A 144179-nucleotide genomic window follows, 5' to 3' on the forward strand; every position below is an offset into this window, starting at 1 on the left:
AATTGGTCTCATAGACTGTCTAGTTAATGCCTTCTCTCTGGCTCTTCACTGGCCATCATGTATCATTGTTCAGCGAATGACAGCAGTCAGGTTATTAAAGGTGTAGATATTAAATTAACAACAGTGGTAAACATTGTAGCTGTACTTCACATCTCAGCAGAGCCAATGAAGTGGATGACACCGAATTCATGCTGATATGCTGGAATGACAGATGGGCGTCGTTTAACACAATACATCAGTGGGCAACCCACGTACCACAGCTGTCCTCCACTAAATGAATTAGATCAGGGCAATTAATCTCAGGCAGAAAGTATTGCGAAAGTGGGTCCTAAGCAGAATTAGAGAGGAATAAAATACCCTGCTTTAAAGAGAGCAAGCGAAAGCGAGACGGACACATGCAGACTGATTGCAAAGAGGTTCAATTCCATTTAAAATATATACATCTTATAAGGAAAAGGGGGAGAAAACCCTAAATTCACAACTACACACACACACACACCCTGCATACAATGTTTATTTCACCATCATTAGCAACAGAAGCAGACATTTGCCATAACAGGATGAAAGTCTGGGTAGTGATTTGGGCTCTGAAAAAGTATCACTTTACCCCATTTGTTATCTGCAAACATTACAGCTATTATTATTCCCTGCTCTGCTCTTTCACTGATGCAGATCCAGATTATTTTAACTACTTTCCTTTCCATTTATCTCTCTCTCTCTTTGCAATCGAACAAATATATTCTGTTAACAACAGGGTTGTCTGTAGGATCACAGAAAAATAATACATTGTTGCCAGGATCCAAAACCCTATGAGTTTCCCATAAGCACATGGACCTCTGCAAAGAGGCTAGGGCACTGTGTGGACATCTGCGGACTTCTACAGTTATACTGATGCCCCAATATGTACATACATAGGAAGCATTGGATTCAGAGTGTTAATGTCATGGTTCCCACATTGGCTGGTCCCTTGGCAAAGCACCTCTAGGGATGTACAAGAATTTCATTTCTGTTTGCAAATGATGTGAACAGGTCCCATTTGCAATCCCGATTGTGAACACAAGGAGTAGCATTTTTTTCCTCCAAGAAACATTCACAAAAATCCAAATTTGCAATTGCATTTGGAAAGTATACATTTTCACGCTTTAGTCAAGGGACTGGGGAGTGGGCACTTTTGAAAAATACGCACAGAAACAGGCACTTTCCCCATTCGAATCAGTTGAAAAACAGTCGGAGACCAAAATGGGAGTGAGCCAAAACAAGCACAAAGTGGTTTTCAGAGCATTTAAGTGAGCTCAAACATCACTGGTTCTGCTGTCGCTAGATTGCCCCAGGCAGTCGGTTAACCTTCAAGCAGTGGCCATTTTAAATTTCCCACTAAACCAAAACTGCCTTTCTGGGCATGGAGCAATCCATGAAGGGGATTGGAAATTGTGTCTGGCTCTGGCCTGAGGTGGGCCCACACGTAGGGTGACCATATGAAAAGGAGGACAGGGCTCCTGTATCTTTAACAGTTGCATAGAAAAGAGAATTTCAGCAGGGCTCATTTGTATGCATGCAGCACCTGGTGAAATTCTCTCTTCATCACAACAGTTCAAGGGCAGGAGCTATACTAGAGTGATCAGATTTAAAAGAGGGCAGGGCACCTGCAGCTTTAACTGGTATGATGAAAAGAAAATTTCACCAGGTTCTCCATATATACAAATGACACCTGCTGAAATTACCTTTTCAATACAACTGTTAAAGATATAGGAGCCCTGTCCTCCTTTTCATATGGTCACCCTACCCTCACGGCTGGCCTACAATGTACACATACATGTCACACAATGTCACGATGCTAACATTGGGCAGTCAGAGCCAGAGGGCTTTATCAGCCTGGTGCAGCCAGGACCAGACTCCCTTCCTGAGGTAGTTGCAGGATGGGCAATACCAGTCATGAATGGATTGAAAGGGAATTTGACCATGAGGCCCCAGATCAGCCTTGCGGGCTCAGTTTTTTCACCTACTCTTTGCTGTACCACCAGTAATTGGCATTTTGCATGGGTGCTATTAAATTCAGACATATTAGTCACAGTGTGGGTAGGGTGTTAAGAAGTAGGATGATAGTGATCACCTGGAGACACTTTTAAGTTGAAAGGGGATCCCCAGGACTTGCCTTAAGGTTGTGGAGTTGGGGTGGTGAAAGGAACCCCCTTCAAGATTCTGGATGGGTCAGATACAAATCAAGGAATGGGGCTCAGGAAGGCACCTTTCAACCCCTAAAGGTGCAGCCTGAGAGTGAGTGGCTGGCCAGGGAATGCTGGGAGTTGTAGGACTTTTTTTCTGTCTAATCATATCTGGGATTGTGCCCTAATAATTGCTTTGCTGGATCAGATTAGGCAAAGGCTGCATCTAGCCTAGTATTCTATCTCCAAAAAGGCTATCCAGCTGACTCGAGCAACTCCCAAGCAGAGCATGATGCTGTGATTTTTGCTTCAGCATCCAACACTGCTTCCAGTCATGATGGTGTCATTTGTCTTGTCTTGGCTAATATCCATGGGTAGCGCTGTTTTTCATGATTTTGTCCAATCCTTTAATAGTGTGTGTTAAAGGATTGGGGGTGTGGGGGGGGGAGAACTAAGCTAATGGCCATAATGAAGTTCACATCTTATAGTAGTGAATGGTGTTTTTTTAAAAAAAACTTTAACAGCTCTCACAATGATGCCTTCATACAAATACATCCCTATAATTTTCATCACAGTATCCAGTCTATGGCTACCTGCTGCTGATTGGTGTCTTTGGTTTTAGCACTGAACAAATGAACACACGTGCAAAGTACCTGAAAGCAAAGGTTATACCCAATATCTGTTGTTGTTGTTGTTGTTGTTGTTGTTGTTATGTTGTTGTTGTTGTTATGATTCTAGTTTGATGCTGATTTTATTTCCAGTGTATTTTAAGATGGCATGAATGTGCACAAACCTACATTTACTGACCATGACATACAATGGTAAAGCAGCATGGATCTACTTAGCGCAAACCGATTGTCCTAGCTGTCTCTTTGTGTCCTATTCGCCTTGCTGGAGGATGGACAGTCACTATTTTTGGAGACTTCTATTAACCTGCCTTTTTTGTGGAGCAGTTGTTTCAATATTTTCAGAGGTAGGACCCAGTGTTAATACAACCTGCAATGTGGGGCCAAACTTTCAATTTTGTTAACCATCCAAGTGCAGTGCAGGCATTATCACCTGAACCATGTGGAGGGATGAGGGAGCCTTTGCATGCTAGCATGCCCCCAACAACCCTGGTGCAATCGATCCGCTGCTGACCTTACAGCATTGAGTGGGATGGCCCGAAGGGGGAATTCTTCACACATTTGGCTGAATGCACTTAGAATCTTCCCCACAATCAGGTACCCAACATGATCAGAGTTCTCAATCATAAGGAAGATTCTAAATGTGTTCAACCACACACAAAGAAACCCTGTTCAGATGCAGAAATTTTCAGCTAAGACCTGGCAGGTGTGCATGTGTGTGGGGTGGGTATTGGTGTGGGGTTATTATTATTGTTTATTACATTTATAAACTGCCCCATAGCTGAAGCTCTCTGGGAGGGGGGGTTACATAAGTTACACCTCCTTCCATATGTTTAGGTCGGGGTGGGCAGCTATAGGAGGACTGGTGGCCATTTTTGCCCCTAGAGCTGCACTTTATTTCAGGGGACTGCAAAGACTGGGCAGGGAAGTCTACTTCCACCAGCATAGTTAATTCAGCGTAAATCTGGTTCCAACCCATGGTATACTATATATTCAAATATATCTATATATACTTATCAACCAGAGGTATCAGTAAATGTGCAGGAAAATTTGTGAGGTCATAGGTCGGGTCAGAGGCTGCAGGAGTAAACAGGTCAAATCCCAAGGAGATTTGTGAGAACAATTAGGCCTTCAGTTAATTCTTACAGAATATACATGAGCATATCTGGGATAACTCTACAATACAAAGCATGCTAGTTATTACAGCATAAATAGAAAAACAATGAATTTTATCTACGTGTGGAGAAAGCAATTTAATTTTCAGTCCTAGTACTGTCTGTACTCACCATTGATGTTGCTGTACCCAAAATGCTACATGTAGTTCTTTCTTATGATATTGGTTACAAAGAACCAAACAGGTAATTAATTCACTTCATTAACATTACTAAAGTCTCCTCTTTTTCAACCAAATAAAAATTTTTTTTTTTTTTTTGGACACTTCTGACTCGGTCTTGCTTTGAACTGGTGGCTGAGGGTTGAAATGATACGTAGATCCCAATTCAAAGACCTCTGAGTAAGGCAAATGTATGATGCTAAAAGCCAGAATTCACAATAAAATGTTGATGTAATCATCTAAGTTGCCAAAAAATTCAAATATGCACAAGAAACTGAATTAGAAATAAATGATGATTTATCAAGGTGTCAGGTGTCATACAGTGATGGATGAGCCACTGAAGATTTCGAAGTTAGAGTGCAAATAATCACCCCACAGTTTGGATTCTTCTCAAAACCTTGTCATAGCATTTTGTTTTTGAACTGTTCTGGAAATTTGGGGAGTAGTCAGCCATCTGTGCTCACAAACATATTCCATCCTATTCTGTCCCTTTTTTGTGTGTTTGTCGATCCAGACAAGAAGGTGCAGCCACATTTGTTTATATACTGGTATGAAGGCAGCATAAAGTTATAGGTAATGGCAGCAGGAATGGATAAGGCCTCGTTATTTGGCTGTCTGAATAAAAACATAAGAATAGAAGAACTACCCAAACATTACTTTGAACAATGGTGAGACAAAACCAAAAATAAACAGCTAGCCTCATACATAACTCTAAAGCATCTCCTTCAAGGATGCAAGACATTATGTATTATACTTACTCACTATCTTCCCAAATTTTGGTGATGATAGTGATCATGACAATAACTTCTGCTGCATTTGGAAAGACTCTAATCCACCCAAGTTGTTCATCCATGTAAATACTTCCTCATCAAGCAATTACATCAGCCAATGATCCCTCAGATAATTACATATCCATCAACCAATGTCAATCAGGCATGGCCTCTGTAGGACTTCTGCCAAAAGCTGAACAAAACACAAATGCAAACTTGGTGGCAGGAATAGAAAAAAAAAAATGTACAGCAGTAGTCACACTGTCCTGCCAACCTGAGGGAACCAATGTGATGAATTCTTTGGGGCTGGAATTTTTATATTCTAGACAATTTCTTTGACATATGGTTTTCCCATCAGCCCCTGCAACTCAACTAGAATAGAACTATTATGTTTTATTTAGGACTATCAGAAAGTGTCCTATGTGTCATTGTTGAATAAGGCAAGTGTACGATTGAAAGATCAACAAATTGATCCTTTAATGGAAACAATACAATGTGGTGCAGGTATTTCTTTGAATATCCCTTTGAACAACTGATCCTGCCCACCCTACCTTGGGCATGGCTAGACAGGGCGATATCCCGGGGATCGCCCCGGGATCATCCCTGTGCATCCACATGGCATGCAGGGGATCCAGGGGTCAGGGAGGGATGATCTTTCCCTTGCCCTGGATTTGGCCCTACACTTTAATCCCAGTTTTCCCCGCAGTCTCGGGACTGTCCCAAGACCACGGGAGGTGTGGGCCACTGTCCCAGTTTCCCCCCGGCTCCCTGTGAGTAACTGGGGGTGGAGGGAGGTGGGGGGGGTTGGGGGAGCAGGAGGGGTAGTTGTTTTTAAAAATACCTTTTTTGTAGGAGCACTCCTGCGATCATTTCGGATTAAAAAAAATGGTGCAACAGCCTCTTCCTCCTGGGATGTCATGCGCTGTGTGTAGACTGAGGGGGAGGATCTCACGATCACCATATCATGAGATCTTCCCCCTCTGGACCCTAGGTGTAGACATGCCCCTTGTGAACCACAGAACAAGGACATTAGAGACAATTGTTGAAATTTTCCATCAACCTCATCATCACCTACATCTAATGGAATAATGAAGGATATCATAAATATCCTCTATAGGGAAATCTTCCCTCTGACATGGAACTTAAATTATTGTACATCTAAAATGAAAACTCTGTAATATGAATACACCTACTCGTTGTGTCAGTTGTTTTCCTTTCACTGGCATTGTTGCATTCTTGATAATTTCCAAACATATACAAAGGTTTAATGGACATAAGATGGTTCCCTAAAGATGTACTCAATCTATATCTATAGCCACCTTCTTCCATTCTTAAATTCAATTCTGGGGAGGGGAGGGGAATAGGTATGTACACATCACTCTTGCCCCTTTCACTCCTGACTTTCCTGTGTTGACAGGGAATGTCTACAGTGAGGTTGTAACCATGTTCTGCTGGATGCAATTACTATCCCCCACTCTGTGGATCCCCAATTCCATTGAGTTCCCAGTCACATCGAGCACTATAAACATGTTCAGTTGAACATCCTTTCAGACCTTCCCTGTCAACATGGACAGGGCAGGGTTGGACCACATATCCCAATATTTCCTCCAGGCATTGTACTTATGAACATCTGCAGAGGGCCTCTCTCTCTCTCTCTCTCTCTCTCTCTCTCTCTCTCACACACACACACACACACACACACACACACACACACACGTGTGTGTGTCTGTGTGAAAACAACAAAGAGTCTTTTGACACCTTCAAGTATGGATCCTCAACGCATTACCTGCAGGCACCTCCAGTGGTGTTCATGAAAGTGTCCGGGGCCTACGGGCACATCAATATAATTTGTCCCCATTTTTAATCCATTTTAATGGATTTGTATGGAATGCATAATGGACAGATTATGTGTACATTCTCCATAAAGCATGGTGAATATGCACATTAAGCATTCAGTACACACTTGAAAGCATGCACACACACACACGAAAACACACACCTATATTTATACTTTTGTAAAACATCTGGAGAACCTTGGTTATGGGGTGGTATAGAAATGCAAATAATAATAATAATAATAATAATAATAATAATAATAATAATAATAATATCTATCTACTGATACATCTGCTTTTCCCCGCTCAGTGCTGAGGTTCAGGGTATATGTTAGGACATACAGATTTTTTGTTATTTCCCTAAGAGCATCAAGAAAGACTCCAACTAGCAATGCTGGTTTCTGAGATAATAATACATTGGAACTGATATATGATTGATATATGATTATCTGGGTTCAATGGGAAGGACCCTCTAAGACAAAGTTCACTGGTTTCCATTAGAGATAAATGAGATTTCATTCTGGGAGGTCTTGTCTTTTCTACACATTCATGTTCCCATGGAGGATAATCTATTTTATGACAAGTGAGTGTGAATAAAGCTCACTGAATTTTCTGCTACCTTCATTCTTCCTGATCTAACTAAAATAGGTTGCCTGCTGGGCTTATTCAACCTATGGTGTCCTGAGGAAAGAAGTCTAGTGGGAGAAAAGGCATATGTGCTTTTAAAATATATACATTTGGGTGGTGAGGGGGGGAGATTAATGAATTAATCTGAAATCAAATGTTTTGCTTCAAAACGGAAATGTTCTTATATATGTTCTGCTGGGTAGCTCCATATTTCAGTCCTTTTGTCTGTTAAATTGTATCACAGATATTTCTTAGTAAAATATCCCTCAGACAGATCACCAGTACTTATCTAAAGAGTTATGCTGAAAGAATGTTAGTGATTTGCCTTAACTCAGTGATTGACAGAAAAGCCATAGTTAAGACTTCTGAAAACAATGTAAAAATGATTAAAAAATGGATCATGTATCTCATGAAAAAAAATGCTTGAACAATGGTCCGGGGGGGGGGGTATTTTCAGCTCATAAGGAAAAAGGCATCGGAGGGGGGTATATGATAGAAGTTTTAAAATCATGTATGGTACAGAGGATGTGAATGGACAAAATATTGGGTTATATCTGATGTTGGCCCTACTTGGAGTAAAGTTTTTGAAATGAATGGGACCAAAATTAGTCATGATTAACTAAGTCCCATTCCTTTCAATGGGTCTGATCTAAGTAGGATTAACATTGGATATAACAAATGAATTTTGAAAACACAAAAATTCTTGGTCATCTAGAGTTGTCTCAAAGTACTTTGCAAAACACATACTTATTGTACTCATTGACTTGGGAAGCTGTGCTGGGCAGGATCTACACTACTGCTTATAATGCTCATGACAACTGTTCAGGCCCAGGAAACATTACATATACCATTTTCATAATGTTTTTAAAGTCTTATATCCTGCTTGGTGTAGATTGGGCTGGTCATATACAAAGTATATGTGTGTGTGTGTCTTAAGGACAATACAAATAAATAAACGATAGGCCTACTATAGAAAATAAACTACTATAGCCAAAAATACAACCTCCACTTCCCAATATATTATATTAACTTTGATGTTACACCTTTGATATTACGTATTACCTTTGACTTACTATTATGGAGAAGTGAAAATTTTCAAACCCCACTCCTTGGTATTTAACCCCCACCCCATTTTGAAAACCTTGTTTCATTTGAGGAGGGTCTGTGATGCCCAGCCTTCACTGGGTTTACTCTGGATCACCTTTATTCTTTTTTGAACCCAAAGGACCCAGCTCAGGTGCCTTCATCAGAGGTTTGAGATGCTAAATCCATCCCTGTGGCACACCTACTTTTTCTTAGGCCCCACAGCTATACAGATCTGCACCCTCGCCCCAATCTTTTCCCTTCCGCTGCCACCATAGATAGACCCGTACCCTTCCCCAGGTACTCCAATGACCACACCAGGTGTTAATGAATGTAATTTAATAACAAGACATAAATGCAGGTTCATTTTTTTAAAATAATTTTATTTTTCTACAATACTTAAACATACACATTACATCCTCTCATAAAGAAAAAACAACAACATACTACATAATATTGAAACGTTGAATACATAATATCTTATCTAAATAAATAATCAAATTAACATAGAAGTGCACCCCCCACCTCGTGATCTCATTCCTGATTCCAGAATCTCATACTTTCTTCCGCTGGTGGTTTCCCACTTCCTTTAGAAAACACAAATATTAGGAACTGTTTCCAAATTCCTTCAAAATCATTTGATTTAGCTATACCTCTTCTCCATTTAATATTACTTGTCAATTTATCATTAATAGCTATATCCCATACTTCTTTATACCATTCTTCAATAGAATATTCCCCTTGAATCTTCCAGTTCCTAGCTACAATCAATCTTGCTGCAGTCAGCAAATTCGTTATCAATTCCTTGATTTCCTTTTTACATTTAAAATCTTCAAATAGTGACAGTAATGCAACTTTTGGTGTTTGTTCTATCTTCATTTCCACAATTTCTTCAATCTCCAAAAACACCATCTTCCAAAATTTTTGAACAGTTACATTCCCACCACATATGTAAATACGTTCCTTTACCCCCACATCCTCTTCAACAGTTTGCTGACTGCTAATTATTTATCTTATTCAATCTAACCGGAGTTAGGTACCACCTCCATATAATTTTAAAATAATTCTCTTTTATTCTTACTGACATATTTCTCAATGCTCTTTGTTTCCATAGTCCCTCCCAGCCCTGTTGTCCTATTTGTACATTCAAATCTGTCTCCCAAACCATTTTGCCTGAATTATCCATCAACCATGTTCAAAAGCTTAACGGTTTCTCTCAGTTCAAAAGCGTATGGTTTCAAAGTACAATGCGTAATGGTTTCAGATGGTAATTTCTCTTCAATATTTCACAATATAACTTAAGGTTCTCCTACCTACTCTACCCCTTCTAAACTACACTATTCTCTTTCCCACACTCTAATCCACCAAAACAACAAACACAGAGACCCTTCCTATCACTCTTCCAAACCTCTCTCTCATATATTCCTCTCATACCATACCTTCTCTCCTCAGCAGCAGCACATATATATCACACAGTCCTCCAACTCCTCCCCTTCTCACAGCCAATCCAGATACTCCACACAAACATCCAGTCAGCACTCTCCTTCCATCCAGCACTCACTCCCCCCTCTATGGCTTCATACTTACCATTCGGCTACAAACACAAAGTGAATACCTACTTTAAACTCTGCAAACCTTAATAAACTTTCATATTAAACCTAATAACATAGCTACATGCAGTAAAACACACAGGGTCATCCAAATTTGCCTTGAATTTTTGCATCAGGTGAAATTTCAACAATAGCACTACCTGCTAATGTGTTTCCCTAACATATCTAGCTAATTACTGCTAGGCAACTGAATATTGAACTAGATGGACTCAGCATGATCACTCTGTTTTTTTTTTTATTATTTGGAAGCTTTTATAACAAGTCATGCTCTTCAAATTAAGGGCCAAATTCAATATGGCCCCAAACATAAAATAAAACTCATTGTTTAATCTGGAACATTTTCAGTGAAATCCTCCCAGGCCTTTTGTGTGGGATAGTGATGATTTGAAACAATATTTTCATTATTTTGCTTTGCATTTTGATACACTACTGAAATCTATCTGTGGAAGCTGAATACAGATTCAATAGAAATGTTTCATCTGTACGAATGGAAAGATCCTGCAGTTCTTTACTTAAATGGAATGTGTTTATTGAACTGCTAGGCCTAAAGATTATCCCAGGCAAATGGAGGGCTCATCCCTGCCTGCTCCCGGGATCCCCTGTGTGTCATTTGGATGCACAGGGATGATCCCGGGATGATCCCGGGATTTAGGCCTGGTCTAGCTATGGCCTAAGAGGTGATTCATCTGAAGCCAAGAGGCTTCCAAGATTTCATCAAATGTCTTCTCAAGCTTGTACAGAGAAAGGCAAATCTCAATAAACAAGAGTACACCTTTACAAGGACAAAACAAAAGGTGGTCCATACTTTTACTTTACCTTTAAGTATCTGACTACACTTTCAAACTTTTCCAAACGGTATGTAAACTGAGCAGGTCACAAGGCTTATGGTATTTTTAAATTTATTTTATTAATTAAGACATTTGTATCTTGCCCTAGATCACAAGGATCTCAGGGCGGCGCACAGGTATCTAAGGCAGGGCCAGCACAAGACATTTTGCTGCCTGAGGCAAAGGACAAGATAGTGCCTGTCTTCATTCCTTCTATTATTATTATTATTATTATTATTATTATTATTATTATTATTATTTATATAGCACCATCAATGTACATGGTGCTGTACAGAGTAAAACAATAAAATAGCAAGACCCTGCTGCATAGGCTTACATTCTAATAAAATCATAATAAAACAATAAGAAGGGGAAGAGAATGCACCAAACAGGCACAGGGTAGAGTAAAACTAACAGTATAAAAGTCAGAACAAAATCAAGTTTTAAAAGCTTTAGGAAAAAGAAAAGTTTTTAGCTGAGCTTTAAAAGCTGCGATTGAACTTGTAGTTCTCAAATGTTCTGGAAGAGCGTTCCAGGCGTAAGGGGCAGCAGAAGAAAATGGACGAAGCCGAGCAAGGGAAGTAGAGACCCTTGGGCAGGTGAGAAACATGGCATCAGAGGAGCGAAGAGCACGAGCGGGGCAATAGTGTGAGATGAGAGAGGAAAGATAGGAAGGAGCTAGACAGTGAAAAGCTTTGTAGGTCAACAGGAGAAGTTTATATTGGATTCTGAAGTGAATTGGAAGCCAATGAAGAGATTTCAGAAGTGGAGTAACATGGTCAGTGCGGCGAGCCAAGAAGATGATCTTAGCAGCAGAGTGGTGAACAGAAACCAATGAACTGATGTGAGAAGAAGGAAGGCCAATGAGAAGAAGGTTGCAGTAGTCCAACCGAGAAATAACCAATGCATGAACAAGAGTCTTGGCAGAAGAGACAGACAAAAATGATCGAATCCTGGCAATATTATACAGGAAAAAACGACAGGATTTAGCTACTGCCTCAATATGAGGAATAAAGGAGAGCGAGGAATCAAATATAAAGCCAAGACTACGAGCTTCCTTGACTGGAGTAAGTGTAACATTATTGACAGTAAGAGAGAATGAGAGATGAGGAGAAGGTTTAGGAGGAAAAACAAGCAATTCAGTCTTTGCCATATTAAGTTTCAAACGACAATGAAGCAACCAAGCTGAGATATCTGAAAGACATGCCGAGATACGATCGTGAACATCAGGAGAAAGATCCGGAGATGAAAGATATAATTGTGTATCATCGGCATACAGATGATATTGGAGGCCATGAGATTGAATAAGATTACCCAAGGGCAACATGTATAAAGAAAACAACAACGAGCCAAGCACCGAGCCTTGCAGAACCCCTACTGAAAGGGGAAAAGAAGAAGACGAGCTGCCATTAGCCAACACGTTGAAAGAGCGACCCGCTAGATAGGAGGCAAACCAGTTATAGACGGAGCCACAAAATCCGAGGTCATGAAGGGAATCCAAAAGAAGATCGTGATCAACCGTGTCAAAGGCTGCAGTTAGATCAAGGAGAATAAGAACTTTCTTTCAACACTGGTGATAGGGCGGCATCCTCCACTTCACCTGAAGGCAGGATGCTAACTCATGGGGCTCAGGGCAGGTTGTATAACATGCATAGCTCTGTCCTCCGACCCCTCAGTGCTGCTTCCCAGCCTTCAGCATCTTCCATCTGAGGCAGTTTGCCCAATGGTAGGGCTGGCCTTAACTGAGGAATGAAGCAGTAGTGGTGCAATATGGTATTGAATACATTCAGGTCAAAAGAGTGAGGTGTGGTGGGAAGATATCAAAATGCTATTTTCAAACCTAATTCCTAATCACATGTTACTCCTATACTCCTTTTATAAGCAACACCCACTTTTATTTGACCTGTTTCTGAAGCCTGAGCAAATGTTCAGCCTTTACAGTGTCTGCCTTATATCTTCCATGAGATTCGGGGTCTGGTTCTTCATTAAAACAAATTGTAGTTTTAGAAGCCTTATAAGAATATGACTGCCCATGGCCATAATTGAGTTACTGGTTTTTATCTCTCTACTGTCTTTTGGATGTCTCTATGGCTATAAAACAAGCAGTTCTACAAAGACCTTACGGAGAACAGAGTAGGACTTCTGACTTTCTAGTTATTTAGTTCCCAGTTTTCTCATCCTTTTGTGTGTGTGTGTGTGTGTGTCCAGAAGTATCAGATGCAAATGAGGTTTCTGGTTTCTCTTATCTCTTTGTTCCTTCTGAGGGAGAAGATTGATAGCTTTAAGGAGATCAAAGACAACTTTCAAATGTATCCCAAATTGATAATCTCCAGACTATCATACACCTTGTACTCAGAACAAAATAAAATCCATAATGACATAAGCATGGTAAATATAGCTCTTCTGTTACACTAAGTAAAAGTAGATTATACATGTTTTTAGACTTCAAAGAACTGTCCTTCAGGTCGGGTTTCTGTAAGGTCTTTAAAGCTATGTGTACTTTCTTTTCCCTTTCAATAAGCTCAGAAAAAGTCACTGCAGCAATAACTTGAGAGGATTTTTTTTCTTGCTAACACTGCAGTTTGAAAGATAGAGGAACAAAACCCTTTTTAAAGCAAGAAACACAGGAGCATATCCTGTTAATTCAATGTAAATAGAGCAGTACATGGTTGCGAGATTTATTTGTACTGTAAATGTAAGCCTTTAAACCAGTTGGTTTATAGACAGGCTGAGTGAAAAGGCTAATTTACCGAGCAGGAAGAAAGTGAAGATATAGTTAACACAGGAGGCGACTGTATACCAACTCAGACCATTGATTGATCAATAGACTCAATATTGTTTGTTCACTGATGGTCATTGGCTCCCTAGGGCTGCCAGGGATCCCCAACCTTTGGGGGTCAATGGGCACATTTGGAATTTTGAGATATTATTGTGGATACTCTCACAAAATGGCTGCCATGGGGGCACTTGACCATTCATAAAATGGCTAGTTTAATGGGGTTTTTTACATTTTTAAAAAAATCTTAAGAAATGAAAAATCTTAAGAAATAAAACAAAGAAACAAACAAGAAGGACAGGGGGCATAGTGGATGCCAAGAGAGGTATCTCCGGGTGCACTGATGCCCACAGCAACTACATTGGAAACCCCAGCTCTAAGGTCTCAGGCAGAGGGAGATTCTACCTGGAGAAGCTAGATTGAACCTGGGAACTTTTGCATGCAAAAGATGTGCTACAGTTCTTCCCCAAGGGCTGTTCGAGAGAAGGCCATGGACCTCAAACAGTATGCACTATTAGAACAGTGTGAATTAAGAAAGGCTAACTTCAAGGAACTAAGCAGGTCACCATGGATGGATACACAGAAATTTCTTTTTCATGTAATAATTGCAAGTTTATATACATTAGCTTCTGTTATTATATCATTTATCATGGAGAGATTGATTTAATTTCAGGCAAGTGACACCTGGACATGGAAATAGAAGACTGCATGTGGTAAACTTGCAAATGTTGCTATGGGTTTCCTATCAATTTCCTGTGTTTAGGGCTATGACTATGGGTTGTCTGAGGCAATACCTGGACTTGGACAAAGAGGAGTTGATAGCTCATGATGCTCTGGTGATTTCCTTGGGAGCTAAGAAGGCTAGGTGATGGTCAGAAGGGATGACTCATCCAGCCTCCCACCCACCTCATCTAGCCAGTAAGAGGGACAAGGCATCTGGATGTGAAAATAATGACAGAGTGAAGTTTGAGTAAGTTGGAGAAAGATAGAAACACAGGGAGATGACTTAGGGCTCTGGAAGCATCTTAGGGTACTGGCTGTCTCGTTAGAGGCCTCAAGTGGATTCTGCCATCCATAATTTATGCCATGTTCTGCCACATATGTTAAACCTGCCTATTTGTAAATAAATGCAAATATTACAAAATGCCAATAAGTCTCCAGTGACCTCTTCTCAAAGGAAATCAAACCTCAGTAAATACTGTGCTCCAGATATTCTCTCTCCTTGGAAAGTTGGGTGAGTGTTACGCTATTAATACACACTATCAAGTTTAACCCATAATAAAATAACTCACAGTAGTATTAGATCTGTACTATGTGTCTATGAACAAATTGCAAGGTTACTAGAGGTGCCAGAAAGACTTTGTTTATATTATGTTCTATGATTAGTTCCCCCACCTCACACACCATGGGTTTCCCATTGTATTCCCATTGTATTGGACATTTTTATGCAAAAGTTGTTTATAATATTTTCATTAAAAATAAGAAAAGCTATATACACAATAAGCACTGCTTAGTGATACGTAAGAATGTGGCTCAAATGTTTTTAAATTAGGGAGCTCTGTGTTATTTCTGTTGTTGTTGACGGTGGTACTATTTTAAAGAAACCAAAATCAATGATATTGTCAAAGCCCATAATGTATTGATTCTGAATATGAATCGTAATAACTCATAATACTTTCCTTAAATATAAGGTGAACAACGTAACCCTGACCTGAGTTTTTTTCCAGCTTGGATTTTAATCCAAGCCAGAAAAGTACTGTTTCCTCTATTCTATCATCAATTTACCTTGCTATTCTGGTCATGATAGATAGGAGGGAGGGAGGGATAGTGATCTCTCGCTTTCTCACCCCAGCACCTAGAAAACTGCCATCAAATAAAATAGAATCAACAACTCAGATGTTGGAGCCCAGGAAAGCAGGCACCAGGAGATCTGGGAAATATAGTCTCCCCAGGTCACCTCCCTAGGGTGTTCACTGGCCCTTGCATTCCCAGACTTGTTGTATAAGTGAATTGGGTATGAGAACACCAAATGGTTAGCAGGATCAAGTGGTGAAATTGCTATAGCAGCATATATATTATATGAAAACTTAAGAACATAAAAAGGCAATGCTGGAGGAGTCCAGTGGTCCATCTAGTCCAGCATTCTGTTCACACAGTGGCTAACCAGCTGGTAATGGAAAACCTACAAAGCAGATAATGAGTGTACTTTCTGGGGTACACACCAACCATGTACCCCAGAAAATGATGTACTGCCTCAGATACTGCAGGTAGCATATAGCTATCAAGACTAGTAGCCGTTGATAGCTTTCTCCTCCAGGAATTTCTCTAACCCCCTTTTAAAGCAATCCAAATTGGTGGCCAACACTACCTCTTTTGGTAGTAAATTCCATAGTTCGACTATGTGCTGTGTGAAGAAGTATTTCCTTTTATCCATCTTGAATCACCCACCAATCAGCTTCATGGCATGGCTCCAGGTTCTAGTATTATGAGAGAGCGAGAAAAATGTTTCCCTCTACACCTCCTCCACACCATGCATAATTTTGCACACACATTCAAACTTCCAGTACAATGCACTTAGCATCTTCACGCGGACCGGTCAATTCAAGCACTGCACCCTTTAACAATCACACACTCTTTCAGGTTATACCTGGTCATTGCAGATTTATGATGTGTGGATGCTCTTTGGGCATTTTGGCAGTATGTAAAATGGAGTTCATTAGGCAACGTACAGTAAAGGCTCAAGAGAAAATAAACTAGCCCAATGTTAAGTATTACTGTACGGGCATTGCTAATTATTTATTTCCTGCTGTTAAGCAGAAAACAGGCTTGACTGCCCTGAACAACAGCTGCAGTGTTACCACGTGTGCATCACCATGAACCTTGTGCGAATCGTTCTCCGAAAGAGCTTTGGGGGGCAACGGATATTACAAGCAGGTAGGCCAGTTGTCAGAAGAGGCTTCTGAAGAGTGCTAGTGCATCAGCAGCAATTAATGCAGGTGGTATTTTAGACAAGGGAGCTAATGAGCTTTAATATGCATGCAGGTGAGGGAGTGCTGAATCAGTAGAGCCATTAATGAACCTATGACAGCCTAATTAGCTACAATTTAAAATCTATGGAATCTAATCAGAGGAGCTGAACACTGCTGCAAATCTGTGTATGAATGAGTCTTTCTAAATACTCCAATCTGTTGCTTAGTCACTGATTGATAGTAATTGCTTTTTTCCCCCTCTATTGTGTATAGGAAAATGCCCAATTTTGCTCTGATAGAGAAGGACACAAGTTAAATGCCTAAGATGTTTGGCTGCTTAAGTTTTAATCAGGGGATTTATATATATATATATATATATATATATATATATATATATGATCAAAACTATTCCAATATTATTATTATTTATCTATTTGTCTGGCAAGGGTTTGGTGCTAGTTTCTCCCAAGAACTAATATGAATTCAAACCAGAACTATGTATCAAATGTATACTGGAAGCAATTCAGAGAAAGATATGCAGTGGTGAGTTCATGTTAACAGAATGTATGTACACTACTAAAAAATGTAAGGCTCTCTTATTTCATATGAAGACAGGTATGTGCGAAGGAGCGATCAGACACCAGAAATGCATCTTTCACTGTCAGCCCAACCTACCTCCCAAGGTTGTTGTTGTGAAGATGAAATGGAGAGGAGGATTAGGTTTGCTGCCTTGGGTTCCTTGGAAGAAAAAAAGTGGGATATAAATGCAGTAATAAATAAATAAATAAATAGATTTGCCCACCCTAAACATTATCTAGGGTGAGCATATGAAAAGGTAGACAGGGCTCCTATATCTTTAACAGTTGCATAGAAAAGAGAATTTCTCCAGGTGCTGCATGCAAGCAAATGACACCTGCTGAAATTTCCTTTTCTATGCAACTGCTAAAGATACAGAAGCCCTGCCCTCCTTTTCATATAGTCACCCTACATTATCAGACAGGTAGGCACAAAGTGTTAAAAAAAAAGATAATGGAAACCACTGAAAGCAGATCGTTTTGAAATGTCTGATAACTGCAAGCCTGACAAAGCTTGCTTCCCCAGCAGTTTAACTAGAGAGGAAAAGGGCAAAGGGGAATTAGACATTGTTAAGTTAGGCCTCTCCTCTGATAGATCACCAAACTAAGTCCACATGAGGAAGTCTAGATAACAATCTCCTGGTTTAATAAGAATCTGGGAAAATGGCATTTCCAATCAGGGCTGGCTCAAGGCATTTTACAGCCTGAAGCAGTGGACAAGATGGCCCACAATTCCTACTCAATTCCACCTACAGAAGCTGATCAGGATGGCAGTTCAATCCAGGTTGACCATGGAATGACATTTTCTACTGCACCAGAAAGCAACAGGCTAGCTTATGGTGTGCAAGGCAGGCCACATGGCACCCACAGCTCTATCCTCCAACACTTCGCCACAGCCCCCTGCCCTCCAGCATCTGCTGCCTGAGGCAGCCACCTCACTTTGCCTAATGATAGTGCTGATTCTGCTTCTAATAAAGACTACCCAGTTCTGCAGTGGTTTCTTGTGTGGGCTACAAGCAAAAATGGAGGGTTCGCTAATGATAACATCTCTACTCCCTGGAAATATTTTCAGCAGTCCTCTGTTGGACACCACAATCATGGCTGGCCTTACATAGCAGAAAGTGTACTTTAAAGCTCAGGCCTCATCTACTCCAGGTAGGATATTGCACTATGAAAGCAGTATATAAAAGGCAGGAGCCACACCAAGCAGGATACAGAGGTATGAAAGTGGTATGTTTCAATGGGTCCGAACAGTTATCAGTGCACTACAATCAGTGCTTTAAAGCAGTTGTGTGGCTCCTGCCTCTTATATACCGCTTTCATAGTACTTTCATAGTGGAATATACTGCTTGGTGTAGATGAGGCTTCAGAGGCTTCTTCTTGGTTGCTCTTGGGAAATGAATGATGGACTAGATGGACTTTTCTTCCTATCCAGCAGAGCTTTTTATGTTTTCCTGTTAAAATTATACATAATTGTAATGTATTGATTAAAACATTTCTTGCCTTTCAGTAAAGTGCTCAAGGTGATCTACAGGTGATCGACAGCAACGTACTTTTAAAATAATATCATGAATAAAAAAGAAGCTAACATTTTAATTCGCAAAAAGTCAGAAAAGAAAAGAAAAGTCACAGGGCAAAAATAAATTCCTTAAGGCCAGCCATGATGGGAGTTGTAGGACTTTTTCCTGTGTAAACATGGTTAGGATTGCACCCCAAGTCACACTAAATCATACAAAAGGCTTTCCTGAAAAGCCAGGTTTGGGACTCATGCCAAATACCGATAGATAGAAATCTGTGGCACCTCCAAAGTTCCTTTCAAAGTTCCTTCCAAATGCTTCCATTCTTCATCATTTTGAGCACTGCATATCCATGCCTACAAAACTTCATGGTTAGACTACTGTAATCAACCACACACAGCAGAGTTGTCTTATTTATTTATTTATTGCATTTCTCTGGGAAGGAGGTGGGTTGAAAAGATTAGAGGCAGGCAAGTTTCTCTGACATTTTCAAATTGGGGTTGTTTGCACAGCCTTCCCGTGATATAGTAGTGGAGGAGATGGCTAAGGTTTTTCAGAAGTCAGACAAAAGTGAGAAATATCCAAAATCACGCAGTGAAAAGGAGAAACAAAGTCCCAGGATGTAAAAACAATAGAATGTTGTATTCCTCAGAGTAGTCCAACATGTTTCAGCCCTGTACCAAAAAAAGGCCCAGAAATATATGATACAGAGCTAAAATGGGTCTACTTCGATGAATAAAATTATATATATATATATATATATATATATATATATATATATATATATATATGAGAGACTATGTCTCTCCTTTTCAACACATGTTTTTTTCCCCAAAAGCCTCCATTCTGGCTCAGGCGACCTTCCCTTCCTGAGGCAGGGAGGGATACTGCTTTTGAAAGCATGTGTCAAGTTGCCTAATGGTCATAGGTAGGGATGTCGTGAGAGTCGGGGGTGGGAATGGAGTCTGATAGACTCCCGTGCGCTCATTTTCCCGGACCCTGCCTGCCAAACCCACTCACTAAGTGCTCCACAGCTTGGCAAGTGCCCGAGCTGCCATTTTGCATAGCAAAGATGGCTTATGCTTTTCTGTAACTTTAATGTTATATAAATGGTGCCCCCCCTCCTATGGAATTCCCTGCCTCTGGAGGTCAGGCAGGTGCCAACTTTGTAGCTTGCATGGATGGCGAGCAGGGGTGAGCTGTGGCGGCGGCTTAGTCATGGGAAAGAATGTCGCCATATGTTGTGTGCCCTTCCCCTCCGGTGCACTTTCAGCTATCTCTGCCCCTGTTCAGGCCATGCATTGTGCCAGCTGCTATTGAACCAATGGGTGATTTTAAAGCAGTATCCCTGCTCAGGGGATCTGCACATAAGTTGTTCCCTCCTATGGGCATTCTAGAACATGTCGTCCTAGCTGAAATGCTGCAGAGAGGAAATCGTCGTATCCCTAAGAGTGCTCGTAATGTGTTTATTTATTTATTTAGTCAGTCTGAAATGGGGGACACATTTTGAGTGTGGCATAAGGAATATATATCTGTGCATTGTTTCTCAGGCCATGGCTAGACCAGGCCTATATCCCAGGATTGTCCTGGGATCATTCCTGTGCATCCAAATGACACACAGGGGATCCCGGGAGCAGGCAGGGACGATCCCTCCATTTGCCTGGGGTAATCCTTAGGTCTAGCTAAGGCCTCAGTTTGAAGATTAGTGTTTCCTTTTTCCAGAACCAGAGTGCTGAAGTGTAGTCATCATAACATCTACAGAGTGCTACAGACTTTGCTACAGCCATCATTCCGTGAAGTCATTGGGTTAGATCCAGCTAGAGTCATACAATGTACATAGAATATGCAGATCTATAATAAATCAATGGAAGTCAATGGGATTTAAGCTAGTGTGCTAGGGATGGGTGAACTCACCCAGGTTCTTTACAGCCGCCCCTTAAGAAACGGGGGAAATGACATAATTTCCAAAGCCTCCGTTGTCCTGCACAGTGGAGGCTCCAGATAAGGGCGGACAACTGCCAGGTGCTCATCAGGCTGTGTCGGCACTCGACTCGCAGCCTGTAAATGCTCCAATAACACCCAACTGGGTCTGGGGTGGGGAGACACGGGGGAGTCCGTTGGACTCCTGGACCCAGTAGGGTGCCCACAACATCCCTAAGTATGACAAAGGCCTTACCTAGACCTACCGGATAATCCTGGATGGAGGAGGGGAGACCTCGCATTGTGAATAATGTGAGATCTTGCCCTCGTTTACATGTCAGGTGCAGTGACCTCCGGAAGAGAGGCGTTGCGCCTGGCATTTTTTAATTTTTAAAGAGACAGGAGCGCGGGAGCGCTCGAGCAACTAACTGTCAATGGTTTGGTTTGGTTTTAAAAAAATTGATTTCCCCCGCTCCCTCCACCCTACCCCTGATGGGCGCAGCACTCTTGAGGAGTGCTGCACCCCGTGTGTGGCTCCCGGCTCCACGCGAGTAATCGTGCGGAGCCAGCTCAAGCTGTGGCAATGGGCGGGCCACGTCTTCTGTGGTCCCAGGCTCAGCCCAGGACTGTGGAAAAAGCAGGCCCAAAGTGGAGGGCGAGATCCCGGGGTCAGGGAGGGATGATCCCTCCCTGATCCTGGGATCCTCTGTGCGCCATCTGGATGCACAGGGACGATCCCGTTGTTCGCCCCGGGATAAAGGCTGGTCTAGCTAAGGCCTAAGACTAGATCCAATCCAGTGTCTTCACCAAAATTATTTACCTTCTCCAAAATGTGTCAACTGAATGCAGTCTGTAACTTAAGTCACAAAGAAGGCTCTTCATTGTCCCCTCCCCTTTTACAATACTCCTTTATAGTTTTATGATGTTGCAGTTTTATTTTAAATTAGCCTTTCTTGCTGGAGTGTAGTTAAATAGATTCATTCTAAGGCACTTGGTAAAATGTTTTCTTTCCATACAGTTGAGGTGGTGAATTTTAATAAATCACTTATTGTAAAGGTGGTTCCTGCAATATTTTCCCTCTTTATTACCTGCTGAGAAGACAAGGTCTTGCCTCTTGACCAAGTTGATTGGTAAAGTGTACCCCCAGCACAGACACCTTTGAAATTATTTCAATTTTTGTTTGTTACAGTATGCTTTCGAGATGTGCGCAAATGGCCTCTTGAAATTTCCCATCCTATTTGTGAGCAGAAGTTTTCTCCAGAGGGAGGAGAAATTCTCCAGTGGTTTCTGGGACTGAGGATGATAATAGCACAGCTTTTTCTTTGCTACCTTTAGAGCATCTCTACATTAAGGGAAATCTCATTGTTTATCCAGTGCTGTTGTGTTTCCTGGTTGTTTACTATAATTTTGAATTCTGTATCCCTTAAACAATTAAAAATTCTAAATATCTTGCTGATGTCATATGTATGATTCCAGAGAAAAAGTAACGTGGGAGAGAGAAGAAAATGCAAATGAACTGGAGGAGGGGAATTCTTGAATTAATTTTAGAGAATTTCTTCATTAAATGTTAATTTAGGATAACTGGCATGTATGGAAGAATGGATTTGTAGGATGATACAGGAATAGGAGTAGAGGTAGGATCTACTCAACTTTAATTCTAATATACACTGTAGTGAAACTGGATGGGGTAGTTGTGCATTCCCTGCTAACCCCCATCAGGACACAGTCCTAGAAAGTCGTGATAACATTTCAATGGGCACAAGATTGGGGATATATGGGGAAAATGTCTGTTCACAAATCATGCAAATATGTGCACAAATCTTATGCAATCGTGAATGTGAACAGGAGAGCATGTTTTCTGAAGATTGCATTCACATACATTTTCAGTGTGCATTTAAAAATGTGTGTTATTCCCATTCATAATATACAGTTTACACATTTGAATGAAGTTTTTTTTTAAAAAGAAAAGAGTACAGATGAATGCAGGAAATGAGGCAGGTTGTCCTTTAAAGACTCTGGATGACTCCAAAATGTGCAAGTCATTCTTTTTCATAAGGGGGGAAATTGGTTGTTTTCTAGGATCAAGGAGTAAAAAGATATTCATAATCATAGATTTCACCTGTGAAAATTTGCAAGCTGACTGGGGCAAATGGAGGAAGGAATTGAATCCCATCACAATCATAATGACATCACCAGGAACACTCTGGATCCCAATCTGGTTTGGAATTGGACTCAGAATGGACCAAGGTATTTTTCTGAATTTTGAGAAAAACTCTTCAGTTTTTGTGCTGAACCCACTTCCAAGCTTGTCTGGAAGAACTGATTCCATCACTAGTTTGCATCCATGTGGACCATCCAGCTAGAAAGTATATGCTTCCTAACTGAGGCAGACTATTTGTTTCTGGAGCCTGGACTTAATCATCCCCTATACTGATAGTAAATTCATTTTTTGAGTGGGGATGTAGACAAAAAAAGCACTACCCTTGCACAAGAGGAAAGGATCAGGGGGGTTGCCTCAAGCAACCAGAAGTTCCAAAAGTTCCAAAAACTTTCCAGAAGTTCCAAAAAAACCCAAAACACAGTTACCAATCCTCACCCTCCACGGAGGTGAAAATCTAAAAACAGCCCAATGAGGACTGAGTTTGGTCAGTGAACAAGGAATGCTGACTGACTGCTGGGGATAAAACCAGAAAACCAGGGAGGTGTGAGGAAAGGAATGGCATATCCTGGAAAGAGGTGTGGCTTCCTGGATGGAACTCTGTACAGCTGGTTAGCAGAATGCCTTCTATTTTCAGAACACAATGCGTCAACAGATCCGGAATGTATTTGGGCATATTTAACCAGTGACCGTCAGGATTTCCCCAGATTTGTCTGGATTTTTGTCCCATCCTGGGTGTTAGGGGGATTTTCTGTTATTTTCTATAATGTCCTGGAATGACACACTTTCCCCTTTAAGGCTGCCGTTAGTGTGGTCGTGGTGGGGATGACGTGCTTTTTGGAGTCACGTCATTCCCCTCTACTGATCCAATTGGGGTCCTAAAGTGGAAAGAGTGCCATTCCTGGACATTATAGAAAAGGCCCCAATTGGAGCAGTGGGGCTGGGTGAGTGGGCGGGAATAACACACTTTCCCCTCCTCCTCTCCAGAAAGTGTGCTTTCCCACCCTACCCACTGGGTGTCCTCTTTTTTGGTTTCCCAAATATGGTCACCCTAATGAGAAGACTGAGGGGGATAGGATAACACTTTTCAAGTACCTAATGGTTTGTCACACAAAAGAAGGCTGCAGCCTGTTCAATAGCATCCAAGACTGAGGACCCAAAATAACAGACTTAAGTAACAGGGATGCAGATTGCACTTCAACATCAAGAAAAGACGTCCTGTCAATCAGAGCAGTCAGCCAATGGAACCAAGTGCATAGGGAGGTGGCGGGCTCTACTTCACCTGAGATACACAAGCAGAGACTGGACAGCACAGGGGGTTGGACTTGCTGGCCTAAATATCCCCTCCAACTCTATGTGTCATATCACATGACTTTTTCCCAGTCTTGGCCTTTTAATGCATGGTACATTGCAGCCATAACATTTATCACTGTATGTAGTGAGGCTGGGAGGGGGAAAGCAAAAGGTTTCAATAGATAGTAAATAAAAACATAAATTACTTAAAAGTGGGGTATGGAAGCATGCAATTGAAAGCACATAGAACTGTGCACAGCAATAAATGTAGCATTACAGACTAAAGAGAAAAGAAAAAGATGAACTTTCAGTGACCTCTCAGGCTGTGCAGAGTGTATATATTAAGTGTTCTGGTGGGCTTCACTATTATAATAAAGCTTCTCTCTCTATAAAGATTTTATTCTAGAGTTCAAGTGAAAATTAGCAGAATAGGAAGGAAGAGTTTTACTAAAGCCATTTGTATAGAGAAACCATGGGGCTATTGCTAAAGGTTAGGTTTTCTTTTAATCTCAAGCATTTCAAAGGAAGATGCTATTTCTGCATGGCCAATGAAATGAGCTAAGAATAATATCAGGCATTGCCTCTGTGTTGTAGCTGTCCCTATGTAGCTATAATGTAGCTAGCTCTCCTAGTTATTTACTTATTTACAGTGGAAGCCTAAGTGGAGGGAAGGGCAATAGCTCAGTGTGACAGAGCACATGCTTTTCATTCAGAAGGTACCAGGTTCAATCCCCAGCTTCTCCAGATAGGGTGAAGAAAGGAATCCCACCTGAAACCCTGGAGAGCCACTTCCAGGCCATGGCTAGACCAGGCCTATATCCCAGGATTGTCCTGGGATCATTCCTGTGCATCCAAATGACACACATTTGGGAGTAGGCAGGGACGACCCCTCCATTTGCCTGGGATAATCCTTAGGTCTAGTTAAGGCCCCAGTCAGTGTTGACAATACTGGGCTAGATGGACCAATGGTCTGACTTAGTAGCTTCCTGTATTCCTAAATCCCCACCATTTACAAAGCCTTGATGGTTCTTGCTAGTCAGGGCAGGAATTGGGTGTGTATGTTGGGTTTCCTTCCAGCAGTCGGGAATTGCAATCAGGGGTTGGGGAAGTTAACTACACCAGTTCCATGCTAGTGTAATTTAAGGACCCAATTGTGTGTGCCTCTGAGGATTTGAAGAGCTTTGGATTCAGAGGAGCCCAGCTTTCATCATCATCACATCCTGTTTCAGGGCCCAATGCCAAATCCTACTGTGAGGTATACAGCCAGATTGTGTTGCTATCAGTAGACAACAGCTTCAGGGTAGCTGTTTCCCCCACCCACTCACTGGTGGAGCTCCTCTCGCCTGGCAGATGGACACCTTGTTCCCATCCTAACCTTTGCTGGCCAGTGGATCTGGGTGTTAGGATCGCTCTGTTACTTACTTGTGTTTCTTAAATGTGAAGATACCTTGTCTGATTGATCTCCCTTATGCCAGGAAGTCAACAGTGTGGTTGAAGCTGAAACAATTCCATAGATATCTTCTACGCTGATGAGTATATATGAAAGGGATCGTTATTTATCGTGAACTTAGTAAGCTGAAAGTAGATAAAACAGCAGATAGAATTCTTAAAAACACAAACAAAACTCAGGTAGAAAGTGAAGGACATCTGAACTGGCAGTCCACACTCTGATAATTCCTAACCTTATACACTTCATACTGTGTGTGTGTGTGCGCTAGAATGTTTCCTCAAATGTCTGAAATACCTTAGCCCTCTTCAGACATTCCACTGGTGTGTAAGTTCCATGCACGAAGAAGGGAAAGTGTGCACACTATTCTCATCATCATCTCCACAGGGAGGTTGATAGAGTGCAGTGAAGAGCCTCCACTGAGATTCAGAACCCTGAAAACAGCTAAAATTCACTCTACACCCCCCTCCTCAAATTTATTTATTTATTTATTTATTTATTACATTTTTATACCGCCCAATAGCCGAAGCTCTCTGGGCGGTTCACAAATATGGTGTGTATTTTTGCCACACATCCAAAAAGTGCCAAAAAGGTATTTGAGATTAGGGGTGTGCATGGACCCCCCGCTCTGCCCCACGGGCCGATCCGAAAATTTCGGATCGGCCCGCTCCGCGCCGCTCTGCCCATACTCCACTCCTCTTCACCGTGGAGCTCCAGCTCCGAATCGGAGCTCCGCAGTGGAGGGGAGTGGTGCCAGGTAAGGCCAGGAGAGGAGGGCGGGGGAATTTACCGGGCCCTGCTGCCGTCGCCACCCGTGCAGCGACGGTGGCAGAGCCCGGTAAGGGACCAAGGGGGAGGGGGGCCTTACCTGCCTCCGTCCGTGGTCCGTCGGCATCTTCAATTGAGCCCGCGGTTCAGCCAGGAAGTCTGGGCCACAAGTGTGGCCTAAACTTCCTGGTTGAACCACGGGCTCAATTGAAGAAGCCGAGGGACCGCGGATGGAGGCAGGTAAGGGAGAGGAGGGGGGGTTACCGGGCCCTGCCGCTGTCGCCGCATGGGCAACAGTGACAGCGGCAGGGCCCGGTAAACCCCACTTACCTTTCCGGCGGAGCTCCGGATCGAGGCGAAGGATCCGCCTTCACCTCAATCCTCTTCGCCATGCTCCGCTGGCCCCCCAATCCTCTTCGCCTCCACCTTAAGGGTAGGCGAAGCACCCCGCTCCGCTTCTAATTCGCCGGTCCGATTAGAAGCGGAGCACATCCCTATTTGAGATCACTACTTTATAACTCATTATAAAGTAATGGGAGACTCCAGGGGTCTACCAGGTAAAAGCAAATGATGAGAGACCCTAAAAAGTTTCTGGTTTGCATGGATTCCCACAGAGTCATCTGAGTGGGGATAATGGTACAATCTTGTCCAATCAAGCACCATTTTGCATTGAATTCCCTGGATTCTTTCTCACATGCAATCTATGCAAGATTTTGTAATACTGTCACAAAAACAGTTACGATTCTTGACCCAACTAATATTGTTATTAAAAAGGAAGGATTTTTTTTTCTGATTTACAATTTGGATTTAATCACCTCGTGTTTGCAGAAAAGGCAGATATGCAAAATATTGATTTCATTCCAAACATTGTAGCTGATATTGCAATATGCTGGCCTTGTACACAACATACTGGCATGACAGACCCTCAGTAGAGAGATAATTCATTTCTTAATTGCTTCTCTGTGTTTTTAAAAGGCTCTTTCAGGTAAATGGAACTCAAAAATGAAATGTAAATAAATTCAATGTAAATTCTAACAGGGAACAGCTGTTGAGAAATGACTGAAGGATAGAGTAACGCTATCAGTGGAAAAAGGGCCTCAGATTGTTTTCCGCTCTTTAACAGACCCAACTGATCAGTCCCATCTGTGTCGAATCCTTGAGGCAAGGTTCTTGTATTGGTGAATGGCATTTGTCCACTCAGCGGTGAAATGGGTACCAGCAAGAACCAAATAAAGCTACAGGAGATCATTGGCCCAGAACTCAACAGATATCCTGGAGGCCGTCTGGCTTACAGGCATTCAATGAGTAGGAGATTTTCTCCACATGGTTTTGTCATAACACAGCATGTGTGGGTCCATTTGTAAAATAAACCCATCAGTTGCAAACAACAACAAAAAATGTCTTGAGAAAAAGAGCTGCAGTTATTTGCCACAGTGCTGCCTTTCTACATGATTTGAAGAGTACAGCACCTTCAGTGTCTATAACTAGCCCATAGGGCACAGTTAAGGTCTTGGTCAATAGCAGAAACATGAAGAGCTCAAGCTGGCTAATAGGGTAAATTGATTACGACTGGATTTAAATTCTGGACAAAATATGGCAGGAATTTGAGTGGGGAAATCTGAAGGGTATAATCAATAGGGATGGGTGAGAAATTTGTCTCAGTTTACTTTGACTAAAGTTTATCCAATTTGCTCCTCTTCGAACTGAACATGGAGTCAAATGCAATCTGTGGCCTGAAGTCTGTAACGTTCCGAGCTAGCAATACCATTCATGCAACTAAAAAATGTGTTAAAAATGCGTTCATTTGGAAAATGTGTATCTATACATTTGGGGAAACGTACATGAAAATATGCACATACCCCGTATCTCCATGTAAAACAAGAAACAAAAGTCGCAATCCAGAAGGCTGTCTACACATGAGGAAAGCCCTGTAGTGGCTGTGGATCTGCACCTCATCAGTTAGATGATATGAGTGCAGGTTTGCAGCTGCTGCACGGCTTCCCCATGATGCTCCGATAAAGGTTGGGTATTTACTCTGACTTTTTCAAAGGGCTGCTCCATGTGCGCAATCTGGGGCCAACCCGGGGGTGGAGCCTGGTTGAAGGCAACCAGCGATTGGTCTCCTTCCACCAGGAAGAGGGCGTGGGCGGCTCCAGCACCCGGATGGCCATCCAGAAACCCTGCACTTCCTCCTTGCCATTGGGCTCAGCCAATGCCACCTCAGGAGAGGGAAAGTGTGGGTTTGAGGAGGGAGCTGGTGCCAACCCAGCACCTGAAGACAGCCCTTAATACAGACGTACGAGTCGGAATGAACTTTGAGGTGGAGGAGTGGAAACTGGTGAACCTCAACAAGATCAGGTTTGGCTGGTTCTCACATTCCTAACAGTCAAATATCTTAATTTGTATATTTATTTCTTTTTAAAGAGTTTTCCTATCAAAGGAAGATTAGAAATGCTAACAGATCACACTAATCAAATGCTGAAATATAAAACATCATAATGAATTTTACTACCCCTCCCCTCATGTTTACTTGAATCCAGCCAACAAAAGCAAAGCTTACTTTAAAAAGAAAGAAAAGGTGTTGTACAACTTGAAAGAAGGAAAGGCAGACAGGTGGACAGAAAGAAAAACCATATCTCCATTGCATTTCTCAGAAGTGAAAACACCATATTGTTAATTTGAGGAATTATGCAGGATGCTCTATCCTATTTTCCTCTGGAACAAAAAGGGTTGGATCCAGACTTATTCATATTTAGAGTTGACTTACTGAAATCAATGTAGCTGAAGTTAGTCTTGAATAATCTAAGTCCCATTGATTACAATGGGTTTACTCTAAGTATCCCACACCAAATTAACAAAAATAATCAGCTCAGAACTACAATAATTCCTTCATTCTGGACCTAACCCTGTTATGACATAACTTCTCAGTTAATTAGTGTTCCCTTAGCATAGTTTAGCTCTTGGAATAGGTCAAGAGTGGGCAGACTTCTTGGCTTTACTTTTTTATTATTATTATTTTAACCAGAACCCTAAGATCCACCAACCAGAACCAGATGTAAAACTCAAACACTTTGAATTAAAGAAATGCCACATTCTGAGCCTAGGACTCTTTTTTCAGTACCAGAACTGAACTGAGTTCATACAGTCCTTTCACACAAAAGTCCACACCTGTTTACCCCATTTTATTTCAACAAAGGTTCAGGTGGGAAAAGTCATTTTGTTGTTGCTATTCTTGAACAATTGGTGTCAGAAACACTCGGGCCTTAGCTAGACTAGGCTACATCCCAGCGTGAACTCCGGGATCGACCCTGTGTGTCCAGATGAGCCCAAGACCGCGGAGTGTGTGGCCCATTTCCACGGGTTTACCCGGCTCTGTGTAATTACTTGTGTGGAGCTGGGAGCACTGCACCTATTGGGGGTAGGGTGGGGGGAGCGGGGAAATTAATTTAAATTTGAAAAAAAACTTTACCTATGTGCACGAGCGTTTGTGCACAAAGTTTGTGCACAAGCTCCGTCCCCTTAAAAAAATAAAAAATGGCGGGCGCGATGCCTCTCTTCCTGTGGTCGCCACACCTTACATGTAAACGAGGGTGAGATCTCGCATTAATCACAACATGAGCTCTCCCCTCCTCTCCCCCGGACTTTCAGGTAGGTCTAGCTAAGGCCTCAGTGATGTACTTCAATTCACCAGAAATCTGCCAATGCATCCTTGATCTACCTTCTGCGCACCCCTGGTTAATTCAAGAGTGTCCATGCACATGTCAATAGCCCAATCTCTGGGACCAGGATTAGAGATGCTTTGGGGGAAACGGAGCCTTCTGTGATATGGAACCTTCCTTCATTTTCTCTCACATTTTCTTCTCTCTTCATGATCCACACAACTGGTTTTATATCCAAAGTGATGCAATTCTTCTGTCCATGCTTTATTGATAGTAGATGGTTCCATGTTGTATCCATTCTAGATCGTTTATTTTTCTGACGGGGGAGAGGAATGAAGCAGGTCCCAAAGCTTAGTGTAAATAAAATAAATGATGATGTAAAATACATTTAGATTGGAAGTTCCTTAAGGGGCATGGACCTGTCTATTTTTTACTTATGAAATTCTACAAAGTGCCACAGACATTATTGTATGTTTTATTTATTTATTTATTACATTTATATACCGCCTCATAGCTGAAGTTCTCTGGGCGGTTTACAAAAGTTAAAAACAGTAACATTAAAAAGTATACAAAATTTAAAACCATTAAAAACATAAAAACAACAGTATAAAAACATGCATGCATGTATATATAAACCAATCCCAAAATAATTCTGGATTACTCTTCAGGATTACCAGATCCAGTTTCACACATTATGCAAACCATGTTGCACAGTGAATTCACTTATTTAATAACTCTCAAAATAATGATATAAATCAGTGGGAGCTAAAACAGATATAGTTTCTTGCTTGTTGGCAAAACAGTGCAGTATATTTTGCATGCCACCCTCCCCGCCCCCCACAAATGCGGAATGTCACAGATCTTCTATTTTTGAGTTTCCTAATATGTTCTTTTTGTTTTATCCATACTTGCTTTTGTTTGCATTTATTGAACACTCATCAGACCACTAAACATATAAGTCCCCTATGTCTATGGGACTGACAGAAGACAACCTTTCCAGGTTCTGTCGCTAATGATGCTAGCTTCCACGCAGTGAGTTTTATGTTTTGTTTTGTTTTTTAAATAACGTTGGTATTTACTTATGCAGAATTTTATGTATTCATATAAAACACCAAGTCTCACATGGAGGTTCAAGATATTAAATGGCAATTCAAAGCACGTCTGAGTAGCAACAATTGAAACAGAGACAACGAAATGAAACTTGTAAGTGCCTTGTGCCACATTTATTGATGTAAAGATATGACCCCTTTAAAGACCCTTTCTCTTTGAAATTGTAACTAGGGTTACTTGTCTACAGCTCAAGCTTCTCTTTAATCTCTCTTTTCTCTCACTCAAGTGCATTTTTATTTTAAAATGAAATATGTGCAGCTTTTCTGTTTTGCAAATGATAGGAAACACATTGCATCTTTCCAACAAACATCCTCCATCAGGGGAAAGAATACGAGATTTCTTAGACAACAAGATCACAATGGGTGCAAGAAAAGGATCAGCTGCAGGTTTCAGAAGGGTCCTCAGCAATGTCCTCTGTGATGGGCACCTCCAAAATTGATGGACCACTCTGGCCTCATCTGGTGCAGGGTTGGGCAGGAGCCATCATTTTAATTTCCTATGATATCCTGGAGCCCCTGATGTACCATCTGTCCAGGAGAAGGGGGTAAATTAAAATGACAGGCCCCAGCTCCAGCCCCCTAGCTTTGAGGCAGATGTGAGCCCTGGTGGGCCCTGCCAGGGCAATGCCATAGCTGCTGACTAAAGGTGCCAAATGCTGATGGCAGGCCTGGAGAGAAGAGCAGGATTGTGGTAGTTTGCCAAGGCCCAAACCACTACAAATTCCTCTGAAAGTTGGTGCAAAATTTGTTACAGTACATGTTATGTGTGCCTAGGCTATCTCTATGCAACTGGTGTCTTTTCTTTTTGCAGGGTTCCCAACAGAGCCTACATAGGTATAAGATCTATGTGTAAAGGCTCCATTATGACCCTGGGATCAATGTATGGAGGTCAGGATGGGTCCAGAGGATAGAATCCCATTCTCCCATCCATGAATTCATTTGATATGGTGTTGTTATGTGAAAAGAGATCTATAGAAGGTAACACTACATGGACAACATGCTGCCTCTTCACACTTGGTTAAACTTCACTTCAGTGAGTGTTCACATCTGGCTTAGGTAACTAATAAGAAGAGCTATACAAAGAAAGGAGTATTTATTTGAGCAATGCAAGATGCTAATTCAGTTGGGGAAAGTAAAAAAGATGTTTGGTGTGTGGAACAACATGAAGAGTTTCATTGAACTTGAAATCTTTGACCCATGCTGATGCCACTCATTTGTAATGCTCAAGTCATATTTCCTGACATATGGGCCTTAGCTAGATGGGGCTTTATCCCAGGGCAAACCCCAGGATTGTCCCTGTGCGTCCAAATGACGCACAGGGGATCCCAGGATCAGGGAGGGATCATCCCTCCTTTGCCCTGGGATAGAGACCTACACTTTGGGCCCACTTTTTCTGCAGTCCCGGGCTGAGCCCGAGACCATGGAACATGTGGCCCGTTGCCACGGGTTGACCTGGCTCCATGAGATACCTCGCACTGGGCGCAGCGCTCCTCAGGAGCACTGCGCCCATCGGGGGTAGGGTGGAGTGAATGGGGAAATTAAAATATTATTTTTAAAAAACTTACCTTTTGGCGCTCGAGTGCTCCTGTTGCTTTTAAAAAAAATGGCAGGCGCAACACCTCTCCTCCTGAGGTTGTTGCGCCTCATGTGTAAATGAAGGAGGGATCTCGTGATAATCACATTGTGGGATCTTCCCTCCTCCATCGTGGAATAAAAGATAGGTCTAGCTAAGGCCATGGAAGCAAGACAAGTATAATGTCTGATAAGAACTTCCAGTTAGAACTGCACACCTATAGAACTCCCATTAATGTGCACAACATATACTTGGAGGATTGTGCATACTGTTTGAAGATTTGATTCACTGTGTAACCATCTGAATTACAAAAATGTGTCCATTCAATTGGAGACTTGTAGGAAAATATTCACACTGTTAGGAATAGGTTCACAAAGATTCATGGTTCTTTGGAATATGCCCAAATTGAGCAAGGATCCAAAGAACTGAAAAACTAGTATTATGAGTCCAAGAGTGCTTTTGACACAGATGAGCTCCATTTGTGGTTGATTCACATTTTGATACAAACTTACCTAATGTTGCACTTTTAAACTGAAACTCAGTTATCCTTTGAAATATGCACATCTCCAAATTTTGCGACATCATCCTCTAATTTAAAAATGCAGACAAAACATGTGTCTATTAGGACAAATTGCACACAAAATTGTGTTTACAAGTGAAAATAATGTTTAAATAATTTTGGTATCTCTCTCCCCCACCAATCCATATATTAGGCCAAATTGTGTACAAAAATGTGGGTATCAGCAGAAATCCACACATAAATGCATATACAGTTTTATGCAAATTAAAAAATATATCTCAGAGTTAAGAAAAATGAGAAATGGAGAGGAACTGAACTTTACAGATTTGTCCATCGAGACAATCTTCAATGTTGCATTTCAGAGGGCAGTTTCAATAGCAGTCTTTGATTTTGTTCAACAAGAAAGAAAGAAAGAAAGAAAAAGAGAGAGAGAGAGAGAGAGAGAGAGAGAGAGAGAGAGAGAGAGAGAGAGAGAGAGAGAGTCCCCTGGGATATTGCAATAATAAATGACTTTTTTTTTCATTTTGAAATTAAATGTTAACATTTCATCACTTTACATTCTTTTAGAGTTTGCAAATTCATATATATATATATATATATATATATATATATATATATATATATATATATATATTCCATCTCCATCCAGTTTGCTTTTACAGTTCCGTACTAGTGTTGCAGAGTTGAATAAGGCTGTGAAGATGAGCCATCCAAAGTTGGAAATTGATGTGAATAAAGGAAAGCCAGCTTGGCCTATTTATGTATATAAATAAAAGACAGAAGTTACATGCAGCATTTGCACACAGACCATTCTCCTGGATCTTTGCCTCAACCTCCCCCCCCCCTCCACTTTTTGGAACTATCAATAGATTAAGCAGTTGCCAACTATGAAGGGATGCTATTTTGTGACTGGTAATCATTTTGGGCAAGATTGCAAATGTGATCCAGACACTGGGGGACTGGTTGATGAATGCACGGGCAGCCTTGGTTCTGGTGATGATTGACATTGGAGCGTTCGACTGTCCAATCTCATCAGTCTAATTTAACTCTAATTTACAATGTCTGAGAGAGATGCTCTACTCATAATGTAAACTATGTGTAGTACCACTGTGTTGTCATGTGTTGGATCTGCTGCCTGTATTAGGATGATGTTCAAAGCAATGCTGTTTTTATTCAGCTGCACAGGTAAACCATATTGTAAATAAAAAAGCATTTTTGCTTTATTTAACACTTGGAGACAAGGAGATTTATAGTACTCTGCAAGCATCAACTTGACAAGGAACCCAAGTTGAACAAAATGATACAAGGGTCAATTCTTAACCAGGAGTTGGCCGATTTTGTATACAATCCAGTAAAAAGGGTAAGTTGTAGGAGTTTGGCTTTCTCTATTCTCATCTTGTTTCTAAAAAAAATAGTGACAAATAATAGGGGTGTGCAGAGCAAAAGACACACCTGTAAAAACAAGAACATTGATAACAGCATAAGAAATATGACAAATGGTTCAATCACTTCCCTAGTTAAATGTAAGTGGTTATCAGATTGAAACCTTGAAAGGTTCCAATAAGAGTTGTAAAAAACCAGGTGTTTGTTCTAAAACCATCCTACCATAACAATGAATAATTTACAGATAAAAATTAATGAAAGGAAAAACTAATAAATGTGTCAAAAGGAGATAATAATTATTTCTGATACAAGCCAGATGTTCTCAATTGGAATGTAAATTAATATTAATATTCATGACTGGACATCTCCATTAACCAAAAGTTGCACCATTCAGAATAGGGGAGAGACTCCAGTGGTGAAGTCCTTTAAAAAATACACACACACACACACACAGAGAGAGAGAGAGAGAGAGAGAGAGAGAGAGGCCATGGCTAGACCAGGCCTATATCCCAGGATCGTCCTGGGATCATCCCTGTACATCAAAATGACAACACAGGGGATACTGGGAGCAGGCCTCCATTTGCCTGGGATAATCCTTAGGTCTAGCTAAGCCAGAGAGAGAGAGAGAGAGAGAGAGAGAGAGAGAGAGAGAGAGAGAGAGAGAGAGAGAGAGAGAGAGAGAGAGAGAGAGAGAGAGAGAGAGAGAGAGAGAGAGAGAGAGAGAGAGAGCAATTTGAAAGATATAATGACTGTATTGGTGAAGAAGATTCTGCTGAATTAGCAAAATAATCCTTGTTACTATGAGAAAAGTCTTCACATGTGAGGGTCAGTCACTGAGATCACTTTCCAAGCTGTTGCTCATGTTCAGATTTCTACAGCTCTGCGTGTATTCAAAATGTTCCTGAGATAAGTTATTTCACTGTCAATGTAACAGACATTCTACATGTAAATACAATATGTTCTTAAGGGTGCAATCCTTGCAAGTATAGACAGAAAACAGTCCTACAACACCCAGCATTCCCCAGGCAGCATGAAGGGCTTTTTTCTGTCTAAACATGCAATGGATTCCATCCTGAATGTATTCAGAACAACTTCTTAACATATGGGCCTGGGCTAGACTATGGATTACATCCAGAAAAAAGTTGCTGCCAACAGAAGAGTTGCTTGTGGTGGAGAAAACTTCTCTGGATCCAATCTTATATCACTAGATAAATTACTTTGTCAAATATTTGCCTCTTTATGCGTATGAAGGAACAGAACTGTCCAACATTTTATGTTTAGTTTGGTTTTGGAATATTATGAGGTCAATTTTCTGTAGATATGTATTTGCTAGTCAGTTTCAGCCAAAAGGTTAATAGTTGAAAGGTTAGATGTTTAGTTAAAAAGTAGAGGCAAGAATATTATAAAGTTCAACAGAAGGTTAACTCAGGAAATAGAAACTTAGGCCTTTGCTAGACCGGATGAAATCCCGGGGTGAACCTCGGGGTTGTCCCCTGTGCATCCACAAGATGCACAGGGGATCCCGGGATCAGGGAGGGATCATCACTCCCTTGCCCCGGGATCTCGCCCTCCCCTTTGGGCCTGCTCTTTTCATGGCCTTGGGCTGAGCCCGAGACTGCGGAATGTGGGGCCTGTTGCTGCGGTTTGATCCGGCTCCACACAGAGCTGGGAGCTGCGCATGGGGCGCAGCGCTCCTCAGTAGCACTGCGCCCATTGTGGTTAGGGTGGGGGGAGCGGGAAAAGTAATTAAAATTAAAAAACCCCTTACCTTTAGCGCACGAGAGTTTGTGTGCTCCGTCCTCTTCAAGAAAAAAAAATGGTGGGCACTGTAAGGGTAAGGTAGGGGTTAACTGGAACTTGGGGCTGGCATGTCTTTTAATGTGTAAATTTTATGGTTTCATAGGAGGGAGATAAAGCGGCCGCAGCTGCATGTGGGAGACGGCCGGAGCCAGGGACCGATTGTGGCATGTCCACTTGTCCTTGAGTGAATTAACATCTCAGGCAGAGGTTGTGAAAGATCCATGCATCAAAGCCAAGGGGAGGGGGGAAGGAGCAAGAAAGAAAAGTATAAAGACTACCTTGTGAGGGAAACAAAGGGGGTCGGTCTGAACACCGAGGTTGGGTGACGTATGAACTGTAGTTTAGTCTCTGGCTTGCTCCTTCTGGGTTCTTACTTATATATGCATGTTTCATAGTTTTAAGTCTGCTAATCCCATGTATCCTACCCATTTCCTAATAAAAAGGTCTTAAACCTCAAAATTGTGAGCTGTGAGTATCTGTCCTGGGGATCCGTGCTAGATCCAGTCGAGAAGCCAGCTATTGCTGGGGCGTGCTTCCTTTAGAGGCGTGACACCTCGCCTCCTGAGGTCGTTGCACCTCACGTGTAAACTGAGGAGGGATCTCACATTAAACACAACATGAGATCTTCCCTCCTCTGTCCTGGATTAAAAGGTAGGTCTAGCTAAGGCCTTAGTCTGCATGAATGAACAAGAAATCATCTTGCTGGTTTGTTAGAGTTGGGGGAGAGAGAGAGAGAGAGAGAGAGAGAGAGAGAGAGAGAGAGAGAGAGAAATTTTAAAAGATAAAAGCCTACGACTTTTTATGCTGTATTTTACCTTGCGAATTGTTGTGAACCTCAAGAGACCTTTGGCTATTGGGCAGTATAGAAATGAAATAAAAATAAATAAGTAAATAAATAAATAAGGCAAATAGGTAGAGAATTAAAGATATAAGGGGGAAGAGAGAGGCTGGGTTCAGACAACGCTATAACCCACACTCAAGGATTGGGTATAGGCTGAGTGTGGATTGTTGTTGAACTGTGGGTTGTTGTTGACATGTCAGTTATCATTTTAATGCAATTTATCCAGACCTGAAGGCTTGAACTCATTTAAGGTAGCTGGAGTATACTGAGCTGGAAATAATGCATGTGGGAAGGACATTAGGACTGCAGTCAGTCACAAGATTAATAACAGTTTCTATGTGATATAGCTGCAAATAAGGCTAATGCCATTCTAGGCTGCATTAATATGACAATAGTTTCCAAGCTCTGGTGGTTGGGAAGTGTGCAGAGCCTTTGAACAATGTATGCAGAGATTCAGCCCTGGGAACTGAATGTGCAGAATGTGTATGTGCACAGGCCAGAACAATCCTATCCTTTCAGGGGAAGGCAGGGGAGATTTTGTGGCAGGGCAAGTCCCATATCCATGGCCTTGATGGCTTGCCGCAGAACGCAGGCAGAAGAGCAGAATGTTTCATATCCCTTTCCACAGACTCTATTTTTTTAGGCATGTCAGGGGAACAAGAAAGATTTGCCCAAGATGCCCACAGCATATCCCATTTTGCCTCCAACCCTGGTAGGACACCACTGATGGGACATCAACAGCACTGATGCTTTTCATGGGGATACCAAAGGGACTCCAGTGGTGCAGGTGTCGTCCTGCTGACCGACCTCTCTTTGCTGGTGGAGCAACATTTCCACACCTTCCAATGGGGCCCTCAGTCAGGCCATGGCTAGACCAGGCCTATATCCCGGGATTATCCCTGTACATCCAAATGACACATATGGGATACCAGGAGCAGGCAGGCATGACCCCTCCATTTGCCTGGGATAATCTTTAGGTCTAACTAAGGTCTCAGTCTCCTAGCAAAGGTAGAACGTCTCCCACAGTTCCTGATCTAGTAAGGGGGATATGCATGCAGAAGCTTGCTTTTGTGTATTCATCACTCTCACGCAGAAGGGACACAATTGTTTTTTACAGACCTGCTCTTTTCGGTTTTAGAAGAGATAAAATATGAACCCTGAAATAAAAGATAAATAAAACATCCCATTCTTTGGAACCTGAATAGCATTTGGTCTGAACTATTGCAAATGGCAAGTTTCTCTAAATATAAGAAAATTATCTTGATGCTTGCACTGTTGCTAAGTTTATTTGGGGGGCATTATTGATTTGTGAGTTAATTAAAAGCATGTTCAGTGAAAATCAGTACTGCTGTGTCAGAAGTAGCAAAGGATCATAAATAACTATTAACGGGATCCCCTAAAGGAATGCTGTGAATGGCTAATATTGATTTTCCACAGCAGAACAGTATACCGTGGCGAATTACCATATCCTTCACAAGTGTGAAAATAAGTCAATGGAATCAGAGTCCAAAAGTAAGCTTAGGAAGAATCAGAGAATGTTGCACTGCTATAAAGGGTCATTCCATGGACCCATGGGCATGAACATATTTTAAACAAATCTGTTAATTAAATCGTTTTTCAGGCAGCTCTGCTGTAATATCCGATCCTTTTCGTTTTTCAGGCAGCTCTGCTGTAATATCCGATCCTTTTCAAGAGCTGTCTAAGCTGTCACTTGGTGAGAAGAGGAAATAAATTCATAAGAGTATCAGTTTTGTATCAGGGCTGCATTTTGCCCTAATACAGGTTTCAAATAGTGGACATTACTTAGTGTGAAGGGGCATTTTGCCCTCAGGCTGTCTATATGTTCTGGAAGCCCCGAGGTGGCTCCACAGTGGTGCCATGTTGCTTATACGACACAGCAGCCATCTCAAAGCCATCACAGAACTTTCCAGACAAACTCCGCATTTTGAAAGTCAGGGACTTTTCAGGATGGAGAGAGGCAAACATGGTCCTTCCATGATCAAACCTCACTTCATCCTCAATGCGGAAGCGTGGCCAGGCAGATGGCAACCCCTGATTGGTCACTGTCCACCCGAGCAGGGGGCAAGCCCAGCCACTGGAAACTCCACGCTTTTGTTGCTGCATCAGGATTAGCTGCCACCACCCTGATGCAGCAAATGTGCAAGGTATTCCTTATCATGCCAGCAACCTACTGCCATATAGGCAGCCCCCTAGAGTCTATTTTGAATGATTGACACAATTTCCCCTAATAGTATTCTCTTGTCTTCCTTCCTGCAGTTCCCTATCTCCTCTGATCTTTCTTCTGTACCCTTTTTTCTTCTGCTTTGTTCCTTCAGTCATTTTATACTTCACCCATCCTTTCCTCAGCAGGGCTGGCTCAATATATTTTGCTGCCCAGGGTGGACCAGCAAATATTGCACACCCTCCAAAATCTGGTGAAACCTGTCTAAGAGGTTGAACCATCACCAGAGGAGAAGGGATGGAACAATTCTGGGTCTTGTAGAAGATATGTGAGCAGGACTGATTCCTTAGAAGGGGGTGATGAACAGCAACCTGGAGACTCTAAAACATACACAAAAGGAAGAAGAGGTATTAAAGGTGCAATGTTATGCAGGTTTAGACAGAAAAAGTCCTACAACTCCCAACATTCCCCAGCCAACCATGTCTAAACCTGCATAGGATTGCGCCCTAAGGCTACTTCATTTTGCCAAAGGAGCCATTGCTTCTATCGTTCCCCTCTCAGATACCTATAAGCTACATGTTCACCACATGCCAAGTGATGGGACCAGGCCATCAATACAGTGCACACAAAATTGTATAATGGAAATCTGGTTATACAATGGGATCTAATACAGTGAATGAGAAAAGAAATCTGTATCGTACAAAGTACCATACTATTCAGTATAGAACTTTCTGGTGAAATCTATTAATAACCATATCTTGCTTCAGAATATTTTCTAGATTATAGGGATTTTCTAAGCGAGCTAGAATTGAATAACAGATGCATCATGAGCTTTTTCCCATATACTATTTTAGGGATAGGTTGCTTGTTGTAAGATTGCTCTAAATGAAATCCCTAAATAACAAAATATTTTGCATAAACATGAATTTCAGACACCTGCTACCCCATCCCCAATTTCACACACACACACACACACACACACAGGGAGAGAGAGAGAGAGAAAGAGAGAGAGAGAGAGATCTATGCCATTTGTAAAATTGTCATATGTTTTCCTTGGAAGAATCTGGATAGGAAATTTTCTTTTCATGAACAACCAGCTGGGCAATGCCTCTTGTCGAGTAAATGCAAATAATAAATTGTGATATGACACCAAACAGGGAGACTGCCAAAAGCAACCCCCCTTACTGTACTAATTAATTGTGAAAGAAAGTGTCATCAGAACCCATTGTCTCTTCCTACATGGGATTTCTGAGAGGTACACGGCATCTACCACAATGAGCAAATTACATGCTGAGGTAAATGCAGTTTTCACAAGCTGCATAAAATTAACCAGATGTAATATTTCTTTTAAGCATTTAAAGCTGTTTATAAATTAATCACTGTATAACATGGACTGGACAGCAATCGTCCCCTAGCATGAGTTTGACTTAATGATTACATAGCTGACAGCTTAATGTGACAAGCAGGAAGTAAGTTCCTTAAAAAAGTGGTTCTAATTATATGTCTTTTGTAACTTGGGAAGAGAGTGTATGGGATACTTTTCAGGATATATAAAAGGGAAGGAAGGAACTGAGGAGCTTTACACAGACGGGAAAATCATGCCACAGTTCAGAAGGATCTGTGATGGGTTCAAGATATCACAGCTAACTGTAAATATGGAAGGGAAGGGCAGTACTTCAGTGTTATAGGACAGCAATGGCATGAATTAGGTCCAAAGTTCAGTCCTTGGCATTTCCAGGTAGGGCTGGGGAAAGTCCCTGAGGGGTAGAACGATTGTTAATCATTGTAGACCAGACTGGCATGGTGTTCTCCAGATGTTTTGGACTGCAACTCCCATCATCCCTGACCATTGCACAGGCACACTAGATGTGATGGAAGTAGTTGTTTGACACATCTGAAGGCCACCAGATTGGCTGGTTTAGCCAATACTGAGCTAGATGAGCCAATGGAGCAAATTGGTATAGCATGGCTTCCTATATTCCGACATGGTTACTGCTGCAGTGGACCAGAACCATGATGGTCATTCTGAGTCATTCCACCCTTACACCCAGCTGAGCTCAGTCCAGCCAGAATGACCATGACTCATTTGATTCCTCCATCCATTCATCCATTTGCTGCTATAATAAAAGGCAAGCTGTTGAAGATCTTTCCGTGGTAATGCAACTTGTTCCACTCACTTGTCCAGCTCTGCTTGTTCACTCTCACTTTCTAGAGTCTAATAATAAATAAATAAATAAATAAATAAATAAATAAATAAATAAATACTTCTATTCCTTATCTGCCTCTCCATCTTGACTGAACTGGGGAACAACAGTATGTATAAAATACATAAAATACTGATGAATAAAAATAGTATACATTGTTAAAACTTCATTAAAAAAATAATTATCCTAAAAGCATCCTTAAAGCATCCTAAAATTCCACTGGATAGGCTTGCTGGAAGAGATGTCTTTATAGCTTTCTTAAATGTTAAAAGACTGTTAAGTTGATGAATCTCCTCCGGCAGGCCATTCCACAGTCTGGGAGCAGCAGAAAAGTTGTATTGCTCTACAGAGAGAGATCTTATTCCTAAATTCTCCTTGGATTATTTTGTGTAGCTTCTCTTTCATCCTGTCCTCAGTCAGCTCTAGTTTTGCAGCTGTGTATTTCATACCACAGCCAATAATAGATTCTCAGCTTTGGTACAGTCTGCATCTGTGATGATCAGTGGTCGATTGCATCACCACTTACATTAATTCCTATAGGAAAAAACTTAACAAATCAGGATTATTTTAAGATTTTCTTAATAAGAAGTATTGATGACAGTCTCTTTCAGGCAATCTTCTACATGTCAACATAATCTTCTACATCTGGCTCCATTGCTCCCCTCTTCACCACCAAATTCAGCAGCAATGATTTATTTATTTTTAAATGGCAACTATAGCACTATGGAGTGCTTGTTTGAAAGTTAAACTTGACACTTTTAACACTCTGTAGCCACCATGGAGTGCTAAAAGGGCTAAAGTTAAGTTGCCAATTTAGAAAAAAATCATATGGGGGCACCCTACAGATGCATGATACCCTGCAATCTGCACCCTGAGGGTGGCTGTAGGGGGGCAAAAATGCCCCCAAGCACCCTGCAATTGCCCACCACTGCCCCAAAGCATGGAGCAGGGATGGCAGTGATATGGGAATGGGGGACAGGTCAGCATGGAGAAAAATGCTGAAGGGGTTGTTGTGTATTAAGAATCACTGTTCTAACAGCAGTGGTGGTACATACTTTGGCAATGATTGACTGAGCTATTGTGATGTCATGGAATGTTTATCAAATTCTCTGCGCTAAGAGAATGAAACTGTCAAAACTAGAATGTTCACCATCAGTCTTCTCTGAGGACTGCTGTGATGAAAATCTCACACAAGCTCTAGTGAAACTGAGTACTGAAAAGGTACCTGGGAAGATGTTTGTTAAGATGGGGAAGCAAAGGGACAGATGCCCAAGATTTACTGTGTCCGTGAAGGAGCACAGTAAAAGATGGGCAGTACTCAAGCTACAAGTGGTTAACTACCTGAAATTCAATCTTATGCATGTTTACTCATAGGTAAGGTCCAATGTGTTCTGAACCAATTTTGGGGATAGGGTTCAGCACCTTTGGATAGCTCCTTCAGAGGTCTGGCTGGTTTTGAATGAAACCAGAATGAATCCTCAGCCCCACTGAAATTAGATCCACAAGCTTTCATTGGATAAACATACTGGCTTCTCTTAAAACAAAAAGGGAGGGGGAGACTAAAACCGTAGCCATATGGGTTGCACTTTCAATAGACAGAGGGCTGTGCACCTCTCCTATGTCCTGATGGCAAGTGCTAGGCAGGGTGAAAGAAAGACAGAGGTGACCTCACCTCCATTTAAATTGGCACATCCCTACCATAAATAGACATATCCTTCATGAATTTCCATTAATTAATTAGGCATTGCTTGAAGTACTTTTATCTATCTTGAATCTTCTGCCATTAGTTTTCATTGGATGACTGTCCTCTGGGGAAGGGCTGCCCATTCTTGCCTCCGTATGGTGCCTCTGGACTGCTGCTACATCATACTGTAGCATCATTCCAAGTGGGCCATTATGGGTGGAAAATGGCAACCGTAGGTAGGAGCTCCACTGCTACTTGCAGTTGCAGCAAAACTACCTGAAAAGGAGAAAGCCACTGCCACTTTTCCCAGTAAGCCTACCCATTTGCTCAAATTACTAGATTTGCTCCCTTTCCCCTGAAATTTCCAATGGCCTTTTGCTCCTCCAGGACCTTAATTTCTCCTAGAATAGTTCTTTAGGGAGCTTTCAGCTCAATGCTAATATATATATATATATATATATATATATATATATATATATATATATATATATATATACATACACACACACACACACACACACACACACACACACACACACTGTATGCTTTTATCTGTACGCCACTCTGAGATCTTAATGATATAGGGCGGGGGAACCAAGAATTGGCTGTGTTCACTTCCCCTTTAGACAACAGCCTCTTTCATAAGATATGAAGCTCACCATTAACTGGCAAACTAAACAAAGCCCTTGAACAAACCATACAGCTTTTTATATTATTGTTAAGGGTTAAACAGAGCAAAGTGACGTTCTGACCTTTGGATCGATAGAGATCTATGAAGTCTAACATTGCCAACTTCTTAATCTTCATGAACGAAACACAGTGCCTCATTTATACTGAAATATTTTTAAAAGACCTTGATCTGGGTTCAGTGGCAAAGTTGACTATTTCATACACCTACACATCCGAAGTTTTACACTCTTTTAATGACCGATGAAATGTACAAGGCGAAGCTTTCAAAGGCCTACAAGAACAATGGGGAAAGGAAATGAAAGGTAGCATTTTGTTTCTAAAAAAATAAAATAAAAATACTTTAACAAAACAAAACAAAGCAACATTTCCAACCACAAAATAAGGGTTTGGGGATTGTGAACTGATTTTTTTGTTCACTACACTTACTAAATGGAAATAGCCTATAAAAAGTAAAAGTAAAAGTAAGTCTTACAGTGATGCTACCTAAACCTACTCAGAAGTTAGTCCTGCTGAATTTAGGAGGCTAACTCACAGTGTAGTAGCCTTGTGTGTGCGGGGGGGGGGGGGGATAGCATTATGGAGCCAGTGTGGTGTAATGGCTAAGGTGTTGGACTGGAAGTTGAGAGATCCAGGTTCTAGTCCCCACTCAGAGGAGGATTATGTACACCGCCTTGGGTTCCTTGGAGGAAAAAAGCGAGATATAAATGAAATAAATAAATAAATGGATGTCTGAATCAGTAAACCTTGAGGTTGTTACAGATCCTCTTCCAGATCCTCTTTCCTCCCATGTAGCCTCCCATGTGCTGCAAATCTGCCCCAAGGGATCTGAATCTGATTTTAGGGAGTGCAGGAGGGCTACCAGAAGGAGGGGGACATCCATTCTACCAGCAGTTCCCTCTGCTGGTAGAACAATGTCATTGGATACAACCCAAAATAGGGAGATGGATTACTGGGCTGCATCTCTTTTTGCCTCAAGTATTTGCATCGATATCAAAAGGAAAAACTGCTAATTCAGGAAATTCAACCATATTAAGCTCTACTTGAACCATCAATTTACCACAATTTATGATTAGTTTTCTTTCATAAGATGGCTTTTTTTTAAAAAAATAAAAATACCTATTTTGCAAAGTTAGACATTGATTGAGCTGGCGAGCCGACTTTATAGCTTGAATACATGCATTCATTAGAGAGAGAATTACTTTGGTGTGGAGGCCTCCATAGTCAGACAGGCGCGTGCAGCCAAAGCATTTACATAGTCTCGCTCTCTCGCTAACACAGTCATTCATGCAAATGGGCTTTTCCTTACAGTTTTATTGTGCTGTTGGCATGCTCACATCAATAAATAAGTTCTAAAGAGATTGTGGATTTGCAGCTTTTGGGAAAGGAGTTAGCTGAAGAAACTGAAGTCCAAGGACTGTTCATCTGTTACAAAACTGTCAAAAAGAAGAAAGAATAGGGGCATGGAGGAGGGGGAGGTTGTTTTTACTTCAGATCTGCAGGCCCTGGGTGGTCTAACTCATGCAGAACATAGCTACCAGGCAAAGATCGCCATCACTGTGACAAACCATGCAAGTCATCTGCTATTCTGACAGAAAGAAGAGCTTCCCCACTACGTCGAAGAAGCTCATCTCTGCCTTGACAATTTGGGGTTCCACGCCATTAGTTTCCATTTGATTCTACAGCAACAAAATCAGAGAAAATTAATTATCGTAGATGCTGGAAACCAAGGAGTGGAATTAAAATCCCAGCATTCTCATTTAATGCCCAAGAAACAAATTATGCTATTATGGGAGAACAGCTATTTTAACCTCCCTCGACTTGCTTTCACTTGGGGGAGGTGAGGTGTAGAACAAGTAGAAACGATGGAAACAAAGACCAACGCATGGACTTGGAATATTGCAGAGCAAGACTCCAGGAAGCATCTCAACAAGATATGTGATGCATGAATATTAATGCATTAATTAAATTAAATACATTTAATTCCCCAAATGTCCGCATTTTAAAGATGATTTTGTTGTAGATTCGTGTTAAGATTAGCTTAATACCCAGTTGTCCCCGAAGCCATGTTTCTTTACAGTGGTGACAGAAATATGGCTAACGACTTGCCTCTCCAAAAGTGCTTAAAGCAGAATGCATTCATTTTTGTACTAGGATAATGTTCAAAAAAGGGTTGTTAGATGCCACTGTATGCACTCCAATTGTACTTATTCAATAAGTACACTATCCATTTTCTTATGTCTAACAGTTACTGGTGGGTGCACCAGGGCAAACATGCAAGGTTCAAAGTCATCAAGATCCTTCCAATTCCTCCTTGAGCCTCAGTTTGTCTCGCCCTCATTCACAAATGCAAGCGACTTTCTTTTTCCAAATAGGAAAAATGAGCATTTTCTAAAATGCGCACCCAACATGTGATTCCTCTCATTCATTAAAGCATGGGTGGGTTTTTGTTTTTGTTTTTTGTGGGTTTTTTTGAAAACACACACATTTAAAATGCTTTTTTTTAAATGGACTTGCAACTTTGGAAATTTGTGAACATTTTCTACACAAATGCATACATGTTCATGTTCATGGTTGTGAACAGGGCTTACTTGACTGTTTTGTGAATAAAAATGAAAATGTCATACATCTCTTATGCACCTTTACTTGGATTCACTTCCAGGGGTTGCATCCCTAGCCTAAAATATGTCACTTTTGCATATTGCTTAAAGGCAAAACCAGAGTCATTTTAAAATGAAAATGGCATTCTAGTAAAAGTTACTTCCTAATTTAAATTATAGACATGGTAAATGCAAAGCAACAGAAGCGACATTTGTGAGAATAGATTGATCACGATCTATTCTGATTCATGAAAATATTTGGGAATCTGCATTCTTCACTTCATAGTATGTCCAAACTGGATTGAGGAATTATTTATTTAAGCTGAGGTGGGTTTTATCTGGCAGTCATAGGCAGCAGTACACAAATTTTGGCTGGCTTTTGTAGCCGGACAAAATCTCTATTGCTGTCAGTCCTGACCTCCACCAGTTCATGAAAGTCTGACTTTGTGCCAACTTTTCAGAGATACACAGAGAGCAGTCAGATTTCCACTTGCTTTACAAGGGTCTCTGAACTCAATGAGATGTCACCACTGAGACCCCACACTTGTCCCAAGTATAAAACGGGAGAAGGGTGCCTGACTGGGTCCAGGAGTCTCAAGGACTACCTCGCAACCACTCTCCCAGACCCAGACAAGCACTCTCACAGCTCGAAGAGTGTCAAGCAGCAGTCCACCACTCATGCAACGGGGAAATTACATAATTTCTGATGCCTCCATTGTTATGCACATTATAGGCTCTGGACGAGGGCAGATGGGCTCCCAACGCTCACGGAGCTGCAAAAGTAGCTCACACAATGCTGTGAGCAGGGGTAGATGGTGGCGGGGCTACAGTCCAATGAGTTGTACCTGGCTGGGTTCACCCATTTCTTGGGTGAGGGCTGTCCCAAACTTGCAATGACTTTGGAAAGCACTCCAGAAGTAGCAAGACTTCTTCCTGCTTTCCAAGCATCTTCGAGACTAAGTGCACTCTCTGGTGCGAGACGGTGTTCTTCTTTCCATCCCGCAGAAGGGTGGAGATTCTCCCTAATGTTGCACTGAGCATGTAGTATCACCAGATCGAAAGATATATATTCTAATGGCAAGCGCATTTGTTGACCTTGGGTCATATGTAGAGATGATCCATAGACTTTAAAATTAAAGTTACATGTGTCATTGGAATGTCTTCTCACCAATTTTATTGGCCAACGTAATTTATTTAGGATGTTTTACATAGCAAAGATGCAGTATTTGCATACCGTATATCATCTAGGCTCTTGCAGAATGGCTATACCTGCTTGATTTACGACACATTAGTAGTTAATGTGCTAATAAGACATCCTTCTAGTTTGAAATGTTCAGAAATGAATTACTCCCTTTGGAAGACATAATAGATAAAAGTGCTACATTTTCCATGTAATAATATGAGGAGGGTATAGTGAGAAGGTTTAATGGACACTCATATCACACTCACACACACACACACACACACACACACACACACACATCATTACTTGTACGATGTGTAGAAATGATAGGCTTAAGGACTGTGTTTATATTAATATATTTTTAAGGGGACTTCCTAGAGAGATGTGTGTGTGGTGGAGGTAGAGGAGGCAGCTGTTCAATGACTAAAAGTAGAAAAGCAGGATAGAAATGCTTTTGTAATAATGCCCTGGTCATTTAGATGTATATGTTGGACTTCATATGCCAAACCTAGATGCTGTTGACTGTAATGGTTGAATATGTTTTAAGTACTTTTGCAAATAAATACATTATCTTTAACACTTGTATAGCACTTCCAAGTGTTCAAAGTGCTTCATGGGATTATCTAGTTATCATTATAACAACCAAATGTGATGAGACTGTATTGTTATCCTGATATTGCAGTTTAGATGGATTGGGGTTGCTTAAGGCCACCTTATGAGTCTATGGCAGAGACAACATTTACACAGGGGACTTTCTGAACTTAAGCCCCTATTTATCCTTTGGCTCTGGCTTAACAGGTACAATAGAGCTCTTCAAGTTATATCCAAAATTAAGCTAGTGGAAGAATGACAGGAGTTGACATTGCTTTGCTAGCAGCTGCCTAACCCCCATATCAAAACTAGCACAACTAGGGATATCAAAGTAATTTGTTTGGGGGTGTGGACTTCAGCAGGTTTTCATTGACTTGGCCCCTCATATTTTGATCTGTTTTCTGATAACTGCTTTGACTTGGTCTGCAGTGAGTTGGGCCAGTTAGCGGATTTCTGGTGTTTTTATTTGCACAAATTACTTAGAATTTGCACAAATATGCATAATTTGCACAGATTGCACAAAGCCCAGCTGCATTTGGGGCACAATTTGCACAAATCTTTATTTGCACAAATTGGGGCCAACATTAGATTAAACACGCACAGAGAGGGGGCGGAGAGACACACACACACACACACACACACACACAGAGAGAGAGAGAGAGAGAGAGAGAGAGAGAGAGAGAGAGAGAGAGAGAGAGAGAGAGAGAGAGAGAGGCCTTTGCTAGACCTACCGGTAAGTCCGTGATGGAGGAGGAGAGATCCTGCAATGCGAATTTACATGTCAGGCGTGGTGACCTCCAGAGGAGAGGCATCATGCCCGCCATTTTTTATTTTTAAAAGGATCATAGCGTATGAACACTCGTGTGCAAAGGTAAGTTTTTTTAAAAAAATAATAACTTCATTTCCCCGCTCCCCCCACCCTAGCTCTGATGGGCGCAGCGCTCAGCTCTGCAGTCTTGGGCTCAGCCCGCAGCTGTGGAAAAAGTGGGGCCAAAGGGTAGGGCTATATCCTGGGGCCAGGGAGGGTTGATCCCTGCCTGATCCCGGGATCCCCTGTGCGTCATCTGGACGCACAGGGACGATCCCGGGTATCACCCCAGGATATAGTCTGGTCTAGCTAAGATCAGAGAGAGAGAGAGAGAGAGAGAGAGAGAGAGAGAGAGAAGTCCCCAGTGTTCAGGGAAAACCCGCAACTCAGCTCACACATGCAAGCCAAGTTGGATGGGTAGCAGAAGCTCAGTTCTGCAAGCCCAGAACTGTTGTTGTTTAAATGGATACTGTTGTTTTATACTGCTGTTTTTATATTTTTGATGGTTTTAAATTTTGTGTACTTTTTAATGTTCAATGTTTTTAACTTTTGTAAACCGCCCAGAGAGCTTTGGCTATGGGGCGGTATATAAATTTAATAAATAAATAAATTGAGCTCAAAAACGGCCAAATTTCCAGCGATGGACTTCCCTATCAACACGTAGTCTAATGAAGTCATAATGAATTGTGCACCATCTTGTGCAGTGCCTTCTGCAATACATTGTACTTCAGCTTGCACAACGGCTTGCGAAACATGCTCTATAACAGCTTGCACAACAGCTTGTGACACATGTTGTGCATCTGCTTGCACAAGGTGTTGTGCAATGCTGTGTGTGAATACCAGTTACAATAGCTTGAACAGCAGCTTGAGCAAGCCGAATCAAAGTATTGGATTTGACACTTTTACAAGGATAAAAATGGGGTTTCCACAAGTGGTAGAAGCTTTGCGCTTGCCAAGAGACACCATTGGATACAAGCCTTCATGTTTACATATTAAATCCTGATATTAAATCTGTTTACAAACCCTTTCATTAGGCTGCCACATCCAGTGTCACAAACAATGTCACTTTTCAGCATGAATCTCCTGCTGTTGCCAGGAAGCAAAGAAATTTGAATTCCACAGACAAGCATTTCTGAATAATAATATTTCACCACTGTTACACACAATGAAGGCAGAGCAGACTCACAGAGCTTCTCCCATCAGCTCAAAAATTGCCTTGGTGTTGTACAGCAAAAGCTGCCCTTTCTTGAAGGCAGATGTGTTGCAGCAAAGCATTGGAGGTGCTGCAGCATGTGGCAACATCTTGATCCCTACATATCAGGACTACGAAGAATTACCAGTCTGTTCAGTAAAGCCATGGCTTTTGCACTGAGGGAGATCAAGGTCAAACAATATATTCTCTCAGGTCTCAAATGCAACTAACAATTAATTTCTTTTGCAAAGCTGTAGAGCAAAAACAAAACAAAAGATACTTTCTATTCAAATACTTAAAGATATTAACTAAAATGATTATAAACCTAATTAATGACCTTTGGACTATCCAACTCTTCCATTTATGCAACTCACTTGCAAATTCATTGTAAATTAGGATGAAGAGCACTGGAGCTAGGATGGAGAACTTTGAATCCACTGATACGTCTGAAAAAGGCTGATGACTTATTTACATGGCAAACGATGAAGTGGTGATAACATAGGAAACTGCCTTATACTGAGGCCTTAGCTAGACGAGGGGTTATCCCAGGCTGATACCCAGGATCGCCCCTGTGCATCGATGCACAGGAGATCACGGACTCAGACAGGGATCAACCCTCCCTTGCCCTGGAATAATGGGCACCACTTTTGGCCTGGTATTTCCCGCGGTCTTGGGCTCAGCCCGAGACCGCAAGCATGTGGCCCAGCACCGCACATGATTACTCACGAGGAGCTGGGAGCTGCGCCCATCAGGGGCAGGGGGGAGATCGGGGGCAGGATGGGGGGATCGGGGAAACTTACAAAAAAACACACCTTACCTGTGCGCACGAGGGATAACCTTGAAAAACAAAACAAAAATGGCGGGCGCGACGGCTCTCCTCCAGAGCTCGTCTTGCCTGACGTCTAGTCTACGGCGAGATCCCGCAATAGTTGCATCACGGGATCTCCCCTCCTCTCACCCAGATTTTCATTTTGGTCTAGCAAAGGCCTGAGTTAGACCACTGATCCATCTAGCTCAGTATTGTCTACACTGACAGGCAGCAGCTTTCCAGGGTTTCAGGCAAAAGTTTTTTCCAATCCTACCTTGAGATGCAGGGGATTGTGCTACAGCCTTAAGAACAAAAGAACATAAGAACAGCCATGCTGGATCAGACCAAGGGTCCATCTAGTCCAGCACTCTGTTCACCAGTGTCCAACCTTTAGGGAAGGGGTAGCAATTTGGTTTATGATGGCATCTGGTTGTTCCCTAATCCAGCCTTCTAAGGTTGTGGGCATGGCCAAGCTTTGACATCACCGAGTCCCTGGCTGAAGTGTTATCAGCAGTTCCTCCAGGTAATGCTTCAGCAAGCCCCCCTCCCCAACATTGCTGCACATAAGCTTTCCCTGGCTGGGAAAGGGCCACAGGCAGTGAAGTCTCCTCCCTGATGCGCTGGGTGGAGGTGGTTTCACCCCTGCATCGTCTCCCATTGGTAAGGATGTGGGACAGGTGAACTTGAACTGGCTCAGTCTCCTTTGCTGCTTCTGAGAGGCAAAGCAAAGCCTATCTCATTGCCCCTGGTTTAGTGCATGCAGGCTTTCCCTGGCTAGGCAAAGTCCTCGCATGCTGAAGTCTCCCCAGCTGAGGTTCCAGATGGAGGACACAATCAAAGCTGTAGACAGGGTGGCTGTTCCTTCTCCTTGCCTCCCCCAATAGGGAGAACATGGGGCAGGGGAAGCCAATGGACTTGGATAGCGCCTGGAGGAGTTGCTCCTTAAACCTCCCAAAGAGCTTCGGCTATTGGGCGGTATAGAAATGCAATAATAAATAAATAAATAAATAATAGCTTTCTTGTGCACTGGCTGGGGTGGATGCCTCATTTCCATGCTACTCACTGTCCCCACAGGCCATGCACAGACAAGAAACCCCAATCTTATTTCAGATTGGACACGACATCAGGGATTCCTCTCCTAGTCCATCAGAGGGAAACTTCTTCAGGTCAATGAGTTGAATTTGGCCTATGGGCTAGAGATTCTACACTGAGATGTGTACAAATGCCCACCCCCTATTTGTGAGCAGAGAAATTGGGGGATAATTTTACTGAATTTCTCCAGGGGGAGGACAAATTCTCCAACAATTTCTTTCAGGCAGGACTCCCTAACTTCTAATGCTCTGAGAGGCTCACCTGGCACTTACTTTGCAGTTTGAGCACTTGTGTGCGCATTTTCAGTAAAACCCAAAAAACCCCAAATGGCGGCTGCAACATCCTCCGTCCTCCCAGGACGTTGCGTGCCATGTGTGGATTGAGGGGGAGGATCTCACAATTAGCATATTAGCACCCTCCCTCCCAGAAAGCTGGGGGTGTCTAGACATGCCCTGAGTTTAAGACTGCCATAAAGACTAGTCTCTTCCGGCAGGTCTACCCAAATGAATTTTAAACCTAAGAATTTTAAGATGTTGTGATTGTTATTTTAATATTGTATTGGTTTTACATGCTCGTTTAACTAGTTTTATGTATTATATTGTATTTAATGTTGTTCCCCACCTCGATCCAGAGGGAGAGGTGGGTAAGAAATAAATTTATTATTATTATTATTATTATTATTATTAGTAGTAGTAGTAGTAGTAGTAGTGATAGATGAATTATTATTATTATTATTATTAATTAATTTATTTATATAGCACCATCAATGTACATGGTGCTGTACAGAGTAAAACAGTAAATAGCAAGACCCTGCCGCATAGGCTTACATTCTAATAAAATCATAATAAAACAATAAGGAGGGGAAGAGAATGCAAACAGGCACTAGGTAGGGTAAAACTAACAATATAAAGTCAGAACAAAATCAAGTTTTAAAAGCTTTAGGAAAAAGAAAAGTTTTTAGCTGAGCTTTAAAAGCTGCAGTTGAACTTGTAGTTCTCAAATGTTCTGGAAGAGCGTCCCAGGCATAAGGGGCAGCAGAAGAAAATGGACGAAGCCGAGCAACTTTCTATCACTTCCCAAATTTTTTTAATCACAAGTTTGTTCCAATTTGTGGAACATCAATTTGTGATTTATTTATTTATTTTAAAAAGGGTTGGCTACAAATACACATGGGGAGGTGTGTGTGTGGAGTTTTCCTAATATACACATTTTGTGTGCTATTTTCCCTAATATACAGATTTTTGACAAGCAAATTTCCCTTAATTATCCCCTATCTCTAGATTAAAACTGCAAACCTTACTTATTTGTAACTAAGTCCCACTGGACTCAACGGGACTTACTTTTGCATAGGTATATGTAGTATTGCTCTGTTGTTCCGTTATAATGGGATTTAAAAAAATAATGCTGAAATGTTTATTGTTACCTGCCACAAGACTTCAGGACAGAAAGGAGTATAACCTCAATGCACAAATAAATATAATCCTTCCATCCTCATGTAAGCTAATAGGGCTAATATATATGTATGAACACTGCGCTGGTTTGGAAAAGCGGGATGAACGTATCGGATACATGAGTGGCAAATCTACACCTCTCTTCTCTGCATGATAGGTTTTACACAGCTGAAGTCAGTAAGATTTTTTTTGCTTTTCACAATATAAAACAGAACTGCCAAGGCTAATGCCCATCTTATCACCCATAGTCTGTACAAATTACACATTAAACAGCTTTGCACAATTATCAGAACTCTTAAAAGCATCCCACCACAGTAATATTTAGCAACCCGCCAGAATTACACCAATTGTTCTTCCTTGTCACGTTGATGAAGGGATTGTGGGCTCTGTTTTCATAACAAACACATCATTAGAGTACATACATTTAAACTGATTATTTCATTCAGCGCAAGGGACACTAGGGTTAGGATGATATAAAAGCCCAAATCACACTCAGTGTTTCCCAAATACTAAGCTTTGTGTGGTCTAATCAAGATCGCATCAAATGTTTTATTAGACACAGCACACCATCTAGCAGGAGCCAGATGATCTCTTATGATCAACCAACAGTAAATTACATACTTTTTTGGACTGAATTTCAATGAACTCATTTAAAAATACTTGGATGCTACAAGAAGGTCAACTCATAAAAAAAAATCTAAAGAGACTGCAGGTTGTTGTTGTTTTAACTTTGAAGAGGAGCAAGAAACTGAGGTAATAAATGTTACCAATAACATAAAAAACGAACAGGTTATTTCCCCCAGCAAAATAAACTTCAATCACTAATGATAAAAAGCAGTTAGCTTTGATGCATTGGACAACCTGGTTAAACATTTAATTATAGGTCATAAATTTGATGTACATGGCAAATGCTGTTCAGTTATCCCAGGTGAACGGAATTTTCTACTGACTAAACAAACAACGTCCTACATGACTTGAGTTATCAGGGGGTGTTGTTGTTCATGCGGAATTAAACGTTATGGCAGCATAAGGATGCGTACAGAAGTTGGAGATTGGTTGCTAGTGGGGTGACAGGGCAAGAACCAAAGAAGTACATAATCAAAGTGGCACTTCCTTGGTAGGGATGTTGAAGTGTCATTGCTGTTAAATCAGGACAGTAGCAATCTGTCTTCCCATCAACTACCTTTGAACAGAACGCAGAAGACCCCTTTTAACCCATCTGAACATGGCAGTTGACCAATAGATTGCTGATCATTAGATTTGTTTTTTTAAAAATGATTCGCAGTGCTGGAGTGTGTTCAAAGGAGGGCAACGAGGATGATCAGGGGTCTGGAAATGAAGCCCTATGAGGAGAGACTGAAAGAAATGGGCATCATCATCATCATCATCATTATTATTATTATTATTATTATTATTATTATTATTATTATTCCTCCTTTTGCCCAATACTGGGCCTCAAGGTGGCTTTACAAAATTTAAAGCATATACATTTTAAAACCTATGAAAAGAAATGTTTAGCCTGCAGAAGAGAAGATTCAGTAATGCATGGAGGGTGGGGGAAGCAAGACCATGACTTTTAATCATGGCCCCAGTCCCAATGTGCCCACTGGTCTAATCATTCATTGTTAGTGTGAAGGGGTCTCCCACATACAAGAAGGAACTCTCAAATTGGCCTGGTTTTCCTCTTGCATAAAGTCCTTTTCCCTTCACACTAAAGGTAAACATGCAGCATGGCCAGGGTCTGTACTGAGGATGTGGTTTAAAGACATGACCTCTTTCTCCCCTTGCGCCTTCACTGGAAGGGTGGCAGTAGTGGCCAGAAAATCCCTTTTCTGGCTGTCAATTCCAAGACCACGGCTGCAATTTGGGATGTTTACTTTTCATTTTCTGTATCCACATTTCTAGAGAGTGGTTGTTGTGTGAAGAAGAAAAAAAGTCCAACTGTACTCCTGAGAGACAGGCTACTGGAAGTTGACAAAGGTCTTTGGTTCTCTGCCATAGCCTGTACACTTTCTGAAAATATTTTGTTGCAAGCGGAGAAGGAAGTCCCAGAAATAAACACACGGACACCAGAATTTGGGATTAAATAGGGCCTCTTTATTTACACATGGAGATTCTCCCCTCCATAGATCTGTGCGTGAACATGCGGGAATCAAGCTTATTTCTCTTCAGGCAACTAGCCTGCTCATCAGGGCGAGCCATTTTCAACTACACTTTTGTGTTTGGTGAGACCGGCCCACATCATCTCCATTCTGGCTGCATAGCTGAGTAGATGAGACAAGAAGGTCCCCAAAGGCAAACTATATCCTGGCACGAAAGCTGCAAAGCCCCAGAGGAGCAGGACCTCTGGATTGCCAATCACCATAAAGGTGCCAGAGTGCTCAGCATCCCTATCCTGATTTCCCAAAATTCCCGCACAACCCCGTCATTTATAATTAACCTATTTATTAGGGGTGTGCATGGACCCCCCGCTCTGCTTCTCTTCAATTCGCTCCGCCCCCGCTCTGCCTATGTCCGCTCTGCTCCGCTGCAGAGCTCCGGATCCGGATCGGAGCTCCATTCCCCCCCCATAGGGTTGCATTAAGCTAAAAAAGTATACAACTTTTTTTCTGTTAAAGTTAGAAACCTCAAGTTTGGCACCATGACACCTCATGGAGGTATACACACGCATGCCAAAACTCAAGGCAATCCCATCATCCCCTGATTTTTGGGGAATTTATGAAAATCGGGCACCCCATTCACACCCCTTTCGATAGCTCCTTCAATTTGCACGTTAGAAACCTCAAACTCACCACCATGACAGCTTATCCAGGGATACACATGCACACCCATTCTCAAGGCAGTCCCATCATCCCCTGATTTTGGGGGAATTTATGAAAATCGGGCACCCCATTCACACCCCTTTTGATAGCTCCGTCAATGTGCACGTTAAAAACCTCAAACTCGCCACCATGATAGCTTATCCACAGATACACATGCATGCCCAGACTCAAGGCAGTCCCATCATCCCCTGATTTTTGGGGAATTTATGAAAATCGGGCACCCCATTCACACCCCTTTCGATAGCTCCGTCAATGTGCACGTTAAAAACCTCAAACTCACCACCATGATAGCTTATCCAGGGATGCACATGCACGCCAAGACTCAAGGCAGTCCCATCATCCCCTGATTTGGGGGGAATTTATGAAAATTTGGCACCCCATTTGCAGACGTGGACTGTTCTCTGACATTTGGACAGATAAAAAAGGGGAAGTGGGCACACTCACAGATGCCATCTAGACCCACAATCATGCCGAGGTACAAGGCAATCCCATCATCCCCTGATTTTTGGTGGGGCTTAAACCTGCAGACAGCTCAATGGGGCCATTTCAAAGGAAATCCCAACATGCCATGAATTGGGGAGTAGAGATCAACCTAAATGAATCTTCTTCCACACTTGAAAAATGGATTTGGAACTTCCAAAACTCTAAGTGAGCGCAGGAAGGACTTCTCCCCTGAGTCAAAGCCAGACACAAACCATCCCTGCGAGGCGGCCAGGGGAGGAGGGAGGGAAGGCAGGCAGGCAGCAGACATTTCTGGGGGCATAAGGAATTGAGCCAAGGATAAGCCAGTAATGCATATAAAATGGAATAAATAAATAAATAAATAAATAAATAAATAAATAAATAAATAAACAAACAAAGGAGGGGTGGAATTAAAAGCAGAAGTGTTGCTGAATAAACAACAAGAACTTTTTTAAAAAGGCTATATCTGTCTTTTACCAGTAATAAGGGGTGTGTGTGGACATGCCAAGATGGGGAATCATTGGCCAATTTAACTGGTCCTGTCTAAGAACCAGTCTTTTAAGAAGCAAAGCTCTCACTTCAACTCATGATAGGTGTTGCTCCACTGGGTTACTCTCTTTGGAGGGCTCTGATGGCCCTCCAAGTACAGGAGAGAGTGATGGCACTTCCACATGCCCTAGGTGAGCTCATCCCCTTGCACCACATCTTTTCAGTTGTTCCCCAAAGTTAGGGTGGGTAGCAGTGCTGTGTTTCTATCTCTTATTATTGGCTTAGTATATGATTTCACAGGTTGTGTTTGTGCATTTGGTGGGGCTACTGTTTTAAAAAACACTGGGAAAAGTCCATTCAGACTAAGAAAGAGAAGTTCCCAGAATCCCAAGTTACCCATTTTGCCTATCCCCACCTCCAACTTTGGGATCATGTGATCATGACCGGGAGTTGACTCTGCCCCTCAGCAATCGAAAAGGTAATCTTTTTCCCACCTTTACCCTACTTTTTAAAAAATTCTAGCAAGCGAACCACACCACGCAGAGAGCTGAGAGTAGGCTCAAAATGACCCCCAGCCATGACTCTCTAAGCACAAGAAGTTTCAGAAAGATAGCTTCAAAAACAACACAGTTATCCCCTTTTCTTTTCCGCAATGCAATCCTATGGGCGAAATGTTTCAAAATGGCGATCGAATTGGTCCACGGAAAGAGAAGCGCTCCGAAAATGGGCGCTTCTCTTCGCCTTGCTTCTAGGGGTCCGCGGTCTGCTTCTACTCCACCTCTGGGCAAGGCGGAGCAGGCCAATTCGCTTCTGCTTCTACGCTTCTAATAGGAGTGGAGCACATCCCTACTATTTATCTTCCACTTCTAAAGATTGGATCCAGTATGGAGTAGGCAAAAACCTGCACATTACTAAATGACAGGGGAAATTCCTACTCAGCTTCCCCTGCAAAGAGGACGACTGGTTATTCCCATACTGGTTTATAGGAAGGGAGGGTGGGGCCGAAATCGAAAGAGGCCAATAGCCTCGTGGGGGTGAGCCTTTATACACTTGGCTCCAGCCCCACTTCATGAGGCTGTTTGCATGCAGAGCACGCGACGCATCTTCCTTCATTTCTGGTCCCCCCCCCCCCGTCTGCAAAAACCATCCTCCGCCCAAGCCGTACCGGCTGGGTGGTGATTGGGCATGTGATATATCCATAGGTTAATGGCATATTTAAAGAATCAAATGGACACATACACATACACACATATGTATGTATGTATGTATACAATACATTCCAGAGAGGTTTGCATATATATTTTCAATAACAACAGAATGAAAGGTACATGAACAGAAACAAATTAAAATAATTTACATTTCATAGTCATTCTATTCATTTTTAACAGTTGTTATTATTATTGTTATTATTATTATTATTATTATCTTTAAAAAATTCTCACTTGGAAATAAATTAGTTATTTCCCATAAAACCTAATGTAGGCTTGCTGGAGATATCTGGTTGGAAGCATAACTATTTGTGCAAATGTTATATGGCCAGATTTACATCGCTCATTTCATGCCAGTTAAATCCTTGGGTGCTAAGGCTCTTTTACTGGTTGTGCACAATTGCACATCCTCGACACAGATTAGTCAGGTAATACAACTTGTCTTGCAATCTCTCCCACATATAGACCATTATCATTCAGCTTGACACATCTAATTTGTTAGATTTTTTTTATAGATGTTTCAGTGTCATTCATGTGGTGAACCTCATAAAAAGAAAGGGTGGGGGGAATAAAACTACGTGATCGCATTAATTATAATTAGCACTGCTCCAGTGGAAGTATCCAGCTAAAATGAGCGGAGCGGGAGCCAGCTTTTACTTATAATGTCACTTCCTCCTCCTGCTGTTGCTGCTCCCGCCAATCATTTGCTGTTGCAGTTATAGAAGGACCAGCCAAGAACTGGGGTTTCCTTTTGGGAAGCATTAAGGGATTTGGGAAATGGGTTCATCCTTCTTCCGTTGTGTGGGGAGGTCAACACAAGTGGATCAACACGATCAACACAAGTGGAAGAGGAGATGGACAGGGGAAGATATTTCAAAAGTATGATTAAGGGGAAACTATGTTTTCCAAAGCTGCAATCCTATACGCACTTACTTGGGAGTAAGTCTCATTGAACCCAGTAGGTCTTACTTTGGGGCAGATATGTAGAACATTGCATTGTAAGTGTAGCCAAATGCATGAGCTAAAGCAAAGGACTGAGATCTGTATATGATGCTAACCATATGGAGTTTGGTTTAATTATTGCATGGATGCAAATAGGATGTGTAGCATAGTTTTCCATATGGTTTACCCACATCAAATGGAGAGCAAACACACACACCAGTTTTCTAAGGTCCTCCCTCCAAGTGACACTCCTAGCTTCATCCCATGTACCTGTTTCCCTCAAATTATCCCCTACAGTGCTAAGCTGTTGCCATTGTTGCTGTTGTTAGCTAAATCACACCCTGGGCGGCAGCGCTCCTAAGATCCTTTGCATACCAGGAAAAGGGTTTAAGGGGGGAAATGTAAAAAAATCATTAAAAAATCAACGGATGACCCAATCCGACACAAATTTGGTATGCTTAAAGCTCTCCTTAATATCTATCACTGTGCCAATTTTGATGTCTATCTTTAAAACTTACGCAGATGTAAGCATTTGTTTAATTTGTACTTTAACCATATCAAATCCTGCTCCTGCGCCCCCAGTGGCTGCTCGGAAAACAGCAATGATTTGCTCCAAAACTAGTAGCAAAATAGGTCTGAGCTTTGGCTTTATTGTACAATTAAAGCAGGATGCATGGGAGTACTTCACAGTCAAAGCAGATTATAAACTGGAAAACGTCACAGTACTTCACAATAAAAGCAGATTATAAGATGGAAAACTTCGGAGTCCTTTGCACCCAATTCACAGTGATTGCACAGTATAATGCTGGTGTGATAAAGCTCTCCATCTGTCAGGGATGCTTTAAAGTGGATTCCTGCATTGAGCAGGGGGTGGACTTGATGGCCTTATAGGCCCCTTCCAACTCTACTATTCTATGATTTGTACAAGTGGAACAATTTTTTTGGATATCCCTAAAATCCAGCTCCACCAATGAGTGGATGACAGAATGAAAGATGGCTGACAATCTATGAAACAGATTTAATAAACATGTACATCCCTAGGTTCCTGTCTGCATCCCAACCCCACTGGTGAGCACCCAGAGGCACCAGAGGCTAAGAGGTGGCTGGTTCAGCCAACACCTCATTGCTGGTTGGCTTGAGAGGATGTGGGGGGAAGCCAGCCCTGGATCCTGAAAGCTAGCCGGTGGGTAGAGCAGACAGCAACATCTTGCCTACTTACGTGGTGGGCAGGTGAAGAAAAGAACACATCTGATTGACCTTGGATCCATCACCTAGAGTAGGAGTGGGGTACACACCTCAAACCTTCAGGCCAGATATGTCCTTCTAGTGCTTCCCAGATGGCCACATCCCCTTTCACTGGCATATCCCCTTTCTGCTAAACGCCCATTATTTCAGTTTTTCAGCTTTTTTACAGTTCTTTCCCATTCTAAAAGGTTGAAATCCCTGTCCAAGTTTTAGTTACTGGTTAAGCTAAGAGATGGTTGCATTTGTGGGCATTTGGGCTTCATACCTTTTGCCTTTGAACACAACCCTTTTGCTTTTGCCCCCACTGAATCCTAGAATGTGGCCCCTGAGCTGAGAGCATCTACAAAATGATGTCCTCAGGCTGAAAGAGGGTCTCCATCCATGGCCTAGAACAAAGGTGGGTAGGTCCCAGTAGTTAGCTTCTAGCCTTTCATACTTGGAAATATGGTGCCTCCAGTTGGCCTCTGGTTATTATTCATTGCAGATCCAAATTGTTATATTAATAAAATTGTGGCCATAGCCCAAATTATTGTCTTGTGTTTTCCTTCAAATACTTAAAAGGTTGTCACACAGAGGAGGGCCAGGATCTCTTCTCAAACATCCCAGAGTGCAGGACACAGAATAACAGGCTCAAGTTACAGGAAGTCAGATTCCGGCTGGACATCAGGAAAAACTTCCTGACTGTTAGAGCAGTACGACAATGGAACCAGTTACCTAGGGAGGTTGTGGGCTCTTCCGCACTAGAAGCATTCCAGAGGCAGCTGGACAACCATCTGTCAGGGATGCTGTAGGGTGGATTCCTGCATTGAGTGGGGGGGGGGGGTTTGGACTCGATGGCCTTTTAGGCCCCTTCCAACTCTACTATTCTATGATTCTTCCAGTGGATCAACAAGAGCACAAAGTTGAAGGCAATTCTAGGGTTCAAAAGGGTATACAATTCTCAATGGTGAAGAGACTGGACCCAGGGTGGGGCAACACAAAGAGAACAATAGATTAGTTCTGCTGAATGGATAGAAAGCTCAGGGAGGTTCCCTGCCCTTTATTAATTTACATCCATCTGTTATATAGAACCACAGCAGTACAATACTTAAAAACAAAAGGGTGCTAAGGTTGTACTTGACCTTACTGTCCTGTCTGGGAAATGGGGATGCTTCAAAATTGGCACATATTCCTCACCAAGAACAACTCAAAGAGAGCTTCGGCTAGTGGGCAGTATAAAAAATTAATATAAATAAATAAATAAATAAATAAATAAATAAATAAATAAAACCCTAATGGGTTCATCGGCTGAGCAGTAGCATAGCACTCATTTGCACCAGGTAAGTATTTCCCTGTTTACAAGGAACAATTCACTTTAATCTAGCAGTTAATGGAGTAAGCATGTACTCATTGTGGCTTCTGCCCCTCTGCAGTTGCCCAGCGCCTTAATGATGTTCCTGGCAACTTTTCAGACTGCTTCTTCTGGAACCATAATACTTATTTATTTATTTATTTATTACTGGATGGATTACAAAAGTGAAAAACAGTGAACATTAAAAACAAATATACAAAAATTTAAAACCAAGAAAAGCATAAAAACAACAATATCCATTTAAAACAAATATTCTGGGGTCAGTTAAAAACTCAGCATATGTTGTTAACTGCCTGGGAGAAGAGAAAAGTCTTGACCTGGTGCCGAAAAGATTACAATGTTGGCGCCAGGCGAGCCTCATTGAGGAGAGCATTCCATAATTGGGGGGCCACGAATGAAAAGGCCCTCTCAGGTAATAGATACCTGAGCCAAAGTGTCAGGGTAATGCCAATGAAATTCATAGTGCACAATAGTCAGAGAGCTAGCATATCAAAAGCTCATCTGGAACAATCTTGTGAAGTATCATGTCTCTGTAGTGCAGTGTATAAACTAAAATAGGTGCCTCTTCTGGCCAGGAAGAGTATTAGGAGAGGAAGAGTCAAGACAGCTTTCCCATTAGGAATGGTAAGACAATCTGCACCAAACAGTAGATTTTGTAGTATTAGAGGAGACCAAATTGCCAATTATTTAGTTTATTGTTATAGTATTGACACTTCGGAAACACCAGGTATCAAAACATCTTGGGGAATTTTGGAGAAGAGTCTTTCCTGACTCAAACCCTAAAAAGTGGGAGACAGTATTAGGTTTGCTTTAAAAAGAGGGGTCTAAGCGTTACTGACAGGATGACCATTTGAACCATAAATGTTTTGTTTTATTCAACATTAATAGTGCTGGCTGATTGACAAAATAATAATAACAATTTTACTGAAGATTTAGGACAAAATGCAGCACCAAATGGTTCCAAAATGACTTCCTCTCTAGCCATGCTAGTAGGAGCAAAGCATGACGTTGGGGTCATCTAATTCTGGATTTAAGCCTTCATGAAGTAATTTTGATGCCAGCGGAAGTCTGGGAAATGTTCATGCTCAATGTGCTTTGGGAAATGACAAACTGCTTGGACTGAAGTTATTTTATTTACATCCCATCTCTTTCTCTAAGGATAATTTTCAATCTATCCCAATCCCTTTTGTGATTTATATAACTGTTCCATAGTGATGACTTTGTTCTAGTGATTCCCTTTCTCTCAAGGCCACCCAATAGATATTAGAGAAGAAAGCAAAATCCAGTTTAATGAAATCTCTTTTTAAAAATTAATCCACAAAGGGATTTTTTTTAAAAAAAAATTAATCAACTCCTATTACTTTTATTAAATTATGAATATATTCTATGGATTATGAGTTCAATTGTTGATTGCAGAGAACAGATAATATTCCAAATCCACAGACCATTGACTCAAAAGCAAGCATTGCATCTTCACCAAATGACTTAAAGGAGAAGAGAACCTTATTTACTCTTCCCAGTGAATGGAGTTCCTTGACCTTTCCTTATGTTGTAAACCGGGATTATGTGTCTAACATAAATTGGAAAAATAAATCTCTCTAGAAGCCCGATGGTATGAGTCACTGAACTGAGGTGGCAGCCCTTAGGAATATGATTGCTTGGACAAAGAAGTTGGCAATGATGAACCCACAGTGACTGCTCTTGTTTTCTCTCTCTCCTGATATCAAGATAGGCAGGACATGCAGTGCAAACCATCTCACATCTATAAGAAGTAAGCCAAATAGAGTTCAAATGGACATCCTCACAAGCAATTGTGCATAGGAATCCAGCCCTCTCAGGGCTCAGCAAACTTTCCCAGAGCCCCTGTGCATCCTCCAGACTTTTTGCAGCCTTTTTTTTCATTGAACAGGACAAGCTACACCAATTGTAGTCGCAACTGGTGCAGCTTGGACAAATTACAGCCGTAATTAGCATATTTTATCTCAATCTCAACTCAAAGTTTATTGTACTAGCCAAAGGCCATGACAAATACATCAAAAGAAAATATTTATACATATATACAGTGATATAAATATTTCTAACAATAAAAAATTATACAGATAACTTAGGATTTGCCATAACTAAAACTAGCATATTTTATGCCATTTGTGGTTGTAAAGTGCTTGGTTATATATAAATTGCTGCCATAAGTGTTATCTGCTTGGCATTAGTAGCAAGAAGCACAGACCTTAACTATTATTTGGGTAAAGCTATGTAAACCAACTCCGATTTCATAATAGTTCCCAACTAATTCTACTAAATATATATAGTACTAGACACTGTATTTAGCTCTGTGAAAAGTTTGCCTTTAACTCCTTGCCACACTCTTGTGAAAATTCACTACATCTATCTTCCACAACATGCTCAGACTCATGTATCCTGGCTGCTATGTTGCCTCCAGTGATGCAAAACATCCATAAACTGGATTAAAAAGCTTGTGTGGATGGATTTGTAACTACTTTATATTGCAAGGATGCAGTCAATACATATGAATGAGCCTCAGCAAGGAGAGAGATATTTTTTTCTAATTATTCAAAAAGAGAGAGAGAGAAGGGAAGGCTGCAACTGCTACAAGGAAAGCAAGATACAGAAGCATGGATTATTTAATAATTGTCTGTTATTTTAAGTATAACCATTGTATTAGTATTGGTATTGAATTATTACTGTCTTATGCCAGTTCTCCTCCTCCCCATCCAATACACTGTACATTGGTGTAGCCCATTCCCTTCTCTACATGCTCGACTTCCCTGTATTAAAGGGTTTTGATCATTTAGCAAGACATTTTCTGTCCACATAGTTCAGCCAAGACATCTTTTTTCCAATTCGAATCTCTTTCAAACAGGTATAGAAAATATTGCGCAACAGGTGCAAATCGATAAGAAAGCCATGCTTCACTCCCATTAAAGTCCAAATTAGTGCGAAATGCGCATTAGCACAAGTGGGGGAAAATTCTCATACATGCCCCAAAAATAAAGCAGATTCTGCCAATGAGAAGACGACAGAATGAAAGACACCTGACAAACTCACGGAACACAGATGGAACAGATTAAACAAAATCCATATGTCCCTAGTGGAGGACAAGACGACAGCCAACCCATTCCATCTGTAAAAGCTGACTAAAGAGGCAACGAAATCTTACTTCAACACTGTGATGGAACAGCCGCTTCCACCTCACCTGAGGACAGCAGCCTAGCTTAGGAGGCACGGCACAGGCTATATGGCACACACCCTTCCAACGGCTTGCTGCCATTCCTTGCCCCCAGGGTTGGGCAAAGCTGGAAATAGGCCCTGGCCAGACAGGAAATGTAGGCCCCATTTCAAACTGCTCATTAAGTATTTTTTAATCAGTTCTAAATACATATGAACTAGAATGATTTATAAAAAAAGGTAATGGCAAGCAGCTTTATTCAAGATGTATGTAAAACATCACTTCTTCACATTCAGAAATGCTTTACATGCTTTTCTTTGGGCAAATTCATCATCAACAACAGAAAAATGAAACAACTTTGCCCAGGGGGACTTGGAGTAGGCCCCCTCAAAATCGTAGGCCCATGCCAACTGGCCCCACTGGCTCCCCTCTGCCCAGCCCTGCTTGCCCCCAGCATCTGCCACCTGAGGTAGCCAATTAGGTACCCTAATGGTAGAGCCGGCCTAGTTTTGATAAACTATGTTTAGATATTAGTATTGATATGTTTAAAAGTACAGATTTAAGTAAGTATTTAAGGCACATTTTGTGGTTTGTTTGTTTTTTAAATTGACAGATTAATGTGGAATCAGGAGGACAGAATGGATTTATGAGCTAACATTTGCGAAAGTGACTTGGACCAGAATCCATCCTTAATGGCGGCTATGGCAATATGACTTACTGGAAGTTCTCCCTGTGGAATGGGCACTTTCCTACCAACCTCAATAACCTCTCAAAGAATATCTTCTAGATCATACATATGAACAACAAAAGATGTAATGCACAGTCCTGTGAAATTATTTTCTGTTTAGCAATCGGATAGCCCGTTAAACCTAATACATCCCTTGAGAATTTATTAGATTTCTTGTCTGCAGACATTAAAAAAGAAAAGAAAAGCTTAGCTTCAAGTTCACAAATCAACAAAATAATGAAAATGGAAGGGAAGTATTTTGCAGTACTCAATGCAAACCATAGTAGATTGAAATGAATATTAAAGAATAAATCATAAACTCAAATACATGTAATCCGTCTGTGTTCTGCAGTAATACAGAACAGTTATATTTACTCCACAGAATACTTTACTTTCTTTCATAATGAGAATTTCATTCTCATTACAAAGTAATATTTATATAATCCTAACAAATATTTCTAACCAGAACCCAAAAATTGAGTAGAAGCACTAAGCTCATCAGAATGTAATTTAAGCAGTCAATATTATTATATTTTCAAGGAAGGAAAGAAAGAAATTAAAGTGATATATATATATATATATATCAAACAATAAGGGTCATCCTGACTGCCACCCTGACCACACCCACATAGTCATCTGCAAGTAGTGAGACCAGGATAAAGGTTCCTCTCTACTGGTGAAGAGGAACATTACTGGTGTAGGCAACACCAGCCCCAACCCCCCACTTTCTCCTGAAGAAAGTTCTACAGCCATAAATCTACCACTGGCAGCATTCCTCCCAGTGGTAGGTCATAAAACAGGATATTTTACTGGATCTAAAGCCTCTCCATTTTCTTTCTCCCTTTTAATGGGGAGGGGGAAGTTTTAAAAAGAAAGATTTCCCAAGCTTAAAAGCCCACCAAAGCCAGAAGGGCTCCATAAGTGCCAGAGGATTCATCACTCCTACTCTGCTCCCACTTAGGATTGAGCTGCAAAGTAGTTGTACTTAAGATCCCATTGGAAGTTAGTCATGATACTGATGACTAACTTAAGTTTTCATTGATTTCAGGGGGATCTGAGTGTCACTAACATGAATCTGTTAAAATGTAAGGTCTGACTGAAAGATTAGGCTGGAATAATGCAGAACCATTATTGCAAAAATGACTTTTCATTTTTATTTTAGTCAATGTAGGGATAGACAAATATCCTCCCTAGATATCTAATTTTATCGCTGATTCCATCACAGGAAAGGTAAAATCAGTCACCTTTATGCCTGGTAGTAGCTCCTGCTGAAAACCACTTCCCCATGGCAGTATTTTATATTGCATTTTAATTATTATATGTCTTGGATTTTAATTGCTGTGCAATGCTTTAACCCTGGGATAAAAATACATACACACAGGCTGCTAGAAAAGGTGTATTTCCTTCCTTGGATGTAAATTAGAATGGGATTTACTTTAGGTAAATATGCTAGGGCTTCAATCCTGTACCCACTTCCCTTGGAGTAATCCGCATTGAACTCAGTGGGACTTACTTCTAAGTAGACATGAATGCTATGTTAAAATGGAGGAAATGCAGCATGAAATGTTTCATTTCTGACAATGACCATTGCTGTAAAACCAGATAGACTTGGAGTTTTTGCTATCGTATAAAAAAGAAAAGAAAAAGAAAAGCCCTTCGAACCACCAGAAATTTGAGCCCGGTAGTAAATTTAACCAAAGTAAATGGCATTTATTTCCAAGTCAATGTATTTTAGGAGTAAGATGTACTGTATGACTAATGAAATACAGAGAGCTTGGTAGCAATATGTATATCATTTGTGTGGAGAAAAGAATATGTCATCTGCTATCACACAGATACAGAAGAACCTTGTGTTTAAGAAGTGTATGGAAAATAAATATATTCATGCAATTAACCAAACTATTATGCTAATACTTCTAGATGTTTATTTTAATATGCAACAGTGAACTGAACTGAGGTCCTGACTAGATGTACTATAACACAATATGATTAATACAGTTTCTCGTTTACTTGGTATGTGTGCTCGAAGAATCCGGGAAGTCTGAATTTGAATGAACACTTCTGACATGCTGCACACAGTGCTTGAGCATTCTGATGTCCTTTGATGAGATGGTTACAAAGTCTTATTTTTATTTATTTATTTATTTATTTATTTATTTATTTATTTGCAATATTTATATACCGCTCCCCATTCAAAATTTTGGAGCAGTGCACAAGATAAAATAAAGAGAGAATAAAACCCTTTAAAATATAATTTAAAAGAAGCAAAATAAAAAGTGAACCATGGCTGGTCATTAAGGAAAGGCTACCTGGAACAATGACGTTTTCAGGAGGCGCTGAAAGGAATACAGAGTTGGTGGAATTCGAAAGGAGGGGGTCTACTGCACTGAAGGCTCTTCCCCTGGTGGACTCCAGTCAGAGGATGGGTCTATGTGGAACCACCAGGAGCAGGCCCTCGGATGACCTCAGTGACTGGACAGGTTGGTAGAAGAGAAGGCGCTCTCTCAGGTAACCTGGCTTTGTACACCATACGGCTTTGTACACCATACAAGAACCTTAAACTTGGCCCGGTAGTGAATATTTTGATTTGAAGATAACCATGAGTAGCCTTAATGGTGCTGCTAGGACCATGGTTAGCTCCAAAAAGGACAAGAAGGTGAGGGTTCAGGTGTAAGTGGAATAGAACATTTTCTCACAGCAAATCTTTAATGTCATGTCTTTCACAGGTGTGTGGTGTTGTTGTTTTTAAAAAAATGCAAATCAAATAATGCAATATTAAAGAGTTGTATCTCAAACTAGAGATGACGGAAAACTTCGTTTGGTCTTAATTTTTAGAGTGCAATCCTATGCATGCTTTGACAGAAAAAGGTCCTATAATTCGCAGCATGCTGGCTGGGAAATGCTGGGAGTTGTAGGACTTCTTTCTATCAATGCATACATAAGATTGCACTCTAAGCTAACTGACCTAATTTACACTTCCTGAACTAATGCGCTGATCAGAACATAGTTATCCTTCAGATTCTGCATTTGTCTGAATTTGGCGATGCAGTCTTATCTCAAAACATTGGGTGCAAAAAATGTGTATATTAATAATAATATTAATAATAATAATTTATTTCTTACCCGCCTTTCCACTTGGATCGAGGCAGGGAACAACAGTGAATATAAAACACATTAAAAACTGATTAAAAATTTAGCATACATGATTAAAACATCCTAAAAACATCCTAAAATTTCACTGGATAGGCCTTCTGGAATAGATAAGTCTTTATTGCTATTTTAAATGCTAAAAGACTGTCAAGTTGACCAATCTCCTCCAGCAGGCCATTCCACAGTCTGGGAGCAGCAGAAGAGAAGGTCCTCTGGGTAATACCCATCAGCCTAGTTTGGTTGACTGAAGTAGATTCTTCCCAGAGGACCTGAGTGTGTGGGGTGGTTTGTACGGGAGAAGGCGATCCCGCAGGTAGCCTGGACCCAAACCATGTAGGGCTTTAAAGGTAATAACCAACACTTTATATTTTGCCTGGAAACTAATTGGCTGCCAGTGAAGAGATTTTAAAACTGGTGTAATGTGTTCACCCCTAGGTAGCTAAAAGTACATACAAAAATGTATATATTAGGTGAATATGCATACAAAATACACATATTAAGGAAGATTGTGCAGAAAATTAAATGTAAGTGTGTTTTAATTTGCAGAACGAAGTGGAAATTGGATGGATCAACAGACTTCTGATCGAACTCATTTGAAATTGACGATGGGATGTAGGCTGATCCCTCTATGTGTTTCACAACTATGTGTTTCACAAAGGTCTTACATTAGGATATGGAGATGATACCTGCATGTGTTACTGCTCAGCTTTGAAAATTAATGCTTACCTTTCTCCTTCATTCCATAAAGAAGAGAACACAGAATTTGCTATAGATCTTATGCAAGACCTGCCATTGATTTCTCAAGGACAGCTGCACCTAGGGACCTAGTTAATATGTTCCAGTTTCAAGGTAAAAAGAGGTTTCTATCTACAGCACTTTAGACTTGAAACTATAATAATCCTAGAGGGATCTCCTGGGTCACCTAAAGTGTTCACCTTATACTGCACTCTCAAAGCTTGTCAAAGGCAACTGTATTTAAAGAGATTACTGGTGGTGAGATATGTCTGTACATATCAGGAAGTTGCATATTTTGTCAAACCAATCCAATGATTTAATTTGTTGTTCAGTCTAACCTTCTGAGAATACAAGAACATGCAATCGCATGACTCATCTACTGAGGAACAGTGAGAAGTTAGAAGATTTTAAACAAATGTCTGAAGAAGAGACAGACAGATATGAACTTTCACATGCCCTATGTTATCTTTCCTCCAAAAAACGTATATTAGAATTCATATGATTCAACAAGGGTGGGTAGGGAGTCTAGAACTCCAGCAAGGGCCAGAACAGAAATCTCTCTCAAGGGTTAATTATAGGCAGTAAGAGCTTTAAGCTACAAAATGCTGGTGGTTGGTGGGTTTTTGTAAGTTTAGCCCCACCCTTTTTGCCTTTGGCCATGATCCTTTTGACTTTGGCCCCTCCCACCACTGGAAAGTGGCCCCAAGAGGTAGGAATTGAGCCTGAAAGGCTTTCCCCACCCCTTCTGTAAGCATTATAGCACAAACCTCAGGTTTCCTCATTGTCCCTGTCTGCAGCCCCTGCATAATAGTGCTTTAATTTGTAATGCCTAAACATTGCTTTGCCATCACTCTTAGCCCTAATTCCATGAAGTAAAGCAAAAGAAAGCCAGACTTTCTGCAATTGGGTACATCTTGACAAGGGGTTTGCCCCAGGGTGCATTTGGAGTGGCGGCAGGTCTTCTATATGACGCAGTCACAATCCCAAGGCCATCCAAGGGCAAACCCCTGGGACTCCGCTTTAAAAAAGTTGGGCACTTATCTAGCCTTTTTTTTTTTTTTTTTTGCTGGGGAGGCATGTCACAGCCGATGGCGAACCCTAATTGGTCACCATTGGCTGGACAGTGAAGGGGGCAGACCTCCGGGAGCTCAGAGTCAGGAGAGCTGGGTCTAGAAGCCACATGTCCCTCTCTTCCTCCCCCTCCGGCTGCCCCGTTCCTTCCCTCATGGTTTTTTTTTAAAGTTTTTAATCTGTAAATAAATTTTAAAAACAAAAAAACAGGGGAGGTAGAGGAACAGGGTCCATTCCCCCTGGTTTTTTTTAATCTTTTTATCTGTAATTATGAACCTTTGCATTTACAGATTTAAAAAATGGGGGGAAGAAACGGGCCCTATTCCTCTCTTCCCCGCCCCATTTTTTAAATTTATTTACAGATTTTTAAAAAATGGTGGGGGAGAGGAAATGGGCAGCCAGAGGGAGGTCAGAGGGAGGAGAGCCGGTTCGGGCACCATGCATCACTGTCTTCCTCCTCATCTGGCTGCCTCGTTCCTCCTCCCCAGGTGCTCAGCGTGGCAGCAGTGGCGGTGGCAACTCCGCACGCACGCTCCTTCCCCGCAGATGTCGGGAGGGAGTGCAAATGTAGGAGCCTGAGGCTTCGTGGCTCCCACATGCCTGTCAAGATGTGGACCTGGAAATCTGGAATCAAAACATCTCTCAGATATTCCCCTTGAGCCACCTGTTGTTCTACTGAGCATATTTGCAAATCTGAATTTATTGGCGAAGAAAACCATAAAACTGTATTATTGCCTCCTCACCTGAGTGCAAGCTACTGAGGTAGTGCATTCAGTGACCATCTTCTTTACACTGATTTGTCAGAAGAAAATGTCCACCCTAGTCTGACTGGGAACTGAACAAATGAAAATGTGCCTTTGCAAGAGTTATGAAAACAAGTGAAAGCTAACCTTGTTATCTTTTTCAGTAAAACATGTCAGCAAGGCTTTTGTGTTAATTGCCTTTGTTATTAGTTAATGAGGTTAATTGCTTCAAATCTATTTCACGGAAGAAACTGCATTCTGATTTATAGTAGTGTATATGAACTGTATGTTTTTTCAGCATTTGAGATATCACTCTTATTCTATTTGACTCACATGTTAAATCCTAAACATGTTTGCCTTTAAATGAGTCAATGAACTGGGAAATCTTTTTTGTGCGGGGGGGATGAAAAGACTGGTGCTTCTGTGTTCATTATTACTACAGAGAGCAATGCTAGGGGCAGTGAATCAGTTATGGACTAGTTACGAGATTTTCAGAAGTCTTAATGCGGTCCCTGAATTTACTCTGTTAATGTTGCAGACAATGGCACTATAGCCCTTGCTTCTTTGCTACTGATGCACTTTCCAAGATCAGAAGATCTTGGCTAGAGTGGCAAAACCACTGTTCCAGCACTGCAGCTAAAATGATCCCTAAGGATCAGGTCTTATTAATGTTTTTGCTCTTGCCTCTTGCAAGACAAGTCTAGTCAGTATGTCTCAGGACACAGCATAGACCAGGGATGGACAACTTGTGGCCCACCAGATGTTTTGGCCCACGAAACTGATCATCCCTCCCTTTTTGCTATGCTGTCCAGGGCTGATGGGAGTTGTAGGCAAAAACACCTGGAGGGCCACAAATTGCCCATTCCTGTATATGTCGATTGAGTCATCTCCATTCCTTTTATTGAGCTGTGATTGATCTAGGTTGGTTTGTCCAGATACAACATGATTGGCTGATCTGACCCACTACAATGTTAAATAAATATGGATATTGCTGTTTTTATGCTTTTTATGCTTTTAATTTTTTATATTTGCTTTTAATGTTCACTTTTTTTAACCTTTGTCAACTGCTCAGAGAGCTTCACCGATAGGGTGGTATATAAATGAAAATAAATAAATAAATAAATAATAAGTTGAAAACATCTAACATGAACATGCCATGGTTAGATTTCTCCTTCATTCCAATATGTTGTCTGGTGATCTAGGCTGCATAATGCCTTTTTCAATTGGCTGTTCCCAAGACAAAGCTGATCCCAAATGGAACCAAGCCTTGGTCAACATAGCCAATTTTGATGTGAAAAGATTGCCAAAAACTGGCTTTCCTTTACATATTCCATATCGTTAAGGAGGACTTGGGAAACACTTCCACATGTTCAGAAGATAATTTTAATGGCTAGAGTGTTCTGCTGCTGTGATGGCTATTGTTCTGGAACATCTCTTGAAAATGTCCTTAAAAAGTCACCAACTACCTGCTCATAATAGGGCTGTTCCCATCTTTCCCTGGGGGGTGGGGCAGAAATCCTCCATTATGATGGACCTCCTGCTATCTTCTACTAGTCTACCTTCTACTAGTCACCTTCTGGCTGAGAAAGGACTATTAGGAGGGAGTGCTTAAAGTATCTTGCATTACAATTTTAAAATAATAATAATAATAATAATAATAATAATAATAATAATAACAATTATTATTATTATTATTATTATTATTATTATTTGCCAACTTCTTCAACGGATCCTACCTTTCATTTGCTGAAGTGTTCTTTTATGAATGGAAAGATGACATCTAGGTACAACCTTGCTGATGTCACAGAGGACTCCTTTGTTTCATGGTGTGATGCAATATGCCATAGAACTGCATTATGAAGCACATTTGCAGCAAAAGCTGTACTTATAGCTAATTTAATATCCATTATCTCTTCCTGTGCTCTTTGATCAGTCTTGTTTTCCAGGCGATTATAGACTGTGTAGCATCTCTGTTTCATATTATGTTCCTCTACACATCCTGCAGTAGCTTGTATTTTCCTGGAATAAATTCTTTTTTAAAACCTCCTTGTTTCAAACATTACAAATCCCTTTGTATTAATTTGGGAAAAGGGCTTATTTACAACCATTGTCATTTAATTTTTTTTAATATTGGAATATGTTTAATATACTTGTATATCTCTATAGGTTTTTAATGTATATGTCTTAAATTTTGTAATGCCGCCTTGAGACCTAGCACTGGGCAAAAGGCGGGATATAAATAATAATAATAATAATAATTAATTTATACTTAATTTATATTTAATATTTATATTTAATTACTGTGCTAGTTGCACCTATCTGTAGAACATTAATAGTGGATGTTAAATAAGACCAGATTCTAGTCTTGACACTGACATTCAATACATCCTTTATACTAGCCTTCTCCAACCTGGTGCCCTCCAGTTGTTTTAAACTACAACTCCCATCATCCTTGCTGTCATGGCAAATAATCAGGCATAAAGAAAGCTGTAGTCACAGAATCAAAGAATAGCAGAGTTGGAAGGGGCCTACAAGGCCATCAAGTTCAACCCCCTGCTCAGTGCAGGAATTCACCCTAAAGCATCCCTGACAGATGGTTGTCCAGCTGCCTCTTGAAGGCCTCCAGTGTGGGAGAGCCTACAACCTCCCTAGGTAACTGGTTCCATTGTCATACTGCTCTAACAGCCAGGAAGTTTTTTTCTGATGTCCAGCCAGAATCTGGCTTCCTGTAACTTGAGTCCATTATTCTGTGTCCTGCACCCTGGGATGATCATGAAGAGATCCTGGCCCTCCTCTGTGTGACAGCTTTTCAAGTATTTGAAGAGTGCTATCATGTCTCCCCTCAGCCTTCTCCTCTCAAGGCTAAACATGCCCACTTATTTCAGTCTCTCCTCATAGGGCTTTGTTTCCAGACCCCTGATCATCCTCATTGCCCTCCTCTGAACACATTCCAGCTTGTCTGCATCATTCTTGAAGTGTGGTGCCCAGAACTGAACGCAATACCCAAGATGAGGCCTAACCAGTCCAAAACATTTGGAGAACACAAGGTTGGGGAAAGGTGCACACTGTAAAGATTTACCTTGACCCTGTTCAGATGACACTCTAAGGGCTTTGCTAGACTTACCGGGTGTTCCGTCGTTGAGGAGCGGTGAAAGCGGATTTTCCCATTCAGCCGTGACGCCTCATGATCCACATCTTCCTTCGATTTGTGGCGGAAGTTTGCGCCGGTTGTGCTGCTGCCGGCACGAGCACGGTTGCGCAGCCACACCGGCCTGATTTCCGCGGCTTTTTTTTTCACTCGCCGCACGGTTTGCGCAAGTCCGAAAGACCGCAAACAACGCAGATCGCTTGCGCAGCCGTCAGCGATGCCGCTGCGGCACCGGCGGCGGCACCGGCAGTGCCAGCTAAAGTGCTGCTGCTGCTGCTGCTGCGTACCAGCCCCCTCAGGCTGGGCGGAGGGAAGCCAGTTGCCATTGGTGGATGACTCACAGGGGGCGCGGCCAGTGAGTGCCAGTGCTGAGGGTCAACATTGATGTGGTCACTTCCTGATGGGGTCGTGGCGGGTGTAATATGACCCGAGGTCAGTCGTCTGCATGGGCACTCTGTGCCTACATCTCCCATCATGCCTCTGAAGTGTCGGCAGCGATGACCGCCTCTGTGCCCTCTCCCCCATCCCACGGAGCCAACCCACATCTGGCCGTAGGCATGGCAGCAGCCCACAAACAGCTGTGCCCTCTTCCAGCCGCGTACCCACACCAAACAGGCACACAGCCCTTCATGCCTGCACGTCCCCCTCAGTCCCCGCTAGCCTTTACAACTTCGGCGCAGCGTACAGCACTGCCATTATGCGGCCGCTGTGGCTGCCCACCCGAGGAGTCACCAACTTCCCATGACTGTGGGATGCCCGCCTTTCCGAAAAGTGATCCACACAGAGCTTGAAGTAGAAAAAACAGGTGCACATCCCCCACCCACCCCCAGCAGCACACCAGCCACTTTTCCGGTCCTCCGTTCCTGCGCAAACTGTCACTGTTGGAATAAAAAAAAAAGCCGCTCAGCTCCGCTGCCCCAGCTGGCAGACTGGGCGCAAATGGCGGAGGCGGCTTGACCGAAGCCGCTGGCCACTCCCCTTAGCACGCCTTTTCCTGCCCAGTGAGGACCGCAGTGACCTCACATCCTCCCACACGTACCCTGAATTACCGCGGGCCGGCAGGAAAAGGCGCACCAGAACACACTTTTTTAAAGACGGGAGAAAGAGGCTTCACCGCAAGATAACGACGGATCCTCGTGAACGTCATCTGAAAGCCTCGACACGACTGCGGAAGGTAACGCGCGCTACAGCCTTGTCTAGTAACGTCCCAAGCCATGGTAGTTTAGCATTATGGGTTTCACTAGTGCAAAATCATTTGCACATGTGGAAGAAAACCATCGGATACAACCCATGCAGTTCTCTGTGCTTATCGGAGCCACTATGCACTGCAGCTCGGAGGAGAGGATCACAGCATTTGTTGATAAAGTGCTTGTTGATTGCATCCATTCATATAATGGGGAAATACTATTTTGGTTAATGAAAGTGAAAGAAGAAAAGTATATTGAAAATTGACTGATAGGAATAAAGTGTAATGGAGAATAATGATGGACCTGTTCAGACAACATGCTAAGCCATGGTTAGGCCCTTTTGTAGCAAATGGTTAGTGAGCATGTTTAAACACTGGTTATGTAGCCACCATGGTCACGAATGGTTCACACAAAATGCTAAGTCATGGTTCTCTGAAGTATGCATAAGGAGAGAATCCAACTAAGGTTCGCCTTGTGCAACCACTTTCAGATCTTCTGTTCATGAAGTCGTATGCTACTATTTGAACAACAGGAAAAGGCAGCAGAGCTTTGCTAGTGCATCAATTTCTTCTGCTAATGGTATGTTGGATTTAGGCCCTGTAATCTCAGAAGGCTGGGGGTTTGGCCTTGTGGTAAGCTATTTTGTTGCTAAGAAGCCCTCAAGAGGCTGTACCAGGCTTAAAAAAAGTACTTAGCACATTGTATTGCTTGGCCATCATCACTAAGGCCTTAGCTAGACCTACCTGTTAGCCTGCGACAGAGAAGGGAAGATCTTGTGTTGTGTTTAATGCGAGATCCTTCCTCTGTTTACACACGAGGCGTGACGACCTCAGGAGAGGCGTCGCACCCACCATTTTTTAACTTAAAGGGGCAGCAGGGCACGAATGCTCATGTGCTAAAGGTAAGTATTTTTTAAAATTTAAATTACCTACCCCACTCCCCCCACCCTACCCCCGATGGGTGCAGCTCCCAGCTCCTCACGAGGAAATGCGTGGAGCCGGGTCAACCTGCGGTCCCTGGCCACACGTTCTGTGGTCTCGGGCTCAGCCCGGGACCACGGAAAAACCAGGGCCAAAGGGGTGGATCCCTCCATGGCTTGGGATCCCCTGTGTGTCATGTGGATGCACAGGGATGATCCTGGGGATCACCCAGGGATAAAGCCCCATCTAGTTATGGCCTAAGCCAGATGGACACCCTGTGCTCAGAGAGATGGATGCTGTTGTGTGACTGTACTAGAAGGGGTCAGGTGAGTGCAGTGAACTGGGCAGGAAAGGCAGAATACAAACATACATACAAACAAACAAACAAGTGTTGCCAATATCACCTAGCATAAAGGTGATATTGACCACTGCCTAAGACGCTTGACCTATGCAACCCTGAAGTACAAAAGCTTGCTGCCTCTGATGTAGAGATAATACATAGCTATCATGCCAAGTACGTACTGATAGCCTCATCCTCCATGGAAAAACACTGGACCTCCCTTTCATTCAACAATGATTGTAACAACTCCCACAAATAAACAGGCCTGTTCCTTACTTTAGTTTCTACTTCTTAGTAATGCTGGCAGGTGAATAGTACATTCCTCCACCCACATCACTACCACTATTGTGTAGGCTACTATCATGTGGTTTTCTGGTTGTCTTCAAATAAGTACATGCATGAACTTGCATTTCCCTTAGGCAGGTGTTCATAACTGGCTTTAAAAAATGTACCTACTTTTGTTTGCTTGTTTAATCCTATGGGGCTCAATGTCATTACATCATAAGATATAGCTGCTTGGATTTTCAGCTTAAGCATGCTTGGTTGAAATTGTGTTTCATAAAAATAAACAGGACTTTTTCCTTGCTACATGTCTTTTGGATAAAACGGTATGATTCCAATCCCAAGCACCATTAGGTAAGCAAATCCCAAAGACATTAATGCATCCTACTTCCAAGTAATATGTTTCGGATTTGGTGTGCACAAACACTTAAGCATCAATGGACTGTGGTGAAGTATCATGCTGCAAAATGCTGCAAAATCTTCCTTCTTTCCTAATTTTCTCCCCATGCACTGACGTTACTGCTAAATTCCAAATACTTATTAGATTCACGCCTCTTTACTTTCTTATTTTCTCAATTCACTTTGGGGTTCTTTGGTTTATTTTTTGTTTTAGAAACAGCTGTAAATGGTTCAGGAAGTTAATTTACTAATTCCTTTAACACTCTAGGAAACACATTGAAAGTCATTATTACTTTAAAACATTTCTACCAGGTCCTTTTCATCCAGAAATGTTTCTTAAAAAAACACACCACAAATATGTAAACCCCATGGGATCTTTAGCATCGTACTATGATCCAAACATATGGCATCTCAGTAATTTCAGGCTGGATATAGATTTAAACAAGTATGACTGAGCTGATGAAGGTCATCTTTCCCACCCACTCCTGCCTACAACAGCCCCTCCAGCCCCCTGAGAATGCTATACAAATGGGGGGGGGAGTGTTGAATGTGGTAGGGGGTGTGGGGTCTGTGGTGTGGGGTCTGAAGGGGAAGGGAGCTCTCAAAACATTGAGCAGAGACACCTTCCTCCGTGGGTCTGGGTAACAACATCCTCCATGGGAACTGTTTTGTGGTTGCACCCACAGCAGTTTCACAAATTCTCGAATGTGCCCATGGGTCAAAGAAAGGGGAATCCTGATTTAGAAGCTTTGCCTGAAATTTAGAAATGGGTGAATCTGTCAGTTTCACATTCTTCTACATCTGAATTGCTAAATATCACATTCTTTCTCTCCCAAATATGAAGAACTTTGTGAATTTGGTAAATTGTAATCGAAAATGAACTGAAACAAAATTCTCAGCCAACTGCACAAGTCAACTCCACTCATGAGCAGGACCATGAGGTAGTTAACTGCCATGTAGCTGTTAAAGAGCCTGTCAAGAAAGAGAGAGAGAGAGAGAGAGAGAGAGAGTGAGGTGGCTACCTAATTAAGCATTAACATCATTGAATAGGCCTAGCTACATGCTACATATTTTGAAGAACATGTAGTTTAGCCCTCAGATTCCTAGATTGATGATTGAGGATGGGCGAGTCAATTTATGTATTACCAAGCCAATGGATGTACTGGTGAAAGATGACATTTGACTGCTGTGTTTTCATTAGGGCCGTAGCTAGACTTCAAGTTTATGCCAGGATTGTCCTGGGGTCAAACCTGTTCATCTAAATGCCACACAGGGCATCCAGCATTCAGGCAGGGACGAACCCGGGACGATCCTGAGATAAACCTTAGGTCTAGCTACGGCCTAGGTAAAACATTTCCAGTTGTGCTTCAATTGATAAGAATGATCCAAAATACTTAGGCACCTGGAAAAAACAACAACAGTATGTTTGTAAGGAGTGTCTGTGTACTGTCCAGCTGGTTGCTTACTGCTATGGAGATTACTGCATCTAAGAAGGCGGATGCTGACTCATCCACAGGAATTTCCACCTATGGGTCCAAGACTCCAGGCATTAAGCCTCTTCTGTCCTTTGTGGAAGCTTCATATGCAGCCATTTTCTGTTGGATTATGAAATGATGAACTATAAGTTTTAGAAATGAGTAAATGAACAGACATCACAAATCAAGTAGCTTTGACAGAACGTCTGTTTCATGGGATATCACCAGATGCCCCTTTTTCTCAGTGGTGGCAATTCACAAGTTCACCTGTCAGTCATCAAAATATGCATCATGAATATATTTCTTCAGTTTCCATCTCTTTGGGCAGTGGAGGAACTGAAGTTTGAGTTCAGCCAAAAATTCTCAAACGACATTTTTTGAGCTCATTCCTGAGTATCCTCTTTTTCTCAAATTTTCTCTGACGAGTTCCCAGTGTGTGTGTGTGTGTGTGTGTGTGTGTGTGTGTGATTTGTGTGTGTGTGTGTGTGTCATTTCCTCTGGGATGTCACATCTGTGACATTGTGGAGGCTGCAAAATGATGGCCACACTGCCAAGACAGTTGCTTTGCAGAGAAGATTCCTCTTGCAGCCTTTTCTGTGTAGAACAGAATCCACTGTCACCTGCAACCTCCTCCTTCAGCAGAAGGATTCCTCCCCCCTTTGGAGAAATAAGTGGCTGGGAAGTAGACCAGCAGATGTGGGATGAGATGTAGTCTTGCTACATGTAATATTCTAAAAAAAAGAAAAAGGAATATGTTATAGAGGAGAAGATCACATTTTATATTGTTTTAACACTCAGAAATTGGGTGGGCTTTTCCCCACTCTTAATAGAACTTCAAATAAATGTTAATTGCAAATTCTTAGGGTAGTCATTGTTTGATTCATTGCCTGGCAGAATTTGAGCTTCCTTTTGGATAAATAGCTAAATAGGGATGGGTGAACACACACCCAAATCCGATTTGCCCTGCTGCCTCCATCCGCTCTTGCTCATTGGACCAGGCGAGCTTCTTTTCAGGCTCATCAAGGCAGACGAATGCTCAGTAGCCATCTGCCCTCACTCCAGAAATTACTTATTCCCCCCCCCATGTGCAAATGGCAGCTGGACAGGCCCCATTTACGCAATGGGGAAAATGCATAATTTCCAGAGCCTCCATTGTGGCACATGATAGAGGCTCTGGATGAGCCTAATTTTTAGTTATTCTGTACAATATCAAGCAATGTCAATGTTATATTATTTTGGTTTGTCTTTTCAAGTAGCTTTATATTATCCTCTTGGCTAAATAACCTCTGATTTTAGACTATGTGCAACAGGGGTTGTTTCATTTTACAATAATTGTGTATTATTAAAAAAAACTGAATAAAATGATTTCAAAAGATTATTTTGAAGCAGACATGCAGTGACGCTCCCTATTTATTTATTTAGTTATATATTTATTACATTTATATATTTATTTTGCCCTTCTAAGGCGCTCAGGATGGCTAACAAGCTCCTCTCCTCCATCCTAATTTTTTCCTCACAACAACCCTGTAAGGTTATGCTGAGAGATAGCAACCAGCCCAAGGTCATGTCGTGAACGTCTTGGCTGAGTGATTATGATAGGCAGCTGAATGTTTCATGAGGTAATTGAATATTTTTGATCTCTCATTTCTAAGATATGATTATAGCTCCTGCGGTTACTGAGAACAACTTGAAAATATATTTTCATGTATTGCCTAGCCAATACATTCCTAGGGCAAGCATGGAATGACCGTGAAATCACCAAGAGATCCTTTTGTAGCCACACATAAAACTTGCTTCAAGACCACATATTATTGGTGTTAAGGGGTCTGAAACGCTGAGTAAAGGAGCCTCATTGTAGAGGCTAAATGTGGGAAGAAGTTGCCACTAGGGATGGATGGATGGATCTGTCAATCTCAGTCTTGAAGAGAGAGCCGTGGAGTTTTGAGGTCAAACTCATTCCTTCCCAATTCCACACAGGCTTACAATTATTTATATATTAAAAATCTGAATGAAAATGTGTACACATGTTTTTGTGATGTATGCATCAATGCACACATTTTTATGCTCATTTTTAACTATGCACTTTTTTGGATACATGCACTCATTGGCTAAAGTGAATTTGTTTGCATTTTGGAAATATGTGCATTTCTGCACATTTTGCAAATGTGTGCATGTTTCAAATACGTTGTTGTTGTTGTTGTTGTTGTTGTTGTTGTATCACTGGTCTCTCATAAATAGGCTGATAGCATCTTGTCTTTTTACCGGAACCTTATTAGTATTAACATGATCATTTACAATATTTATATAACGTTCCATATCTAAAATAAATTCAAGACCAGTGCACATAGAAATAAAACAGTAAAAAGGAAGATTAAAAACAGAAAATTAAAATTGTTCAGTTTAAAACAAAGGACCAATAAAAACAGTAGCTGGTCAGTTGAGGAAGGTTTCCTGGAATAGTTTTCAGGAGGCACCAGAAGCAGCCTGGTGTTGGTGCTTGTCTGACCTCCAGGGGCACGGACTTCCCAAGAGAAGGGGCCACCACATGAAGGGCTCTTCTCCTGGTGGACTCCAGTCGGACCAGAGGTCCGTGTGGAACCGCTAGGAGCATGCCCTCTGATGACCTCAGTGACCGTGCAGGTTAGTAAAGGAGAAGGCACTCTCTCAGGTATCCTAGTCCCAAGTTATTTAGGACTTTGTACACTAGTACCAAAACCTTAAACCTGGCCAGGTAGCCAATAGGAAGCCATTGCAATTCCCTCAGCAAAGGAGTTATATGCTGAAAAGAGGCAGCTCCTGCTTTATTCAGCCTTCCAGTACTTTCTTGACCACAGTGGGTAGTGCTCTTTACCTCCTCTTCTGGTAGCCTGAGAGAATGCATCCTTGACTATTTCTATATATTACTTCCCTCCTCTTTTTAAACAGACAACCCCTTATTTCTTAAATGAAAACTACTGACTCTCTCATGCTGCTACATAATCCTTCCAAATCTTTGGCTTTAATCGTCGACCATATCAGTCTTTGATCTGCTTGCTGCACGTTCTGCTACAGATCCTTGAGCATCTTTCTCAGCCAAAGTTTTGTTGGAATTTGTTGTACCTTCTCTGTCTTCCGATTCATCTGGTACATTCGTCTGTTCAGATTGTGTAGTGCTGTTTATTGCCCCCTCTGGTAGCTCGAGAGAATGCATCATTAACTATTTCTATATATTACAGTTTTTGTTTTGTTTTGTTTTGTTTTGTAGAGTGCATAACAAGCTCAGAAATCTATGGACTGCAAATTGTGTTCAGGTTCAAGTTTGTGAGGTGCTAATTTGCGTAAATCTGTTAAAAACAAAATTCAGATTTATCACAGTTCTCTGCACGCCACCCTGGAGTTGTTAGAAAGGGTGGAGGGAGTAGAAGTATAAGTAGAAAAGAAATAGGAAGACATATACCAGAAAGCTTCTTTATTCTAGGTCTTCACTAAAACTGAAACTAAAACTAAAACAAAAAATATTACTCTGCAATCACCCTGACTCTTCTCTCCATCTCCTCTTTCTTCAAGCTCCTTTTTGTGCCTCTACTACAACTCCCAACATGCAATTCACCTACCACAATACCACAGAAACAAAGGTTAATTTAGAATAGATGGGTGATATCCACATGCTACCTTCACTGATTTACCATTCCAGGCTCATAAAGCATCTTCCAAAGCCACATCTGCCTATATATCAGAATTACTGGAACTGATCTCTACCCAGTGGAATGGAGAGGAGCTGTAGCAATCTGCCATCCTGAGGGGCCCGTCTGATCTGTAGGGTCCCCTTCCACTCCTGACTAGGCCTCCATTTTAATATCATTGTTAAAACTTTTTTCCTGGTGCTTCAGTGCCAAGGATGTGTGTCTTCCATTTTAGATGGCCTTCTCTCCTCTAATGTCCCATAAGTTGAGTAATTCCAAATCCATTGGGGTGGGGAGAGAAACATGACCACTGCAACAAGAACCAGGGTGACTGCCATGCTTTTTGGAGGCACCATCTCCTCTGCCCCCTGCAGAAACATATTGGTAGCCATATTTTTTATTCCCATAATGCTCCAGAATGACTTAACTTACTGGGTGTATCAATAGGTAACACTGGGCATTGTGAGAAAATTCAAGATAGCCACCAGAAGCTGCTTGGTAAAAGACTATAAAAAAGATAAAATACAGGGCCCTCCCTGGAACAGACACTGCCCTCCTCCTAAGGGATGGGTCACTACTTTGGAAAGGCCCCAGCCCATGACTTCAGAGTAAGTTTTTTTTAAAAAACCACTTCTTAGAGTTAATGTTATGTTAAAAGTGATTAATTCCTACCCTGCTTAGCTCCAGACAACAATTAACTGGTCCCACAAGAGAAGAGTGAATGAAGGCTGCCGCAGGAAACTGAAGAGAATAAAGACCTTCCTCAATCAGGTGAATGCAAATTGGCTGTGCACATGAAAAGCAGGGCCCATATACACTCATGGCTATCGTTTTCCAAGTGCTGGTGGCTGCGAGGAAGGCTGTTCTGCTCAGCGGCCAAGCAGGATATATGGAACCACACCATGTGCCTTGGATAAACATCTAACCCTAGTCAAACCAGTGTACAAGTGCATCCTATATTGAGAATCACACATGGAAATTCAGAAACTGGGTTTCTTCTTTTCATATGCTGGAAGGAAGTTCTCTTGCGAAGCACTATTTCATCGTGGCACTAACATGTTTATGCAAATACTGTTTATGCAAGTGTTGTTAGCCATCCATTTCTTTTGATCAGATCAAATCATGTTTTATGGAAAATAAACTGTGAATACCTTCAAGGTCATTATAGATCTTATTAATAGGTCTATTTCAAATGCATGATAGGCCCAGGTTTGACTCTCACACCTCTTCAATCTGGTGTAAGTAGGTTGTAAAGTGTAAATCTGCTTCCTCTGCTCTCCTGTCTTGAAAAGTATGGTAGCCATGGAGGTGTTCAATAAATCACCTGTCCTCTGGCTGGGACAGCAAAACAAAATAAACCAAGGAGGTGGTGGCATACCTGGTGCTGATGCCATTTCATATAGCTTGATGCTAGACCTCTGCTAATGTGAATAAGTTAGCAACTGTAGCTCTATTACTTATACATCAATGGGTAATATTGCTGCTGAAACAGTTCAGGCTTCTTGTTTATTCACCATTCATTAAATGAATTTTACGTAGGAGAAATTCCTATCCTAATGGGTAATACAAAATGTTACCAGATCCTGCTACTATAAAAAAAAACTGACATACAAAAGATATGTGTACGAGTATTTTATTTTCCTTAAGTGAGAAATTTATGCTTCCATTTCTCGCTTTCCCCTCACCAGCCCACTTGTAATCATGCTTATATTTTCATGGTTTCCCCCCCGAATTTGACCCCACAAATTCGGATTAGAACCAGTGAGGTTAGGTCCGTGAGTTAAAGGTGAATCAGGGGATGTGATTTGCTGCTTTAAAATCTCAAGTAAGAAAGAGTTGGTAAAAAATAGTTAGTAAAAATAAATTCCAAAGAAAATAGCTTCTAAAATGAGAGGGGAGGCTTGTTGATGTTAATGAGAACATCATTGCCTGACCTTCTTGCCTGACCTTATTAAAAACACGTCTTGCAAATTAAGCTAGCCAAGGTGTCAACTGCATAAATCTAGACTTATAACATTTTTCATGTGGAATCCTTCAGATAATCACGATTACATCTTTACTCCTGCTGTTCTCTCCATTGATATGAATCTGGAGTTCGCCAAACATAAATCATGACTAAGAATAATTGCCAACTCATACATAACAAATTAAGAATGTTGGCCCTAATTCCTCTAGGCCCTTGGCAAAGTTCATATCCTGGGAGTGTATGAGCTTTTATTGTCCAGTTGTGATTGGCCAGACACCTTTTTTTGCAGGTCCTTTATTATTATTATTTATTAAATTTATATACCGCCCCATCTGGGCAGTTTACAAAAGTTTACATGGCATTGTCAACCTCCAGGGCTCTGCTGTCCTTTCTGGCCATTATAGCAGGTTAATTCTCTATGGGGAAAATGTGATAAGAGACTTCAAAGTGAGATAAATCTCTGGTGAATTTCTGGAATCCACTATAACACCGCACCATTTAGAGGCTGTACAATGAAACGGATAGAAATTGCTCAGAACGAAAAAGGCTGGATGGAACCACATGAAAAAGAGTCAATCTCAATCCCACAAGGATTCTGGAAGTAGGAGCCCCAGTAAGGGCATGATATTTTAGCCTCATGTAGAAATGCTCTATGTCCTTGAAGAGCATGGAGGATCACCATCACATTCACATATATTATCTCCATAATCCTTCCAAATGCTCTGTGTCATAGGCCAGCTGGTGCAACTCAACCCGGAAGCCATAGGGCAAAGTGAATCCCAGGAACAATGCTCATGGCACATGACAAACTGAAGTCCCCAAGCTCATCCTCTAGTAGGGGTGGGTGAATATTCCTTGGCCCAGTTTGGAATTAGTTTGGTATGTATGTTTAATAAGGTCAGGCAACATGCTGAAAATTTCTTCCACATACGTTTAGACTATTCTCATACAATTTGACAGAAAAGAAATTGCTTTCAAAAAGAAATTCAAAGGTGAAGAAATTTTGGAGAAATTCACATGGATTTCGTTCAGTGTTCTTGTGCTTACCTTGCTTAGGAGGTGGGTGAGGTATGTCTGCAAGTGTCCTGTCCTTCACTCTACAGACATCTCTCTGGCAACCTGTAGCCTCCTTGGGGCAGTATCCAATTGGGGCTTTTTGCTCACTGCTGGCCCAAATCCACAAGCAGCCCCTACCGCTTCTGCGTCCGGGGTCAAGCCCTGAAATGAGCAGAAACACTCATTTCTGTAAGGGGAGGGTTTTTCTTTACTATTTTGTTTGGTGATGGCCACTTTCACACTTCCCCCACAATGCCCCAGGATGGTGCTAGGTACTAGGCACTTTGGAGGATGTGAAATGGGTTCTAAGCTGTCAGCACAGTTGCTGCTGTTGCCTCTTGCAGTGGCAGCACAAAACAAACAAACAAACAAACCTTATACGAAAACAGAAAGAACCTGTGCTCCAACCCCTGCCAATAGTGAGCCCTGCATGTGAGAAACTGTTGAAGAAATTGTTTCCCCAAATTCTCTGCCCACAACTAGGGTGCAAGATGTTTGAGAGGCCATTTGTGCACAGCTCTCCCTGAACTCCTTTTAAGTGGATGTGCAGGAAGGTACACCAGGGACCTTCTGCTTGCAAAACAGGTGCACAGTGGTCCAGCTAGGCCTGGACCTTGGCGGTAAATCCAGGGCCCCACAGCCCAGATGTCCCCTCCATCCCACCCAAATGACAACACAGAGAGTGGCAAGTGATGAGGGCAGCAAAAACAAACTCCATTTGATTCATGTAGACACAATGATGCTATGACTTCAGTGGGTTTAAAATGCAAAACTCCATATGGTCAGAGTATTCTTTTTTATTTTAATCAGGATTGGCAAACAGATTTAGTACTGTTGTTTTAATGTGTAAGGAACACAGTTGTAAGGTATGAAATGGCAGTCGTGGGAGCGGGGAAAGAGAAATGTTAATTGTGTTCTTCACAACTAAAACAATACACGTGGCCATCTAAAGTAACCCACCCCCATAAGATCATTAAGGCCAGGGTCTAAAGTTATCTAGTTGTACCGCTGAGCTAAGCTTTCTCTCCTTCCACACCACATTATGAAATATTTTTTTTCACATCTTAGTCCAAAGTTTCTTTGAAATCACTGGAGCCTTTTTCTGAAGTATTTGTTTAGTGTTGGGCATTCTGGCTTTGTTTTCAGTGGGGAAGCTTTGGAGTAAGTACATCCGAGATTAGACTTTGGTGTCTGAAAGAACATCTCAAATAATAGTTCCTGCTGCTTTTTTTCTTCTTTAACTTTCTTAAAAGGTTTTTTCTTTCTTTCTTTCACCTAATACATTTTGAAAATGTGAATAGAGATTTATTTTAAATCCATGAATACAAATGCATTTGGTTGGGGTTTTTTTGTTTGTTTAGTATTTAAAAAAATAAATAAATTGCTCCTTTCAGTTTTCTATCTCTTCAAATTGTACTTCTACCTGTGAAGACCCCCGTGGTTTAAATAACCAGTGAGTGTACACTAATACAAAATCCCATTAAAGGAAATGGCCAGTAGGCATATAGAATGTCTTGTTGCAATTTTGGAAGACAGTTCGTTACGAGACACCCTGCTATGTACTTTTTATTTTATCAAAGTTAAGAAAAAGAGCAGGGAAAAACTGTAAATGTGTTGATTTGTTGTTGTTGTTTGGGTGTGGGTGTGTGTATGTGTGTGGTGTACTATGAAAAATGATGCATCTTAGGGTTGTTGTTTTTTGCCCCTAGAATGAAAGAGCTGGTTTCTTCTATGTCAGGTGTGTTTACTGCACAGCCTATAATAAATATATATAATCAACAAAATTGGTTGGTAATTTTCATCCCCTGAACTATTACTTCTTTATACAGTGACTAGCAATTGAAGTAGTAATTCAGTTTACATTGTATTGGAAAAACCCATTTTACTGCAACAGACTGAACTTGGTGTCAAAAATAATTTCCAAGGAAGAGGATTGCTTTTCTCAGAAATGTTTTCTTTCTTCTTATTTTCTTTCTAAATTTGTGACTGAATTCAATATTTATAAAAATAAGTGAGGGATCATTCTTCTCACTGATATTTGAACTCAGATAATTATCATAGATATTTTGCTTTCTTTCAGTTGGGTAGTCTGATTTTTTAAAAAATAAAAAATAAATTTGAGAGTCAACTGTGTGATGTTTTTTAGCTGTCCGAATTGGGGGGGGGGGGCAGGGAAAGGTAGGCCTTGTCATTTTTCCCCTTTGCCACCCACATCGTGAAATGTTCCTCTACAACATAGGTTTACTATACATAGGTGTGAAAATGATTTCTGAGAGCAGTTGGGAAGAGATTAATATTGAGCTTGTGGAATCTTTCTACTTCATTTGCTTTAACGAAGTAACAACATATATACTCACCAGTACTAATTAAAAAAAACCAGTATGATTTGGGACTGAGCTACTAGGACCACCTTCTCCCAAATAAGCTGGTCCATGTACTAAGGTCATCAACAAAGGCCATGGCTAGACCAGGCCTATATCGCGGGATTGTCCCAGGATCATCCCTGTGCATCCAAATGACACACAGGGCATACCAGGAGCAGGCAGGGATGACCCCTCTATTTGCCTGGGATAATCCTTAGGTTTAGCTAAGGCCAAAGTCTCTTTTGTGTGTAACAAAATCCACGGTTTGTTTGGATGAGGCCAATGGCAATTTTTATGGCTATGCTAGGCTCTGGGACTTCCTACCTTGACCATTCTTTGAGGGCCTGCTTCTGGTACAGCATAAAGACCTTAGTTTTAAGGAAGGATTTTGGCCCTCAGCAGTTGAGTTGAATTCTCCTGACTTATTTTCTTTACAAAGGATTGATATTTATTTATAACATTTATATCCTGCCTTTCCACCCACCCCAAGGAACCCAAGGCAGCATACATAATCCTCATCCTCTCCATTTTCTCCTCACAACAGCAACCCTGGGCTGAGAGTCTGTGACTGACCCAAATCACCCAGTGAGCCTCTATGGCTGAGTGAGGAAGTAGAACACAGATCTCCCAACTCCCGAGTTGCAGTTGGACACTCTAGCCACTACACCATACTGGCTCTCATATATGTTCTTCCTGATAGTGTAACTTGTTTTCTATGGCTCTCCTGTTATGTTTCATTTTTATGGCTGTTAGTGTTAAATGTTTTTGTCTGATGGCTTTTTTTAAAAAAAACACCCTGATACTGTCATTTTAATGATGGCTTTTGTGTTTGATTGTAATGCAGAGTAATCCTATACATGTTTATTCAGAAGCCATTCAGTTCAGTGGAACTTACCCCCAAGTAAATGTGCATAGGATTGCAACCTTATTATATTTTATCTCATCTTGTGGCCTCTCCCACACTAGAAGCCTTCAAGAGGCAGCTGGACTGCCATCTGTCAGGTTTGTTATAAATATGTATTTAAAAATTTAAATGCATCTTTAAATGTTGACATTTTCATGTGGATTTTTTTAAAAAAAATACAGATTAACGCAGAAACAAACTGGAATAGGATTTATGAGTGATCACATGTGAAACTGACACAGACAACGAATAGAGTAACCTGCCCATCCCTAATTCCTTTCAAGTGAGCAGAAATGTTTTCAAAGCAAAGGCATTTGTAAGAAACCTCCTAGTATCCTGAAACCCCCAGGTATGGTTTCAGTCCATTTTCCTCATCTGCCATTGGCTGCTACATCAGTGGTTCTCCTACCACAGAATGCATTGATAGCATGATCAAACAATGAGCTTTGATATCCAGACAAACCTCTATGTAGAGGTGATGTTTTAGAAAGTGGGCTTCTGTTTGTTCAGGTGACATAGGTGTGCCCCACTTTATCTTTTCTCCTAAGCACACACACCCTACTCCCCCTTCTTCTGATCTGTGTGATTATGTACCACCACCACCACAATTTGCACAATTTATCAGAATCGCACCATGCACATTCTCCCCACCCCCCACATTTCATACCTTGCCCCACCTTTCATCTTCTAACCCCTTCACTTATGTATCTTGACCTGATCCATTGGGACAGGGCAGGCTGCTGTACATATAAAATTGATTGCATAAGAACGAGCTGGGCAAATATCTTGCAGAAATTAATATTCACTGAAATCACCATGAGTGACCATGCACACCTTGCTAGACCCAGCCGGATAAGCCGGCAGGGAGGCGGGGCGACGGCGCGCTAACTTTAGCGCGCGCCGCCCCGCCTCCTAGACGGCCGACCAGCGTCGGCCTTTTTTTTTTTTTTTTGGTTAAAGGGGCCACGTGCGCCCCGAAGACTCCGGAGAAGGTAAGTGGTTTTTCCCCCCTAAAATTATCTGTCCCTCGGCCCCATCCATCCCCCGTTGTCCGTCCCTCCCCCCATCCCATCCCGGGTTGTCTGTCCCTCGGCCCCATCTCATCCCCGATGTCCGGCTTTCCCCCCCTCTCCTGCCGGTCCAGCCTTCCCCCCTATCTCCCCCCTGGGATCCCCCTGGCCCGATGGGCACAGCGCTCAGCGCTGTGCCCAGTCCGTGGCTTTTCCCAGCTACTCGTGAGTAAGCGAGTAGCCACAAAAAGCCACGGACCTTGCTAGACGTTCCGCAGCCCTGGCCTCAGGCCGGGGCTGCGGAAAAGGCGTGGCATAAGCGACTTCGCTTATGACGCGTTAGGGGAGGCTTCAGCGCGGCCTGGGCCCGGATTCCCCTGTGCGTCATGTGGATGCACAGCAGGAAAACCGGGCCTCAAAGCGTGCTAAGGCCTCGTCTCGCAAGGCCCTGTATGATTGCTCAGCAACCTCACATGGTCTCCCTTCCATTTAAAAAGAGAACCATTGTCTTTATCGAAAACGAGACTCTCTGCATTCATAATTAAACAGTAATTTTTTGCATTATTTTTTAAAAAGAGATTATTTAAGATGGGCCCAAGAGTCCTTCTGGTTTCAGCGTACTGTATCCAGAAGATCTTTAAATGCTTGAAAATTGGACTTCAAATTAACCTCTAACTGACCACTTTCAAAGCTTTATCTTCTAGCACAGGTTCAAGCAGTCTCTGTGGGTCTGCAAAGAATTTCTTAGAAGAAGGAAGGAAGGAAGGAAGGAAGGAAGGAAGGAAGGAAGGAAGGAAGGAAGGAAAGAAAGAAAGAAAGAAAGAAAGAAAGAAAGAAAGAAAGAAAGAAAGAAAGAAAGAAAGAAAAGCTTCCAAGCCTTTATTCGGTTGACTACACTGTCATGTTTAAAAAACAAGGCTCATTTTACAGAAGGGGAGATTCTCTGCTCCCCCTCCACCAATCTAATTAGTGTGTAAAAAATGACTGATAGAAGGCAAAATGCAACCATCTGCATTTCTCACTGTTGTCATTCTTCAGACAGAACTCACAGGTGCCTTTTAAACAATGATGAATTAGAAGGCACCGTCTTTTTTCACTCATTTGTCTGTTAACTACCTCTGTGATAATAATGTATTTGCATATTTAATTTCCTCAGCTGTAAATGAGCACCCCTGAACCACTTGCTAATTATTTTACAATTTTCTTGTATTGTTCATTATTCATGCATTCTATTTACTAAATAAAAACGACTTTCCCTGCAAAGGACATTTGCAATTATTATTATGCCAAGCAGCTATCAGTCTGGTGCCAAATAAGAAACTCTGATATGATGGGAAAAGAGACACAGAACACTTTTCAATATAAAACAGAAAGATTATATTCATGTTGTGTGGTTAGCTCTTTTATCACCACTCCTTTCTTCCTGTGCACACTTTTGTCCAAATCTGATTTAACAGGCTTCCTGCTGATAACTAGGCAGGTTTGGGAGTGAATAGATGTTGGTAATAAATTCAGCCAGCCAGTAAATCACTCAGAAGAATATTACACTGGACATTGGTATTTGTTATTGCCCATGACAATCACCATCTTTGCCCACTATGGCCAAGCTTTCATAAAAGAATCAGCTTTCAGTTGTGATGGAATTAGCGTTAGGCTTCAGTAGGACTAATTGGTTGCCAAATGGACAGAAAAAGAAGGGAAATTGATTAGTAGAACAACTTATTGTTAAATGTGCACGGGCGTACTTTCTGTGTATGGAAGAAGTAGTGGATCAGAATCTGGCTCAGGCCCAGAAAGCAAATGTACTCTTTGTTCTCTTTCTTCTTTAGGCAGGCCCAGTTCAAATATATAGAAACAGTACCTTGTACATTTCTTTCCCTGTAGTCTGCTGGTGGGAGATCACACATGTGAGAATGCTCCTTGTGTTAAAAAAAAAAAATCATCTGGAAATTTAACATGCCATAGGGAAAGTCTTCTTAGGGCATGTCTACAGGGGACTTTTATCCCACAGTTGTCCCTGGGTCATCCCTGTGTGTCCACATGATGCACAGGGGATCCTAGGGGCAACCCCTCCATTTCCTGGGGTAACTGGTTCCCCAGTTATCCTGATTTTTCCCATGGTCCTGGGACTGTCCCGAGACTGAGGGAGATGTGGACACCCACCCTACCTGGTGCCCACTTACTCATAAGTAAGTGCAGCACCAGAAACAGGCATGTAGCCTTGCTGTGTGGCTCTGTGCCCATCAGGGGAGTGTGTGGCAGCAATTTCACCCCACCCCCACCCCCGAGATGGCAGGGAGGGGGTCTGGGGTCAATTTCTGGGGGAAAGGTTTTTCTTCTTTTTACTTTTGGGTGAAGCAGGGCCTTGCTCTTGTGCGACCAGCCCCACTGCTTAAAATTTTTTGCAGGAGTAAAAAGAAGCCAAAGGCAAAGGTAGAACCAGGCAACCTTCAAAACGAAATATTTACAAAAGTTTATTTACAGTGCCAAGGCACTGTAAATGCCTTTGGCTTATTTTTACTCCCCCACGGGGTTTTCCTTGCTTTTGCACTAAATTTTTTTGGAGCCATGACATCCTGGTTCCTCTCCGGACACTGCACACCACGTGTGAATCCAGGGGGAGGATCTTGCGATCAGCATATTGCGAGATCCCCCCTCCCTCCCTAGGTGTAGACATGCCCTTAGTTTAGTCTTCTTGACATGTGTTTGCCACATACAGAGACATTTATTTATAATGTGGGATCAATGGCAGCTGAACATACAATCTCCCACCGCGCCACACACACACACACACACACAGTCTGAAGTAGTAAAGTTCAGGAAGGATTTTCCACATGGTCTTTCTGCATAAAAAAATACACAAACTGCTGAGGATAAAGTAAAGCGAAGAGAGGTAAATCCCTGAGAGATGGTTTTCAGGCAAACTCTCATCCAGCCTGGATGAGCATGCTTACCTTCCAGGATGAAAGTTCACCTACTCTCAGATTTTCAATCAGAAAGATATAGAGCCCTGTAAATAAAGTATTGGGTACGAAAGATCTGTGTTCAGGTCCTCACTGGGTGATGATCATGGGCAAGTCACCTGCTCTCAATTTTTTGTCCTCTGTCTATAAAATCAGAATAATAGTGCCCTATCTCACAGGATTGTCCAGAGCACTTTGCTAATTAAAAGTTCTATACAGTATAAATGATACAGTGTAGCCATAGTGTATTAGAATCATTGTGAGAGTGATTTGAAGCCCTCTGCAGATTAAAAGTGCTATTTCAAAGATAAATAGTAGCATTCCTGCCAAATGAATTTCCCCCATTTAGATTAAAAGAAAGAAACAAAAACATTCAATCCAAGATGGAAATCTCTCACACAATTAAGGGGACTGTTCAACCAAAGGTAAGCACTTTGATTAACTCTCTGATGGAAGTGCTAACCTTGGCTAGATCATGTTCACAGTTTCCCTTTGAATGCTATACTTTATATTATAGCACTAAAATGATGGCACCAAAACTCCCTGTTGGCTTGCATCAGCCATGCACAACTATTTACTTATTCAGAAGGAGCATCACCAACCAAATTACTGAACGCTGTCCTGAGACAGGGAACTGAGTTAAGATCCAAATATATAGAAAATCCATGCAGTGAATTAAGGGAAACAAATCGCTGCTTGTATATTTCACTTTCGAAAGAACTCCTAGCTGTCAGACAAAGCTAATAGTTATGAAATCGCCATGGTTGAAAGCTTCACAGGCCTGTTTATTTTATTTATGATTTCTGTTTCCCTGAATAACATCAAGCCCAAATTATTATTATTATTATTATTATTTATTTATATAGCACCATCAATGTACATGGTGCTGTACAGATAACACAGTAAATAGCAAGACCCTGCCGCATAGGCTTACAATCTAATAAGTTGTAGTAAACAATAAAGAGGGAAGGAGAATGCAAACAGGCACAGGGAAGTGTAAACAGGCACAGGGTAGGGCAAAACCAACAGTGTAAAGTCAGAACAAACTCAATATTTGAAGGCTATAGGGAAAAGAAAAGTTTTGAGCTGAGTCTTAAAAGCAGTGATTGAGTTTGTAGTTCTCAAGTGTTCTGGAAGAGCGTTCCAGGCGTAAGGGGCAGCAGAAGAAAAAGGACGAAGCCGAGTAAGGGAAGTGGAGGTCCTTGGGCAGGCGAGAAGCATGGCATCGGAGGAGCGGAGAGCCCGAGCGGGGCGATAGTGTGAGATGAGAGAGGAGAGATAGGCAGGAGCTAGGCCGTGAAGAGCTTTGAAGGTCAGTAGGAGAAGTTTATATTGGATTCTGAAGTGAATTGGAAGCCAATGAAGAGATTTCAGAAGTGGAGTGACATGGTCAGAGCGGCGGGCCAAGAAGATGATCTTAGCGGCAGAGTGATGGACAGAGACCAGCGGACTGATGTGAGACGAAGGAAGGCCAGAGAGAAGAAGGTTGCAGTAGTCCAACCGAGAGATAACCAGTGCGTGAACGAGAGTCTTGGCAGAAGAGACAGACAAAAATGGTCGAATCCTGGCAATATTATACAGGAAGAAACGACAGGATTTAGCTACTGCCTCGATGTGAGGAGTAAAGGAGAGCGAGGAGTCAAATATAAAGCCAAGACTACGAGCTTCCTTGACCGGAGTAAGCGTGACATCGTTGACAGTAAGGGAGAATGAGAGGTGAGGAGAAGGTTTAGGAGGAAAAACTAGCAGTTCAGTCTTTGCCATGTTAAGTTTCAAACGACGATGAAGCAGCCAGGCTGAGATATCTGAAAGACATGCCGAGATACGATCGTGAACATCTGGAGAAAGTTCCGGAGATGAAAGATATAATTGTGTATCATCGGCGTACAGGTGATATTGGAGGCCGTGAGATTGAATGAGGTTGCCCAAGGGCAGCATGTATAGAGAGAACAACAACGGGCCAAGCACCGAGCCTTGCGGAACCCCAACTGAAAGGGGAAAAGAGGAGGACGAGCTGCCATTAGCCGACACGCTGAAAGAGCGACCCTCTAGATAGGAGGCGAACCAGTTATAGACAGAGCCACAGAGTCCAAGGTCGTGGAGGGAATCTAAGAGAAGATCGTGATCAACCGTGTCAAGGCTGCGGTTAGATCAAGGAGAATAAGAACAGAATAATGGCCTTTAGACTTGGCAGTAAGAAGATCATTGGTGATCTTGGTAAGGGCTGTTTCAGTGGAATGCAAAGGACGGAAGCCAGATTGAAAGGGGTCCAGAGCAGAGTTATTAGAGAGAAAGTCAAGACAACGAGAGTAGACCAGACGTTCCAGGATCTTTGAGACAAAGGGCAAGAGAGAGACAGGTCGGTAGTTAGACAGGGATAGTCGATCAAGAGTGGGTTTTTTGAGAATGGGAGAGACTGTAGCATGTTTAAAAGCAGAAGGAAATGAACCAGAGGACAGAGAAGAATTAATGATGTGAAGCAAGGACGGGAGGATAGCGGGGATAAGATTAATAAAGACGCGAGAGGGAATCGGATCACGGGAACAAGTGGAAGGCTTCGATGAGCGCAGTATTTTAGACAGTTCATCAGCTGAGACCGAAGGGAACGCCGAGAGAGTTGAAGGAGGAGCTGACAGGTGAGGGACAGGAGCTGGAAGCGGAGCAGAGTTGGCTAGATCGGAGCGTATAGTTTGGATTTTAGCATTGAAGAAAGAGGCAAAGTCGTTGGCAGACAGGGAGGCAGGGAGAGATGGCGGATTAGGCTTCAGAAGAGAATTGAAGGACGCGAAGAGCCGCTGAGGGTGCTTAGCGTTTGACTGGATCAACGTTGAGTAGTGCTGCTGTTTGGCCAGTGAAATGGCAGAAGAGAAAGAGGAGAGAACAAATTTGTAGTGGACAAAGTCCGCCCAGTCCTTGGTCTTACGCCAGAGGCGTTCGGCTGCCCGGGAACAAGAGCGAAGGTAGCGGAGGAAAGAGGTGAGCCACGGTTGGGGTTGAGAGGGGCGAACTATCCGAGTTGTAGATGGAGCAAGATTATCAAGAGTTGAAGATAAGGAGGAGTTAAAGGAGGAGACGGCTGAGTCCAAGGAGACGGCTGTGTAGACAGAAGGAAGAGAGGAGGCTAAGGACTGAGAAAAAGCCTCGTAGTTGATAGAATGCAGGTCACGACAAGGGCGAGAAGCGGGACGTGAAGGAGGGGGAGAAGCGGGACGTGAAGGAGGGGGAAATCCACTCTGCTCCAGTTGTATTGCCAGACCTGGGCTTGGATTTCTAGACAAATATGATGTGTGTGTGTGTGTTTTCCACAACTGTTGAGCAAACTCTTTGACACAATTTCTTGAATGGCAGGCATGTATGCCCACACCTGTGCCTGTCACAGAATAGTGTACCAATCATGCCTTGGAGGGAGGAGGGTATCTCTCAGATATACTAATACATTCGGGAAACGTAACGTATTAAGCGTTGCAAGTAGATCTTTCCATTTATCATTTAATGCAATATGACCCCATAAAAACTGAACATAGCAAGTATCCCAGCAATGGGAGTTGTTCTTAATTATGAGTCTTTCCCCCCAAATCATATATTACCATGTATCTTCAATATGTTGACATTCATTCATTGGCATATTCATGATATCCTATTACTAATTTCAAAACAATCTCTTCAAATGAATTCATAGAGATGTTCAACCATGAATTGGAGAAACATTGACTTTCAAGCTCACCTGAATTCTCCCAAAATTACTTCAAAGTTGATTTTGGCTCACTTCCATTTTTCTTTTTGACTTATTTTCCAGCTCATTCAAATGGAAAAAGTGCACATTTTGAATGGGGAGAGTGTTTCTATGGCCAGATCTACACCAAGCAGGATATAACACATTGAAAACACTATATGGAATGTGTCCTGGGCCCCAACGGTTATCAAGACCATTATAAACCATTATAAAGCAGTAGCGTAGACCCTATGTTGAAAATACACATAGACAGGATCTACACTACTGCTTTATAATGGTTTATAGTCACAATAATAAACCATTATAATTAGTCCTGGGCACTTTCCTCTCATTGACTAAAGTGTGGAAATGCTTTTTTTTAAATGGGCATTTCAAAATATGTACTTTAAAAAAAAATATTTTTTTTGAAACTTGATCACAAATTTGGGAATTTGGGAACATTTCTTGTATGTGTGTGCGGTGTGTGTGTGTGGAGAACAGCTCCTGTTCACATTTGGGATTGTGGATGGGACATGTATGCAAGTTTTTTTTTAACTGTAGCTGGCATAGAAGAAAGTCTCACAGCACCATGCATAATAAAGCTTGAGAGACTGGGGATTATTTTTGTAAATATGGTTCTGTTTAACTTCAGAACCTACACCAAATGGGTCCAAGCTAATCCAAACAGACAAACAGACAAACCTCTCTCTCTCTCTCTCTCTCTCTCTCTCTCTCTCTCACACACACACACACACACACACACTTGTAAATAGAAATCTATTTATTTCAGAAAATTACAAAATAAAAAGTACATACAGGGAAAGAGAATGTAAGGAAAATGTAAGATTTTTTTAAAAAATAATAATTACTCTATATTATTATTACATTCTTTTTTCCTTTACCTACAGAAAAAGTTCTAAAGTGATGGCATGGTGGGTATGAGTGTTGGAATCTTTCCCTGTAGGTAGAGGGGAAGAGAATGTAACAAAATATAAGTTTAATGAAAAGAATTATAATTGCCAAAGCTGGTAATGGTTTGCACTTCTAACATTGTTATGACTCCTCCTTATCCTCCCCTGCTTGCTACTTGCAGTTTAATGCTAAACTAAAACAAAACAAACTAACATGCAATTGTTAACTCCCCGTTTTCACTTTGGTAGGTAACAAAGCTAATTGGATTAGCTTGGTTATTGTCACGGCCTCTCCTGAAGAATCTTCTTCTGAGGAAGAACCTGACTTACCCAGAGTTGTGGACTCTCTTTCCCCCAAAGTCATACCTGAGGCAGTGTTGCAGCAGGAGAGGGGATGTACAGCTGAGGTAGGGTGACCATATGAAAAGGAGGACAGGACTCCTGTATCTTTAACAGTTGCACAGAAAAGGGAATTTCAGCAGGTGTCATTTGTATATATGGAGAACCTGGTGAAATTCCCTCTTCATCACAACAGTTAAAGCTGCAGGAGCTATACTAGAGTGACCAGATTTAAAAGAGGGCAGGGCACCTGCAGCTTTAACTGTTGTGATGAAGAGGAAATTTCACCAGGTTTCCCATATATACAAATGACACCTGCTGAAATTTTCTTTTCAATACAACTGTTAAAGATACAGGAGCCCTGGCCTCCTTTTCATATGGTCACCCTAGCTGAGGAGAATGCAGACCCCTCAGGAGAGCCCTGTGAAGGCCATCCTACTCCACCTACTCCAGTCTCCAATAGTGCAGATTCTGAGCCAGAAGCAAGTCATCCACCCAGCTGTCAGGAAAGAATTGAAGCACAGAGAGCAAGTCCGGCCTGCAAGGAAAAGTCCTAGACTGCAGGCCAGAAACACAGCTCTGTGAATGCCACCCTTATACTGTATAGCTGGTGGAGATGGAAGATTCCTTACTGAGCCACAACTGGAGCTGGGCGGGACCAGGCTAAGGCTCTGTCTAAAAGGACACTTCGAAGAAGCATTTGGGACTGGCAAACAACTGCTGTGACATTGTTGGTTTGGCTATCTACACTGTGTTGCCTGTATTCGTGACCTTGGGCTTTATCATGACTGGAACTTTGGACCAGACTGTGACTTTGGACATTGATTTTGGACTTTGATGCTGCATCTCTCCTGCTGGGATTCACTTATCTCTGCCCATTACTCCTGGCAACTAGGTGCTTCGCTGCTGGCCGGCTTTCCAGACAGACCTGATAAGACTCTGTATCCGTAAACATCACAGTTACCCACCGAGGTGTTTCAGACTCATTTGGTGCAGGCTATGAAATTAAACAGGACCAAATTTAAAACTTTTTATTTGTTTTTATTCATTTTCAGCAGATTAGATTCAGAGGCACACTGGATCAACTGGAATTCTCCCCCCTCATAACCACAGCAACCCTTCCAGCCCTGTGAAATTTGACACAGAGAGTCAGTAGCCCCTCCTGAATGGGGTGAACTGCCAGGGGGTGGAAGAAGAAGGTGGTTCCACAAGTGGAGCCATTCCTCTCGCAGAAGGCTGCTTCTTCTCTCAGAAAGCAAGTCTTGGATCCAACCTATAAATTATACAACACTTTTTAAAACAAATTCTCAAGTTGGCTTACAATTAAAATAAAGGTGTGCACTCCCACCCTCTCTGATATCTGACACAGCTTAAGAAGTAAGAGAAGAGCCTCCAGTGTGGTGCCCCCCCCCCTTACTATGGAATTCTGTGCCATTGGAGGTCAGGTATGCACAATTGTGTTGCTTCTGGCACCTCCTGAAAATGTAGTTGTTTCATTCCTCCAGTAATCAACCATGGTTATACCAGAACCCGGGTTTTAAAAATAGTAATTTTAATATTGTGATTTTCATTATTTATTCAATTTGTTGTTCACTGCTACAAAATCTTCTGGATGTGGAACAGTGTATAAATATTATAAAATAAATAAAATTAACCAGACCTTGAAGGATGAGGCCTTCTTTTTCACTGGCTTTCTCCACAAGACTCTCATTGGATTTTAGGGATATTAGTTTCAGAGCCTTGCCAAGAGCAGATCCTTCTCTTTAATCTTTCCCCAAATGGGATATCCTTTTCATTTTGAAAAATCCAAAAAGATTGTTTATCATGCAACGACAACTGCAAGAACAACAAATGCATCCAGTTGAAATGAAATGTTCATTTACACGTATTGAAGACGCTACATTTAAGTGTTACCAAATATGCTACAGGACGTAAAATTATGTAATTACTTAAAGGATAATATTTATAGCACTGGAGTATCCCAAGCATTAAATGGCTTTTGTATAGTTGATTAAGTGTTGAATGGATGCTGAAGTTGGTATGAATGTTAACGCTGCAATTGTATCCTGCTGACATGAGCTGGAGCTCTGTTTTACGACTATATAATAAAAGAAACAACTAAATATATGATTCCGAGGGATGCAATGTGACAAATACATTTTCTGCCCAGACTTTAAAAGTTCATAGTAGCTCTTCATAGAATTCTCAATGAGGTCAGACTACAGAGGTTTGGGGAAATAAACAGTGTCTTTGGCTCAAACAAGAAGTTACATTGTATTTCATTTTTCTTTTCTCTGTGGGGTTTGAAAAAACAAAAATCAGCTTAGGCAGGCACCAAGTCAGGATGTAGAAATGGTAGGCAAAGAGAGGCTGCTTAACCCTTTCCATTCTGGTCATTTTAGGCTCAAAAGCCATCCTTTTCAAGCTTCTTGTTCACTTTCCCCATATATTTTCTTCCGGAGATGAAAAAGCAGCAATTTGGGGAACAATTTTGAGCTGAAAATGACCAGAATGGGGCCTCTTGTCACCCACCCTGACTTAAAAAGGGGGGAAACAGCCCTACTGGATCAGAGCAAAGGCCTAGCTGGACTAGACTTCTGTTTGTACAATAGCACAGTGGTTACCCCAATAGGAAGTCTGCAAGCAGGATATGAACACAACAGCACCCTCCCGCTTGTGTTCTTCAGCAACTGCTATTGAAAGGCATACGTGTGTGTATGTGGGCCTGTTCAGACAATTCGCTAAACCATGCTGCTTGCATTAACCATTTTGTGGTTAAGCAGCATGGTTTACCGTGTTGTCTGAATGGGGTCTCTGTGTGTGTGTGTGGAGTCATGGGGAAAATGGGGAGTGGGTAGACATGGTGGAAATGTGTGAATGCTCTCCCACCTGAGATGAGAGGAGAGTTTGCACTGGCCCTGCTCTGGGCAGTGTCCAATGCATTAAAAATATAAAATGCAAATATTTAAACAAGGAATAAAAGCAGTGCAGAATAAAACCAAAATAAAACCCGTAACTAGGGCCACAGCTAGATGGGGCTTTATCCCGGGGTGATCCCTGGGATCGTCCCTGTGCGTCCACATGATGCACAGGGGATCCCTGGATCAGGGAGGGATGATCCCTCCCTTGCCCTGGGATCTTGCCCTCCCCTTTGGCCCCATTTCTTCCACGGCTCTGGGCTGAGCCCGAAACTGCGAAACATGTGGCCGGGTGCCGCGGGTTGGCCCAGCTCTGCTCGATTCCTTGCGAGGAGCCGGGAGCCATGCACGGGGCGCAGAGCTCCTCAGGAGTGCTGCGCCCATTGGGGTAGGGTGGGGGCAACGGGGAAACTAATTTAAATTAAAAAAAAACACTTACCTTATGCGCACGAGCGTTCATGTGCTGCTGACCCTTTAATAATAAAAAATGGCGGGCATGATGCCTCTCCTTCTGAGGTCGTCGTGCATCGTGTGTAAACACAGAGAAGGGATCTCGCGTTAAACACAATGTGAGATCTTCCCTCCTCCTTCGTGGGCTAACAGGTAGGTCTAGCTAAGGCCAAAGAATAAAACCATTCCAGGACATAATACCAAAACAAAAATTAGCAGTAGAATAGCAGGGTGGTTTTGTGTGTGTGTGTGTGTGTGTGTTTGTATGCCTGGGAGAATAAAAATGTCTTCACCTGGCACCAAAAAAGAGCATAATGTAGATACCAGGTGAGCCTTTCTGGGAAGAGAATTCCACAAATGGGATGTCTCCCTTTTTTATTTCCATTCCATTTCTTTATATTTTCATGTTGTTAACTTGGTTTATCATTTATTGTGTACTCCAGACAGGTAGGAAGTTATTCCCAATGTGTGGTGGATGGATGCTATTGTACAAGTGGTCACATGGGATGGGGGTTCTACTGCATTGTCCTTTAAGCTGAAGACTCTGAGCTGTACCCAGTCTGCTCCATCCACCAATGGAATGGTAACTGCTGAATTAAATGTATTTTTCTTCCCCTCAACAGGAAAATGGACTTTTCCTTCCCCTCTACAGCCCCCCACCCATGTGCCCTCCAAATCTGCTTTGGATGGTTGGGACCTTCTGGAGCAGATTGGGGGGTGTGTGTGCACAGAGAGGTTCATGGGGGAGGAGAGTAAGGGACAAGTGCAAGTCCACTTGCATAATGTTGGATGGACCCACCTGTGAAGAAACTCTCATGATTAAGACATCAGGAAAGTAACTAATTCCATGTTTGCTTTATTTTTATATTTCAATTTAATCAAGACAGGATCATGCATTATTTTGAAATGTATTGGGTTGGATTCAGACCAAGTTAGCCATGCTTCAGTTCCATGGATATTAATGGTGCTTAAGTTTGTAAAGACACAGGCCTTAGCTAGACAGGGCTTTATCCCGGGGCGGACCCCGGGATCGTCCCTGTGTGTCCACATGATGCACAGGGGATCCCGGGATCAGGAAGGGATGATCCCTCCCTTGCCCTGGGATAGAGCCCTACACTTTTGGCCTGGTTTTTCCGCAGTCTCGGGCTGAGCCTGAGACCACGGAACGTGTGGCCTGTTGCCGTGGGTTGACCCGGCTCCATGTGATTCCTCACACGGAGCCGGGAGCTGCGCATGGGGCACAGTGCTCCTCAAGAGTGTTCCGCCCATTGGGTGTAGGGTGGGGGCAGTGGGGAAATTAAAGTATTTTTTTTAAAAAACTTACCTTTCGGTGCTTGTGCGTTCCTGTCGCTTTAAAAAAATGGCGGGCACGATGCCTCTCCTCCTGAGGTCATCGCACCTCACGTGTAAACGGAGGTGGGATCTTGCAATAATCACATTACGGGTTCTTCCCTCCTCCATCGTAGATTAAAAGGTAGGTCTATCTACAGCCTTACATGTTCTGGTGAGTTCAATAGGGCTAAAGCACGTCTAGCTTAGGCCAGATCTAAATAACACTATGGAAGCAGTATATGGAATGTGGATTGTGCTCCAACGATTTTCAGTGCACTTCAATACCACTATATAGGAGTAGTGTAGCTCTAGCCCATGCCTGAATCCACTCCACTGTTAGTGATATGCTGTTTGTTCATCCCTATCATAGGCCTTAGCTAGACCTAAAGTTTATCCCAGGATCATCCCGGGGTCATCCCTGTTCATGTAAATGACACACAGGATATCCCGGGAGCAGGCAAGGACAACCCCAGGATAAACCTTAGGTCTAGCTAAAGCCATAGTTGAGGGTACTTTAACAAACTGACAAATTTCCTGAGAAAATATGCTATGGTTCCTGCTATCTAATTACAAACTTCCTGTTATGTTGGTGACACCTGAAAAAATTATCCTCACTCACCTTAGGTAATATTTAATTATTTTCACTATTTATATACTGCTTGATATCGTAACGGCTGTGTTCAGAAGATACCTTAAACCACAGCTTTAACCATGGTGAATAAAGCAAAAAGCTTTATTCACTGTGGTTAAAGCCATGGTTTAAGGTGTCTTCTGAACACTGCCAACATCTCTAACAGAGCAACCCTATACTTTCCGAAGGTGTACTGCAACGTCAGAGTGCGTTACAAATATCCTATGCTCCATGGGCAGACACTTGGCAGAGCAGAAGGAGTAACTGAGGTGATTTTCAGCTCTCCATCTTCTTTGTTATTGCTCTCCCCACCCCAGGCAGGCTTCTGAGCCCATCTAGAGATTTTGTGCTGCCTTGGGCGGGACCACTGCTGGAAAAGCAACAGGATATTGCCAGAGTCCCCCTTTCCTCTCCCCATAATCACCTCTGCAAACTTGGAAAGCAGCCACTATGGTTCTTACCACAGTGGCTGCAAGGGGGTGGGGAAAGGATTAACAGTTTCTACGTCCTCAAGAAGGAGGCCTTAGCTAGATAGGACGAAATCCCGGGGCAATCCCCGAGATCGTCTCTGTGCATCCACATGATGCACAGGAGATCCCGGGATCAGGGAGGGATGATCCCTCCCTTGCCCTACACTTTAGGCCCACTTTTTCTGCGGTCTCTGGCTGAGTCTGAGACCGCAGAACGGGTATACAGGTGTCACAGTTTGTCCCGGTTCCTTGCGGTTCCTCATGAGGAGCTGGGACCTGCGCATGGGGCACAGAGCTCCTCAGGAGCACTGCGCCCATCAGGGGTGGGGTAGCGGGGAATATCTTACCTTTTGCGCACAAGCACTCCTGCGCATCTTGCAAAAAACAAAATGGTGGGCATGACGCCTCTCCCTCTGAGGTCGTCGTGCACCATGTATGAACAGAGGGGTAGATCTAGTGATAAAAATATCACGAGATCTTCACCCCTCCGTCCCGCTAAACCGGTAGGCCTAGCTAAGGCCAGGGACTCTGAAAAATCCTATTGGCCCTGGGACACTTCTCCATGACCATAGGATTGTGCCCTAAGTGATTTATATAAGAAATATGTGAAATCCAATATACAAATAATATAAAATAATAAATACAATACATTGCCTTGAATAATAGCCTTGGACTTAAATTCCTTGTCCTGGTATAAATGCTTCCATTTGCCTTTGAAAAGCCACTAATGATGCAATCCATTGCACATATACAAGGGAATGAATGGTACTGAATTCAATGGGACTTCTGCCAGGAACCCATTTAGGAGATTGCACGGTTAAATTGTGATCTCATTTGTCATCTGTAAAATGGGAGCAATTGATTTCTCAATACACATGCTTTGAAAGGATGAAAGCATTAGAAAAGCACAGAGGGACTCAACACACTGCCAAATGGAAGCATATTGCTTTATTTACCTGATTGAATGCTACTGAACAATTCTGAAGGGCAAAAATATGTATACTTTGCACAGGTTGAAAATTATCTATCATTTTGTTATCATGAAAAAGCAGAGATGAGTGTACAATATTCTGTGCCTGGTTTTGGGCCTCCACGGGGAATGAGAAACCTATTTTGCAGTGCAATTATCAAGTACTGTTCATTAGAACTCTACTAGGTACTCAGTAATTTGTGTCTTATATGATGTTTTCTCTGCTTAATCAGTAAAATTCATTATACATTTAATAATCGGGTCCCCATTTTTATTAAGTAATAAAACACACACACACACACATATTCAGGTTCCATAACAAGGTTATTCATTCACTATGTTACAGCTAAAACAAAACAAAACAAAAAAACTTTATAAGAATAATCAGAGCCCAGATACAGTTGGATACATGGAGGCCTTTAGTAGTAGATGAAGCATGAACCAGTGTTCTGTAAAAGTGATTAGCTTGAAAGGGAAGACATTTGGATGGAATGTGTAGTAATGAGGCTGATGACAGCTCAGGTTTGGAAGCTAGCCTACAGCATCTGGATCTGGAGACTTTTATACTTTTGCAGTCGTAAGGTTCAGGAATAGTGAGTCATTAGCTGATATACTGAAAGGAGCATCTGAAAAACTGTGCTTCTGTACATCAATCATCTGATACAAAAGCACCCAACAGAAAGCAGGAATTGTGTTCCCTTGTGTGAAATTTTCAAACATGATATTTAGAAGCCAGATGGAGGGAACCTAAAACCACCAGTAACAAGCTAGAATGCATTTTCCCACCTAAGTAGCCTGCCCACAGCTCTGGTAGAGTATGTACTTTGTACCCATAAGGTCAAAGTTTCCAGTGCCTGGCATTTCAAGTTAAAAGGATGTCAGATAGTAGGCAATGGGAAAGACATCTGCCTTAGGCCTTGGGGAGTCACTACCAGTCAGAGTATACATTACTAAGTGTGATGGAGCATCAGTTTGACTCAGTATATATTCATTATGTAAATCAAAGGTGGGCAGAAAGTAGTTCTCCAGATTTCTGGACTTTATCTCCCAGCATTCTTGACCATTGGCCTTGTTGGTAGGGGATTTGGAGAGTTTAAGTCCAAAACCTCTGGAGATCTACCTTCTACCCAACCCTGTGTCGCGATTCTAAGCCCTCCTGCCGAGATGTGAGACAATAAAGAGGTCTGCCGTACAATCCACAGAGCTTTATTCAGTAAATAGAATCTCTTCACACTTGAAGGAGGTGTGAATGCTACAAGCTATCCTATAAGATTAATTAGCCTAACAAAGCAAGGCAGTTGCCTATCAACTAAAGGCAGAATTTATTGCCATGCTTGACAGGCTTTTACCGAGCCTCTCTTCCACATAGGATCTTCACGTCATAACCTCTGATGAGTGGCTAGCCTAGCAGACCACTTCCCACATCTTCTCAACTACACCTGCTTGACTCTGCGGTGGATTCTGACATTTCTGATGCTCCCTCTCCCTCTGACTGAGGCCTTAGCTAGACCTAAGGTTTATCCCGGGGTTGTCCCTGCCTGCTCTCGGGATCCCCTGTTTGTCATTTACATGAACAGCGATGACCCTGGGACGATCCCAGGATAAACCTTAGGTCTAGCTAAGGCCTAAGACTTAGTTCCCAGGGGTGGGAAGGATGATCTTTGAGGCTGAGCATCCTCTCCGATAAGCTCCTGTGAAGATTCTTTCTTGACTCCTAGAAAGTCTTGGAGAATTTCCTCCCCTGCTATCTGTCTTGGCTGGTCTACTTCTCTTTAGACTCTAAATCCAATTCGGGATGGACACCAGGGAGACCAGGCCTGATCCTGACACCCTGATGCAAATAACAGTGATATATTGGTACAACTAGATTTGCCATTTCAAAATACTTATTTTGCATCAGAGGAAAGGAAGACTGAGGGGCAAACAGGAGAGGGGAAAACTAATGTCCAACTAATCAAAGGGTAGGGATTTAATTACCTACATTAAAATGGTGTTGAATCTAGGATTATGTGCAGCTGTAAACAGTTACAGTGCTCAACAAATTTTATGACTTGAAGAATAATGATCAGAGGGGGCCAAGGAAACACAACCTTCATTATATGTCTATCAAATAATAATATAAAATCACAAATATGACAACTTAGGAAAAGTAAAAATATTGGAATGTTGATGGTAAATATCGTACATGTTCCGAAGGAATCCCAAGCATTACATGATTAGAAATATACATCCCATAGCATGCATGCAATTGTCGTGTATTTTAATTCAAAGACATGGATCTCTTAAATCCCCTTAAGTCAGGGGTAGGCAATCTTTTTTTTTGGACTGTGGGCACATTTGACAATTTTACAAACTGTCCTGGGCAGTAGGCACCACCACAAAATGACCATAGCAAGTGTAGCAAAGGACTAGTAACCTGCCCAAAACCTCAGTACAGGGCAGAGGTGGGGTCCAAGCCTCAACACACTAAACAATTCCTTGGAACCCACAGTTCTCAGCATCAAGTTAATCTGATTTCACAGCATTCCCAGCTGCCAGTAAGAAAATGTATCAAAGAGAAAACTGGGAGTGATGGAGCACCTTTGTGGGTACCAAAAAAGTGCCCAGGGCACATTGGTGCCTATAGGTGCCATGTTTCCTACCCTGTCTTAAGCACACCGATGCCAGGACCTGGGCAGCCCAGTTTTTCTGTCATGTCAGAAGAACTAAGCTAAAGGCAGCCAGAGACTCATGACACCTTTGTTTGCTCATGCTTACAATGACACCAGAACCAGTTGCATCAAGGCAGGCAAGAAGGTCAGCAACTGCAAATAAAAGTGTCAAGAGCGGCAAAATCGGAAGAAGATGAGAAGAGTGAGATTCAATTTCACAGCAAGCATTTTTTTTTCTCCTGTATTGTTCCACTTTGATGTTCCACACCCAGAGTTCCATGTTGGTTGCAAACAACAAGCTCTCTGAGTATCTGGGAATCTCAATTATGGAGATGCAAAGGAAGTTGGGAACCATTTCCCCTCTCCCCTTCCAAAGAAATCTATGCATCCACTGTTGGTCAAGGAACTCCATGTAGATGATGGCTATCCTACATCCAGAAGACACTGGCAATATATCAGACAGGTGTGATTTGGCAGGTGTGCTCAAGCAGTAGTACTCATTCAGTACATGTCAGTAGCCTGCACACAGTCTGTGAATGATGAAACAGACTGAAATGGTAAATACGAAGCAGGAGAGGTACATCAAGAGCAAACTTCTAGGTAAGACATGTCCTCTATTTTAGATATACTCCAAAATACACTTTTTGACTATCTGATTATTTATTTATTTATTTATTTATTTATTTATTTGATTTATATCCCACCTTTTTCCCTCCAAGGAACCCAAGGCGGCCTACATAATCCTCCTCCTCTGCTCCATTTTATCCTCACAACAACCCTGTGAGGTAGGTTGGGCTGAGAGTCTGTGGACTTAGCTGTTAGCATGCAATGGAGGAGGGGAGATCTCGTGATGTGTTTATTGCGAGATCCCTCCTCTGTTTACACGCGACGTGCAATGTCCTCAGAAGGAGAGGTGTCACGCCTGCCATTTTTTTTAATATTAAAGGGCCAGCAGAGCACGAATGGTCATGAGCAAAAAGTAAGTATTTTTTTAATTTAAATTATTTTCCCCACTCCCCCCACCCTACCCCCGATGGATGGAATCGCGAGGAGCCGGGTCAACCCACGGCACCTGGCCACATGTTCCGCGGTCTTGGGCTCAGCCCAAGACCACAGAAAAAATGGGGCTAAAGGGGAGGGCGAGATCCCGGGGCAAGGGAGGGATCATCCCTCCCTGATCCCGGGATCCCCTGTGTGTCATGATGTCCCGGATCACCCCGGGATTTTGCCACATCTAGCTATGGCCTGTGACTGGCCCAAAGTCACCCAGTGAGCTTCCATGGCCAAGTGGGGACTAGAACCCAGATCTCCCAACTCCCAGTCCAACACTTTAGCCACCATATCACACTAAGATCCTGAAATTTTGGTTCCATTATGGAATTCCTAACCTGTTTTTACATTCAAATCCATGGTCATCCATTAATTTCTCTACTTACGTAACACCTAGAAAAGTGTAGGGTTATAACTCCACCGGAATGCTTGGAAGGGATTTCGGGATTTTGCATTTTGCTGGTAATGTTCATCTCTCCCACACCTTATACATTTTGCATAGGGGGAAAAAGTACTCAGATGATAAGAAACCGGCATCATTTATTTCTCAAGTCACACTTGTTTTTCGCTCCCCCACTATCTTTACTCTCGTTTTATATTTTTAGCTCTTATCTGCAGGGCTCTTGGAGTTGCACACATTACTAATATAGTGACTCCCAATATTTCACTGCTATTTTTCTTTGCTGTCTTTTTATTATCAGATGTGGGGCAAGCTGGTGGTTAGGCAGGACGAATGTAAGATGCATTTCTACGCCCCTTCAGCACCTAGGTGGTATCCTTTCCTTTCCATTTTTAAAAAGAGTTTGCACAATCCAATTGCAACCAGAGGTGGAGCATTTCAGTGAAAATTGAAGGAATCTATTGATGTGGAACCCTCAGTTTGTCACAGGACATCTGTGGCATCAGGGAAAGTTCATTAACATCAGAACTGCAAATTCTGCATGATACTGTGTCAGTAACATACTATATTTTTGCATTAATAACAATTGCAATAAAAACAACAGCAACAGCAACAACTCAGCAGAGAGTTCCACAGCCTGGCAGCAGCCACCAAGAAAGCCCTTTCTAATGTTGCCATTGGACATGCTTCTGGGGTGGCAGTACCTAAAGAAGGTCCTCTCCTGAAGAACTTAAAACCCAGGCAGCTCATAGTGGACAATAGGGGTGTGCAAAGTGGGTCTTCTTTGCCTTGAAATTTGAGCCAGAGCTCTTTAGAGGTGATTCTCTGCCCTGATTTCCAGAGCGGGTCCCTCTCTCCGGTCTGCTGGATCGTTAGATGAAAAACGGCTCCGTTTTCTGGTAAATGGTACATTCTCATCAATGAGAATTAACAGAAATGCTCTCAGCTCCCTCTGTTTTAAAGATAAACACATGAAAATGGACATCGTGATAGCTTTCAAAGAGGGCTTTAGGCATGCCAACTGTGGAATAGATCCCTGCATGCATGATTTATAGGGAATTTTTAAACTCTGAACGCAAATGTCCTCTCAGGCACCTCTCTGCCTTGATCTGTATGGTGAAGGATAGGAAACAAAGCAGTGGGAATCACTTAGCACAATAATAATTAAGTAAATATATACCGTATTTCTTCGATTCTAAGATGCACTTTTCCCCCCATATAAACATCTCTAAAAATGGGGTGTGTCTTAGAATCGCGGGTGCATTTATTATTTCTTAGAATCAAAGCTTTTTTTTTTCTGTTGGTGGTACTGAAATTAGTGTGTGTCTTACAATCGTTGGCATCTTAGAATCGAAGAAATATGGTATTAATGAAATGCCACAACAGCAGTACACAGTTTGCCCATCCTCAGAGAGGACAGGAGGCTTGCAGGGTGAGGAGGAGGCACTCCTCCCCCACTGTCAGTCTGGCATTGGAGCGAGTTGAGTCAAGCCAACAACAGCTTCCCCTTAGGAGGCTATGCGTGGCTTGGGGGAGAAGGATGACAACAAGGACCCCACTCCTGCACTGGAAGCCCAGCCAGCCAATAGGAGAAATATTTTAACTGAAAAACAGCCTGCCTGACTCAGGTGTAGAAGCTTACTTACTCAGCTCAGTAGCACTTTCACACTGTGGTTGACTTCTATGAGGCTGAGCATAAATGTGCAACCAGATCTCTCCCTCTCTCTCTCAATCTCACTTTGCAAACAAACACTCCCTAATCTCACTAATTGGCATTCCCTCCCCTCAAACACTGTTATTGGAGGAGAACAGAACAGGGAGTGAGAGTGCTGTGGCAATTCCTAATTGGTTGGTCACAGATGTCGATATTAATTATCAAAACTACCCCACCCCATCACTCCATGTTCCATATTGGGAGGTTTTCAATTACACACACCATACACACACAAAAGTAGGATACTTTCGAAGACGTTAGGTGCTCCGATTGGGCATGTCTCTGCTCTGATATTATTTGATGTGTTTAGAAGTGGCCAACCTCCGCTCTGGAAGATCTAAGGCTCTGCAGATGTTCATGGTTACCAGATAATTCTGGGGCAGAGAGCACACCCCTAGTGGACAAGGTGGTCTTTCAGACAGCCTGAATAGGGCTTTGGAGGTCATAGAAAACATTTGAATTGTGCCTGGAAACAGATTGGTAGCTAGTGAATTTGTTGTAACAAAAGATCATGTGCACCCTGTATCCAGCTCCAGTCAGCTATGGGGCTACAGCACTCTGGATTTGCTGAAGTTTCTGAACAGTTTTCAAGGCAGCCCCACACAGGGCATGTTACAGTAGTCCAAATGGGATGTAACTATGGCATGTGTGACCATGGCTCGATCAGGCATTTGTAGGGACATATGCAGTTGGTGAACCAGCCTCAGCTGTGCAAATCCGATCCTGGCCACTGGCCAATATCTCACACTGAAGAAATACTCCTCAAAGCAAGACATTGGGCTCATCTGTCAATTTCCAGGTGCATCGGCAAAGTGGCCAACAGGGCTCTCTGGAGCACCCACCCATGCCTTGCTCTGAGGGGTCCTTCCTCAGGACAAGAAATTCAGCCCAGGTGGCTCTGTGATGAGCCAATGGCAACAGTCACAGCCATGAAGAAAAATGAGGCTAATGCTGGCAGGTGGTCCTCCTAGAGGTGGCTTTTCCCAATCTGCCACCCGAAGCAAGGATCTCACCTTGCCTTATGGGAGGGCTTGCCCTGAGAGGAATTAAGTGAAATAGGAACATAAGGAAATTCTAGCTAACTAGGTTGATGGATCTTGTAGTAATGTTTTCAATTATTTATTATTTTAACTTGTTCTTATATTGTTACATCGTATTTGTAATGTGAACTGCTTAGGGATTTTAGTATTTTAAGGGGTATAAAAGTATTATAAATAAATAAAAATAATAATAAATGGACTTCATTAAAATAATCTATATGTTGTTCACATTTCCTTGGTTTTAGTCTTATTCCGACAAGATTCTCAATTTGCCAGATGTGGAAGGGAAACTCTATCACATATTCTAATTAGAGCTGCTCAGTCGTTGATCAATCTGGTATCTGGCTGATCAAATCACATATTGCATCAAATGTTTCTTTAAAAAAAATAGCTATTTTTTTTAGCTAAAATGTGCTATGCTAAAAATATTTTAGCATAGCACATAAATGGTGGTAATTACATATGGGCTAGATGTAGGCTCAGAAGGATAAGCATTTAATAAATGTGAAATCCATCAAAGTGATAAATCAAGAAACTTTTCCAAAGCTAGATTTCCTCTTTGATCTGCAAACACAAAGCCAAAATGAGAACATTAGGAATGATGGCTTTCAGGTAAATTACTTCTGTGATAGCAAGACTATGGTAGACTTAGTTAAGGGAAAATGTATAATAAGTGCTAGGAGGAAACATTTATTATCTACTTCTGTACTTCAGATAGCATAGAGTTGGTCCAAACTGGATCACTTGTTATAACAGAGCAGGGGGTGTCAAGCTCTTTCAGGCCAAGGGCTGACTTCTTGGCAACCATGTGGTGGGCCCCCAGACAAAAGAGGTGGAGACAAAATATCAAAAGTAACAGCATGTTTTAGCATGAAGCCCTTACTACCAGTAACTAAGCCTTAAGAGAGGCATTTCAATCTTTTAGAAGAGGGGGAAACTGTACAATTGGTGGTTGGGGAAAGGGGGGTGGAGGTAGTGGAAGGGGGCGTAGCTATCTGGAGAACCCCGAAGGGCCAGAATGGCAGGCCAGATTTGACATGCAAGCCTGAGGTTCAACCCCTGTAATCGAGACTTGTTCTAGCCAATCTGAATGGGTTATTCAATGAGAACAAAAATATAATGAATGTAAGCTTGACTTAGGCCATGGCTAGACCTGCTGATATCCCAGAGATCGCCCAAGGATCATCCCTATGCATTCACATGGCACACAGGGGATCCCGGGAGCAGGAAGGGGTGATCCCTCCCCTGCCCCGGGATATCAGCATAGCATTCCCCCCACTTTTTCCACGGTCTCGGGATGATCCCGAGACCGCAGAACGTGTGGGCAGGCATCATGGGTGGTCCTGGTTCCTTGCCAATAACCATCAAGGTGGGGTGGGGGGAGCGGGGAATTTCTGTTTTAAAAAAATACATTTTGCAATTGAGTGCTTATGCGTTCCTTTTCCTTTAAGGAAAAAAATGGCGGGTGCGACATCCTCTTCCTCCTAGGACATTGCGCGCCGTATGTAGACAGAAGAGGAGATCTCACGATTACCATATTGCAAGATCCTCCCTCCTCCGTAGCGCTAGAGCCAGTAGGTCTAGCCATGGCCTTATAGACACTTACTATGGTTTTCATTTAGATATTTAAATAAGAAAATGCCAGCCAGTGATAGTGGAAGAAATCCTTCGCAACACTAAAGCAATAAAATCATCACCACAATCATTATCATGTGAATGATCTTTGCTGTGTGACTGCTATTTATGGTCCTTTCTACACCTAAGGTTTATCCCAGGAAAATGGAGGGATTGTCCCTGCCTGATCCTGGTATACCCTGTGTGTCATTTGGATGCACAGCAATGATCACTGGACGATCCTGGGGGGGGAAAGGCAGCTGTAGAAATGGCCTCTGTGTGTGTGTGTGTGTGTGTGTGTGTGTGTGTGTCTGTTGACTTTGCTACTTTATATAGGGTGACCATATTTGGGAAACCAAAAAAGAGGACACCTAGTATGTGTGTGGGGAAGCAGCTTTCTGAGTCCTGCAGAAAGTACGTTATTCCCCCGCCACCTTAAAGAACCCAATTGGAGTGGAGGAGGGGAAAGGATTTCATTCTGCACCACCACCATCCACTCCAATTGGGGCCTTTTCTATAATGTCCATGAATGACCCACTTTCCCCTTTAAGACCTCAATTGGAGCTCAGGGTGGGGGAATGATGTGCCTCAAGAAAGCATGTCATTCCCTCCTGCCATGCTAATGGCAGCCTTAAAGGGGAAGGTGTGTCATTCCAGGACATTATTGAAAATTATAGAAAATCCCCCCTGACACCATGGAAAGAACAAAAACCAGGACAAATCCGGGGAAATCCTGACAGTTGGTCACCCTACTTTATATTAGCCCCATTATATGAGTTCCATGTGAATATGAGAAAGTGAGGACACAACTATTGGCCCCACCTTCGCAGTGTCTATTTTTTGAGCCAGGCAATTCACCTACTTGCACCTGCACAAATAGCCACACTTAACATGTGGGCATTGACCAGTGACACATGACACTGGGGCAGGGGCAGAGACACAGCCCTGCTTCCTGGTGTGCACATGGAGCACTTTCACATGAATAAAGTGAGAGGGGGACTGTTGTTTTTCTGGTTTTGTAAGTAGTGTTGAGAACATTTGTAATGGACAGGGCTAAGAAGTTTATTAATGGTAGTCCCCTGACTTGGAAACACTCTCCTTATGGAAGGTCACCTGGCACCCACATTGTTGCCTCTTTTGGTACCACGTGTAGACTTTCATTGCTCTCCCAGGCTTTTCAAATATTTTAAGTGTTTTTAAAGATCTATTATGCCACCTTGAGAGCCTTTTTTGGCTAAAGGGTGGATAAAAGTGCCATAAATAAATAAATGAATAATAAAAATAAAATATTAATTTAATCCTTTGGTAGGGGTGGATTTAGATCCTGATGATTTGTTCTATCTTTGTAATTTGAACTGAATTTTATTGGGCTGCGCTGGTATGTGATTGTTGGTTGTTGTTTTTATGCTGTGCTGGATTTCGATGATTTATTGTAGTTTCTATCATTTCCAACTATGTTTTTAATTGTTGTGCAATACCAGAAGAACTAGGTTTCTGATGTGTTTTATAAATATAATTATATATTAATAAATATAATAAATAATTTTGTCCTTGAAATATTGCTTTTTTTGTTTTTCTGCTTCTAGAGATTTGGTAATGGATCTAGGAATGGAGATTACAGGGAATGTTCCAAAGAGTTTTACAATAAACGTATCATAGATGAGTGATTATCACATCGATCTCATAATGGTTAGCCTAATGATATATAATTACCTCATTTAAACTGCTAGTTCATCATAATGAAGAGTTCCGCACACTATATAAAACAAGGAACCTTTATTAATCTTTGCATGTAACAGGTAAGGAAACTGTTATATAACTTCTCCAGTGTAAAAAAAAAATGCCCTGGGTTCAGTCATTAATAGCAATTCACTTTTCACTTAAACAAGTCCAAATAAAGCTCAGATGAATCATTTGAGAATTTCTCTAAGCTTACCATCTGCCTACGAAGAGAGGAAATCCTCCCTTTTAAAGTTCATTTTAAAGCTGAGCTCAGTCACCTGTCACCTGCTCAAGCTCTGTAATGTGAAATAGGTGCTGAGAAAATAAAGTACATTTCAGAATCCTGTTTGGAAAGGGTGGATCCCACTCTGTCTAGAGAAGTCTCAGCAGTATGGAACACAGGCTGTCTTTTTTCTGATCAGAATATAAATCTAATCCTTTGTTGGTATCATGCTTCCCTGAGCATAAGGATCAGAGATAACCTTTGTGAAGCTGTACAAAGTCAATTACGAAAACTAACATGGTCTTTTATGACCGGTTAGTTTGATAATGCCTTATTAACTTTTGCTAGGCCACTTTTCTTTTTCATTTTTATGAATCATTGCTTGTATATTTAGATATTTGTTGATTCAAGATTCTGGTCCTTATCATTTTAGCTTGGACCACTAAAAACTATAAGATCAGTTTAAGAGTGCCCACTTTTGTACATCGAACTGGACATTGTTGTATCGGTTCGGCTGTTTCACTGTGGTATCGGATTGTGTCTTCACATCTGGAAATTCACTAAACCCAAACTTGAAGATAGCATGGGACTGAGGAAAGCAAGACAATCTGAAAGCAATCCAGAAGCCGTCTCAGCTAGGGATGTGCAAATCAGCAAAGTTTGTTGGGGTGTTGGGGTTCTCTGAATTCCACCCCAAAGCTCATTTTGACTTGTTTCTGCATCAGACTAGGAGGGTTTCCCCCTTTTTTGCACAAATATTTACCTGTATTTTCATGCCCAGTTCCCAAAAACACACAGCAATTGTGCACATTCTTGAAATGTATTTTTCTACCACTGCTTAATACGTGCTTGGACATATATTTTTTAAAAAGTATGCATTATTTCATGCACATTTTTTTTTCCAAATGCAGCTGTACTCCACGCACACAAATTGCATTAGAAGCTTAGGGATGTGGAAGTCTGAGAGGGGGTGGAGTCTGGTGGACTCCCCCCTGCTCAGTCTCTAGGACCCCACTTGTGAAGCCATCACCACTCTCTAGGCCCCTTTCGCCAAGAGCCTTGTGGTCTGCAAATGCCCGGCAGCCACCCATACCCTTAGCAAGCCACCATTCTGCATAAAAATGGACGGTTGAGGTTTTCTGGGAATGTGATGTTGAGTAAATCATGGCCATAAAGGGGCCATTTACACAACATTATATTTCTAGAAAAACCTGAGTTGCCATTTTTACACAAAATGGTGGCTCGCTAAGGGTACAGGTGGCCCTGTGGCACTTGTCAATGGTGAGCAGAGCAGGCAGCAGTGCCTTGGCAAGCACCTGGCAAGAACAAACAGAGGTGACTACATCCATCCCTACTCAGAAACGCATGGATTTCAACCACAGGTTATATTTGGACCAGCTTGCAGTTCTGGGAGGTGCTGGGTGAATTCATCTATGTGAGCTTGGACAAGAGATCTCCTTTAATACAAAATCCCATTCCCTGTGTATGTGAGTTTTTGCACATGCGCAGTATGAAGGTGCATCTTGGTAGCTGTAGATTGGAATCACATAGTGCAGCACGACATCATGTGTCACCACATTATACCCCCCTTCCTGAATGGTAGCTTTCATAAGTCCTGCCTATGTCATGATGTTTATTCACCATTAGTGATTGCTAGGATGGAGATGGACCTATAGAGTTCTCCTCCTCAGAGTTGGAACATGCCCCAAAGCTCTCAATCAATTCCGAACTTAATAGTGAATTCATAATACATCGATCCAGGCTTGCTACAAAGGTGAGGGTTACGAAGTAAAAAGTTTGAACCAATGAGATGACTAATTACAAAATTCAGTCGCATCTATATTTACAATATACAGGAAAGCCCTACTCAAAGGATTATTCCATGTGTTTAAAGAGTGTATGGAGGGGGTGGAGTGATGTCTACACTCCTTGTCCCCAATGTTTCCAAACACACTGGCTTCACCCTCCTCACCTGTGAACTGTCCAGAGAGCTTTGGCTTGCAATAAATAAATAAACAAATAAACCCTCCATGTATTCAACAGAGTGGCTTATTAGGGATCCTAAACATTGAACCAACTTTATACCACTCCCCTTCAGACCTTCTCAACTGAGATGTACCTCCTGGACACCATCCAATTTTCACCATATTAGAGGCATTTTCTATGTCCGCATTGGTCCTTCTGCAAAAGTTGTGATGAAAGGGAAACAAGTCAGTAATACTAAAATGAGTAATACTAAATGAGTAATAATAAAATAAGTAATACAAAAATGAACAAGCTGACCCAGGAGAAGGGAAAGGCAAAAAACATACCAACCCAACACCCTATCAGGGTTAGCATTATAAATAAAACCCTTCCTGACCCCCATAAAGATGGAACATTCAAGGCCCAATAGGCTATTTTTCTGGGAGAAAATTAAGGGCCTTGAGGATTAACAAGGATTAGTTAAAAATGTGTTACTCCTGCCACAAATGAGCATAGTAGTGTATGATTTGTGATCTTCAATAACTGCTATTCCTCTCAGCTGTACTTGTTTGCTTAAGAAAAGATGAAATTGCATTGCAATACTTTCAAAGCTAGTTTTCCCTTCAGAGCAAGATCGCCACACTGTGCTGTAAGTACATTTTCATCTAATTTTGATACAGCATGAAGGTCAAGATTAAGGAATTAGCCAATTTGTGTGTCTAAATATAGCCATCATAAGAGCATCATTTTTAATTCCCCCCCCCCTCCCAAGTACAAAGGATTCTCCTTCTTTGGACACAAATATCGCTAACCCAAGAATGTTTTAATCACAATTTCACATAGACCTCTAAAGCAGGCATTTTATATCAAGCCAATATAGATGTCAGTTGCTAATAGTTTAAGAAGCATCCAAGGGATCATCAGAGTTAAGAACAGCTATAAAACAACTGTTCGCTCTTAACTTGCACATTCCTGCTTGTCTTCATTCAGTAAAGATGGGGAATCATCTCCAAGATCATATGAGACATGCACAGTGTATGTAAGCTTCCAAGATTCATTTCTCCAGAGCAGGGATGAGGAACCTCCAGCCTATGGGGCAAATTTGACCCACCAGCCAGTCCATCTGGCCAATGGGTCTTCAAGAACGCCTCTCCCCCTCCATGAAACCTCACCCCCTCAGGTGGGGAGACACGGCTCAGTTGCTTCACTCCACTTTTGTCTTTGCTGCGCAGGGAAGGCAACAGAGGAATAAAGCCAGCTGTGCAATCAGCTAGTGCTTCAAGGCGCTGCTGAGTTGGCTTCACTCCTTCACCATGTTCCTTGTATGGGGAACACAAAGGAGAAAGAGCAAAGCCAGTGCTTTGGTGGACTTCACTCCACCTGGGCTTTCTCCAACAGAATGAAGCAGGCTCTCCAACTGAGGCCTAATGTACACCTGCAGCCCTTTGGGGAGTGGGGAGGGATGATCACGGAAGGTTTTTTTTTCTGCGATAGTCCCTCATGGGCCACATGTCAACAAGTTGTCCCAAGATTAAAGGAGAGCCATCCCAGGGTGAGGTTTTTTCCCCTTTACTACTCTTGATGCTTGCGCAAGAGCACAGTTGCAATCGTGCGCAAAGTGGTGATATTTTTTTTAAAGTAACAAACACACTCGGCACTGGAAGATGCTGAAACACATCCAAAACATGGCAAAAATGTTCTCCCCCTCACCTCCGATACCCATGGGCTTCCCCCACACAGCTGCTTGCCTGTTCAATGAGCCCCACTACTTGTGAGGAACAGCAATGACCTCAGGAAGGGGGGGTTCTTGAATCAGGACCTTCAGACCCCTAATGGTCAGACAAAGTTTGATCTATGGAGGAGATTAAAATACCTATTCAGTAGGGGTGTGTGCTCTGCTCCGCAAAACTGAGGGTCCGTTGAAGGCCCAATCTCACGGAGTGAATATTGGAGGATTTCAAAACCAGAGGATCTCTGCAGGGTGGAGTGAAGCTCATTCAGAGCTCTGAAGGTATCCGAAGCATCCAAAGGTTTTTTTGGCTTCATGAGGGGTCATTTTAACTTGATGGACTAACAGAATACTTTTCCGTATTAGGAAGACACTGACGGGGGAGGGAGGGGTAGTTTTGAGATTGACATCTGTAGCTAACCAATAGCTACAGTTTCTTCCCTGTTCCCCCTCCAATCACAGTGCTTAGGGGCAGGAATTGCAAATGATATAACCCATTTTCCCCACCCTGCAACTCATTCATTTGCTAGCTCATGGAGCAGTAAAAAGGGAGCAGAAGAGAAAGATTGAGAAAGAGCTCTTGTTTGCTTTCTTGTTTGCAACCTCCCTCTGTTTCTTTCTGCTTTTCTTTGGTTCTTGTATGTGCTAGCTCCTCTTTTCTCTTTTCCAAGTTCCACTCCCCGTATGCACTTCACCTTCTCTCAAGAGAGTTTGCAGAACTTTCAGAAACTCGAAACCGCCTGCACACCTCGAAGTCTCCCATCTCCATGTGTGTTCAAATTATGGGAGCTGTGTCTGAACTAGAATGAAATTACAACCAATTTTCTTCACTTCTTGAAATATTGATGTTGGCTGAAAGGAAGGATTTAGGAAAAATGGCTCACAGTATGAAAATAATGAAAACCATTCCATGTAAATCAGTTGTCCCAGGAAGTGATGATGACTGCTGCCAGTGTAGATCCATATGGTATCACAGGCCAATATTAGGATATGGAAAAGAAACTTGTGCCAAAGGCTGATCAGTGTACTTCAAGTATGGATTCAACTCGGCCAGGTGTAAAGTCAAGAGAAGAAGGGGTGGCGAGAGAAATGTTTGCTACTAGTTCTAGTATATCTCCTGTTTCGAAGACAGGACTCAAGTTTATATGCTTTGAAAAAAATACATATGTACAAATAAAGGTATTAAATTTATGTTTGTTCTTGGCTGATCTCTCATAGGGAGAACACACACACCCTATTTCAAGAGATCTCTATTCAAGTAGGGGGTCCATGGCTTGGCATTTGAAAAACAAGGGGTCCAGAGTACTTAGCTAATTGGGAACCACTGATCTTAATGATTGCACAGGTCTGTATTGCGGAAGATGATCTGCCAGGTAAGCTGGTTCCAAGCTGGTCAGCTACAGCAAGACCTTGCACTTGGCTTGATAGCTAATAAGTGCAGCTGCTTCAACACCAGTGTAATATGTGCACAGCCAGGGGCTCCACTCAACCTCCTGGCTGCTACTTTCTCCACCAGCTGCAGTTCCCAGACCTAGCATGAGGGAAGCCCCAGATGAAGGGCGTTCCTAGACGAGGCCTTAGCGCGCCTTGAGAGCCGGTTTCCCTGCTGTGCTTCCACATGACGCACAGGGGAATCCGGCTACAGGCCGCACTGAAGCCTCCTCTAACGCACCATAAGTGAAGTCACTTATGGCGCGCCTTTTCCGCAGCTCCGGCCTGAGGCCGGAACATCTAGAGACTTGCGTGGCTTTTTGCGGCTACTCGCTTACTCGCGAGTAGCCGCAAAAAGCCGCGGACTGGCCACAGCACTGAGCGCTGTGCCCATCGGGCCAGGAGGGAGGATCCCGGGGGAGACGACGGGGGCTGGCACAGGGCAACAATGGAGGAGGGTGGAGGGCTGGCACAGGGGCGAGGGAAAAGCAGCCGGGCACACGGGGCTGGCACAGGGGACGAGGGAAAAGCAGCTGGGCACATGGGGCTGGCACAGGGGGCGAGGGAAAAGCAGCCGGGCACACGGGGCTGGCACAGGGGTGAGGGGAGGCCACACATCGGGCACGGGGGGGGAGGATGGGCGAGCGAGGGGGAAGGGGGTCATCAGGCATTGGGAGGGGGAGATGGGGCAGGCAGGGGGCCTTAATTTTTTGTAAAAAAACCAACTTACCTTGCCTTCGGCTTCGGGCCGCACGTCGCCCCTTTAACCCCCCCCCCCAAAAAAATGGCCGACGCTGCAGGGCTTGCGTCGTCCCTATGCGTCGGCTGTCTAGGAGGCTGGGCAGCGTGCTTTAAAGTTAGCGTGCCGTCGCCCCGCCTCCCTGCCGGCTTATCCCGGCAGGTCTAGCAAAGCCCGAAGTGCACTCAGTAATCTATTTAAACTGGACTTGGAATGAACAACCCTTGAAAGAGAGGATGCCTTCAAATAAAAGACCATCATTGGACAGTCCTTCAGACAGAGAGCTATCCTCTGCAGGGTAGTCCAACCTAACTGCTAATCATCATTCACTTGTTCAGCTTATGGCCAATTTAATGGGGGGAATGGCTAGAAGTTTACCCCTTTCCTCATCTCCCATTAGTATTATAATGTTATGGTTAGTTATCATATTATTTCCTGATTTTCCATCTGGATTGAAGGGTGGATGAAAAATGGATGAAAAATATACAGTTTACTTGCTGAAGTGTTGTTTCAAAACGCCCCGGCGGCGCCAACAAAGATGCAAATAACAGCCTTGCGATGTGCGAGATCTCAAGATAAACTCATGTGTCTGACATTTAAGAGACGTTCTTCAAATGGAAATTTCACACTGCGTTGTCTCTATTAGGACCTGGAAACCTTGCCCAAATTTAAAACCTTTTCTCTCTGGTGGTTCCCCCCCCTCCCCTTTCCCTAGATTGAAATGAGCTGAGCAGGAAAATGACCAGCTGTTTAGATTACCACTCAAATCCTCTCATGAATTTTTAAAGGTAGGGATTTTCCAGGAACCAACATCAAATGAAAGATCAACTGCCTTCTATTACGGAATAAGAATGTGTTGTTTAAAATCCCCAGAAATTACAGTCTTTGAAAACCATCTGGACCCACATGGTCTGCAAAAGAGAGAGAGAGAGAGAGAGAAACAAAGGAAGGCCTGATTAATTTTAACACAGGGTAAAAAGACGTGTAATTAAAGGCAGTTTTATTTAAGTTTGCATTGTTTCTGCTTGAAACCTTTCAGCGTTGCTCGATGGTTTCTGACTTCTCATATGTACACCATTCCCATTTTAGAAATCCCTTGTCTGTGTTGCTAACAACAGTGAATTCCTTTCATTCCGGCACTGATACATTACATGGAGATAAATTCTGATTAATGCACAAGTTAGTTTAATCATTTCCTTAATTAAGAATATTTTCTTATTATGATTTTTTAAAAAGGCATAGAATGGGTAGGAAATGGAATGAGGCACTTTCCATAATAGTGAGAAAGAAAGAAAATTAAGGATTTTATTGTTGAAAAAATGAAAAGGCAGCACAGTATTAATAGATGTTCCTGTCCAAAAAAAGCACCTTCTCTAAAAACCCATTAACTTTAATGGCACAGCTAAAGATGGCCAGTGTAGTCCAGAATTTGTGCTCCAAAAAAAGATACAAAAGCTCAGCTTCAGAGCAATCCTAACAGCTGGGGTAGGAAGATCAGAAGGCAGATAAACATCCCCATCTGAAAAACTGCTGGGTTGGTGCCAACAGGTGGAAAGAAGGGAGGAGCAAAGTTTTCTCTCTTCTTTCCGCCCCCCCCCACTTTTAATGAACAATAAAAACCAATGCAACCAATGAAACCCAATTGAACCATACAACCAATGGGAGGAAAATTACATACAGCAGCTCTAGGACTAGCATACATTTCCCTCCATAACAGGTGCATGTCTGGAAACTCTCCCAATGCACTCATGAGACACTTCCCAATTCCCCTTTTTGCCTTTATCAATGTTGGTGCTCCTATATCAAAGATGCAAGGCCTCAGAGGTTTCCATGAGGTTTCCCTCCACCCTCAAAGACAGAGATCTGATTTACTCTATGGCCTCTGGGATACTCTCCTAGGGGGCCATAAAGTGGCGGCCTTGGTCTATAAATTTGAGGCAGGCAGAACTGAAGATTGTGTGGATTCTGGTATCCAGAAATCTGGATCCAAAATCCAATTACCCTTTAGATGCTCCCATCCAGATAAGAGGCTATCCAGGAGCTGGTCTCCTGCAACTAGCAGAACATTTTAAGGATCAAGACCCATGTTGACAAACCTCGATTGGGTGGGTAATTTTTTTTTCTAAGAAAGTTCACCACTATTCCTAGAGATACAATAATTCCATGTGTCCATTCCAGATCTAGGTGATTCAACTCCCAAAACAACTTCAGGGAGGAGTAGGCATACAACTCTTTAAAAAACTTTTTAAAACAGTTTAAAACACTTTTTTGAGTTGGGCTAGTACCATACTTTCTTCCCTATATACTAGAATAATGGCAATTGTTACTGGAGTTTTGTGACTGCTGCTATGTATGTCAATTTCGGAGCTGCCACTGGTTACATGGTTCAATTGGTGTTGTGGCTGGGTTAATTAACAAAACCAGTGGCTTCAAAACTATTTTTTTAAAGAAGAATGAAGAAGCAGAGAGAGAGAGAGAGAGAGAGAGAGAGAGAGAGAGAGAGAGAGAGAGAGAGAACAGCCCTGTCTCCCAAATAGTTTTGCCTCCTCTCATTTCCTTTCAGTTCAGAGGTTGGCCTCAAAATGCCCTCCCAGGTCAGGTGAACTCCCCAAATGAAAGATCAGTCCTAGTTGCTATGAGCACTTTTCACCTTGTTCTGGCTGAGGAACTAGATGTGATTGTTAGATGTATTAAGGTGACTACTTGTACCTTTGACCCTTGTCAATCTTGACTAATTAGACCTGCCAGAACAGGGTTAGCCAGGTGGTCAGAGAAGGTTATATAAATCCCTCATTAGTTGTTTTAAATGAAGCGGTGTTTAGAACATTTCTGGAAAAGGGCATCCTCTTTTGACTTCTTCATTATGGCTAACCACCACCTAGCTGAAATCTCCCTTTGGTGGGCCAGGTACTTGCTTGTGGAGTGGGGGTGGCAGCACCCCAATTCCAGATGGTTTTGGATGATATGGAATATCTAAATCAGGGGCAGGCAATATTTTTGGGCCATGGGCCCATCACATTTGGCAGGTTGAGAAACTGTCCTGACCACTACCACAAAATGGCTGCCATAGGAAGCATGTCAAAGGGCAAAAAACCTGCCCAAAAGACTTGAGCGCAAGGCAGAGGTGGGGGCTGCACTACAGTTTTCAGCGCTAAGAGAAACCTATTTCATAGCCACCTCAGATTCTGATTAAAAAAATAATGGGTCATTTAAAAATAAAAATTGGGATGCGTAGGGCACCTTGGTGGCTACCAAGAAATTGTGTCTTGGGAGAGAGATATTTGTGTCCTTGGGGCTGAAGATGCCTACTCCTGATCTACACACTCCATTGGCTGTATTCAGAAGACACCTTAAACTATGGCTTTAACCATGGTTAAAGCCATGGTTTAAGGTGTCTTCTGAATGGGCCCATTAAGTCCATATTGAGGAGCTATGCTGTTGTTGTTTTCATTTTTACTCTAGAATAGGCATGACGGTGGGGGCATGCTAGGGTCTCAGTCAGGATTGGGACCCCTGACCACTCTAGAACAAAGTTGAGGGGGGGAAACCACACACAACAATGACATCACTGCTACATATATTGGGCAAAAGGCAGGATACAAATATAATAATAATAATAATAATAATAATAATAATAATAATAATACATGGATTTAAAGACATATCTGTTTTGGCCCTGAGGAAAGAAGGGGGAGAAAGTTACATTCGGTCATTTCATGTTAAAGATTCACAAACCAGTTTTTCCCGGAGAGTGAACCTCATAGACTTTTGTGACATCTCTTTTCTGTTTGTCTCCACAGAATCTTGTGAAGGACACTGTGAGACAGAGCATTTTGCCACGAATGGAACTAGCAGCATGAGGAAATGAAATGAAAAGGGGGAGGGAACCCATGGATTTTGTGGAAAGACTACTGAAGTAGAAAGAAATATTTGATTAAAAGTGTCTTATGAAGAGGCTGCCCTTTTCTGGGTAATAGACTCCCACCTACTCCCCCCACTCCACCCCAGATATGCTTTAAGACATATTGGGTGTTTGGGAAAGGCTGAATTTCTGTGGCTTGTATGCTGGGTGTTTTCTCTAGATAAACAAAGATGTTAGGCCTCCAGGGCTCTCTGGCTGGCTGCTTCCACAAGCACTAAATACTCTCTAAAAACAATTCAGTGCACATTTCAGCCATTTTGTGTGGCGTTTTTTTTCTTCTTCTTTCCTTTCCAATTACATAAGAAGGGAGAAAGAAAATATATGTAGCTGAAAGCTTCTTATCTCTGCCAGTGCTCCCATGCACACAGATGGCTCTTTTATGGAGAGAGTTACAGGAAAGATGGATAGATTTGTATATAAATACAGCAGGGCACCAAAAAAGAAAAGGGAAAAAAAGTATTGCTCAACAGCTAGAAAGGGGTATACAGCCAGAAAGTGGCCATTTGTGCTGCCGCAGTGAGGCAATATCGCTCATCTAGAAATGATTTATGACAAAGCTTTAACTAAGCCCTCTTTTAAAAGTGCCAGTGTGAACAATCTGATGCAGAAGTTGATGGGAAGGTTTCTGGCTACGATTGCAGGGGCTGATTCAATTGCAAGATTTCCTGGAAGAGGTGAATAAAAGTTGTTTTTTGCATCAAAACACAGTCACCCATTTTGTGTTCATGGGTGGGTGGCATGGGGGAAAGACACACTTTACTGAGCGCCTTGCTAGACCTACCTGATAATCCGGTGGGGAGTAGGGGCGACACCGCGCTACAGCTAGTGTGCGCCGTCGCCCTTTTCCAGACGTAACACGCGATGGGGCAAGGGAAAGCCTCATTGCGTCTGGCATTTTTTTTACCCTTAAAGGGCCATGTGCACAGGAGCGCACCAATGGAAAAGGTAAGTGATTTTTTTAAAAAATAAAGGGTTCCGCGCTCCCTCTGATTTCCCCCACACACGATGTCTGATGCCCCCCCTGCCTGCTCACCCGTCCTCGCCCCGTCTGCCATGGCTGTCCTCATCCCCGTTCTTCCCCCCATCCACTATGGCTGTCCCCCGTCCCTGTTCTTCTTCCCCCCGTCTGCCATGGCTGTCCCAGTCCCCGTTCTTCTTCCCCCTCCATCCGCCATGGCTGTCCCCTGTCCCCGTCCTTCTTCCCCCCCGTCCCCAATGCCCGTCACTGCTCGCCAGGCCCTGTCCCCCATCCCCAATGCCCATCCCCGTTCTTCTCCCCCCCTCTCCTGCCGGGTCCGGTCTTTTTCCTGGCCCCCATCTCCCCCCCGTGATTCCCCCCCTGGCCCGATGGGCACAGTGCCCAGTCCTATGAGCGCTGTGCCCAGTCCGTGGCTTCTTCCAGCTACTCCCGAGTAAGCGAGCAGCTGGGAAAAGCCACGGACCCTGCTAGACTTTCCGCAGCCCCGGCCTCAGGCCAGGGCTGCAGAAAAGCCGGGCCATAAGCGAATCCGCTTATCCTGGGTTAAGGGAGGTCTTAGACTGGCCTGACCCCGGGATCCTTTGTGCGTCATCTGGATGCACAGGAGGGAGACCGGGCCTCACACCGGGCTAAGACCTTGTCTAGCAACGGCCCAAGACAGAATAAAAATGGAACTGTAGGTCTCACTTCCTCTTCTTATCTTTGTGGCATCACATGCAAAGTAAATGCTCACTGCATTTTATACCCTATTTCTTCGATTCTAAGACACCCTTTTTTCCCCATATAAACATCTCTAAAAATGGGGTGCATCTTAGAATCGCGGATGTGTCTTAGGTTTTTTTTTTTTCTGTTGATGGTACTGAAATTAGTGTGTGTCTTACAATTGATGGCGTCTTACAATCGAAGAAATACGGTATTGTATTTCATCATGTTGTATTTTATGGTTTAAATTGTTGTAAACTGCCCAGAGAGCTTCGGCTGTTGGGCAGTATAGTAATGTAATAAATAAATAAATAAATAAATAAATGGGAAATGCAAGTGCTTCCCTTGAAAGGCATCTCTCTTTCATATGTCACACAAGAAGAAGAAGAAGAAGAAGAAGAAGAAGAAGAAGAAGAAGAAGAAGAAGAAGAAGAAGAAGAAGAAGGGGCAACATATTTGTGCTTTCTTTTTCAGGGCTTCTCTGGTATGGGAAATGCATGGGAATTTTGCATGGGAATGCATGGGAATTTTGTTTCATTTTGCAAATCAATCAAAAATGCCCCATTTGCAATCCCAAATGCAATCAGGAGTTCATTTCTGCAAAAAAAAAAAAAAAAAAAGTTTGCAAATTCCTGAAATGGTGTTCACATTTGCAAAATGTGTACTTGAAGAATGTGCAATTTTTTCAAAATGTGAACCACCCAGAGAGCTTCACTTATGGGGTGGTATACAAATGCAATAAATAAAGTGTACAAATTTCTCAAAACAGTTGGAGTTTTTTTTTTAATTACCTACGCTTTAGTCTAGGAGCAAAATTTGTGCAAATCGGGGAATTATTTGTGCAACTTCCACGTTCGATAGCTGTTCATTTTGCGCAATTTTCCCATTCAGGCAAAATGAACAGTGATTACAAATGTAAGCCAAATTGAGGAGAATGAGCAGCGAGCGGATATTTGAAGGATCTTGGTGAGCTCAAACATGGCTCACTTGCCCATCTCTGTTTTATGGATAACATTAAAGGACACTATTAAGAAAAGAAACTTCCAGCACCCTTGGCCCATTGCATCTCCTTTTACCATTCATTCATTTTACAAAGACTATTCTACTCCTGCAGTTACCACTTTCAGTTGTACAGGAAGTATTAGTGAAATAGAATGCTGCAGCTCAGCTGTTGGCTGGAGCTGCCCCCTTTCCAACATGTAACTCCTCTGCTGAGGGAACTACACTGGGTGGCTATTCGCTACCTGGCTTTAAGGTTCTTGTACTTTTGTACAAAGCTCTAAACAACTTGGGACCAGGTTACCTGAGAGAGCGCCTTCTCTCCTACCAATGTGCCTGGTCACTGAGGTCATCCGAGGTTATGCTCCTGGTGGTTCCACATAGGCCTTAGCTAGATCTACCTGATAGCCCATGATGGAGGAGGGAAGATCTTGCGTTGTGATTAACATGAGATCCCTCCTCCATTTACACAAGAGGCACGACGACCTCAGGAAGAGAGGCGTCGCGCCTGCCATTTTTTTATTTTTAATGGAAGAGGAGCGCACGAATGCCCATGAGCTAAAGGTAGGTGCTTTTTAAAAAAAATAATTTCATTTCCCTGCTCCCCCCACCCTACCCCTGATGGGCACAACGCTCCTGAGGAATGCTGCGCCCCATGCGCAGCTCCTGGATCCGTGCGAGTAATCGCATAGAGCAGAGTCAAACCGTGGCAATGGACCACACGTTCCACGGTCTCGGGCTCAGCCCAAGACCATGGAAAAACTGGGCCCAAAGGGGAGGGCTCTACCCCGGGGCAAGGGAGGAATGATCCCTCCCTAATTCCGGGTTCCCCTGTGTGTCATGTGGATGCACAGGAATGATCCTAGGGTTCGCCCCGTATTAAACCTGGTCCAGCTAAGGCCATAGACCCATCCTCCGATTGGAGTTCACCAGGGGAAGGGCCTTGAGCATGGTAGCCCCCCTTCTATGGAATTCCCTGCCTCTGGAGGTCAGGCAGGCACCAACTTTGTATTCCTTTCAGTGCCTCCTGAAAATGTCATTGTTCCAGGAAGCCTTTCCTTAATGACCAGCCATGGTTCTCTTTTCATTTTGCTTCTTTTAAAAACTATTTTAAATTGTTTTATTCTGTTTTTATTTTATTTTATCTTGTACACTGCTCTGAAATTTTGAATAGAGAGTGGTATATAAACATTGTAAATAAATAAATAAATAAATAAATAAATAAATAAATGTTCTTTAAAGGGAAGGAAGAGGGATTTGGAGGGGGCTTCTGGGGAGGTAAGCCAGGAATTCTGCTCTGGCTCAAATTTTAATGTGATCCAAAGAAAGGTTTAAGGGCCATGTAAGCCACTGAAGCTCATGTTTGGACCTCAGACCAGTGATCTTTGCCAGCATCTTTAATTCTTCTTTTGTGTAGTACTGATGTGGATGGTGTGAGCATAACCTCTGGATTATTGCTAATCAAAAATGAATATGTAGTAAACTGACAACAACAAATAAAGCAATTGAGAAGCACAATCTGCAATGGAAATTGTTTTTTTTTCTCTCTCTCTCTCACATGCACACACACACACTTCTTAGAACTTCAGCAATATACTTTACTGCCCCTTCTTCATCAAAATAACCATATATGTGAAGAAGAGATTTACACTTCTAGAGATTCCCCTCTTAAATATACATCCTTCTAACCAATCCCTATAGGAAAGTATGTCACTACCATACCAGGCCTCTACCAAATTAAATCATATGCCAAATTAAATCATATCTGTGATGAGATGATGAGAAGAATCCAAACACAATCAGGTGTCTGAGTTCTATTTGCGCCATTGTGCAGATCTGCAAGTGTGCAAATGTGCATGAGCACAAGTTGAGGAAATTGTGAACATTGCCTGAGAACTGCATTCCTGTTTGTCTTCACATTTAGGATTGCAAATGGGACATATTTGCATAAGATGTAGACAGGAACAACATTTTTGTACATCCCTAGCTAGAAGAAAGAGGAAGATGTTGAGGTGGGGCTGGGTTGAAGGAGCAGGTGATAGGATAAACTATTCTAAAAGGAATGAAAACTCTGCTTTCGCTAATCTGGAATTCACTGTGGGCTTTAAGACAACAGGCAGGGATCTACCTGAAGCTTGAAAGCCTGACACATTTCAATTGCCCATTCCTCTGGTGCCTTCTTCCCCATGAGATCCTGCAAACATGAGGAGGTGTCTGTTGCAATGCCGCCCTGTGCTTTCAATCCAATCTTTCTAGAGAGTTTGTCCTGAACACAAATGGGGATCAGGGTAGGGGACACCATGACACCATGTGTCAACCAAACAGAGGCCCTGGTCACAACCCATACAGGAGATGAAATAAACAACACAAAAGTGGCTGGGACTCTGCCCACAAAGAAATTACAAAATTACGTCCCAAGTACCATAGACACACACACACACATGCGCAAGTGTGCACACATGCACGCACACACACACACACACACACACACACACACACACACAAGCAGAAGTGGGATTGGAGGCTGCCATTTGTAAAAGATCCTCTCAAAGCAATATTCCTTTCTCCTAAGTCCTTTTTTGCAAATAGGAATTAGCAAGGAGCACAAGCCCAGTCTAGCTGGTTGAAGAAAAATGTTCTTCCCTCTTTTTAAAAAGCAGAAAGGGGAAAGGACTCATGGTTATTTCACAGTTATCCTTGTGCAACTGTTGTAATTGTATGAGATGTTCATTTTTGCTTACATAAAATGTGAGCATGCACTGTTTGAAGCCCTAAATGTGATTGTGAGTGTGAGCACATGTCCACCGAAATGTTCACAAATGTGCTCATGTTCGATTTGCACAACTTTACCAGATTGATTTTCTGCAAATTTCCTTATTTGTGCACATTTCTCCTGTCAACCAAAAGCCCTAGTTTAGTCTATAGAAGGAAAATGTACAAATCTGAAAATTTGCACAAATTTGGGGGAAATTGCACAAATTGCACATTTGATCATTGCTAAATTTGCATAATCTTCCCATTCTGACAGAGCAAGCAGTGATTGAAAATACAAACAGGAATCAGGCATGAGACCAACAGCAAGATGATGTTCAGAGAATCCTAGCCATCTTGAATTCGTTCAGTCATCCATCCTCCGTTACATGTATGGTATTATGCTATATGACACAATGTGGTTTTTTTGTTTAAAAAACAGTGTGGTCTGTTCGATCACCACATACTATAGGTTTCTGTAATTTACATTGTGGGGCATTATTGACCCTGATGACTTAACATGAAACTATATTATTTTACTGGAAAAGGGAAGGTTTCAATAACGGCATGATTATATATATATATATATATATATATATATATATATATATATAAAATAATTTTAATTTTTACTTACAAAGGGAGCCCTGGTTAATAACTTCCACCAGGTATTTTATTTGTATGAGTTTCTTTGGATAGATAAAATCCTGATGCCATATACTGTCATTTTTCTGTTGATGGAGTATTAATCCAATAAAGGTAAAGCAGAAGGTCTGGAAGCTGCCTTGTGAATACCTAAAGGTTAAAAAGGTCCACTGCATTCAGTGGGGTTTGCTCCTGATTGAAAACGCACAGAATGAAACTCGTGCATTTCAGGTGGACTTAGGTATGTTTTACTTTATTTGGATTGTAAACTGTTATGTTTCTTTGGGCTTAAATCCAATGCCCCCCTTTCATACATTGTAAGTAGTGATACATATGTGCACACACACACACACACACACACACAGACACACCTCTTTCCCATCAAAGGAAACATTCTAGGAGTCATCCGCATGATATGATCATCCATAGCCCATGTTGCACCAATGTTTTAGGTCAGCTGTCTTAAGAGTCCCCTATCCCAATTGCAGATTTGGTTTGTATTTAAGCCCTGCCCTGCCCTTGAGGGCTATTGAGGTACTATATTCAGTACTGTCTTTGCACTTTTCTTTACATTTCCCCTTCTCTGAATATTGAGACTGAAAGCGGATTTCTAATTCTTATTCCACTCATTACTAAACAGGAACACTGAGGTCACAGCAAATAAAGCGGTATGAGTTAATGAGAACAGCTTTAGCAAAAGAGGAGGTGTTGCTCCAAGTACATCAAGTGCTTCCCATATATTAAGAATCCCCAGCTGAATCAGTTTAATAATGTTGGGATTTACACAATTATTACAGAACCTTCATTATTCACCCTGTCTGCGCATACCACAGCACAAATGAACATCTCAGTCTGGTGGTATTAACTTTGCCATTTTCTAACCCATTCCCAGGCCATCTGCTACATGCTGATCATTCACTGCTCTAACATTTAACAGTTACCCAACTGCAACTTAGCAGATTTGTGTACTTTTGAAAACAGCTGGTTTAATAACTGCTTCAGAGCTTTTGGATAAAGAAATTATTTTGTAGTGCTTTATAAGAGTCAGTAAGGAGAGAGAGAGAGAGAGAGAGAGAGAGAGAAAGAGAGAGAGAGAGAATTGGTGCCTCTTTAGGGAAGTTTATAATGCACACTCATGCATATGAAACTGTTTATATTATTTCCTTTCATGTTAGGAAGAAATATTTTGACAATTTAGAAAATAAAAATTTAAGGGCTCATATGGGATCTGTCCTTTACTTATAAGATAAAGTCTGTGTTGAAGTCCATCGTAAGCTGGCTTCTGGCATTTCATCTTTTCACAAGGGGATGACGTGACCACCATCATTTGACTACCTTTGACTTCCTCAGCTCAACAGATTGTGTGCCAATTTACTACTGAGTGGACTGGCAACAATGAACCAGGCTTGAAGTTCAGTACAGAGACAGACTCTATTCTTCGGTTGCTGCCACCATGCAAGAAAGGCTAGTGTTGTGCCACCTAAAACAATTAACAAACATTTGGCAAGTGGTGAATGTATGCAATCCTGCCTCATATTTTAATTAGGGCATAATGCTGGCTGGGGAATGCTGGGAGTTATAAGACTTTTTTCTCCCTAAACATGCATAGGAGATGGGGGATAACTTCATTATTTCTTCTTCTTCTTCTTCTTCTTCTTCTTCTTCTTCTTCTTCTTCTTCTTCTTCTTCTTCTTCTTCTTCTTCTTCCTCTTCTTCATGATCATCATCATCATCATCATCATCATCATCAATCAAAATTTACCCAATTCACACTTCCAGGAACTGAAAACAGACCAATCTGCAGTCTGAAGTCCAAGCTTGTGGTGCAAATTCATGCAACAACAAAACATATGTTTGAAGTATGTTTAAAATAAATCCTGCACACATTTAGCAGGAGGGGAAAAGTCCTACAACGTCCAGTATTCCAAAGTCAGCCATGCTGCCTGGGGAATTCTGGGAGTTACAGGACATTTTCCCTATCTAATCATGCATAGGATTGGGATAGAGCTGACTCAAAATGGGAACACGTCAACAAAATGCTTTTTTAGTCCTCACCATCACACGAAAAATATGAAAATGTGGTTGTTTGTGTCTAATTAAATGTGAAATGATATGTGAATGTTCTCCTGTACAGGCATTTGCATGCTGCCAACGGGACACTTACAGCACACCCTTAAATGTGTCTTCTCGGAAGTAAGCCCTATTGAATTTACTAGAACTTACTCCTAGGTAAGTGTGTTTAGGATTGAGGCCTCACAATATTCTGTTCACTGTAAAAGGGTGTCCTTCTTAAATCCACTGGTAATTGATCGGGGGGGGGGGGGGCGGCTGTGTAACGAATTGGTTCAATAGACAAAGCCCTGCAATAAGGTGGCACAAAAGTGAAGGTGTTCTTAAAAAAACAAAACCACCACCCCCTCTTCTGTTACACTGCCATCACTCAAACTGACAGCATCCTTTAGATTAAGTCTGGATTCCCCAGCACAAATTAATTAATCTGTCCGGGACTTCCTATCTCACTGTTTCAATCAGCCAACAAATAAAGCCAATCCAGATTTCAGTTCTTTCCTGATTAGCCAGTAAACTGTGACAGTAGACTTGTGACAGGGCTTCTGGCACTTTTGAACAAACTCATTTTACAGTAGGTAGCAAATATTATGATCAGCCTTTGCTGAAACAAAGAAGGAGAATGCTTTATTACCTTTGTACATACCTACCTACTTACCTTCGTGATATTAACAGATGCTTCAGAAAAAATCTGAGTGGCATACAAATGAAGTGCAGCATAAAAGATCATCGGTATATTAAAAAGGAAGGACATACAAATGGTATAGAATAGCAGTAATAAAGATGTCGGGATGCTCAGAAATGTATGGACTTCAACTGCAGGTTGCATAGCAGTTTCAGTTCAGTTCTAGGAGGTGCGAATGGGGAAAATTCTGTTAAAAAAATTAACTGAAATTAATTTATCACAGATCCCTAATCAAAGGTGGAGACTGTGGGTTGGATCCAGGACCTGCCTTTTGCAAAATGAATGGCGCCACTCACACCCAAATTCGGAGAATCCCCCTCCACCCCACTCTACACAGGGTCTCCTGACTCTCTGGCCCCATTCAGACACCACACTAAATCATGCTGCTTAACCACAAAATGGTTAACAGAATGCATTAACCTTAATGCATTCCGTTAACCATTTTGTGGTCAAGCAGCATGGTTTAGCATGGTGTCTGAATGGGGCCTCTATGTAGCAGTTTTAGTGAGCTGGAAGGGCAGATTTTATTAACCCAGTAAATAAAACCTGGATCCAACCCCATGATTTTTATGAATTGTATCATATGGGGTACATGAACAATGCTGAGACTGCAGAGACATAGGCCTTAGCTAGACATCATCCCCCCCTTGCCCCGGGATAGAGCCCTCTTCTTTGACCTCGCTTTTCCACAGTCCCAGGCTGAGCCCGAGACAGCGAAACGTGTGGCCCATTTCTGTGGCTTGACACCGCTCCACGGGATTACTCGCGTGGCCGGGAGCTGTGCATGGGGCGCAGCGCTCCTCAGGAGCGCTGCACCCATCGGGGTTAGGTTGGGGGGAGCAGGGAAACCAAATTAAATTTAAAAAAACCCATTTACCTTCAGCGCACGAGCGTTCGTGTGCTGCCGTCGCTTTAAGAAAATTTTAAAAAATGGCGGGTGCAACCCCTCTCTTCCTGAGGTCGTCACGCCTTACGTGTAAACGGAGGAGGGATCTCATGTTAATCACAACACAAGATCTTCACTCCTCCATTGCGTGGTAAAAGGTAGGTCTAGCTAAGGCCATAGTGTGACTTGTGATAGCTCTTTGATTATCTTCATACAGTCGACTTTGTCAATCTTGGCTCCTTAGGTTATATCCATGCTTTAAGATATTTTGAAATGGGTTCAAAACATGGAGAAAGAATAGCAGGAGTGGACTGGAGAGAAATGACTCCGGAATCCAACTACCTCCTCTCCTGAACAATTGATTGGAGCTAGCACTGTTTTTTACACACTGCTCTGCCCGCACAGCACTAGCAGCTGGATTGGAGGAAGGAGGAAGGGAACAATGTAAGTGTCAACTTTTGCTCATATGACTTAGGGGGAGGCTCTGTGCATGGAAGTCCCCAGCTGGATCAAATGTTTGGTTCAAATTTTAGGAGTCTCACAATGCTGAAGTGTAATGGGAACAAGAATGGGATGCTGCTACCAATGCTTCTAGAGCATGGGGCAGAAAACCTGGCCCATGGGCCTAATCCAGCCCACTGGGTTCCCCAATGTGGCCCACAGAACCTTCTGGGAGCAATCAACATCCACTTATCATCATACAGACCATGGAGGGATGAGTAGGTGGGACTTCTAGCCCCTACTCAAGAATTGTTCTGCACCCTTGTATTAGAGAGCTGAAGTATTAGCTTTTGTTTATGTTTGTTTGTGTTTGTTTGTTTTGAAATAGCAAGGTTTTGCTGCTGCCAAAAATAATTTGATGATGATCCATAACACTGGCAGTTTTCCCTCTTTCTTTCTAGAAGCCCTGGGCACCGACATTCAGTCCTGAAAGGCTGTCTAGTTGCTATCTATTGTCCCACTGGTAGAAGGGAACACTAGGCATGGCCACTGATGGAAAGAAGCCTGCTTAATTCCTCTAGATTTTCAAAATAGGCTGGAGTAGATTAGGGTGTAGGTGTGAGTGGGTGGGTAGGTTCAAATGCACCATTCCAACATTAATAACATTGAATTTGCATTGGATAAGCAATGGCTCCTTGAATACTGCCCGATGTACATCAAAGCCCCATAGAAATAAAGGCCTTAGCTAGACCTACCGGATAATCCTGGATGGAGGAGGGGTGATCTCATGTTGCAATTAATGCAAGATCTTGCCCTTGTTTACACGTAAGGCGCGACGCCTTCAGGAAGAGAGGCGTCACGCCCGCCATTTTTATTTTTTAAAGGGGAAGGAGCGCATGAACGCACGTGCGCAAAGGTAAGGGTTTTTTAAATTTAAATTACTTTCTCCGCTCCCCCCCCTATCCCCAATGGGCATGGAGCCAGCTCAAGCTGGGGCAATGAGCCACACCTTCCGCGGTCCCTGGCTCAGCCCGGGACTGTGGAAAAACCAGGCTCAAAGTGTAGGGCTGTATCCCAGGGCCAGGGAGGGATGATCCCTTCCTGATCCTGGGATCCCCTGTGCGTCATCTGGATGTGCAGGGATGTTCCTGGGGTTCACCCTGGGATAAAGGGTGGTCTAGCTAAGGCCTTGGTCTGAGCACCAATGAAATCAGGATACATATGAATGATCGGCCATGGTTTAATCTCAACCTTGTTTTTCAAAATGTAAATTTTAATGTTGTTTGTATTCTGTTTTTATCTTTTTATCCTATTGTTCACTGCTCCAAAGTCTTCAGATAGAGAGCGGTATAGAAATATTGTAAATAAATGTATTTGAAACAGCCTGTTGGTGTATCTCACCCACTATGAGGAAGCTACATAATGGAGAGTCAACACATTGGTCTGTTTAGGTCAGCCCTGCCCATAGTAACTGGTAGCCATGCTGCAGGAATTCAAGCAAGGGATTTCCCCATCCACAGAAGGAGATTGAATGTGGGACCTTTTGCATGCAGACCTTTTCCCCTGTGTATTCTAACTGGTAGCAGCTTTGCCTACAGCTGTAGTTAGAGACCTTTCCCATGTTTGTTAACCCTTTTTTATTTTTAAGCTGGAAAATATGGACATTGAACCTAGACCCTTCTGGTTATAAAGCTCCAACTGAGCTCCAGCCCAGTGCCATTACTATAGATATAAAATTACATTTTCCCTAATTCCATTCCAAAGTAAAAATAATATTTTAAATCATTTTGCCAAACAACAGCAAAACATCCAAGTGTGAACCAGTAATATTAGATTTCAAATTATTTTCACTTCCCTGATTGCAGTCGCAGTAATATGCAAATCACTTTTAAAATACTTCCTTCATTCCAACAGCTTTACAATAGAATTAATATAATTAGATACATTAGAATTGTTCAGGCTTTGAGAAATAGATTAATGATGAAACATAAAATATTTAAGGTAACTCTAGGTTAGATGTTATAGAGAGAAACTATATAACAGATTAAACATACTTGACTTTCGGATGATTCAGGTTGTCATCCATAACTTAATGCCATTGTGGCTGTTAATCAGCAGGATATATATGCAAATGAACACCAGTCCGCAAATCCAGAAAAAAGTAGCTCTGCTTGAGACTCACATAAAACAACACAACTAATTTATCCCCTTGATTTCAAAGGGACTAAACTAGGGACATGTCTACACCAGTCGATATACCGGGGATCATCCTGGGATCATCCCTGTGCATCCACGTGATGTGCAGGGGATCCTGGGAGCAGGGAGGGATAATCCCTCCATTTCACCAGGATATAGGCAGGCTCTTTCCCTCCGGCTTTTCCTGTGATCCCAGGACAATCCCAAGGACCGCGGGTGGTGTGGCTGCCCATCCCAGCTTCTTCTCTCTTCCCCATGAGTAGCGGGGGTCATCAGAGTGAAGGAGCCAGGATGGGAAGAGTCCAAGGCCATCGGGGGAGAGTGGGGTCAGGCCTTTTTTTTTACCTTAATTTTTGCTGGAGCGCAAGTGTGCTCCAGCTCTTCTCTCTTTTTTAAAAAATATGGCCGCCGTGACAGCCACAATGCCTGGGATGTCACACAGCCCATGTGGACTGTGGGGGTGGATCCTCCCCGCTCCCTCCCATAGTGTAGATATGCCCTACGATTCTCTGTATTTGGGGCACACAAGAACATCTAGTACAAATTGTTCAACATGGTGATGCTTCAACCACAATCACAGGAAGTCCTCTTTTTAACAGGAGCTATCATGTGCAACCAAACATCCCCATTCTGATACCACACATCATGCTGTGCAGAGTTTTCAAGGTAGATGTGCAAATGACACCCCAAGTGGGGATGGACTAATCCATTAGTTTTGGTTTCTCCAATTTTTATAAACTGCCCAGAGAGCATCAGCTATTGGTCGGTATAAAAATGCAACAAATAAATAAATAAAATAAACATACTATTTTTTATTTTAATCTCAACTTTATGAATCTGTGTTAAATGAACTGCACTTGCTGCCTATTAGCTGCCAAGCCACGTACAAGGTTATGACATTATCCTATAAAGCCCTAAACAACTTGGGACCAGGATACCTAGAAGACAGTCTTCTCTTTTAAACACACAATGACATTTAAGATCTTCAGAGGAGGTCTTGCTGGTGATTCCAAAATGAACAGAATGTCACCATCAAGAACTCAGTGACGGGCCTTCTCTGTAGCAGGGCCAGTAAAATAATGTAATAAATAAATAAAAAATTAAAATGAAGAAATATTTGAATTTTGTTAAATTCTTATCAAAAATAGACTAAATAAAATTCTCACCTACCTGCACAAACCAAATTCAAAAGTAGAGCTATTCCCAGCATGAAGAGGCTCATGACATATCTGCATGACAGGTACGTCATGGTCCTCTCCGTGCTGGGAATAGTTCTAATTTTGAATTTGTTGAAGGTGAGGAGCTTGTCAGAAAAACAAGGTGATGGCCTTAATTCAGCACCACACACATGGCTGAATACACAGAAATTCATACCCAGACTTTTAAGAACTAGGCACTCAAAGCCCTCGGCTTGGATAGCTGGATCTGTCCGTTTTTTCTTTCCCTTGCATTCAAGTTATAAAATCTCAAGTTCTTTTTCTGTCTCAGTTTATGAAGAAATTTGTACATTTAGTAAGTTCTTATATATAAAAAAAGAACTAAATTAAATCCTCACCTATCCATGTCCTCAGATCCTGGAAAATATAATTTATGGATTATGCCCAAAGCTCTCATACCTTTTGAGTTGTATATGCATTTTCACCTTGTGAAAACATTCATTTCAAGAACCATTTTAAAAACAGAAATTGCTCAGCAGTGATGCTTGCTACATATTGCTTTCTCTTTCTCTGGGGTATGTAAACTTCAAAACAGGCTGACACTGACTATTTAACTCATGTATAATTATGAGCAGCAATTTAACACACACACACACATACACAAACACACTTACAAATGTGTTTCTTTTTGCCCAGCAATATGAAGGGAGGGAATGTTCAGACTACCCGAGCTATGCTGTGGATTGTGACAGATTTCGATGCCTTCGATTTGTTATGTCAAATGTCACCTCTCTTCTAACATCAAACGTTTCATCTGATGTGAACCAGTGTAGAACATCAAAAGAGACGGCCCTGTGTGTCATCATAGAAATGTGAGTCGATACTGCTAACAGCAATCTCATGGTTCATTTGGGGGAACAAGACACTTAAATGTAAACACAAGAAAACGAAACGTGCTTTTGACTCGTGATATGCTTTAGGTCAGGTACCAAAGTTTTAGGGAGAAATTTTGGTCTAGCGAACAGAGTGACTATAATGTCAGCAGTAGGTGACATGCGAAAACCATTAAGCTGAATATCACGTGTTCCTTGCTGCATTCTGACCAAAGATCTTGAGTTGAGGACCTGAAACAATTCACCTCTAAAATTGCTTCCAAGGGTGAAATCCAAGTAGTGTTCTTATAACATTCTGAAGCATACTTTGGGGAGTGTGGTGGCCACAGGCCACATCATCTCCCTGTTCCACTGAAAGAATCCTTCTGTTGAAAGATGGGTCCTACCTCATATTTCTTGCAGGATAATGAGGAAATCAAAGTTATTTGTTGTTTTAAATGGATACCGTTGTTTTTATACTGTTTATGTTTTTGATGGTTTTAAATTTTGTATACTTTTTAATGTTCACTGTTTTTAACTTTTGTAAACCGCCCAGAGAGTTTCGGCTATGGGGTGGTATATAAATGCAATAAATCAAATCAAATCAAATCATATTCATATTTATTCACAATGGCAGATGATAAATATTTAGAAGAATATGAATTACATTTTAAAGCAAAGTATAATGACTGGGAATGTCAACGGAATCTGCATTGCATGCAAATGACTTTGGTTTTCTATGAATCCAACCCTGGATTCTGCAGTGGACTGGCTATTTCCAAGTTATGTGGATTCCACAGAATAGCAGACTTTTTTAAAAAACAAAACAAAACTTTGAAGGTGGTTTTTTTTAGCACATTCATACTTTTGCAAGGGGGAGTGCGTGCCCATCAGGGTGAGGGGAGAGCATTTTTGCTATCCCTGGGATGGCTCTCGGCGGTTTCCAGTGCTGAGTTTCCAGGGTTTTTTAAATAAAAAAACCCTTACTTTTGGTGTAGGATCGCACCCGCATAATTGTGCGACGTCTCCTTCTTCTTCTTCTTCTTCTTTTTTTTTTTTTTTGACGTCTCCTTCTTTTTAAAAACAACAACACGCCAGAATGTTCCTCTTCACTTCTAGGATGATGCGCTGGCATTTGGACCCCGGGGGACGATCCCAGAAGCTGGAAAACCCAAGATCCTCCCCCACCCCCTGTCCCGGAAGCCCTGCAGGTGTAGATTAGGCCAATGTTTTGCTAAAGTATTGCCCTGGGTAAAGGAGGGGGAGGTTCTGTTTCAGGCAGCAAAAGGTCTTGAGTGGTACTGTAGTCACATGAAACACAACGAAACCACACTGGTGATGTAAGCACTACTTCTCAAATGTGGCTTTGAAAACACCGTTGAAAAATGAAAAATAAAAACAGGAAGAGGAATCTGCTTTTTTAAAAATCCAGATGTTTCTCTTAGCTCACAGTTGTTAAAAAATAGTAGGTTTAATCTTTTTAAAGTGTGTATTCTGATGATACCCAGTAGAGAGTAGTGAGAAAAGGTGTGGATATATCAGTAAGCTTAAAATTAAGAGCAGCAGGCTACCATATTGGATTTCAGGAAGGGAGTCCATCAGACAACTACAACACAAAATGAACAAAATTAGTCCCATCCCCCCAGTAGCACACAATGACCACAGAACAACCCATGTTATCGTAACTAGCATAAGCAGTTTGAAAACACAACTCAAGTATTACAGAAAGTCATTGAACAATTAGTCCCATTATGTCAGTAGCACTAAAGCCAGCGTAAAGTCAGTATAATGTAGTTGAGATTACCACCACAAACACACACACCCCAAACGGTAGCAAAACAACAGACCACATAGCAACACTGACACTTAGTGGGGGAGCTGCTGCAGAAAAGAACAGCGGGATTGGCTGACTCCTGAGTGTGTTTGTCTGCCCCAACACAGATATTTGCGAGACTCCAGCTTGCTGGAAGAAGAGTAGGAGGGAGTTGCAGAAAGGAGCAGTATTATTGGCTGACAGCCATTTCCACAATGCCAATGGCCACTGAATATATGAAGATCCTTTCAAGCAGCTCATACTGTTTGTCAACCCACACCAGCATTGCTGATTGACTTACAGTGGCTCTCCAAAGTCTCAGCTGTGATTGTTTCTATCCCTTGCTCAGTGGTACTGCTAGGCAATTTTCTCCTCCACTCTAAAGGCATTAGAGTGGAGGGAGAAAATAGGCAATTTCACCAGCTTTGGAGAAATTGCCTATTTTCCCTCACTGCATTAATGGTAAGGGCAGACCCATGACCAGGCAGATCCCCCTGGACCTATGAGGGCCAGACGCGGGGGCATTCATGCCCTCAAGGGTTCAGGCAGATTTTTGATCCAATGCTAGGCAGGGGGTGGGTGGGTTTCTTTTCATAGCTATGTGTATTACTTCAGTTGCAAAGAACACAATGGGCATTTTTCTTTCTGTGTACCCTAACATTAGAGTTGTTTCTACATTACTTATATGTTAGAATAACAACAAAACTGTTAGCTAACCTTGAATCATCATCATCATCATCATCATCATCATCATCATCATCATCATCTGAGCATGTGCATTTTAAAGTCACTTAAATCATAGGATCTTCATGATTAAAGGAATAAAATGTGGTTTGTTTCTGCTGCCCTGATCATCTGCTGCCCTCTGGGTGGTCATTTGGGAGATGCCTGGGCTGTGGGACCCCAAGGTTCAATCCTAGCTGCACCACTGCCCCTGCTACCTGGTCATTAGAACACAAGAAGAGCCATGCTGAATGGTTTGTTTAATCCCCCTTTAAAGTCATCCAAAATGGTGGCCATCATTATATCTTGTGGAAGTGAATTCCATAGTTTAACTATGTGCTGTGTGAAGATGTACTTTCTTTTCTCCGTCTTATATTACCCAACAAACAGCATCCTGGGATGACCCTTGATTCTAGCATAGTGTGGCCATAGATTTGTATAAATGGAGTATGATCTTGGCAGTTTTAATTTTCGATTCATTTCCTAGTCATGCCTAATGAGGAATTTGCCTTTCCCCCCTGCAGCCACACATTAGGTCGACATTTTCATTGAACTTTCCCCCACAATCCCAATACCTCTTTCTTGGTATTGCTAGCTCAGATCCCATTGAGGTATTTTATTTATTTATTTATTTATTACATTTTTATACCGCCCAATAGCCGAAGCTCTCTGGTATATGTGAATTTGGGATTTTTTGCCCAAATGTGCCTCACTTTACACTTGCTTACATAGAATCATATTTGCCATTTTGATGCCCATTCTCCCAGTTTGGAGAGACCCTTTTGGAGTTTTCACCATCTCTCTGCTTTATCCCCCCCCCCCACACACACACACACATAGTGTCATCAGCAAACTTAGATACCTCTATGCTCACTCCTAATTCCAGGTCATTTATGAACATGCTGAAAAATATTGGTCCCAATACAGATCCCTCTGGGAACCCACAGTTTACATCTGTCCATTGGAGATGATGGCAGGATTGAACCAGGAACTTCCTGCATGCAAAGCATGTACTACACTCTACTCTATGACTGAGCTATGGTCCACTTTACTCCCACCCACCTATCACCATCTTGCATGTTGATGATATACGTGAGGAACAGCGATGCAAAAAATGTTGGAGAAGGTAGGACTAGGACCAAGCCATCTGCCTCCATAAACCAACATACCACAAGAGCTCTATCAGGAACCAACCATATAGACCAAGACTGAAGGGATTTCATTTGGAGTTGTAGCCCACTGGACCAAGCACAGGTTCAACATGCATAAGCTCTCCTCATCTTACTATAAATGCAAATAGCTTTGGCTACTGGATGGCATAGAACAGTAATTAATAAATTAATACATTAATAAGTATCAGTAAGCAACAGACACTTTCTTAATGTTATTATATTCCATCACAGATTAAATATAAATGGAAAATTGTTATAAACAACCATGCAGTACCCTCTAATTTTACTCTATGAAACGGGTAGGATGTATGTTTTTGGGGGCTGGAGAGGCCTGTATTTTAGATGGTTGGAAGGGAACAGTAGGGAATGTAGCATTACATAAGTACCCAATGTTTTTGTACATTTGCTCTGGACCAACAGGCACCAGCTGTTCTCAGAGGCCCAATATGTGTGGCCCATTGCTCCGACTTATTACGCCTGATCTCATGTTCCTTCTAAGATCTTCAGGATGAAGCCAATAACAATCTACCACAGATTGCTAACCAACTTCTGCAGGCATGGGAAATGGTGATTATCTTGCAGCCATAGAAAAATTCCAGGGTGCCATCCAACCTTTTGTATTTTTTTTCTTGTTATGAATTATTTTGAGTAATGAGTAGGGGCCTTGCTAGACCTGCCGGGATAAGCC

Source organism: Elgaria multicarinata, chromosome 1 (assembly GCF_023053635.1).
Source record: "Elgaria multicarinata webbii isolate HBS135686 ecotype San Diego chromosome 1, rElgMul1.1.pri, whole genome shotgun sequence".
NCBI classification, from domain to species: domain Eukaryota; kingdom Metazoa; phylum Chordata; class Lepidosauria; order Squamata; family Anguidae; genus Elgaria; species Elgaria multicarinata.